Source organism: Staurois parvus, unplaced genomic scaffold, assembly GCF_062004578.1.
Source record: "Staurois parvus isolate SC_StPar_1 unplaced genomic scaffold, SC_StPar_1.0 ptg000096l, whole genome shotgun sequence".
Lineage (NCBI taxonomy): Eukaryota > Metazoa > Chordata > Amphibia > Anura > Ranidae > Staurois > Staurois parvus.
This window is the reverse complement of record NW_028317892.1, coordinates 15,331,153-15,458,908: the sequence shown is the minus strand read 5'-3', so window position 1 is coordinate 15,458,908 and position 127,756 is coordinate 15,331,153. Positions and strand designations below refer to the sequence as shown.

General features: G+C 44.7%; 1 protein-coding gene across 3 annotated transcripts; it reads right to left on the bottom strand.

Moving 5' to 3' along the window:
• Positions 1–7,420: 7,420 nt before the first annotated feature.
• Positions 7,421–66,270, bottom strand: LOC149468012 (solute carrier family 46 member 2-like). 3 transcript variants are annotated; one of them, XM_089670922.1, is made up of 6 exons: positions 66,137–66,270; positions 65,802–65,945; positions 44,629–45,730; positions 42,039–42,122; positions 36,215–36,371; positions 7,421–7,727 (listed from the first exon to the last, which is right to left on the bottom strand). In XM_089670922.1, the coding sequence occupies exons 3-6, from the start codon at positions 45,662–45,664 to the stop codon at positions 7,640–7,642; spliced, it is 1,365 nt and encodes a 454-aa protein (XP_089527048.1). In that variant the 5' UTR covers positions 45,665–45,730; positions 65,802–65,945; positions 66,137–66,270; the 3' UTR covers positions 7,421–7,639. The 3 variants fall into 3 exon arrangements, with proteins under 3 accessions (XP_089527048.1, XP_089527051.1, XP_089527050.1); XM_089670925.1 differs by having other exon boundaries at positions 44,629–45,031; XM_089670924.1 differs by lacking the exons at positions 65,802–65,945; positions 66,137–66,270 and adding an exon at positions 62,899–63,391.
• Between the last annotated feature and the right edge of the window lie 61,486 nt (positions 66,271–127,756).

The following is a 127,756-nucleotide window of genomic DNA, read 5'->3' as shown; positions in this document are numbered from 1 at the left end:
AACAATTTTCATGCTTTCCCTTTGAATAATTTTGAACAAAAGCTGTGTACTAATGATCAGATTATCATACGTTCGCTTCAAAAGCGGTATTTTACGTACAATTTTCTGTATGTGCTAGGCTTAAGAACTTCAACGCATGCCTTTTGACAGTATTTGCCTTTTTGGGGAATTCCTTGGTAAATGCAGCAATGAAGTGATCTGGGAAAAGTTACTCTTACCTCACAAGAAAAAGTACAAGTTCTGCTCCTTTGGATACACAAAGGGTTACAGTATTTACTAAAGCAGGAAAGTGCAAAGTCTTGTGCAGCTCTGCATAGAAACCAGCTTCCAGGTTTTATTGCCAAAGCTTTACTGAACAAGCTGAAGTTAGAAGCTGGCTACCATGCACAGCTGCACCAGATTCTGAATTCTCTGGTTTTAATAAATCTCCCCCTATGTCTGCTCATCAAAATCGATCTTTTCTTTCGCCTCACACATCAATCTCAAAATCAAGGCTTTGTACTTCTAAACCAAATTGGCCCAGAAGTCTTTCTCACAATGAAGATGTTCACCCACTCAAGAGTGGGGATACATCTGTTAGCATTTGCACCAGTATGGACCTCATAGAGTTCTGGGTCCAGACCATCCAATCTCTGAGCTGCAGACCAAAATTAAGTAATTTAAAGTTTAACTCCAGATTTTACCAAGCATTAAATAGTTTGGACCTACCTGGTGCAAACAAACTATTTTCTTCATTAACACATGCAGCGACTGTCAACACTGTACAAACTGTATGTAGAATCCACTACACATTATGTACAGCACTGTGTTCCAGCAGCAGGAAAGGGATTTCCTGTCCAAGTTTAGAAACAAAATCAATTGTTGCTCAGCACTTCACAGGAACATTGTATTTTATAAATGAATACAAAGCTTCATCGGATTGGCTGAGGGAGACATTATGACATCATCCACCTGGCTCTCCACCTTAGCCAATTAGTGGAAAATTTGTACTCCTTCATAAAATACAGTGTTTCCTGTGAATGGCTGAGTAGTGCTCAGCCTGACTAGATTTTGTTCTGGAAGCAGGACAGGAAGCCCCAGTCCTACTGCTGGAACACAGAGCTCTATAATGTATGTAGCTGAGGCTATATACAGTTCATACAGCTCTGATAGCTGCTGCATGTGTCACTGAAGGAAATAGTTTGTTTAAACCAGCTTGGTACAAAAAAACTATTTCAAGTTCACCAAAACAGAGTTAGGCTTTACTGACCATATTGCACCAACTTCTGGCACAAGAAGCTGTTGTACCAATTAATTCAGAAGAATGGTTTCAAAGTTTTTATTTAAACTTATCTACAAACTCAAAACCAAATGGGGACATCCACCCAATACTGGACATAAAATATCTAAAGAGATTTCTTTGTATACCAAATTTCCAGTTGGATTCTGTCATTGCTTCCCTCAGACAAGGGGAATTTCTGGCACCAGTAGATATAAAATATGCCTAACCATACATTACTATCTTCCCCTCTCATCAACTTTCTGCATTTTGCTGCAAGAACCATTTTGTAGCACCACCATTTGGGCTCTCATCTGTATCACGAGTGTTCACGAAAGTGCTTCCTTCACTTCTGGCTCTTCTGCAGACCCAGGGCCTTCATGTTACAGGTTACATAGATGACCTCTTCCTGAAGGATTCCTCAGCCACAACCTTGCTACCAGTGTCCAGAGGATGATTCAGTACCTCCAAACCTTTGACTGGATAATCAATTTTCCAAAGTCTGTTCTCCAGCCCTTACCGTCTGGAATACCTGGGTTTAATGTTGGATGCAGACAGAATCTTCCTTTCTCAAAAGAAGATTGATTTCCTGAGGTTCCACACACAGACTCTCAGGTCAATATTTCACTTTTCATTATGCTTCTGAATGAGGGTTCTGGGCATAAAGGCAGTTCTCTTTGCTCAGTTTCACTCCAGACCTCTTTTATCCAGCATACCCATGACATGGAACAAGCAAATCCAATCCCTGGTTGGTCCAAGGTTTACAGCCAAACAAAGCTCTTCATAGCACTGTGGATCTCCAATTCTTTCCTAGGATTGGGAAAATTGATCCTGCATATGCCCTGGTAGGTGGCAACAACAGATGCCAGCCTTATAGGCTGGGGTGGAGTTCACAACTCCTTAACTGTCCCCAGAGTTGTTTAAACTGACCATTCTGGAACTGAGGTTCATCAGATTATTTCTAAGACACTGGAGTTCCCTTCTGCAAGGTCAGACAGTGAGGGTACAGTCAGACAATGCCACTGGCCATTGGCCTAAATAAAGCATCGGGGAGGCAGCAGAAGTCAAACGGCCTTGAGAGAAACAAGTCTGCTATTCTTCTGGGTGGAAACTTATATTTTATATCCCTTCAGACATGCACATCCCTGTTGTGGACAATAGACAGGCTGACTTCTAAGCTGCCCACTCATAGACCTGGGTGAGTGGTCTCAGACTTACTGGTCCAAGGTCTCCTATTCCTTTCTGCTTTTTCAGTTGCTGGCTTTAACTTGGCTGTTGAAACCCGAGTCCTAAAGGACAGGGATGTTTCTGATTCTTTCTGAGGGGTGTTTATGTTGTTCCCACTTTCCTCACAACAAGAAAATCCAAATCCTGCAAAGACAGAAGGTTGAACCCCATGGAAAACTCTATCAAGCATATTTTTGCCTTTCTTCAGTCTCGTCTTGAGCATGGCCAGATCTAGGGGTGTTGAGGTGGGCTGCACCCCCCCCCCAGAATTCCGTTTGTGCCACCCCCCCAGGCCAGCATTCCCATGTATGTTGTGCGCGGCTGATGAGCCCCTCTCCTCATCCCCGCACTCAGAGCCGGAACAAGCAGAGAGCTGTGTGGTACAGTGAAGCGAAGATGACAAGAAACATGAAAGCGACAGAGAGCTGGGAGGAGGTGCAAGCCATTCTGCGCTCTCCCTTCCTGTCATAATAGCTCTCCTCTATACAGCAGATGAGAAGGTATTGCTCTTACATTGGGCTGTACACTGATTGTACCTGCCCCCTACCCACGTATTTTGCTGCTGGGTGATAGTTTGAGGGTAATGCAAGAGTGTGTAAACAATCCGATGTAAGAGTGATCCCTTCTCGAAGCTATTGGGTGGGGTGGACCTTAAAGCAGGGAAATTGCATACAGTGGGGGGGAGGGATTTGCTAGAAGGAGGGATTGGGGTGGAAATTTGGGCTAAGAGGGGGGATTTGATCTATGTGGGGTGACTGGGGGGGATTTGTACTAGAAGGAGGGATTGTGGAGGATTTATGCTAGGAGGGGGGAATGTGGGGGTGAGGATTTTGGCTGGGAAGGGGGATGAGGGGGAATTGGCATAAGAGGGGAATTGGGGGTGGGGTTGAGCTAGGAAGAGGTGGGGGAATTTGTAGGAGAGGATTTGTGCTGGGAGAGGAGTTTGGGGGTGAGGATTTGTGTTGGGAAGGGGGATTGGGGTAAGAGGGGTATTTGAGCTAGGAGGGGGGATTGGGGGGAAATTTGTGCTAGGAGGGGGTATTTGTGCTAGAAAAGGGGAAGAAGGGGGGTTGTGCTGGGGATGATTTGTGCTAGGAGGGGGGATTTTTGCTAGGAGGAGGGATTGGGGGAGATTTATGCTAGGAGGGGGTATTTGTGGGAGATTTGTGCTGGGAGGAGGATTTGGGGGGGTGCAGAATTTTGCTGGGAGGGGGATTTGGAGGGTGAGGATTTTTTCTCAGAGGGGGATTTGGGGGGAAGGGGTGAGGATTTTTGCTGGGAGGGGGATGAGGGGGAATTGGCATACTATTATGGGGGGTTGAGCTAGGTATGGGTGGGGGTATTTGGACTAAGAGAGGGGATTTGAGCTAGGAAGGGGGATTTATTCAAGAGGATTTGTTCCGGAGGAGGGATTTTGGGATGAGGATTTGTGTTAGAATGGGAAATTTGAGGTGAAATAAGATGTGTGTCGGGGGGGGGGGAGTGATTTGTGCTAGGAGGGTAGAATTGGGGGGAATTGAGCTAGGAGGTGGGATTAGGGGGCAAAGATATGCACTGAGGGGGGATGTGGGAGGAATTTCTGTATTTTTGTTTGTGGAGAATTTCGGCTTGCAGAGGGAATTTTTGCATAGTAGGTGAGTTTGCTGATCGGTGCTGTTTTTTTTTTTAAAGGAGGGATATATGCTGAGACATGATGCTCACACATGGGGGAAGTCACAGTTTGTCATCTTGTCCTGGCACTAGCCACACTGCACACAGGGCACTCAACAGATCCTCCCTCCCCACACACAGCACATAGCTGAGATCAGATTCCTTTACAGAAACAGCCTCCATCTGCACAGTGTATAGCTAGCTGCTATATTACAGTTCTGACCTGTGAAGTTCACAGAATGGAATGGCAGCACAGCTGTGGTTGTAAGCTACACACTGTGCAAATTGAGCCTGTGTCAGCAAGATAATTCGATCTGAGCTACAGTATGTACTGTGTGGTGTGTATGGAGAAGAGGAGATCTGCTGAGTGCCCAGGTTATGTGCAGCGCAGGGATGGAAGAAGGCTGCTCCTTGTCATTTGCTCTGCTGACCTCTGTCCTCTCCCCTACTGATCACCTGTACACTGTCCTACTGACCGTTGAACACTGCCCTACTGATATCTCATCCACTGCCCTGTTGACCCACTGCACACTGCCCTGCTGCCCCCAGTACACTGCTTTGATAACCACCTGTACACTACCCTACAAACTGATGACCCTATCTTCTGCCCTCCCGACATTTTTTGTGCACCCCCATAGAAGGCAGGTTAGATCCAGCCCTGGTCTTGAGTATTCTGAAGGGACAGGTTTCTGCTTCATCCGTTTTCTTCCAGAGACCTCCTGCCTCACAATCTCTAATCAAAACTTTTCTTCACAGAGTTGCTCATCCCTCCCACCTCCTGTGTAACCTTGAGCATTCAACCTTGTGCTCCCTATTGTTCAGAGACCCCCCCACCACCTTTGAACGGATTAAAGACATTTCCTTGGAAGAAGTCATCTTCATAGCTGTCTTATATCTGTTAAGCGCATAGAGTTGGCAACTGTTTCTTGTAAAGAGCCTTTTCTTGTTTTGCACGGGGATAAGGTAATCTAGAGACCAAAACCTACCTTTTTATGTAAGGTGGTTTCTCCTTTCCACCATAATTAGGCCATTGTTCTCCCTTCCCTGCATATAGTGTCAAAACATGACAAGGATATGACCCTACACTCCCTAATGTGATTAGGTTAGGGCCATCAAGGTATACCTATCAGACTAAGTCCCTGTTTGTTCTGGCTGTAGGTTCTCATAGAAGACATCCTGCTTCTTGATCCACAATTGCCAGGTGGATCAGACGACCTATTTTCAGCTTCTACACCCTTGAGGTAAGGGTTTCTTCTCTCCCTATCACAGTTCATTTCACCAGGCTGTTGGTGTCTCCTCGGCTTTTCAGCATCAAGCAACTGTGTCCCAGATTGCAAGGACATCACTTTGTTCACACATACTCCAGGTGGAAGGTGCTTCTGAGTGTTCTTTAAACCTTGTGCTTTTTTGTGGACATGTTGACAGTTCTGTTTTGCCATGTTGTTGCCCAGCCTTTTTAGTGACAGAAATTGATTGGCACACTGGAAAATCTCTGTTAGTAATAATAAAAATTCTGTGGTCATTATCATAATAATAATTATGTTGCATCAACTGCTTTTTTTTGTTTTTTACAGGCAAAATTAAACATTAGCACAATAATTGTAAATATATATGTGTCTCTTTAACATCAACAGAGGTTGGGTTAATATGTGCTTCTTTTATTGTCCTCAATACATGTGAGCGTATGATAAATGAACAAGACATTCTTTGGTTCTAATTAACAGAACAGATACAATTCAGTGCTACTGGGTGTCACCAATAATATTGCTAATAGGTGAGAGAGTCCATGGTGTGATACAAACTTTAGTGTCCACTGTAAGGCAGCTTGTTGTAAGAGCAGGAGAAGACTCTGTCAAGGATGCAAGAGGAAGAGAAAGACAAACGCCATCTCGGTGTAGCAGTAAAACAACCAATTTAATGTAATAAAAGCAATTCACTCACAAAAGGTAAGGTAGTCATAAGGCATGGATAATAAGGATGGTCATCAGTAAAGGTCCTGGACTGCGATGGTGGTAGCTGTGAACCGGAGGCTCCCAAAAGTGATGTCAACGACTGGAACTGATGACCAAAGATGGCAACGCATTGCAGAGCATGCTCTCCTTCTGCAGGCCAAGAAAATCTGAAGGCCTGAAGAAGGAGCACATGCTCCGCAATGCGTCACCATCTCTGGTCATCAGTTCCGGTTGTTGATGTCACTTCTGCCTTCGGCTGCGTTCCACGGCGACAGGGAAGCCCTAGGAGCCTCTAGAACAGCCTGGATGCCACAGACTGTTAAAAATGGTTTTCTATGTGCTGACAATTTTACTGCACTGGTCCCTTTAATTGATTATGGACTCCTGTCACGTGGTGTACCTTGTCATGCTGAAGATGGCCAGGAAACACGTGACTTCTAGAAGATTCTACACCATGTGATCAGGGCTATATAAGGTCAGTATCTCCGGCTCAGTTGGCTAGAAGCGAAACAGCGAGCTCCCCTCTTTCCCCTCCCTCCCACCCTGTTGCAGGCAACATATGTGGTTTGTCACTCTTGGATCAAGGGGGGACTTGGTTAAATTTTATTATATATTGCTCAAGTCCTATGCTGAGCAGGTGTTTTCTCTTATGAATGTTTTATGAATTGTTTTTAATAAAAATATTTATTAATTGTGTGTATTAATAAACCAATAAACCAATAAAGGTGCTATAGCCATTTGAACACCATACATTGCATGTTATTTATTTATTTGGTGGTTGAAGTGATATTACATTGTGCAGCCTATGATCCCATGACCTGGGCCTTCAGTTATTCCAAACCAGCCAAGGTAATTTTCCTTCTGTGCCACAGCAGCATAAATGTCTTATTCAGCGGTTTTAGCTACACATTATTGATATTGATATGTTGGGCCTGAACAGCAGTTGTGGCCAATAGGGTGCATTAACACAGATATTTATATGCATACAGCTGGCTGGATGAGGTGGAGATTGCAATGTCAATGCCCCGGCTCAACACCTTGTCCAATCAGAAAATGCTTCACATTCATTAAGAGAAATGCAAGGCATTCTTTGAATGGCACAATTGCCGAGTGGGCAATAAAATCCAGAAGACGGCGAGGATCACTGCAGTAATGTTGGCTACTACAGTGATTCTCCACTTCCATGGGGAATGGCCAGGTATGGCATATGTATACATACATTGGTCCAAGTTGGATCAATGTAACTGCAAAAAAATCAAAATAAAAAAAATATAGAAATCCACTTTAAAAATTGCTTAGTAACACCCATATCACTGAAGCTCATAAATCAATCTTTCTGAGGAATAATCATTTATTTTTTATATTTTTCACATTACATCCAGCCCTAATTACAACAAAGTCTAACAAAGTGCTTGGTAGATTTAATATGTCTAAGACACAGTGGAATTTTACCCAGGTTTTGGGTATGAGAAATTCCCTTTTCACTCATAGTGATGGCAGCATAGTGATATGTATTCAGACTATTGGGTCCTGATAAGAGGAAGACCAGAGCTCAGCTTTCTTCAGGAACTTCACTTGACTTCCCTATGATTCTGATATTCCCTTGATCAATGTTTGAACACCTATTGCAGGCTGCAATTCTGAAAAGAAGAACAATGCTATTAAATATATAACTAGCAAATACATTGACAATTCCCTTCAAAGTCAAAATGTAGTATATTTTGTTCAAGATCCAAAAAGTAGGGATTGGGCTCTTGTTCAACAGGATATTCAGATTTCTATACCCCTGGTTGGTAAAACAATTAATTTTTATTAAGCGGTGAATGTGACTTTCACCAAACATTCACTGGTTGTGAATCAATAACTGTAATTTAAAAACCTTATAAACCTTCCTACCTGCACCTTTTGCTTTCTACCTGCATAAATTGTGCATTGATCATGTAGTTTCATGGTGTCATGTTGCCTTGTATGCACAGCCTAAAGTAGAGTAAATCTTACTGTATTAGAAGTTTCAGCTTGTGTTCATACATGAGGCATGGCACTACACAAGTTATTGCATGATCTCTGTCTGTAGTCTAAGAACTGACACTTTCTGTGAAGAAATCTACATATTCCACAAAAATCCTGGGTCTCTCAGTTTAGTTTTCTTTAAGTGAGAGCTAATTAATTAGATCTGAAACAGACATGCAGACAGAGCAAACAACAGAGAGCTCACCATGGAGTCTTTTATAACACTAGTGCTTCCACATTTGTGATGCAACACAGAGGTAATTGTGAGACATGGATTGTGATGACTTAGAAAAACAAGTTGCCTGTCCCTTTAGCTAATAGGGACAAGCTAGGTGAATGATAACATGGACATAAAGGTTGATCAGCCATGACTCTACAAACTGCAACCACAACATGTGAGCCAATCATTACAAGGTAGTGCAAACAAACAATGCATAGATTATAACTAGAGATGAGCGAATCGAAGTAGCCGAAGTGGAATTCGAGTCGAATATCAGAAAAATTTCGATTCGCGCCGAATCCGAAAAATAGCCTAATTCGGACGCGCGAATCGAAATTTTTCCGAAAATGGCGGCTGACATGTGCGGCGACGGAGCGGGGATGTCTGGGAAGGCGCGCAGACAAGGCGCGCTGACCCATAATGCATTCCTCAACGACATGTGATCGCATCAGCCAATCAGCAGCCAGCCAGCTAGCACTGTGTAATGGTCGAGCTATAAATAGCGGCCATTTTGGAATTCTTCATTTGCCTGCAGTCATTGAACAGAGGCAGACCGCTCTGTATTAGGGACAGGGACAGAGTTAGGGCCACAGAAACGATACTTGGGGACAGAGAAACGATACTTAGGGACAGAGAACTATTACTCAGGGACACAGGATTGTTAATTAGGGCCACAGAATCGTTACTTAGGGACAAAGAAACGCTAGTTAGGGCCACAGAATTCATACTCAGGGACAGACAGAATTGTTACTGAGTGCCAGAGAATTGTTACTTAGGGCCACAGAAACGTTATTAGGGCCACAGAATTGTTACTCAGGGACAGACAGAATTGTTACTGAGTGCCAGAGAATTGTTACTTAGGGCCACAGAAACGTTATTAGGGCCACAGAATTGTTACTCAGGGACAGACAGAATTGTTACTGAGTGCCAGAGAATTGTTACTTAGGGCCACAGAAACTTTAATTAGGGCCACAGAATTTTTACTCAGGGACAGACAGAATTGTTACTGAGTGCCAGAGAATTGTTACTCAGGGACAGACAGAATTGTTACGGAGTGCCAGAAAATTGTTACTCAGGGCCACAGAAACTTTACTTAGGGCCACAGAATTTTTACTCAGGGACAGACAGAATTGTTACTGAGTGCCAGAGAATTGTTACTCAGGGACAGACAGAATTGTTACGGAGTGCCAGAGAATTGTTACTCACGGCCACAGAAACTTTACTTAGGGCCACAGAATTTTTACTCAGGGACAGACAGAATTGTTACTGAGTGCCAGATAATTGTTACTTAGGGCCACAGAAACGTTATTAGGGCCACAGAATTGTTACTCAGGGACAGACAGAATTGTTACTGAGTGCCAGAGAATTGTTACTTAGGGCCACAGAAACTTTAGTTAGGGCCACAGAATTGTTACTCAGGGACAGACACAGAATTGTTACTGAGGGCCACAGAACTGTTACTTAGGGCCACAGAATTGTTACTCGCACAGACACAGAATTGTTACTCGCATAGACACAGAATTGTTACTGAGGGCCACAGAACTGTTACTTAGGGCCACAGAATTGTTACTCGCACAGACACAGAATTGTTACTCGCATAGACACAGAATTGTTACTGAGGGCCACAGAACTGTTACTTAGGGCCACAGAATTGTTACTCGCACAGACACAGAATTGTTACACAGGGACAGAGAACTGTTACTGAGGGCCACAGAACCGTTACTTAGGGCCACAGAATTGTTACTCGCACAGACACAGAATTGTTACTCGCACAGACACAGAATTGTTACTGAGGGCCACAGAACTGTTACTTGGGGCCACAGAAACGTTAATCAGGGACACAGAATTGTTACTGAGGGCCACAGAACTGTTACTTAGGGCCACAGAATTGTTACTCGCACAGACACAGAATTGTTACACAGGGACACAGAACTGTTACTGAGGGCCACAGAACCGTTACTTAGGGCCACAGAATTGTTACTCGCACAGACACAGAATTGTTACTCGCACAGACACAGAATTGTTACTCAGGGACACAGAACTGTTACTGAGGGCCACAGAACTGTTACTTAGGGCCACAGAATTGTTGCTCGCACAGACACAGAATTGTTACTCGCACAGACACAGAATTGTTACTGAGGGCCACAGAACTGTTACTTGGGGCCACAGAAACGTTAATCAGGGACACAGAATTGTTACTGAGGGCCACAGAACTGTTACTTAGGGCCACAGAATTGTTACTCGCACAGACACAGAATTGTTACTCGCACAGACACAGAATTGTTGCTGAGGGCCACAGAACTGTTACTTAGGGCCACAGAATTGTTACTCGCACAGACACAGAATTGTTACACAGGGACACAGAACTGTTACTGAGGGCCACAGAACCGTTACTTAGGGCCACAGAATTGTTACTCGCACAGACACAGAATTGTTACTCGCACAGACACAGAATTGTTACTCAGGGACACAGAACTGTTACTGAGGGCCACAGAACTGTTACTTAGGGCCACAGAATTGTTGCTCGCACAGACACAGAATTCTTACTCGCACAGACACAGAATTGTTACTCGCACAGACACAGAATTGTTACTGAGGGCCACAGAACTGTTACTTGGGGCCACAGAAACGTTAATCAGGGACACAGAATTGTTACTGAGGGCCACAGAACTGTTACTTAGGGCCACAGAATTGTTACTCGCACAGACACAGAATTGTTACTGAGGGCCACAGAACTGTTACTTGGGGCCACAGAAACGTTAATCAGGGACACAGAATTGTTACTGAGGGCCACAGAACTGTTACTTAGGGCCACAGAATTGTTACTCACACAGACACAGAATTCTTACTCGCACAGACACAGAATTGTTACTGAGGGCCACAGAACTGTTACTTGGGGCCACAGAAACGTTAATCAGGGACACAGAATTGTTACTGAGGGCCACAGAACTGTTACTTAGGGCCACAGAATTGTTACTCGCACAGACACAGAATTGTTACTCGCACAGACACAGAATTGTTACTGAGGGCCACAGAACTGTTACTTGGGGCCACAGAAACGTTAATCAGGGACACAGAATTGTTACTGAGGGCCACAGAACTGTTAGGGCCACAGAATTGTTACTCGCACAGACACAGAATTGTTACTCAGGGACACAGAACTGTTACTGAGGGCCACAGAACTGTTACTTAGGGCCACAGAATTGTTACTCGCACAGACACAGAATTGTTACACAGGGACACAGAATTGTTACTGAGGGCCACAGAACCGTTACTTAGGGCCACAGAATTGTTACTCAGGGACACAGAATTGTTACTGAGGGCCACAGAACTGTTACTTAGGGCCACAGAATTGTTACTCGCACAGACACAGAATTGTTACTCAGGGACACAGAACTGTTACTGAGGACCACAGAACTGTTACTTAGGGCCACAGAATTGTTACTCGCACAGACACAGAATTGTTACTCAGGGACACAGAACTGTTACTGAGGGCCACAGAACTGTTACTTAGGGCCACAGAATTGTTACTCGCACAGACACAGAATTGTTACACAGGGACACAGAATTGTTACTGAGGGCCACAGAACCGTTACTTAGGGACACATAATTGTTACTGAGGGCCACAGAACTGTTACTTAGGGCCACAGAATTGTTACTCGCACAGACACAGAATTGTTACTCAGGGACACAGAACTGTTACTGAGGGCCACAGAACCGTTACTTAGGGCCACAGAATTGTTACTCAGGGACACAGAATCGTTTAATTAAAGAGTATGTCAGACAACATGCAGAGGAGTGGCAGAGGAGGCAATGTTTTAGGAGCGAGCAGACGTGGCAGCACAGGAAGGGGTCGAGGCAGCACTATTCGCAGCCAGAGGCTAGTGCTCCCGGTGTCATCCACTACAGTGAGGAAGAGCTAACAGAGGGCGGTCAGGAACGGGGGGAGACATCCGCCTCTTCAGCAGCCAGGCGAAGAAGTAGTGGCGAGGAGAGTGGCTCGGTAGCCGGTGTAGAGACAGGTCTGTCTCCTGACCCACACGCAGCCGAGGGGCCACAGAACCGTTACTTAGGGCCACAGAATTGTTACTCAGGGACACAGAATTGTTACTGAGGGCCACAGAACTGTTACTTAGGGCCACAGAATTGTTACTCGCACAGACACAGAATTGTTACTCAGGGACACAGAACTGTTACTGAGGACCACAGAACTGTTACTTAGGGCCACAGAATTGTTACTCGCACAGACACAGAATTGTTACTCAGGGACACAGAACTGTTACTGAGGGCCACAGAACTGTTACTTAGGGCCACAGAATTGTTACTCGCACAGACACAGAATTGTTACACAGGGACACAGAATTGTTACTGAGGGCCACAGAACCGTTACTTAGGGACACATAATTGTTACTGAGGGCCACAGAACTGTTACTTAGGGCCACAGAATTGTTACTCGCACAGACACAGAATTGTTACTCAGGGACACAGAACTGTTACTGAGGGCCACAGAACCGTTACTTAGGGCCACAGAATTGTTACTCAGGGACACAGAATCGTTTAATTAAAGAGTATGTCAGACAACATGCAGAGGAGTGGCAGAGGAGGCAATGTTTTAGGAGCGAGCAGACGTGGCAGCACAGGAAGGGGTCGAGGCAGCACTATTCGCAGCCAGAGGCTAGTGCTCCCGGTGTCATCCACTACAGTGAGGAAGAGCTAACAGAGGGCGGTCAGGAACGGGGGGAGACATCCGCCTCTTCAGCAGCCAGGCGAAGAAGTAGTGGCGAGGAGAGTGGCTCGGTAGCCGGTGTAGAGACAGGTCTGTCTCCTGACCCACACGCAGCCGAGGGGGCTAGTAGTGAGGCGGAGACCCTAATTGATGATGATGAGGCTGATCGCACTTGGCAGCCTCGTCGTCATCAGGCTATTGCTTCCGCATCATCAGGAGAAGAGGGTGGCAGCTTGGCAGCGAGCAAAACAGTCGGTGGGTTGTCTCCATCGCCACACTCTGCCATGTGCCACTTTCAGGTCTCCTCACACACTGCTGGTGTGTTGAATTTTTTGACATAGGGTGCTGGCAGATTACGGGCCTCCCATAGCTGCTGCCAGGCCCCTAATCTGCCATGGGCCCCTATACCGCCTCCTCATGCTGCTGCCAGGTCCACAGTCTCTCATGCCATGTGCCACTTTCAGGTCTCCTCACACTGCTGGTGTGTTGAATTTTTTGACATAGGGTGCTGGCAGATTACGGGCCTCCCATAGCTGCTGCCAGGCCCCTAATCTGCCATGGGCCCCTATATACCGCCTCCTCATGCTGCTGCCAGGTCCAGAGTCTGTCATGGGTCCCTGTACGGCCTCCCATTGCTGCTGTCTCCATCGCCACACTCTGCCATGTGCCACTTTCAGGTCTCCTCACACACTGCTGGTGTGTTGAATTTTTTGACATAGGGTGCTGGCAGATTACGGGCCTCCCATAGCTGCTGCCAGGCCCCTAATCTGCCATGGGCCCCTATACCGCCTCCTCATGCTGCTGCCAGGTCCACAGTCTCTCATGCCATGTGCCACTTTCAGGTCTCCTCACACTGCTGGTGTGTTGAATTTTTTGACATAGGGTGCTGGCAGATTACGGGCCTCCCATAGCTGCTGCCAGGCCCCTAATCTGCCATGGGCCCCTATATACCGCCTCCTCATGCTGCTGCCAGGTCCAGAGTCTGTCATGGGTCCCTGTACGGCCTCCCATTGCTGCTGTCTCCATCGCCACACTCTGCCATGTGCCACTTTCAGGTCTCCTCACACACTGCTGGTGTGTTGAATTTTTTGACATAGGGTGCTGGCAGATTACGGGCCTCCCATAGCTGCTGCCAGGCCCCTAATCTGCCATGGGCCCCTATACCGCCTCCTCATGCTGCTGCCAGGTCCACAGTCTCTCATGCCATGTGCCACTTTCAGGTCTCCTCACACTGCTGGTGTGTTGAATTTTTTGACATAGGGTGCTGGCAGATTACGGGCCTCCTATAGCTGCTGCCAGGCCCCTAATCTGCCATGGGCCCCTATACCGCCTCCTCATGCTGCTGCCAGGTCCAGGCGAACGTAGTCACACAGGGGAGGAACTTCTGAGTGTAATGAACAGAGAAATCGACAGATGGCTGTCTCCGCGCAAACTGAAAATCGGAACCATGTTGACCGACAACGGAAAGAACATGGTGTCTGCTCTGCGTCAAGGAAGGTTGTGCCATGTGCCATGCATGGCTCACGTGTTCAATCTGGTTGTCAAGCGGTTCCTAAAATCCACCATCCCACTGCAAGACATCCTTAAAATGTCACGTAAACTTTGCATGCATTTCAGCCATTCCTACACCGCAAAGCACACCCTCCTTGAGCTGCAGCGGCAGAACGGAATTCCACATCATCGCCTGATCTGCGACGTTGCAACAAGGTGGAATTCAACCCTACACATGTTAGACCGCCTTTACGAGCAGCGAAAGGCCATCACCGATTTCCTGATGTTACAAGCGGATAAAGGTACTCCCCTGTGTAACTTCGATGTCAGCCATTGGCAGCTCATGCGTGACACCTGCCGCTTGCTCAGGCCCTTTGAGGAGGCCACGCTATTCGTGAGTCGGCAGGACTATGGGATGAACGACGTCATTCCTCTGTTGCACGTCCTTGAACAAATGCTGTTAACAATGGCTGGTCAGGGTGCGGTAGACGTGGCGCACAGATCTCAACGCCACATGACCCCTGTGGGGGCAGGACAGGAAGAAGAGGAGGAGGTAGAGGAGGACATTTGTGCTCAGGAATTATTGAGTGAAATGGGTGGTTTTTCCACTCAGCGGACAGGAGTGGAGGAGCAGGAGCATCTGGTAGAGGAGGAGGAGGAGGAGACAGAGGACCCAGACGCACCGTGGCAGTATGCTGTGGAGATGGAGGCAGGGAGTCCCTCGCATTCCTTGGCACAAATGGCCCATAGCATGCTCGGTTGCTTGCGTAGCGACAGCCGAATAATAACCATCAGACAGAGGGATGACTTTTGGCTGTCCACCTTGTTGGACCCTCGCTACCGTTCAAAAATGGTGGCCTTTTTCACACCTGCTGAGAGGGAGGCCAAAATAACGTACTATAAAAACCACCTATGTAGTCAGTTGGTCTCTGCCTTTGTGCGCCAACGTCCATCCTCAGACACTGTGGGCCCTGTGCGCTCGCGTTCCGCTGCCATGGCAGCAGGGGAGGGGTGGGGTGGTAGGAGCAGTGGCAGCTCCACCAGCAGCGGCTGCCTCAGTCTGCAGTCGATGATGAGTAGCTTTCTTCACCAGCGCAGTGAGGAAACTACTAACCAGCCGCAGCAGCAGCAGCAGCAGCATCAGGTGGACCTGGAGCAGGACCTCAAACAACAGGCTTGGGCCTACTTGGACAGCACCCTGCCAACCGAGGTAGACAATCCCCTTGACTACTGGTCAACGAAACTTGACCTTTGGCCCCAACTAGCTGAATTTGCCCTTGAAAGGCTGTCATGCCCGGCCAGTAGCGTGGCATCGGAGCGCGTGTTTAGTGCGGCAGGAGGTATTGTAACTCCGGAGGACACGACTGTCCACCCAAAGTGTGGAGAGACTCACGTTTGTGAAAATGAATCAGGCGTGGATTAGTCTGGATTTCAAACCACCAGTTCCTGACACAACTGACTAAATCCGCCATGAATCATGCCTCAAACATGTGCCACTTTGAGGTCTCCTCACACACTGCTGGTGTGTAGAATTTTTTGACATAGGGTGCTGGCAGATTACGGGCCTCCCATAGCTGCTGCCAGGCCCCTAATCTGCCATAGGCCCCTATATACCGCCTCCTCATGCTGCTGCCAGGTCCAGAGTCTCTCATGGGTCCCTGTACGGCCTCCCATTGCTGCTGTCTCCATCGCCACACTCTGCCATGTGCCACTTTCAGGTCTCCTCACACACTGCTGGTGTGTAGAATTTTTTGACATAGGGTGCTGGCAGATTACGGGCCTCCCATAGCTGCTGCCAGGCCCCTAATCTGCCATGGGCCCCTATATACCGCCTCCTCATGCTGCTGCCAGGTCCACAGTGTCTCATGCCATGTGCCACTTTCAGGTCTCCTCACACTGCTGGTGTGTTGAATTTTTTGTATTTCAATGGTTTTTATTAATTTTAAACAGTATAAAACAGAGGCAACAGAGGCAACAAAACACGCCCACGCAGGGGCTATCAATTGCACCGATAGAAAATGCATAATAGAGCAGACAACGCTCTAATTCCAATAAGGCAAAACGTATGCCCGCGCAGGGGCTATCAATGGCACATAGGTTACAATAACATCAGTGAAACTCAGATTATCGCACCTAAAGACAGCTGTCCACTGTCACATCAAAACAAACAGAAAAGGAAAGAAGAAAAGCAGAGAAGAAAGAAAGAGAAAAAAGAAAAAAAAAGAAAAAAAAAAAACAAAACAAAAAAAAACACACACCAAAGAGCAAGGGTCCATGAGCGCCAATACAAAACTCCTTCACCTCCCTACACTGGCAGGGGGGAGCGTGGGAAAGGCATATTGCAACCACGGCTCCCATATTGTCAAAAATTTATGTTGAGAGTCGTTGCATATACTCGACATCTGTTCATTGAGCATCATAGTAGTCATACGATCCCGCACCCCCTGAAAAAGTACAAACGGACTCTTCCAGGCCTGGGCAATTGTCCTAGTGGCCGATAAAAACAAATAGGAAGCCAACCGCTGCTGACGAGCCAAGAGGCCCGGTATGGGGCAATGAAGCAAAGCATACCGAGCATCCCGGCGTATGGAGAGATGAAACAAAGTGAAAAGGAGGCCAAACACACGAGACCAAAAACGAACCAACCTCGGGCATGACCACCAGATATGCAGTACATCGCCACGATGGCCACAACCCCGAAAACATCGATCACTACAGGCAGGGTTAGCCTGGACCAAACGAGCCGGCACCCAATACCAACGAAACAATACCTTATAGGCTGCTTCCAGCGTGGTCGTATTAAACGAACATTTAGCTATGAGTGACCAGGCTTTATGCCAGTCCTCCGGATCCACAGCCACTCCCAGGTCGCGTTCCCACTGAACTACATATGAAAGAGAAGTGTGCGACGAGCATCTGTTCAAAGCTGCGTAAAGAAGGGAGATAAGGCCCGGGGCGCCCGGACGCTGTTGGCAAAGCCGTTCAAAGGAAGATTTCTGATATGGGAAAGCAGAAGTGGCCCTCAGCGAGAGCAGCCAGTGCCGCAATTGAAGGTACCGAAAAAATTCCGCTGGGGGAACATCCCGAGACTCCCGGAGGACATTCCAGGTGGGAAAGGACCGAAAAATCAAAAAGTGTTGCACCTGTGAGAAACCATGAGCCACCCACCAAGAAAATGCCCTCGGGTGATCTAGACCCGGCGGGAAAAGAGGATTATTAACGATTGGAAGCAAGGGCAAGAAAGGCGACATCAGACCACTGGAGTAACGTACCGAGTCCCAGACTCGTAGGCCATGGAGCAACATCGGACTCAGCACCGTAGGGCGCAGGGCAGGGGGAAGCCATAGAAGTGTCGATAGTGCGATAGGGGCACAATTAGGTAGTTCCAGCAGGACCCAGAGAGGAACGTCGGAGGAAGCGTGCAACATAGACAGCGGGGCAATTTGGCTCGCCTAATAATACTTAGTTACATTGGGTACCCCAAGACCACCTTGGAGTCTATGAGCAAAGAGCGTATTTCTAGAAACTCTGGGATGCTTATTGGCCCAGATAAAACGCATAAACTTCGCCTGAAGCAACCGAAGAAAATGAGGGGGAACCCGCACTGGGAGGGTGCGAAAATAATATAACAATTTCGGCAAGATGGTCATTTTCACTGAGTGAACCCGTCCTATCCAAGACAGGTGCGGAAATTGCCAGGAATGCATAAGAGAAGATAAGGAGCTAAGCAAAGGATAATAATTTGCAGCAAAAAGGGAGTCATAGGTGGGGGTCAAGCGAATGCCCAAGTATTCAAGAGAAGAGGAAGCCCACCGGTAAGGGAAATGGGATAGTAGGCGTGAAACCAAATCTGAAGCCAAAGTAATATTGAGAGCAACGGTTTTATCCAAATTAATACGTAGACCCGAGATCAAGGAAAAGCGCTCAAGAACCCGTTGCAAATTAGGAAGCGTCGTCAGAGGATTAGTAAGGGTCAAGAGGGCATCGTCCGCAAAGAGGCTCAGCTTAAACTCCTGTCCCGCGTATGGAACCCCCGATACATTGCAGTCGGTCCGGAGCGCTAAAGCCAGTGGCTCAAGCGCCAGGACAAAGAGTGCCGGGGACAGTGGGCAGCCCTGCCTCGTCCCTCGCCCAACAGGAAAGGGATCCGAGAAATATCCAGCGTATTTAACGGAAGCCGAAGGAAAGGAATACAAGGCTTGAATCCATGAGAGAATAGAATCCCCAAAACCCCAGCGAGACAGCACAAACCGCAGATATTCCCAGGATAGAGAATCAAAAGCTTTATATATGTCCAAGGACAGTAAGAATCCTGGGATTTTCCGTTGTTGCAGAAAATGTATAAGATGGACCACCTTACGGACGTTATCACCCGCCTGCCTCCCGGGGACGAACCCTACTTGGTCCCTGTGGACCAGGCTACACAAATATTTATTGATGCGAAAACTAAGGATCTTGCCCAATATTTTCAAGTCTTCATTAAGAAGAGAGATGGGCCGGAAGGCTTGCGGTTCCTGGACATCATCGGTCGTCTTAGGAATCATAGAGATATGTGCCCTAAGTGCGTCCGGAGAGGGCAAGGAGCCCTGTCGTAACTCATTAAAGTAGGCAGCTAAAAAGGGTGCCAAAAGGGCTGAGAATTTTTTATAATAGAGACCGGAGAAGCCGTCTGGACCTGGGGCCGCGGTGGACCGTAAAGATTTGATTGCTTGTAGCACTTCCGGTACGGTGACACCTGCGTTGAGGGCCGCCTGTGCTGCCTCGGTTAATCCAGGAAGATGGAGGTCCTGAAAGAATGCCTCTGCCTGGGCCACAGGGAAGGGATCTGGGGCAGCATAGAGGCGCGAAAGGAAGTCCGAGAATCGGGAAACAATCTGCTGGGGATTAGAAGTACAGCCACCCGTGGAAAGTCGAAGCCGAATCGGTTTATAGGGTTTCCCCACAGAATTTAGTTTCCTGGCTAGCATGGGACCGGGCTTATTAGCACACGAATAGAATTTATGTTTGGTCCAACGCAAGGCCCGTTCCGCCTCCGAAGAGGCAAGGAGGTCCAATTCTGTCGCCAGAGCGTCCCGAGCGCGTTTATGGGCCACGGATGGAGATGACTTCCAACGCGCATCCGCAGAGGCCAGGAGAGAATGAAGCTCCGAGAGTCGACGTTCCCGCTCCCGCTTCCGGACCGCAGCCAGCTGTATAACATGACCCCGCACCGTGGCCTTATGCGCTTCCCATAGGGGCACTGCTGAAGAGACCGATCCCGAGTTTTCCGTAAAGTATGTCCGTAAGAAGAATTCTATTTCTTGGCAGGTAGCCTGAGTGGTCAGTAAAGAGTCATTGATGCGCCAATGAAAAGGGCGTCGTTCTGACCCAGAAAGGGCAAGGAGGAGTACCAAAGGATCATGGTCTGACCAGGGTGAGGAGGGAATAGTTATCCGCCGGACCGAGGGGAGTTGCTGGACCTGCATGAATATATGATCAATTCTACAAAAACTGTCATGAGGGTTAGAATAGAACGTAAAGTCGCGTTCAGTTGGATGAAGTTCCCTCCAGACGTCCGCTAACCCCGCTGTCCGCAAAAGAGAGCGCATACGTGCCTCCAGCACCAAGTCATGAGAGGGGGTCGCTCCTTGTGCGTAGCGCCTATCCAGTGTGGAATCCAAGGTAACATTCGAATCCCCCATAACAAGAAGAAGACCCTTAGAGTGTCGAGAAATAATGGTGCAAAGATGTGAAAAGAATTTATGCTGAAAACGGTTAGGCGCGTAGTAAGAGACAAAGGTAACCTCCTGGTCCCAGAGGGTGCCTTGCAGAAGCAAATACCTGCCCGTGGGGTCCGCTATATTCCGAGCACAGACAAAGGGGAGATTGCGTTTAAAAGCTATCAGAACACCCCGACGCTTCTCAGGAGCCGAGGCCGTGTAAAAGATGGGATAGTGAGGTGAAAGATAACGCGGAGCGGAGGACTGAGAAAACCTGGTCTCCTGTAGACATACCACATCAATTTGTTGTGACTTGAGATGATGAAAAACTTTAGCCCGCTTCTGAGGCGAATTGAAGCCTTGAACATTATGTGAATATATTTTCAAAAGGGGTGAGGCCATGGCGGTATCAACGCAACACGCTCAGCAGAAAAAAGCCCAAAGCAGCCAGCAATTTCCACTCCCAATGGCGATCGGACCATGGCGTCCCGGAACCCTGCAGAAAACAAAAACAAAAAAAAACAGAGAAAAAGAGAAGAACAAAGAAAGAAAAAAGGAAAAAGACACAAAAAGTATACACAACAGTGCAATCGTGTCACACCAATGGTGACGTGCATCCTACACATGAAGGATACAGTTAGGGGTAACTCTACCACCGGACAAATGGCTGCAAATGGAAACATCAAAACAGAAGCCCTCAGGGGGCAAAAAGGCAATGTACATAATAGAATATAGTAAATCTTAATAAACTAAAAGTCCCAGGAGCAGGAACCTCCGCGACAACCTCCCCATAGAAACCCGGAGAACCACAGGGGCCAACCCCCCTCCACCCAACCAGGCCCACCGGGTCAACCTCCCACCCCGGAGCCCAAGGGAACCATCACCCAATGCCACAAACGTAGACCCAAGCACCATCACATGGACCCAAAACAGGCTGCGGCAGCAAAAAGTCCCGATTCCTAAGTCCAAGAAGAGACCCCCCCCAACCCGGGATGAAACCCAAAAGGGCAAGCCGGAGCAGTCTCAACCTAGAATGTTGACAAACCGGGGAGGCCCTAAGGGCCAAACTCACGATCTCGTCAGGGTAGTCCCTCGGTGAGACAATATGTGGGAGTTCCAAGGCGCATCTTCAGCCTGGAGAAGAACAGGAAGGACTTGATCGCAAAGGGGTCTGAGGGAGAGCCCCCCTCCTGGTGGACGACCGCTCCCAGATGCGGCCCAGAGCGGGCGGCCTTGCCGAGGATCCAGATGAATGAGCCGGGCTCCGATCAGCAGCTTCCGGCGAGAGAAGATGTAGAGATTCCAAGAGAGAATGGGCCTCCTCCGGCGTAGCCACAGAATGACTGCGGCCCTGGTAGGTGAAGGTGAGGCGGAACGGAAAGCCCCAAGCATATTTAATTCTGTGTTTCACCAGGACCGAAGTGAAGGGCTTCAACTGGCGTCGCTTCTGGAGAGTGGTCTGAGAGAGGTCTGCGAAAAGCTGGTAGCGGTGCCCCTGGAAGCTAAGATCAGGGTTATTTCTGGCCGCCAAGAGGATAGTTTCCTTAGTGCGGTAATAAGTAAACTTGATGATAATGTCCCTCGGGGGCCCATCCGGTCGTCTGGGGCCCAAAGAACGATGTATGCGGTCAAATTCGAGCCGGTCAATGGGAATAGCGGGTGTCAGCTCCTGAAACAGAGCAGTAGCAGTGGAGGTAAGATCCGTGACCGTTTCCGGAATACCCCTTAACCGCAAATTGCCACGGCGGGAACGGTTTTCGAAATCCTCAAGCCATAGTAGTGCGTCCGCCAATTCCTTCTTAAGGTCGCACAGGTCCTGTTCGTGATTTTCAATGACCGTGGCAGCAGCGTCCATTCTATCTTCGAGATCATTCGTCCGATTGCCCAAATCCCGAATTTCCCGCGAAAGACGGTCGGCCAGCTTGGAGGTAGCGGAGGACAATTCTGATTGCAACATAGTTTTAAAGCGGCGCAGGAGCTCGGCATCCCGCAGGGATGGAATGTGCGACTGCCGGGATGGCTCGGGATCCAGGTCCTCCCCACTGCCAGGATCCATCTCACCTGCAGGTAGTGATGGCAGGGGACCCAAACTTGCAGCCAGGGCTTCAGCTGTTGTCCCGGGCGAAAACCGCGAATCCGCGGCCGGGGTCCTGGAAGCCTCCGGCGGCCGGCCCAAAATCGAGGCCGCGGCTTCACCCGCGATCTCCGGCGGGTAGGCCGCAACCTCCCGAACGGTCCGTCGGACACTGGAGGTGCGGGCAGCCGGGGTTTTTTTCCCCATCAGGGTGCTAGAAGGACAGGGGGACAGGTAGGAAGCGGAGGGACCCCCCCTGAGGGTCAGAAATCGGCCGATTTGTCCGGTGGCCGAGACAGTGAATTAATAGGCAGCCATCCTGGCTGCTGCTCACGAGCGCCCCCCGGTGTGTTGAATTTTTTGACATAGGGTGCTGGCAGATTATGGGCCTCCTATAGCTGCTGCCAGGCCCCTAATCTGCCATAGGCCCCTATATACCACCTCCTCATGCTGCTGCCAGGTCCAGAGTCTCTCATGGGTCCCTGGACGGCCTCCCATTGCTGCTGTCTCCATCGCCACACTCTGCCATGTGCCACTTTCAGGTCTCCTCACACACTGCTGGTGTGTAGAATTTTTTGACATAGGGTGCTGGCAGATTACGGGCCTCCCATTGCTGCTGCCAGGCCCCTAATCTGCCATAGGCCCCTATACCGCCTCCTCATGCTGCTGCCAAGTCCAGGGTCTCTCATGGGTCCCTGTACGGCCTCCCATTGCTGCTGTCTCCATCGCCACACTCTGCCATGTGCCACTTTCAGGTCTCCTCACACACTGCTGGTGTGTAGAATTTTTTGACATAGGGTGCTGGCAGATTACGGGCCTCCCATTGCTGCTGCCAGGCCCCTAATCTGCCATAGGCCCCTATATACCGCCTCCTCATGCTGCTGCCAGGTCCAGAGTCTCTCATGGGTCCCTGTACGGCCTCCCATTGCTGCTGTCTCCATCGCCACACTCTGCCATGTGCCACTTTCAGGTCTCCTCACACTGCTGGTGTGTAGAATTTTTTGACATAGGGTGCTGGCAGATTACGGGCCTCCCATTGCTGCTGCCAGGCACGTAATCTGCCATGGGCCCCCGTACCGACTCCTCATGCTGTGACGTTGCAACAAGGTGGAATTCAACCCTACATATGTTAGACCGCCTTTACGAACAGCGAAAGGCCATCACAGATTTCCTGATGTTAAAAGCGGATAAAGGTACTCCCTGTGTAACTTAGATGTCAGCCATTGGCAGCTCATGCGTGACACCTGCGCTTGCTCAGGCCCTTTGAGGAGGCCACGCTATTCGTGAGTCGGCAGGACTATGGGATGAACGACGTCATTCCTCTGTTGCACGTCCTGGAACAAATGCTGTTAACAATGGCTGGTCAGGGTGCGGTAGACGTGGCGCACAGATCTCAACGCCACATGACCCCTGTGGGGGCAGGACAGGAAGAAGAGGAGGAGGTAGAGGAGGACATTGGTGCTCAGGAATTATTGAGTGAAATGGGTGGTTTTTCCACTCAGCGGACAGGAGTGGAGGAGCAGGAGCATCTGGTAGAGGAGGAGGAGGAGGAGACAGAGGACCCAGACGCACCGTGGCAGTATGCTGTGGAGATGGAGGCAGGGAGTCCCTCGCATTCCTTGGCACAAATGGCCCATAGCATGCTCGGTTGCTTGCGTAGCGACAGCCGAATAATAACCATCAGACAGAGGGATGACTTTTGGCTGTCCACCTTGTTGGACCCTCGCTACCGTTCAAAAATGGTGGCCTTTTTCACACCTGCTGAGAGGGAGGCCAAAATAACGTACTATAAAAACCACCTATGTAGTCAGCTGGTCTCTGCCTGTCTGCGCCAACGTCCATCCTCAGACACTGTGGGCCCTGTGCGCTCGCGTTCCGCTGCCATGGCAGCAGGGGAGGGGTGGGGTGGTAGGAGCAGTGGCAGCTCCACCAGCAGCGGCTGCCTCAGTCTGCAGTCGATGATGAGTAGCTTTCTTCACCAGCGCAGTGAGGAAACTACTAACCAGCCGCAGCAGCAGCAGCAGCAGCAGCATCAGGTGGACCTGGAGCAGGACCTCAAACAACAGGCTTAGGCCTACTTGGACAGCACCCTGCCAACCGAGGTAGACAATCCCCTTGACTACTGGTCAACGAAACTTGACCTTTGGCCCCAACTAGCTGAATTTGCCCTTGAAAGGCTGTCATGCCCGGCCAGTAGCGTGGCATCGGAGCGCGTGTTTAGTGCGGCAGGAGGTATTGCAACTCCGCGGAGGACACGACTGTCCACCCAAAGTGTGGAGAGACTGACGTTTGTGAAAATGAATCAGGCGTGGATTAGTCTGGATTTCAAACCACCAGTTCCTGACACAACTGACTAAATCCGCAATGAATCATGCCCCAAACATGTGCCACTTTCAGGTCTCCTCACACTGCTGGTGTGTTACATTTTTTGTCATAGGGTGCTGGCAGATTACGGGCCTCCCATAGCTGCTGCCAGGCCCCTAATCTGCCATGGGCCCCTATACCGCCTCCTCATGCTGCTGCCAAGTCCAGAGTCTCTCATGGGTCCCTGTACGGCCTCCCATTGCTGCTGTCTCCATCGCCACACTCTGCCATGTGCCACTTTCAGGTCTCCTCACACTGCTGGTGTATTCCATTTTTTGTCATAGGGTGCTGGCAGATTACGGGCCTCCCATAGCTGCTGCCAGGCCCCTAATCTGCCATGGGCCCCCGTACCGACTCCTCATGCTGCTGCCAGGCCCGTAATCTGTCATGGGCCCCTGTTGTCGCTTGTTGGCATATTCCGCTCGTTCAGATGCTCCTTCTCCTGCTACTCCTCTTCACGGATTCCATCAGCAGTCTTTCTTGGAATCCGTTTCCAAGAGACAACAGTTTGCGAGCACGCACCAGACGGTGCAGAAGCTGAACGTCCTCCTGTCCAAGTTGCTGCTGCCAGGCTCGTAATCTGTCATGCGCCCCTGTACCGCCTCCTCATGCTGCTGCCAGGTCCAGAGTGTGTCATGGGCCCCCGTACCGACTCCTCATGCTGCTGCCAGGCCCGTAATCTGTCATGGGCCCCTGTACCGCCTCCCCATGCTGCTGCCAGGTCCAGAGTGTGTCATGGGTCCCTGTACCGCCTCCCATTGCTGCTGCCAGGCCCGTAATCTGCCATGGGCCCCCGTACCGACTCCTCATGCTGCTGCCAGGCCCGTAATCTGCCATGGGCCCCTGTACCGCCTCCTCATGCTGCTGCCAGGTCCAGAGTGTGTCATGGGTCCCTGTACGGCCTCCCATTGCTGCGTCTCTATCGCCACACTCTGCCATGTGCCACTTTCAGGTCTCCTCACACTGCTGGTGGTTTCCATTTTTGTCATAGGGTGCTGTATGGCCTCCCATTGCTGCTGCCTCCACCGCCACACTGTGGCTCCACACTCTGGTTTTGGCCCCGTGACTGCCCAAATGAGTGAAGTGTGCGGTGATTCTAAGATCGACGGCACTCATCTGCATGTCATACTGACTGACAGTATTATTTCTCTTCCCCAGCAGACTCCAAGGGCATTTAAATTAAAGGTACAGTGTTCAGCACTAATATTAAGTCTCTCTGAAGCCTAGAAACACCCTTTTTTAAGTTAAATTCACAGCGAATATATTCGACTCGAATCGAAATTTTTCCACGAATTCGCCGAATCAGTCGAATCGAATTTTTGAATACTTCGCTCATCTCTAATTATAACTACTAAAAATCTACTTAAAACAACAAACATTTGTTAGTGTTTGATATCTTTAAAACCTATAAACCTAGAAGATTCCATGCAGTGAATGCTTGGTGAAAGTCAAAATCACTGCTTTATAACTATGCCACCGGATATTTCCACTTTGCATTTTTACACTGCTGTACTGATACTGAGGAAATAACCCCTCCCCCCACAAAAAAAATGTAATACATTGCAGTGTACCAGTTGTTAGGAGTGGTATACACATTAGGGTTTTTTTGCTAGATTTGTTTTCTCCCTGGTGATCTAACCAGTAAGTCTGTTATTTTCAACTTCCTTTAACAGACCTGGCTGTTCAGCAAGAATGATAGTAAGAGGATTGAGACAAACCATTGACAGGGCTTCTTACAATGGCCAGCTTTTTTTTTATAATAGTTGTAATGTACTGTATGAGGCTATGTTCACATCTGTGCAGGTGGTTCCCGCTATAGGTCCACACCTATTCCCACAGTCAAAACAACTCACACATTCAAAAGCATTCCCTAAAACTCTTGTAAAATACCTCAATAATAAGCAATTGACTCTTGGAGAGCCCTACAACACTGGTACTAAAGAAATTTCCTTCTTTTCACACCTTCATCAAACTCAAGCTTGACTATATATTTTGTACCCCAGTTACTCTGGCTAATTCTCTTTCAGCTGATATAAATCCATGTGCTTGGTCAGACTATCTTATTGGCCATTACATATATTGGACTGCCTGATACTCCATACTCATGGTTTCTGAATGATTCCTTACTTTCTGACCTTCCTATAAAAACTGAAATCATTTGGGCTCTTGAGGAGTATTTTACTTTAAACTCTACACCCGAATCATCTATCCCTATTGTATGGGCTGCTCATAAAGTAGTCTTACGAGACCACTTAATTAATATCACCAAGGAACTCAAAATACTATATAACACACAAGCACAAACTCCTTCTAATGATATTTCTCCAGCCATATCAGCTGAGACTAGCATTGGATACCCTCTTAACTGCAAAAACAGAAAAAAATGTAAAATGGTCAAAAGCCAAACTTCTACTTTACAGCAATTCATCATCAACTATGTTTGCTCATAAACTGAAACAAACAATAAGCCCACCGCACATATACAAACTTAAATCTACATCTGGCAATATCACTTTGTTACCTAAAGAAGTCTCACAAATTTTTGAAAAGTTTTATAAGGGTCTGCTTGCCCCCCCATCGATGTAATACCAGATTCAACACTGGATTGTTTTAAAAATATTCTCCTCCATTCATTCACAAATTCCCAAAAAGATATGTTAAATTCATTCTGTACAGAAGCAGAAAGACTCAGTTATTAAATCTTTAAAACGTTCTACAGCCCCAGGTCCAGATGGGTACACTTCAGTCTATTATAAGCATTTTGCCACAATTTAGCCCCTAAATTGTCAGCACTTTTCAATTTTATTCTCCAAGGCCATAATTTCCCAGATGAAATGTTATTGGCGAACATTTCATTGTTACCTAAACCTAAAAAGGATCATCTTTACCCTCAAAACTACAGGCCGATTTCGGTGATTAATAATGAACTAAAAATATTTAGTAGAATTCTAGCTGACCGATAAGCCTCTATTATTCCATCCATAATTTCTCCAGATCAATCAGGATTTATTCCAAACAGGTTAATTACCGACAATATAAGGCTCGCTACCAATGTTATACAATATGCAAATCTACAATCTAAAGAGTTGGTTTTATTAAGTTTAGACATACACAAAGCTTTTGATAGCGTGACGTGGCCTTATCTCAACATTTTACTCCAACGCTTTGGAATAGATGGAAAATTTAATCAAGGCATCCAAGCATTATAACACTCGCCCAAAACAAAAATTAAAATCCCAAGCTATAACTAGGAATTATTTTCTGTGGGTAGAGGCACTCGTCAGGACTGTCCCCTTTCACCACTAATTTTTGCAGTGGCGATGGAACCCTCAATAAGCACCCTGGCATTGCAAGATACTCTAATGGTTTCCAAGAATTTAAAGTTTCTTTGTATGCAGATCATGCCCTACCAGGGACAGACTAACAACTCATGGGGCCCCTAGGTAATAGGGGATCATGGGGCCCCTGTGTCCATGCTCACACTCAAAGCACACCCAAAAAGCCTATAAAAAGGTAACGGGCATTTCATAGGGCCCCCTACTGACCCCTGGCCCTCGGGCAGTGCCCGAGTGCTCAAATGGTCAGTCCTCCTCTGTGCCCTACCATTTATCACTAAACCATTACTCTCTTTACCAAACCTTCTGTCTACTCTTAATAAATTGTCATCCCTTTCAGGTTTAAAAGTCAATCTTTCTAAATCTAATGTGTTACTAATTAATATACCTTCTCCCTTAAGAGAAAGACTTAAAACTTCTTTCCCATTTCAATGGTCTAACGTTTCAATTCCTTATTTAGGAATTGATTTGACCCACTCTTTCCATGACCTGTTCCTATACAATTATAGTACTATTCATACAAAAATTACAAATCTTAAACTTTGGAAAACATTCCCTATATCATTTTTGGGCAGAGTGACAGCAATTAAAATGAGTATACTCCCCAAACTACTATACTTATTTAGGGCCCTCCCAATAAAAATCTCTAAAACATTTCTAGATGGCATCCAAAGGGAGATTGATAACTTTATATGACTAGGAAAAAGTCCAAGATTTTCTAAGCCAGTATTTTATAACTCACAACCCTCGGGTGGTTTACATGTTCCACACTCATGGTCATATTGCATTGCCGCCATATTTGCTCAATTGGCACAGTGGAATATCCTACATTCTAAGATCCCTTGGATTAAATTTGAGTCAGGTTCAATTTACCCATACTATCTCCCCGGTTTACTTTAGTCATCTAGTATTACTTATACAAATGATTGCCCCATATAACTCCCTGGTTGCACAATCCATACAATTATGGAACTCATATAAAAACAAATTTAAATCTGATCTGTAAGATTTCCCCAAAAGTACAAGGAGTGCAGCGCTACATCAAATTAAATGGCCAAAAAAAAAATACAGTAAAATAATATCAATATAGTCAAATAATACTAATATTAAAATAAGTCCACTGTAATATAAATATATGGATTCCTCAGTCCACAGTGAAATATCAGACGTTGTAGGTGCAATCTGGTCTCCCGTTGTGATAATATGAATAGATTGCCTACTCACCAGAAACCCAGTAATAAACGCATATCTGTATCACATGCATCCTAGGATCTTGAATAAAGACAGCCCGGAAATGAAATCCTCTGATGGACCCGCAGTGGTGAAAGAAAGGATACCGATCTGATCTCCAAGTATTTACTTCATCAAGTCTGCAGCAATACCTAAATCACTGGGGCTGAGACATGGAGGCTCAGTGCCAGATATGGAGAATAAAGGTGCTCATAGTGTAGTATTTAAAACTATAAATTTATTACATTAAAATCTGAGCAGAAATACATACATGAATGACTGTATATAGTATGAAACTGCTATGAGCAGTAAAAGCACCCAAAAACACTGACCAGTATACATCTAATGTGGGCCGCCGGACCTCCTGATCCGGCGGCGTAGCGTCAAAGCGTGCAGGGGCTCCTCCTAGACGCGTTTCGTGTAAACACACATCTGCATCACCCCTACTGCAGATGTGTGTTTACACGAAACGCGTCTAGGAGGAGCCCCTGCACGCTTTGACGCTACGCCGCCGGATCAGGAGGTCCGGCGGCCCACATTAGATGTATACTGGTCAGTGTTTTTGGGTGCTTTTACTGCTCATAGCAGTTTCATACTATATACAGTCATTCATGTATGTATTTCTGCTCAGATTTTAATGTAATAAATTTATAGTTTTAAATACTACACTATGAGCACCTTTATTCTCCATATCTGGCACTGAGCCTCCATTTCTCAGCCCCAGTGATTTAGGTATTGCTGCAGACTTGATGAAGTAAATACTTGGAGATCAGATCGGTATCCTTTCTTTCACCACTGCGGGTCCATCAGAGGATTTCATTTCCGGGCTGTCTTTATTCAAGATCCTAGGATGCATGTAATACAGATATGCGTTTATTACTGGCTTTCTGGTGAGTAGGCAATCTATTCATATTATCACAACGGGAGACCAGATTGCACCTACAACGTCTGATATTTCACTGTGGACTGAGGAATCCATATATTTATATTACAGTGGACTTATTTTAATATTAGTATTATTTGACTATATTGATATTATTTTACTGTATTTTTTTTTTGGCCATTTAATTTGATGTAGCGCTGCACTCCTTGTACTTTTGAGTTTATTAGAAAGGTTTTGTGGTTCCTTTTGGTGCATTGGTCGCTTGTCGGATTGCGCTCACTAACTTATATATTTTTTGTAAGATTTCCCCGCTGACTTCCTTTTTGGTAGATCCTAAATTGGGTACTGCATTCTCATCACCAAAAAAAATGATATGGTGGGAAATTAATAAATTGACTACATTATAGTCATTACAGGCTAGCTCAGATTTAGTTTAATTTTCAAATCTTCATTCTCTTAAAAATATCCCTTATAGAGAACTACATAGATATTATCAAATCAGACAATTTTTTTTGCCACAAATTATTCCCCAGTCTCAAAGGATTTAACTATTTTTGAAAAGATCTGTAAATCTTGTCCTAGAAGTAAAGGAATTATATTGACTATCTATAAGGTTATACAAACATCACCTAATCCAGATAAACTACCATACACGCTAAAGTGGCAACAGGAATGTGGTGCTCAATACTCTTTAGAAGAATGGTCTAGCATTATACTGAATCTCTGTAAATGTACTCATTCCATATCTATAAGGGAAACAGCTATGAAAGTAATAACTCATTGGGATTATACTCCCTCTAGAATTCATAACACGTATGTGGATTCTTCAGAGATTTGATTTAGAGGTTGCTCAGCGCAAGGATCTTTCCTACATATGTTTTGGGATTGTGAAATATTGAAACCATTATGGTTTAGGGTATCTTCCTTTGCTTCTCAAATAGCAACTAGCCATATCATCCTTTCTCCATCAATATGGTTACTATTTGCACCAATTCCTGGCCTGTCTCCCCTTGCAATATAACTAATTTATACTATATGTGTAGCCACACAATGGTCTATTGCCTTTAACTGGAATTGCACCAATTCCTGGCCTGTCTCCCCTTGCAATACAACTAATTCATACTATATCTGTGGCCACACAGTGGTCTATTGCCTGTCTATTGCCTTCAACTGGAAAAATCCTTTTGTTCCCCTTTCACATATCATGGATAGAGTGGACTGTATGTTGACTGAAATAATTTTCCATATGTTCTCTGTAACCAGATGTGTGCGGGTGCCATGAATCCCAATTCCCGCACTGGGAATGGCACTGAACTTGCAGGCTGCAATTTCAGAAATGGTGCAGGGACCTTTTTCCTGCTTTTTAGGAGGCACGGCAGCCCATTCAAATGAATCACTACCTAAAAGCGGAGTTCCACCCAAAAGTGGAAGATCAGCTTTTTTACCTCCTCCCCCCCTCCACTGCCATATTTGGCACCTTTTGGGGGGGAGGGGAGCAGATACCTGGTTTTGACACTTCTGGCTCAGTTCACAAAGGCGAAGTGAGACGGAAGTTCGTCCCCCCTCCTTCCTTCCACAGTCTCCTGGGGACCTGTCCCAGAAGACTGTGGGACAAATCAGGATAAGCAGTGTGACTCGCATATGCGCAGTGAGCACCCAGCTGTGAAACCACAAGCCTAGTTCTCACAGTTGAGATGCCAGCACTGGGGATAGAAGAAGGAGAGAAGGAACGGCACAGGTGAGCACGACGCTGGACCCTGCGACAAGTGAGTGTGTTTATTAAAAGTCAGCAGCTACAGTTTTTGTAGCTGCTGACTTTTAAACACAAAAATGGTTGGAACTCCACTTTAATTGCATAAATAGTTTTTCACATTATCCACTAAACAATATTAGGATGTTTGAAAGCAAAGCTTACTTCTTCATGCAAGTATTACCTGAGTTTATATCAGGATATAGATAGCAGAGGCCCCTGCATAAAGAAAGAGAATGGATTCCCTTTTTTAATTTTTTAATTCCCTTTTTTAATTCTGGTCATTATTGCTCATTGTATGTGCAGGTGTCTAGTTACATAGTTACATATTTGGTAAGGTTAAATAAGGACACTGGTCCATACGGTTCGACGTGTGTGCGTGTGTGTGTCTGTATGTGCTTATGTCACTGCCATTTTTAACATCCCTGTACATTGTTTTGGCCAAGAAACATCCAAAAAATTTTTTTTGTTTTGTTTTTTTTTTATTTAAACTCCATTCTGACATCAGCAACTGTGGAAGGGAGTTCCACATCTTTAAGGCTTTAACAGAAAAGAACCCCTTACGCAGTTTAAGATTTTATCCACTTCTCATCCAGCTCCATTGTGTGGCTTCGTGGCTTCTTTAGTGACCTTAGATAAAAAGGTTTTCTCCCAGTGATACAGTCACCATTTAAAAAATTGTATGTTGTAAACAAGGCTATGATTGCAATATTCCATAGCCTTTATATTGTTGTCATTGGAGTTCAGTTTCTGTATAACGCTGTACTAAATGGAATCTGTGTTATCTTTCTTTTTGCAATTTAATGTATTTTGCTATGTGTCTATAGTGCATTGATTGACTGCTGATGAAGAGTCCCCAGGGGTGCCGCAGGAAAATTGCCAAAAATTCCCTGTATTTTCTTTACAGCGGTGCCGGCAAGTTGAGTGAATAGCGCATACAGATGTCACCAGCACTCAGGAAGCTCTGTAGGCAACCCGCCCGGATCCTTCCAACTGATGATGTCATCACGTCCCATGTGGCTTCCTGGGAGTGCGTGTGGCTAGACCTCTGCTCTATCTGCAGTGGTGGACAGCGCTCTTCTGTCGGCAGCTGAGGCAGTACATGCTGACGTTTGAGAGGGCAGAAAAAGAAATAGGGGGAAGGCTTTTCATCGGTGCGCTGCATATGAGCTGTGGTAGGTACAAGCTATTTGTGATAGTAGCAGACATGACGATTGCAAATTTGGTGATTGGTTTTCATGTAATCAAGTCAAAATATCATTTTTTATGTTTGCTGTGTGGTTTTCATTACTTTCTAAATGTTGTGCTGCACTTTTTAGTTTGTATGCTTCTTACGCATTATCCTGCTGCAGTTTGGCCACAGTGTGGGTGCAGCACAGGCTGTGTTTTTTGTGTGCGTTACCTGCGATTTCCTATGAAACTTGTGTACAAATGTGAGTGTGTCTGTATGTGTGTGGTGTGTACATGTGTCTGTATGTGTTTGTGTGTGTGTATACATGCCTCCTTGTGTGTGTGTACACATGAGTGTGTCTGTATGTTTGTGTGGTTTGTACATGCGTCTGTGTGTGTACAAGTGTCCTTGTGTGAGAGTGTGTCCATGTGTCCGTGTGTGAGAGAGTGTGTATGTGTGTACATGTGTCTGTATATGTGTGTGCACGTGTCTGTATGCGTATGTACATGTGTCTGTATGTGTGTTGACATGTGTGTCTGTGTACCTGTGTGTTAATATGTATATGTATATGCATATTACGTTTAATCCTGACCCCCTATTCCTGTACTATCAGAACTGCTTTTTCAGGGCTTGCTCATAATAGCAACATGACTGCTGCTCCTCTGAAAAGCAGTCCGTACTCAGATTGCTTTTCAGAGGCTTTTCACCTTGTGGTATACTTCCAGCCATGGCAGCATCGTGTGTACACTCCAAGCTGCTGCCTCTGCAGCTAAGGGGGAACAATTTGGGGTGGTAAAAACAGCTTGACTGCATGTTTTTACCACCCCCAACCACACCTGTGAACAAGCCCTTGGTTCACATCTGTGTGGCTGCATGCTGTGTGTAGCGCAGCCCATTCATGGGCTGCCCTATCTGCAGAAATGCAGGAAAGAAGTCCCCGACCATTTCTTTTAAATTGTGCCACACCAAAACATCCCACGTTTGTCAGTGTGTGGAGTACCATTAACAATTAATGGCACCCCCAAAGAGCAGAGCATTTGTCTACATGTCATGAACGAGCAACATTTTGCATGTGTTCCACGACACGCAGTAACCAAGCCTTGGACAGGGGTGCCTTGAGACTGAAAATACTTTTCAAGGGCGCCCCAACTGGAAAAAGGTTGAGAAACTCTTCCCTAGACTATTTGTTGGAGTGAATAGACTGTTGCCCATGCAATTAGTAGTCTCTGCTCTATTTGGGGAAGAACCAGTTAAAAAAACAGTGGTGCTAAAAGAAGTTAAACAGCATTTGTTCCAGAACAGAGCCCTGCAGTACCCCACTCACAATTCTAGACCATTCAAAAAAGATCTGCCATTAATCACTACTCTCTGAATGCGCTCCTGCAACCAGTTTTCTATCCAATACATACAATATTACCAATGCCAAAATTTTACAATAGTTTGTAAATTAAGCATTTATGGGGTAATGTGTCAAATGCCTTAGCAAAAATCTAGATATGCTACATCCACGGGTCTTCCTCCATTCAAATTACAGCTTACCTCCACATAGAATGTTAAAAGGTTGGTCTGGCAAGAACATTCTTTCATAAACCCATGTTGATGACTACTAATGATTCTACTTTCAACAGCAATTTCTTGGATATGGTCCCTTATCATTCCTTCCAATGGTTTACATACTATTGATGTTAGGCCAATTAGTTTGTAGATTCCAGGTATATATTTTGGCCCTTTTTTGAATATTGGTAGCTCATTTGCTTTTCATAAATTTGTTGATACCATTCCAGTTAATAAGCTGTGCTTACAAATTAGGAAAAACGGCCTGACTATTACATGGCTAAGTTCTTTGAGAACGCTTAGGTGTAAGCCATCTAGTCCTGGTGATTAGGTTTTCTAGCCTGTCACTAACATGGGTTTCCGTCAACCACAAGGGTACATTATAATGTTAACAACATTACTGTCTATTATACCCCCGCCTTGTTGTTGTGGATGGTCCTGCCAATATATGTGGTCAGGAAGCCACCGCTGTAGAATGTTGTATCTACAATTATAGTTGCCTATTTTACCTCTATCCTTTGCTACCTCTTACTATTTGCTGCTTCATACTTTTCAGCAGCACTCCTGGCAACCACAGAAACCTTTTTGCTGTGATCTTATCTGTGCCACGAGATCAAGTTGTGTCAAAGTCTTAAAGCTGTTAAATATATTTATGTAGTTGATTTTCTCTGTAGAGAGCCCCATTTGAATACCAGTGTAAAAGAGTGCCCATGTTTTTACTAACAATTTGATATTTTCATTTTAGTTAACTTAATGGACTTTCAGTCCACTTTTGGCCCCTATCGAGTAGCACAGAAAACGTCTAGGTCTGGGCATACCACATTAGTTCACATCTAGTGCTTCCACCAAATGACATGACTTACCATGGACTTACCAGGACTATATGTACTGTGTATATGTGTGTGTGTTATTTTTATATATATATATATATATATATATATATATATATATATATATATAAAAATAACACACACACACACACACATATACACAGTACATATATACACACGCGCATACATACACACATCTACAGTACATATACACACACACATATGTTAAAGTGTAAGGAACTACATTTTTCAAATGGTATTTACAGTATATTTCTACCATGTATAGATGACTGCATTGTTTTTAATTTTTTAGGACATTTTTCAGAACATTTTCTGCAAGTACATCAAATAAATGTTGATGTCCTAGTCACTTCTTGTGTGATAAACTGGAAGCACAAATCCCAGCACCCCATGCAAGGACGAGAGGAAGACATGCTTAAAGTCCAGCCTGGGTGAGGACCAAGGTTCCCTCCACAGATATTGTGGAGAAATAGGCATAGCCACTTGTAGACAGGAAGGGTGTTATTTGCAAGATTACCAGTTGAAAAAAAAAAGAAAAAGAAAAAAGCCTAAGTAATGCAGTCACCACATAGAAGGATTGGTAAGCTGCAATATACTACATTTTTGTTTTGGGGTTTAGACATGCTTTAGTTGGGGCTTACTCACACCTTGCACACATACTGTATACCAATATGTTTTGTGTTTGTAAATTACATTTTATTAAATAGGACTAAATAAATTGTTTTCAACGGTTTTGAAAGCCATTTTTAAAAATGTCTAAGTAACTTACCCAATAGGAATAATGCTGAGAAATCCCAGGGTGCCAAATACAATAAAACAGAATCCACTGTACCAATCCAGTGTAACTTGATAAAGTTTGTTAAATCCAGCTGAAGTGCTCACTGCTACAATTTCTATTGCGAGCTGAAGTGCCACAAACACTTTGCCTAAAATAAATGTCAAAAGTTACAGGTATTTTTTTTTTTTAGTGTCATCATGAAGTCAGTTCATTCTCTACAGAGAAAATGCTGAAAAGAGCACAAAGTAAATTAGTACAAATCATCATGATTGTTAATCAAGAATTTGGTAAATCTTACACTTATTTAGCAGGCATCCCTCTGAAATAGGTCAATAGGTTTAAAGTGACAGTAAATAATATACTTCTCCAAAAATAACCCAAAAATAACTGTAAATCCACTACTTAATGGCCCTACAATCTGTAGATTATTACGGTGTTTGATGCTTTCTTGTAAAGTCCTCTGTGAGCCTCCAAACTTCTCCTATTCCCCCCTCACTTCCATTTGTTTGGAATTAGTAGAGCATGTTCGTTGAAGGTATGTGCATGACTTTATGTACACTACAAATTCCATATGTGACATTATGAAAGGAGAGGTGATTGATGGATGCTATCAGAGATTTACTATTAAACACAGTCTAAAAGAAAAACGTCTGCGGTAGACGGCTAAATTGTGTTCTGCACATGCACATTTCTATTAGTGCATAGACATTGGAAAAGCGTCTATTTTTTTCGCTATCATGAATTCCCTAAAAAAACTATTTTTTACCCACTGAAAATTTTTTTTTTAAAAGGAATATATTCTTTAACCACTTCAAGTCCGGGCACTTTCACCCCCTTCTTGCCCAGGCCAATTTTCAGCTTTCAGTGCTGTCACACTTTGAATGACAATTGCGTGGTCATGCAACACTGTACCTATATGAATTTTTTAGCATTTTTTTGAGACAGATAAAACTTTATTTTGGTGGTATTTATTCACCACTAGGATTTTAATATTTTGCTATATAAATGAAAAAGTCCAAACATTTTGAAAAAAAGTGTTTTTCTTATAAAATTTTGTAAATAAATAATCTTTCTTCATAAATTTTGGCCAAAATGTATTCATCTATCTTTTTAGTAAAAAAAAAAAAAATAACCCAATTTAGTTTATAACCAAAAATAATTTAAATTTTTTTTTTATTTTAATTTTTTTTTATATTATTTATGTTTTTTTTTTTTAACATACTGTCACCCTAGCAGTACAGTGTCACCATATTGACACTGTACTACTTGTGGGGGCGTGATAAAGATTTTTTTTTTTTACACTGATTTTACACCCATAAAGGCTGTAAAATCACTACTTTCTCCGTCTCTCTGGCTGCATTAGTAAGCAATGATGTCAGTAAGTGACATCTCCAAATTTCAATGTGAACATGTTTTTACAGTGATATTTCATTCTGTTAGACGTGCGTCTGCTTTTTTAGACGGATTCCTTTATTGTGTCCATTAGTAAATTTGCTTCCGCGTCTATTTGTTAGACGCTTTCTTTAGTAAATGTCTTTTCCATCTAAAAGTAGACGGATTCCAATGAAAAGTAGACTTTAGCCTACGGAAATGCGCCTAGACGCCATTTATGCACTTTAGTAAATCAGGGTCCATGTGTCACCTCGCATGCGTTCATATCTAGAAGACTAAGGTGGAGTCCAGTCCAGGTTTTCCAGGCCACTTTGACAGGGTTGGTTCTGGACTAGATTTTGCATTCTACTGATGACCACCAGCAGGTGGTATAAATAAAGCAGAACTGGATCAAGAGGTTGCTTTTGGCCTGGGACTCAGGAAGCCATACCTGAGAGAGCTGTGGGTGTGAAAGTTTGCTTTGTATAAGAGAAAAAGGTTTGCACAACGTTTTATTTTGTTGGTGACTGGGAGAAGCCCTTCACCTGTGAGATAGGGATCTCTGCTGTTTAGTTAGAGCCTGGATGGCAAGGATTTATTTTCTGATTTGTTTATTTTCCATGCAACCTTTTAAATAAAACTGGCTACAAGTCAGACTTTTAAGAAAGACCTGCCATCTGGACTTCCTTTTTCCCAGGGAGGGTGATCCCCATCTGAGCTGAATTTATACAATAAGAAACACTAGGGGGAATTATAAAACAATGGTGCAAGTATAATGCTTGCGCCACTCTTGTAAACATAAAATATGGAGCAGATGCTGCCCTGAATAACAGAAGAGAAGCAAACCCCTTTGATAATTAGGAACGGTCAGTTCTCTATCATGCTGTGTTTATGGCAGACACAGCACAGAGAACAGAAGAGCTGAAGCTGCATGCTCCAATACTGCTGCACTTCTGGAGAAGAAGGGTTGTTAACCCTGAAAGCTCTGCTCCTGTAGTGTGATCACTGCAACACACACAGCTAAACCTTTGATGGTCCCAGATGTTAACCCCTTCCTGCCCAGTATCATTAGCACAGTGTCAGTGCTTTTTATTTGCACTGATCACTGTATTAGTGTCACTGGGGATGTCAGTGGCCGTTAGTCAATTCCCACCCAGTATCAGAATGCCCGCTGTAGTCCTGCTATAAGTCGCTGATCGCCGCCATTATTAGTATAAAAAAATTAAAATTCCAGTATATACACCACCATTTGTAACATGTAAACCAAATCATTTACACATATTGGGATTTTTTTTTTTAGCAAAGACGTAGCAGAATACATTTTGCCCAAAATTTATGAAAAAATTAGATTTTTAAATTTTTTTACTGGACATGTTTAAAAGCAAAAAGTCAAAAATACTGGGTTTTTTTCAAAATTTTCAGTCTTTTTTTGTTTATAGCACAAAAAAATTAAAAAATACAGAGGTGATCAAATACCACCGAAAGAAAGTTCTATTTGTGTGGAAAAAATGACTTAAATGTCATTTATGTACAGCATTGCATGAGTGTGCAATTGTCAGTTACAGTAAAGCAGCACTGTATCACAAAAAATGTCCTGGTCAGGAAGGGGGGTAAATCCTCTGGAGGGAAAGTGGTTAATATCAATCTCCTTCTCCGCTTCCACGCAGTCACTTCACATCAAATATTATTCCTATTAAAGAGCAGGACATTCATGTAAAAGAGAATTAAAACTAGCCATAGTGCAGCAAAATATCATGAAAACCATTTAAATGGTTTTTACTATATTTTGCTGCACTATGGTATTTTGAAACACATTTTGTATATGTGAGCACATTTCTTTATTTGCTCAAAAAAACAAAAGCATTAGGCACAGACATTTTTATAATGAAAAGTCCACTCACATTTTAGGTGTTGTCATTATAATAAAAAACAAAATGTAATATAGAAACCCCTGTGAAGAGATTACCTGGATAAAAAGTGGTTACTTTTAATGACAAAAAATCATGGTTGGGTTATCAAAATCTTACAAAATTACATTAAGCTAACCCCAGGCATTATAGATAATCACATGAATAAAAGATGTAGAGAAGGTGCATATCAGACAAATAAACAAAAACAACATATAGGAAAATAATATTGTCCGAACACCAAGTAGTCCTACACACAAAGATGTGCCACAGCATATTGCCATACATCCAAATGATTGAAAAATCAAGGTGCAAAAATAAGGTACCATCTTATGTGTGTGAAGCCCACGGGTGCTCGAACTATAGAACTAATGCAGGCCATACATGGTTCGAATTCTGAATGATTTTTCGTCCGAAAATCAAAAACGTTGTTAGCTTGGTAATCCAATGGTGCCATCAATGATTTAGAAAATCGGCCGACCAAGGCATAAAATTCAACCCATATAACAGGGGAGCTACTGTTCCTTCCAGGTCACGCACATATTCTTTTCAGAAAAATGATCGTATGATTTGACCATCATTGAGTCGAAAATCGGTCATTTTTCACAAATTTTCCAACATGCCTGATTACCGAAAAGGGGAGGAACCACGAAAATCGGCCGGAGCCATTGACCCACTAACAGAGCGAAAAATCGGCCGATTATTCTTAGATACGATTTTTGGACAAAAAAATCTGTTGAATTTCAACCCATGTATGGCCGTCCTTAGTCCACCCCAAGTCTGCAATTACTATAGCAACAAATGTTGCATTTGCAAGAAGACACCACCCATCTATTTGGGAAACACAAGTTTTATAAGACCCTTATATGGTATCGGTATATACCAAGTGCAGTGCTCACAAACTGAAAACCAAATTATGAAAATAAATAGTAATGAAAAATAATCCTATGAATCAGCAAGGTCTTACCCCCAAAGTCTCCCATCCAAGTATTAACCAAGCCTAAACCTACTCAGCTTCCAAGATCAGAGTAGATTGGACACATTCAGGGTGGTATGGCTATAGACCTTTTCACCAATGTCTATCGTTAACAGCAATATGTGTAATCAAAATGCTTTAGCTATATCGTGGTAATAAAACAAAAACATAAATCAACAAAGCACTTGAATCCAGGAATAAATATAGAGGCATACAGCAGAAAATAAGAGTCCCACAAGCCATGATGAGAAAAATAGGATGAGCTCCTCAGGCTGTCACCATCAAACACTTGTAAAGTCTCCCAGGTGTCATTGATCACAAACAAGGCTTACCAAATAATGCGACCCTCCATACAAGAGTGGTCACATATGCATGAGGAAATTCCCCCAGGGAAGGGGCGCTCTCTCCAGCCTCCATTCATCCACAGAGACACCAGGAATTTGCTATCAGTTGTCACCATATACATCCACAAATTGCAGGGAACTGCAGTACCACTGGGAAGTAGCTTAGCAGGACCAATGCACATATAATAAAACAGATACTCCACATAGCATAAAACCACCTATAAAAAGGAATGTATTTAAATCTAAGTCAAACATCCAGAAGTAACAAAGCATATCACATGGTACAGCTACATGGAATTCCAGAATCAAAGTTGGCTTCCTTCGCACTTGCTTAGTAGTGTGTATCTGGGTTATTTTTATCATTTTGGTTTTGAGTTTGTGAGTGCTGTACTTGTTACACACCTATATCTGTTGTGCCGAGTATCTAGGCATAGTGTCGGCAGCTAATATATGCATAGATTCACCTGAGCGCAGATATTTCACTTCTCCTTATACTGCATATACTGGGATGCACAGTCTGGTGAGAGTCTGAAATTTCTATAAGCCCCAGTATGTCCGCAAGATTGTGTCAACCATTAAGCGCTGGTTTTATCTGTATATGCATTTTTGTTTCCAGCAGCTGAGGGATTTTTCCAGTGGAACTAATTGTTTGGACATCTGAGCAATGAGGATTAAAGAGTATGTAAACCCAACATTTCATATCCCTGATATGTACCTGCTTTACCATGTACTTGTATGAAAAGGTAACCTGTTCTCTTTGTATTACTTCCTTTGTGTGAAATCCCTGGTGTACCTGCCAGTCTCTCTGCTTTCCTATTAAAAACTGACCACTATAGGCATGAGAGGACAGCGAGGTCAGTTCTTTAGCTATGCTGGGAACTCCGCCTGCTCTCCTCCTGTGATCAAACTTGTCATGACACACCCCCTCCCACACAGCCTTTCACTGGGAAGTTCAGAGTGCTGCGGTTTCTCCCCTAGCTCTTATGCAGCTGAGAACAGGGGTATGTGAAAAAAAGAGGAGGGGGGGTATTTATAATGTTTTTTTTATCTATACACAAATTTGCTTTTCATTTCCTTTTTTAAACTGAATGGGCTATTTGAGGGTTTACATATACTTTAACTATTGTGATGTCTCCCAATTCGAACCTACAGAACTCTGCATTCTATTTACTGCTTAACCTATTCTGTTGAATTACAAATGACACATTACATCTCACCATATGATGATCCTTGAATTTGTTTAGATATCACTGATCGGATGGTTGGCGTAGGTATTTGTGAGAACATCATTACACTTCGAGCTTAAAAAAACAAAACGTATAATTATTCACAGATGCAGGTTTGGAGAGGAAAGTATCTATCAAAATATATATTAGTGTATCAGTGTATCTGTAGGGACACCTTGCAGGCAGCAGGTAAGTGTGTAGTGACAGATTTTTGGTAACAGCAACTTTCAAATGTAATGAAGGCCACACTGTGGCATAGACAGCTCAGAAGCAGGCTGCAATATTCAATATAATGTAGAAATTTTACTTAGCTGTAAGCATACCTGGGAAATCTGTTAAACAGGTGGGACCTGAGAAGTGGGGTGAAGGTGGGTGCAGAGCCAATAGCGGCATATGCAGTGTGCCTAGCCAAGATATGTATAATGGTTGTGGCTTTCTCCAAAATCGTTCTAATGGTTGGAACACCACAGTGAAATGAAGAGTTTAATAATGGTGCACATATTGTCCTGCAATAAATAATGAGGTTAACAGTGGAGAAGAAAGAAATACTCCTGCCTTGGTGGTGTGACTGGAAGGAAAAAATGCAGCTGCATTGGTGTTAGTGGTAAAAACTGTCACTGCCCTGATGTAAGTGGGAGGAAAAAAGGGAAGGGAAGAAAAAAGGAAAGGGAAGGGAATGAAAGGAAGGAAAGAAAAAAGGGAAGAGAAGGAAAGGAAGGCAAGAAAAAGGGAAGGGAAGGAAAGGGAAAAAAGGAAAGAGCAAGAAAGGTAAGGAAGGAAAGAAAAGAAGAAAAACAGAAGAAGGGAAAGAGGGCAGAAAGGGGGATGAGAGGAACAAATAAAGAAAGAATGGTGCACAAGGGAAAACAGTTTTATATATGCAGTGCATCCAGAAATTCACATCGCTTAACTTTGGCCACATTTTGTTATGTTACAGCCTTATTCCAAAATGGATTAAATTCATTTTTTCCCTCAACATTCTACAAACAATACCCCATAATGACAATGTGAAAGAAGATTGTTTTGAAATCTTTGCAATTTATTAAAAATAAAAAATAAAAAAAAACACATGTACATAAGTATTCACAGCTTTTGCACAATACTTTGTTGAAGCACCTTTAGCACCAATTACAGCCTCAAGTCGTTTTGAGTATGATGCTACAAGCTTGGCACACCTATTTTTTGGCAATTTCTCCCATTCTTGTTTGCAGTACCTCTCAAGCTCCATCAGGTTGGATGGGGAGCATCGGTGCATAGCCAATTTCAGATCTCTCCAGAGATGTTCAATCAGGTTCAAGTCTGGGCTCTGGCTGGGCCACTCCAGGACATTCACAGAGTTGGCCCATAGCCACTCCTTTGTTATGTGGGCTGTGTGCTTAGGGTCATTGTCCTGTTGAAAGATGAACCGTCACCCCAGTCTAGAGTCCAGAATGCTCTGGAACAGGTTTTCATCAAGGAAGTCTCTGTACATTGCTTCATTCATCTTTCCTTCGATCCTGACTAGTCTCCCAGTTCCTGCTGCTGAAAAACATTCCCACAGCATGATGCTGCCACCCCCATGCTTCACTGTAGGGATGATATTGGCCAGGTGGTGAGCGGTGCCTGGTTTCCTCCAGACAGGATGCTTGGTGTTCAGGGCAAAGAGTTCAATCTTTGTTTCATCATACCAGAGAGTTTTGTTTCTCATGGTCTGAGAGTCCCTCAGGTGCCTTTCGGCAAACTCCAGGTGGGCTGCCATATGCCTTTTACTGAAGAGTGGCTTCCGTCTGGCCACAATACCATGCAGGCCTGATTGGTAGAGTCCTGCAGAGATGGTTTTTCTTCTGGAAGGTTCTCCTTTCTCCACAGAGAAATGCTGGAGCTCTTTCAGAGTGACCATTGGGTGCTTGGTTACCTCCCTGGCTAAGGCCCTTCTCCCTCGATCGCTCATTTTGGCCAGGTGGCCCCCTCCAGGAAGATTCCTGGTGGTTCCAAACTTCTTCCATTTATGGATTATGGAGGCCACTGTGCTCATTGGGACCTTCAATGCGGCAGAAATTTTTCCAGATCTGAGCCTTGATACAAGTCTGTCTTGGAGGTCTACGGACAATTCCTTGAACTTCATGGCTTGGTTTGTGCTCTGACATGCACTGTTAACTGTGGGACCTTAGACAGGTTTATGCCTTTCCTAATCATGTCCAATCAACTGAATTTCCCACAGGTGGACTACATTCAAGTTGTAGAAACATCTCAAGGATGGGAACAGGATGCACCAGTTTTGAATGTCATGGCAAAGGCTGTGAATACTTATGTACATGCGGTTTTGTTTGTTTTTATTTTTAATAAATTGCAAAGATTTCAAAACGAACTTCTTTCATGTTGTCATTATGGGGTATTGTTTCTAGAATGTTGAGAAAAAAATGCATTTAATCCATTTTGGAATAACAAAATGTGGTAAAACTTAAGCACTGTGAATACTTTCTACATGCACTGTAGTTATATTTATCCTTTAAGTAAAATGTTTTAAAGTACTTAATTAAGCAAATATTTTAATAAATAGCGCTGAACATTACTGACTGTATCAAGAATACGTTTTACTTACCAATATAATACATATAGGTCCAGTGCACAAAGGCCATTGTTAGAAGTCCAGAGCTGAATGAGACTATTCCAGTGACAATCAATGCCAGGTCTCCCATACATTGGCTCAAACTAAAAACTCCTAGAAAGCTGGTGAGGTATGTCATGTAAGCTGCAGCATTACCATATCCAACATCAACAGGACCCCAACTTAGTGGTGCTTTCAGTACAAAAACATTGATCACATCCTCAGCAGCAGTGAAAGAAATATTAAAGAGGATTGCACTAATAAACATAGTTATAATTATAAGTTTAGATGGAGACACATTTGCAGATTCCTCCACTGTGCGTGCCTGTATTGCATTATTATCATCCATGTCTTTAAACAATTGTCTGGTTTCAGGACAATGATCTTCTTCAGGTACCTGCAGAACAAACATACTATATAGAAAGCAGAAGGCATAGCAGCCAGTGCTACAACACACAAGGATAGTCCCTTCACGGTTTGCAATATTTAAATGAACAAATATGTGTCCAGAAACCAAACTTGCCACAAATCCTGCCAAGCCATACACCATTTCAATGATGATGAGTCGAAGAGAACGTCTTCTCTCTGAAGAACATAAGGAGGCCCAGGCCATAACCCCAGCCCAGTAGGCTGTAAACCAGCCAGTTAATCCATTTAGAGCTGCAGAGCCAAACATGACTTCTATAGGCCATTCCCAAAGAATGATGAACAGCAAAAACATCCTTGATAGAAGATACCCTAGCAATGGTACACATATAGTCACTTTCCTGCTGGTTTTGTCTCCAATTTGTGCCAATATATAAGCAGACAGTAAAGAAGTTAGTCCCATAATAACATTGTAAATGATATAAAAGTTTGAGATGGCTTTCTGCAATACATCATCAGTACTAGAGTTGGTAGAAACTGGTTGATGGTCTATGGTCTTATTATAGTGATTTCTTACAACCATAAGAAGAGCAGTATCATAAAAAGAGCTGCCAATCTGTTGCCCAGCAACCACTGGCTCAATCCAGGTCCTTGCGGTGTCCATTTTTACATATATCGAATAATCGCTAAAAAGTATTCCTGCTGGTCAGTATGAAGGTTGACAGTGAGCCTATTGAGTTGTAAAGAATATTTGTGTTATTTTTGACACTTTCAAATTATCATTATAATGAACAGATATTTTACAAAAAGACAGACAGGGGAATTCAATAAAGCTATCATGACTATTTTTGGTGGTAGTTACCTCAAGAACATTCTGTGCCTTATTTAATCAAGCATTTGCGCCAGTTTCACTAACAATATGAACACATATGGCAATATTAGGTAGTTTGAAATACTAGATTTTAAAAGAATTACTACCAGTTCTCAAGTTAGGAAACTGGTGGTAATTAGGACCAACTCTGAGTTGGCATACAAAGTTACGGTAGTATTCAGAGTGGGGCATATCTGTGCTGCAAAGCTGTCATGTATGAGACAGCTACTTACACAGTGCTGTATCCCCGGCCTCATTCCGTTGTCATCTGGCAGAATCCTCGGCCGAAAGCTCAGTGTAAACAAAGGGTCCAGGGATACAGGTGATGTCGCTGCTCAAATATGGCAAAACCCATATTTGAGAAATGGCTTGTGATAGGGTGGATGAAACCTCATATGGAATTGAGAGACTAGTTCCCCATCATGTCCACTTTTAATTCAACTGACAGTGCATGCAGTAGGCTGATTAAAATGCTGCTCTTGCACTAAATAGTGGCAATGCTGTGCGTTGTCAATCAAAAGTAAAGTGGATCTGATGAAGAACTAGTCCCTGAGTTCCCCATCAGGCACCTCCTACCCCAGTACAAAACTCCTCAGCCATGCACCTTTCAGTGTCATGGGCGCAGAGGACTAGGATGGAGGAAGGAGTGTATAGTATGGACACTTTGACCACATTGTTAGAAGATCCATGTACTTGTCTCTGACAGGTAAATGGGTTGAGCACAAGCTACACCCCAACAGAATTCTAAACGGTGTCTACGACAATCTTCATGAATTCTTCTGACCTTAGTGTGGGCACCAACAGATGCATGTACCTGTCTCTAACAGGTCCTAGGGTGCCTCCTGTCCTAGAGTGAAAACGCTGCCCCTCCATAGATACAGTGTAAGCTTTGTAACCCTAGGACAGGAAGTGTGTTAATGATAGGATCCCCAAAGAGTTAAACTTATGCAGCCACCACATCTCAGAACTAGTAAGCTGCAATATTAAGTTTTTTGTTCTTGGGTATAGATATATATTAATATGCATGCTTTACAATGTAGCTAAAAGAATGCAGAGTCGGAGCATGAATAACCTGTACAGATGATGTTAGAAAATATTTTTCTAAACATAGATTATTTCAGTAAAAATGTTTATTTTGGCTTTGAATAGAATGGAGAAGGGTTAAAGGCTCTCGGGTTTTTTTTGCCTTCTGGAAAAATCTCTCAAAACAATGGGTGTTCTTTAAAGGAAAGGCTGCATTTCACCTTCTTTGCCTGCATTTCAACTGCACCTCAGTAGGACATGCTGCATCCAAAGAATTGCAAAGCAGGTTAAACACAATCTCTGAATTGCCAAGTATACAGTGGATATAAAAAGTCTACACACCCCTGTTAAAATGTCAGGTTTCTGTGATATAAAGAAATGAGACAAAGATAAATCATTTCAGAACTTTTTCCACAATTAATGTGACCTATAAACTGTACAACTCAATTGAAATACAAACTGAAATCTTTTAGGGGAAGGAAAGTAAACATAAAAAACTAAAATAATGTGGTTGCATAAGTGTGCACACCCTCTTATAACTGGGGCTGTAGCTGTGTTCAGAATTAAGCAATCACATTTAAAATCATGTTAAATAGGAGTCAGTACACACCTGCCATCATTTAAAGTGCCTCTGATTAACCCCAAATAAAGTTCAGCTGTTCTAGTAGGTCTTTCGTGACATTTTCTTAGTCGCATCCTACAGCAAAGCCATGGTCCACACAGAGTTTCCAAAGCATCAGAGGGATCTTTTTGTTAAAAGGTATCAGTCAGGGGAAAGGTACAAAAAAATTTCCAATGCATTAGTTATTCCATGGAACACAGTTTAGATGGTCATCATGGAGTGGAGAAAATAAGGCACAACAGTGACACTAGCCAGAACTGGACGTCCCTCCAAAATTGGACCTGTCTGGGAGGCTGCCAAGAGGCCTACAGCAACATTAAAGGAGATGCAGGAATATCTGGCAAGTACTGGCAGTGTGGTACATGTGACAACAATCTCTCGTATTCCATATATGTCTGGACTATAGGGTAGAGTGGCATGATGGAAGCCTTTTCTTACGAAGGAAAACATCCAAGGCTGGCTAAATTGTGCAAAAACACATCTGAAGTCTTCCAAAAGCCATGTGAGAAAATGTGTTATGGTCTGATGAAACCAAGGTTGAATTTTTGGCCATAATTCCAAAAGATATGTTTGGTGCATAAATAACACTGCACACCACCAAAAGAACACCATACCCACTATGAAGCATGGTGGTGGCAGCATCATGCTTTGGGGCTGTTTTTCTTCAACTGGAATTGAGGCCTTAGTCAAGGTAGAGGGAATTATGAAAAGTTCCAAATACCAGTCTATATTGGCACAAAACCTTCAGGCTTCTGCTAGAAAGCTAACATGAAGAGGAACTTTCAGCATGACAACGACCCAAAGCATACATCAACAAAGGAATAGCTTCACCAGAAGAAGGTTAAAGTTTCGGAATGGCCCAGCCAGAGCCCAGACCTGAATCTGATCGAAAATATGTGGGGTGATCTGAAGAGGGCTGTGCACAGGAGATGCCCTCACAATCTGACAGATTTGGAGTGTTTTTGCAAGAAAGAGTGGGCAAATATTGCCAAGTCAAGTGGTGCCATGCTGATAGACTCATACCCAAAAAGACTGAGCGCTGTAATAAAATCAAAAGGTGCTTCAACAAAGTATTAGTTTAAGGGTGTGCACACTTATGCAACCATATTATTTTAGATTTTTGGTTTTACTTCCCTCCACCCAAAAGATTTCACTTTGTTGTTCAACTGAGTTGTACAGTTTATAGGTTACAATTAGAGATGAGCGAATTATTCAAAAATTCGATTCGGCTGATTCGCCGAATTTGAGGAAGAAATTCGATTCGATGCGAATTTATTCGCTACGAATTTAACTTATAAAAAGGGTTTCTAGGCTTCAGAGAGCCTTTAAATTAGTGCAGAACACTGTACCTTTAATTTAAATGTCCTTGGAGATGAGGAAGGAGAAGGATGAGAAGAAGGAGAAGGAGAAGGATGAGAAGAAGGAGAAGGATGAGAAGAAGGAGAAGGAGAAGGATGAGAAGAAGGAGAAGGATGAGAAGAAGGATGAGAAGGATGAGAAGAAGGATGAGAAGGATGAGAAGAAGGAGAAGGATGAGAAGGATGAGAAGAAGGAGAAGGATGAGAAGGATGAGAAGAAGGAGAAGGATGAGAAGAAGAAGAAGGATGAGAAGAAGAAGAAGGATGAGAAGAAGAAGAAGGATGAGAAGAAGGAGAAGGATGAGAAGAAGGAGAAGGATGAGAAGAAGAAGAAGGATGAGAAGAAGGAGAAGGATGAGAAGAAGGAGAAGGATGAGAAGAAGGAGAAGGATGAGAAGAAGGAGAAGGATGAGAAGAAGAAGAAGGATGAGAAGAAGAAGAAGGATGAGAAGAAGAAGGATGAGAAGAAGAAGAAGGATGAGAAGAAGGAGAATTCCAAGCCGGCAAAAAGTGTATCTGTAGAGCTCCGCTATTTCTTAGCGGAGCTCTGCAGATACACTTAGCGGAGCTCTGCAGATACACTTTTTGCCGGCTTGGAATTCTTCTTATTTTCATCCTACTTCTTCTTCTTCATCCTCATCCTCAGAAGAAGAAGAGGATGAGGATGAAGAGGAAGAAGAAGAAGAAGAAGAAGAAGAAGTAGTATGAAAATAAGAAGAATTCCAAGCCGGCAAAAAGTGTATCTGCAGAGCTCCTCTATTCTGCAGATACACTTAGAGGAGCTCTGCAGATACACTTTTTGCCGGCTTGGAATTCTTCTTATTTTCATCCTACTTCTTCTTCTTCATCCTCATCCTCATCCTCAGAAGAAGAAGAAGAGGATGAGGATGAGGATGAGGATGAGGATGAAGAAGAAGAAGAAGAAGAAGTAGGATGAAAATAAGAAGAATTCCAAGCCGGCAAAAAGTGTATCTGCAGAGCTCCGCTAAGTGTATCTGCAGAGCTCTGCTATTTCTGACAGTTCTCTGACATTCACTCCATACAGCGGTTGAAACATTGTATCTATTTGTTTCCATTTATGGAAACAAATAGATACAATGTTTCAACCGCTGTATGGAGTGAATGTCAGAGAACTGTCAGAAATAGGCTATTTCTGACAGTTCTCTGACATTCACTCCTCAACCGCTGTATGGAGTGAATGTCAGAGAACTGTCAGAAATAGCCTATTTCTGACAGTTCTCTGACATTCACTCCATACAGCGGTTGAAACATTGTATCTATTTGTCTCTATGGATGGGGGGCACAGTCTCTGATGGGGTGCTGCTTCAGATTGAGTGCGGCTTTGAACGAGTGCATAGAAGAAGCAGTTAAATGCAGCAGTTGAACTAAAGCAGAAGAACTCAAGCAGCAGGAAGACACAACAACAGCAAGAAGCTCTACTGCATGCTGGAAGACTGCAAGCAAACACCTTGGGAAACTTCTTACATGCCTGAGTCCCACTCTGTGTACCTTTATATAATACACCCCTCTTCTCCTTATCACATTACTACCCTCTGTTCCCAAATCTCATTTCTTTACCCCTCTGCTCCACCTCACAACCTGTACATCTCCCCCTCACTGCTATCATCTCCCTACTACTGCTCTCTTCACCTCCCCAAAATGTCTCTTCCACTCCTCCTTCTCATTTTCCTCTCCTCCGTTCCCAAAATCCATTCACTATATCCCTCTGCCCCTCCCAAACATTTATATATCGTGTCCTCACTGCTTCCCTCACCCCTCTATGGCACCCACCACCTCCTCCTATTACTCTGCTCTCCCACTGACCCCAACACCTCCACTAGGAGTTTCTCACGCTCCTGCACATCCCGCTCCCATGCCACCTTTCTCACCCTTCTCCTCCTCCTAGCCGCGGGGGACATCTCCCCGAATCCTGGCCCTCCACCTCCCTCACCCGCTCAACACCCTCCCACCTCCATGTCCTACTGCAACCCCCACAACTTAGTATCTGTCCCCCTGCTCCCTAAAATCTCCCCCCCGTTTTCATGTGCACTCCTGAACGCCCGTTCGGTGTGCAACAAGCTTACCGCCATCCACGACCTCTTTGTTTCCCGCTCCCTCAACCTCCTAGCGATCACGGAAACCTGGATCCAGCCCACTGATTCTACCTCCCCTGCTGCACTCTCCTACGGAGGTCTCACCTGGACCCACTCACCCAGGCCTAACGGTCGTAAAGGTGGTGGGGTTGGTCTGCTCCTGTCACCGCAGAGCACCTTCCGAGTCCTCCCTATCCTTCTCCTCCTTCGAGGCCCACTGCCTCCGACTATTCTCCCCAACCCCCCTGAAGATTGCTGTGATATACCGGCCTCCTGGATCCATACCCCGCTTCCTGGATGACTTCTCCTCCTGGCTACCCTTCTTCCTCTCCTCTGAGCTACCCACCATAATTCTTGGGGATTTCAACATCCCTGTCAACCTCGACAACCCGGACACAGCCCGTCTCCTCCACCTAACCTCCTCCTTTGCACTTGCACAGTGCATACAATCCACCACCCACTCCGACGGAAATATCCTGGACCTTGTCTTCTCTAACCGCTGCGCTCCCCACAACCTCACTAACACCCCCTTCCCTCTCTCCGACCACAACCTGATCACCTTCTCTATCTCCTCGTCCTCCAACGCCTACCCCTCCAAATGTCACACTACTACCAGCTGTAACCTCCGCAACCTTAACCCTGCCTCCCTCCACTCTGCAGCTGATCAACTCCATGACCGCATCCTCCCCCTGTCCTGCCCCGACTTGGCTTTGACCACCTACAACAATGCGCTCTCAACAGCCCTCGACTCACTAGCGCCTTTAACCACACGCAACATCAGACCCCGACCGCTCCAGCCCTGGCAGACTGATCACACCAAAACCCTCAAACGACAAAGTCGTGCCCTGGAGCGACTATGGCGCAAAACCAAATCCCAACAAGCCTTCATCCGCTACAAATCTGCCTTCCACACCTACACCTCCTCCCTCCATGCTGCCAAACAGGCCTACTTCTTGACCCTCATCAAGGCCCTCTCCTCCAATCCTCGCCGACTCTTCTCTGCCTTCAACTCTCTACTCTCTCCACCCCCACCTCCACCCAGCACCTCACTCACTGCCCTTGAGATTGCCAATCACTTCAAAAACAAAATTGACACAATTCGCAAGGACATTGCCGCAACTCACACACCCTCTCAACCCGTCCCCTCTCACACAGCTACCCCCTTATCCCCCCTCCCCCTCGACATAACCCGCAGGGACTTCGTCGCTGCTCAAACTCTCTCCAACCCCCTTCACCCTCACTCAGCTACCCCCTCATCACCCCTCTCCCACGGCCCCACCACTGCTCTGACCTCCTCTTCCACCCCACCCTACATTCCTCATACTGAAGCTCCCCCAACACTCCACACCTTTGACCTTACTACCATCGAGGAAGTCTCCAAGATCCTCTCTGATGCCCGCCTCACCACCTGCCCCCTCGACCCTATCCCCTCACAACTCCTACGACCTTCCTCCTCCTCCATCCTACGCTCCCTCACCCACATCTTCAATCTCTCCCTCTCCTCAGGCACTTTCCCCTCCCCTCTGAAACATGCACACATCACCCCCATACTTAAAAAGCCCTCCCTGGACCCCAATGACCCGAACAACCTCAGACCCATCTCCCTGCTCCCATTTACATCTAAACTCCTCGAGCGCCTCGTCTACACCCGCCTATGCTCTCACCTCAACGACAACAACCTCCTCGATCCCCTACAGTCCGGCTTCCGTCCCCTACACTCCACCGAAACTGCCTTACTCAAACTCTCCAACGACCTGCTAACCGCCAAAGCTGATGGCCACTATTCAGTGCTCCTACTCCTTGACCTCTCTGCGGCCTTCGACACAGTCGACCACCCCCTCCTCCTCAAAAAACTACACTCCCTCGGCCTCAGAGATTCTGCTCTCTCCTGGCTCTCATCCTACCTATCACAACGCTCCTTCAGCGTTACCTATATTGCTACCACCTCCCCCTCACTCCCCCTCTCTGTTGGGGTCCCTCAAGGCTCTGTCCTCGGGCCCCTTCTCTTCTCCATCTATACCTCCTCCCTTGGCCAACTCATACACTCTCAGGGCTTCAACTACCACCTCTATGCCGACGACACACAAATCTATCTCTCAACCCCCCACCTCACCCCCTTGGTCTCAGCCCGAATCACACACCTACTGAGTGACATATCAGACTGGATGTCGCTCCACTTCCTTAAATTGAACCTCTCCAAAACCGAGTTTCTTGTCTTCCCCCCAGCCCGGACACCACCCCCCATTGATTTCTCCGTCACATCCAACAACGCTACCATCAAACCCGCCCTGCAGGCCAGAGTACTGGGTGTCATTCTGGACTCCAACCTATCCTTCCAGCCCCAAGTCCAATCTTTAACAAACTCGTGCAGACTCCACCTCCGCAACATCGCCAAAATCCGCACGTTCCTAACCCCAGAAACCACTAAACAGCTCATCCACTCCCTCATCATATCACGACTCAACTACTGCAACTCCCTCCTCACTGGCCTGCCTCGCCGCTGGCTATCCCCTCTTCAGTCCATCCTGAACACGGCTGCCAGACTCATTCACCTTTCCAACCGCTCTGTCTCCGCCACCCCCCTCTGCCAATCCCTCCACTGGCTTCCAATTGCGCAATGGATCAAATTCAAAATCCTAACGCTGACGTACAAAGCTGTCCACCATACTGCCCCATACTACATCTCTGACCTAATATCCAAGTACCGCCCAGCACGCACACTCCGCTCCTCACAAGACCTCCTTCTCTCTAGTTCCCTGGTCTCCTCCTCCCATGCCCGCCTCCAGGACTTCTCCAGGGTGTCACCCATCCTCTGGAACTCCCTGCCCCAACCCATCAGATTATCACCTACTCTCCTCTCCTTTAGGCGCACCCTGAAAACCCATCTCTTCAGGGAAGCCTACCCCACCCCCTGCTAACTTGCCGACCTCCTCCACTCTTCCTACCACTCCATCCCCCACAGCTATCTCCTCCTGTGCCACCACCCCCTCCCTCCTAGATTGTAAGCTCGAAAGAGCAGGGCCCTTGACCCCCTCATGTTTTGCATTGTATTGGTATTGTTCTGTCACATGTTCTGTCTCCCTTTGTAATGTACAGCGCTGAGCGAACTATTGGCGCTTTATAAATACTGTATAATAATAATAATAATAATAATAATAAATGGAAACAAATAGATACAATGTTTCAACCGCTGTATGGAGTGAATGTCAGAGAACTGTCAGAAATAGCGGAGCTCTGCAGATACACTTAGCGGAGCTCTGCAGATACACTTTTTGCCGGCTTGGAATTCTTCTTATTTTCATCCTACTTCTTCTTCTTCATCCTCATCCTCTTCTTCTTCTTCCGAGGATGAGGATGAGGATGAAGAAGAAGAAGAAGAAGTAGGATGAAAATAAGAAGAATTCCAAACCGGCAAAAAGTGTATCTGCAGAGCTCCGCTAAGTGTATCTGCAGAGCTCCTCTATTTCTGACAGTTCTCTGACATTCACATTTACAGCGGTTGAAACATTGTATCTATTTGTTTCCATAAATGGAAACAAATAGATACAATGTTTCAACCGCTGAGCTCTGCAGATACACTTAGCGGAGCTCTGCAGATACACTTAGCGGAGCTCTGCAGATACACTTAGCGGAGCTCTGCAGATACACTTAGCGGAGCTCTGCAGATACACTTTTTGCCGGCTTGGAATTCTTCTTATTTTCATCCTACTTCTTCTTCTTCATCATCCTCATCCTCAGAAGAAGAAGAAGAATGAAAAGAAGAAGAAGAATAAGAATGAAAAGAAGAATGAAAAGAAGAAGAAGAAGAATGAAAAGAAGAATGAGAAGAATGAAAAGATTCTTCTTCTTTTCATTCTTCTTTTCATTCTTCTTCTCATTCTTCTTTTCATTCATTCTTCTTCTTTTCATTCTTCTTTTCATTCTTCTTTTCATTCTTCTTTTCATTCTTCTTCTTCTTTTCATTCTTCTTTTCATGAAGAAGAAAAGAAGAATGAGAAGAATGAAAAGAAGAAGAAGAAGAAGAATGAAAAGAAGAATGAAAAGAAGAATGAAAAGAATGAAAAGAAGAATGAAAAGAAGAAGAAGAATGAAAAGAAGAACAAGAAGAAGAATGAAAAGAAGAAGAAGAAGAAGAAGAAGAAGAATGAAAAGAAGAAGAAGAAGAAGAAGAATGAAAAGAAGAAGAAGAAGAAGAAGAATGAAAAGAAGAAGAAGAAGAAGAATGAAAAGAAGAATGAAAAGAAGAAGAAGAAGAAGAATGAAAAGAAGAATGAAAAGAAGAAGAAGAAGAAGAAGAATGAAAAGAAGAAGAAGAAGAAGAATGAAAAGAAGAATGAAAAGAAGAAGAAGAAGAAGAATGAAAGGAAGAATGAAAAGAAGAAGAAGAGTGAAAAGAAGAAGAAGAAGAATGAAAAGAAGAATGAAAAGAATGAAAAGATTCTTCTTCTTCTTTTCATTCTTTTTTTCATTCTTCTTCTTCTTTTCATTCTTCTTCTTCTTCTTTTCATTCTTCTCATCATTCTTCTTTTCATTCTTCTCCTCATTCTTCTTTTCATTCTTCTCATTCTTCTTTTCATTCTTCTTCTCATTCTTCTTTTCATTCTTCTTTTCATGAAGAAGAAAAGAAGAATGAAAAGAAGAATGAAAAGAAGAAGAATGAAAAGAAGAATGAAAAGAAGAATGAAAAGAAGAATGAGAAGAATGAAAAGAAGAATGAAAAGAAGAATGAAAAGAAGAATGAGAAGAATGAAAAGAAGAAGAAGAAGAATGAAAAGAAGAATAATGAAAAGAAGAATGAGAAGAATGAAAAGAAGAAGAAGAAGAATGACAAGAAGAATGAAAAGAAGAAGAAGAATGAAAAGAAGAAGAAGAAGAATGAAAAGAAGAAAAAGAATGAAAAGAAGAAGAAGAAGAATGAAAAGAAGAATGAAAAGAAGAATGAGAAGAATGAAAAGATTCTTCTTCTTTTCATTCTTCTTCTTCTTTTCATTCTTCTTCTCATTCTTCTTTTCATGAAGAAGAAAAGAAGAATGAAAAGAATGAAAAGAAGAATGAAAAGAAGAAGAATGAAAAGAAGAATGAAAAGAAGAATGAAAAGAAGAATGAAAAGAAGAATGAGAAGAATGAAAAGAAGAAGAAGAAGAATGAAAAGAAGAATGAGAAGAATGAAAAGAAGAATGAGAAGAATGAAAAGAAGAAGAAGAAGAATGAAAAGAAGAAGAAGAATGAAAAGAAGAATGAGAAGAATGAAAAGAAGAAGGAGAAGAATGACAAGAAGAATGAAAAGAAGAAGAAGAATGAAAAGAAGAAGAAGAAGAATGAAAAGAAGAAGAAGAATGAAAAGAAGAATGAAAAGAATTATGAGAAGAATGAAAAGATTCTTCTTCTTCTTTTCATTCTTTTTTTCATTCTTCTTCTTCTTTTCATTCTTCTTCTTCTTTTTTTCATTCTTCTTCTTCTTTTCATTCTTCTCATCATTCTTCTTTTCATTCTTCTCCTCATTCTTCTTTTCATTCTTCTTTTCATTCTTCTTTTCATTCTTCTTCTTCTTCTTTTCATTCTTCTTCTTCTTTTCATTCTTCTTCTTCTTCTTTTCATTCTTCTTTTCATTCTTCTTCTTCTTCTTTTCATTCTTCTTCTTCTTCTTTTCATTCTTCTTCTCATTCTTCTTCTCATTCTTCTTCTCATTCTTCTTTTCATGAAGAAGAAAAGAAGAATGAAAAGAATGAAAAGAAGAAGAATGAAAAGAATTATGAGAAGAATGAAAAGATTCTTCTTCTCATTCTTCTTTTCATTCTTCTTTTCATTCTTCTTTTCATGAAGAAGAAAAGAAGAATGAAAAGAAGAATGAAAAGAAGAAGAATGAAAAGAAGAAGAATGAAAAGAAGAATGAAAAGAAGAATGAAAAGAAGAATGAAAAGAAGAAGAAGAAGAATGAAAAGAAGAAGAAGAAGAATGAAAAGAAGAATGAAAAGAAGAAGAATGAAAAGAAGAAGAAGAAGAATGAAAAGAAGAATGAGAAGAATGAAAAGAAGAATGAGAAGAATGAAAAGAAGAAGAAGAAGAATGAAAAGAAGAAGAATGAAAAGAAGAAGAAGAAGAATGAAAAGAAGAATGAGAAGAATGAAAAGATTCTTCTTCTTCTTCTTTTCATTCTTCTTTTCATTCTTCTTCTTCTTTTCATTCTTCTCATTCTTCTTTTCATTCTTCTCATTCTTCTTCTCATTCTTCTTTTCATTCTTCTCATTTTTCTTTTCATTCTTCTTTTCATTCTTCTTCTCATTCTTCTTTTCCTTTTCATTCTTCTTCTCATTCTTCTTTTCATGAAGAATGAGAAGAATGAGAAGAATGAAAAGAAGAAGAATGAAAAGAAGAATGAAAAGAAGAATGAAAAGAAGAATGAAAAGAAGAATGAAAAGAAGAAGAATGAAAAGAAGAAGAATGAAAAGAAGAAGAATGAAAAGAAGAATGAGAATGAAAAGAAGAAGAATGAAAAGAAGAATGAGAATGAAAAGAAGAATGAGAATGAAAAGAAGAAGAAAAATGAAAAGAAGAAGAAGAATGAAAAGAAGAATGAAAAGAAGAAGAATGAAAAGAAGAAGAAGAAGAATGAAAAGAAGAATGAGAAGAATGAAAAGAAGAAGAAGAATGAAAAGAAGAATGAAAAGAAGAAGAATGAAAAGAAGAAGAAGAAGAATGAAAAGAAGAATGAAAAGAAGAAGAAGAATGAAAAGAAGAAGAAGAATGAAAAGAAGAATGAGAAGAATGAAAAGATTCTTCTTCTTTTCATTCTTCTTTTCATTCTTCTTCTTTTCATTCTTCTTCTTTTCATTCTTCTTTTCATTCTTCTCATTCTTCTTTTCATTCTTCTTTTCATGAAGAAGAAAAGAAGAATGAAAAGAAGAAGAAGAATGAAAAGAAGAATGAGAAGAAGAATAAAAAGAAGAATGAAAAGAAGAATGAGAAGAATGAAAAGAAGAATGAAAAGAAGAAGTATTCCAGTACAGCAAAAAGTGTATCTGCAGAGAGCTCCGCTATTTCTGACAGTTCTCTGACAGTTCCTTCACATTTACAGCGGTTGAAACATTGTATCTGTTTCCGAATAAAAACATCTGTATCCTAAATGGAAACAAATAGATACAATGTTTCAACCGCTGTACATGTGAAGGAACTGTCAGAGAACTGTCAGAAATAGCGGAGCTCTCTGCAGGGACACTTTTGCCGGCTGATCGGGAAAAATCCGATTCGCGCACCTGAATTATGCTAATATTCGGATTCGACGCGAATCGAATTTTTCCTGAAATTCAAAACGAATTCCACTTCGCCTGGTTCGATTCGCTCATCTCTAGTTACAATAAAGCTGGAAAAAATTCTGAAATGATTTATCTTTGTCTCATTTTTTTACATCACAGAAACCTGACATTTTAACAGGGGTATCTAGACATTTTTTTTAGCCACTGTACTTCTGCTGACATTTGATGAGTGTTACAAATGCACATCAAACACAGAAAAATGTTGCCTGTCAAAATGAGCCCCAACTAGGGGTATTTTCTGAAATCAGTGGGCCTGTGTGAAAGATCAGAAGTTGGTCCCTGTTGCTTGAAAGAAAAATTTGCTGTGCTTAGTGTACCACAGTGAAGAGTGGGCATGGTTTTCATTGTGCTATGGGATGTTGCTAGGATTGTTAAAGACATGGGGCACTGTTGGGCATGCCAAGGAGAAGAGTAATATGGCACGTGTAAAAAACAAACAACAGTTGGCGTGGCCATATTGCAGAAAGGGTGGGAGAGGCTTAAGGAGCATGGTGAAATCAAACAGGTCAGTCTGTCCCCCAGTACCATCCCCCCAGGTTAGTTTGTCCTTTGGTATAATCCTTCCTCTCCCAGGTCAATCTGTCCCCCAGTATAATGCCCGCAAGTCAGTCTGTCCCTCAATTTAATCCTTCACCCCCTCCAAATCAATATGTCACCCAGTATAATCCCCTCCCTAGGTCAGTCTGTCCCCCAGTATAATCCCCCCAGGTCAGTCTGTCCCACAAAATAATCCTTCCCCTAGGTCAGTCTGTCCCCCAGTATAAACCCCCTGTAGGTCAGTATGTCCCCTAGTGTAATCCCCCTCAGGTCAGTCTGTCCTCCAGTATAATACCCCCCCCCCTTCACATCAGCCAGACTCACCTAGGGGGATTGTATTGGGAGACAGACTGACCCCCAGTACAATCCCTGGTATAGTTGCGCATATCACTGTTTTCACTAAAAATACTGTAAACTCATTATTAGCTAACATAAATACAACATAGCTTACCAAACAAATTCCTGTTAAATTTCTACTAAGGCCTCATTCACATGGAGCATACTAAAGTGTACACCCGTGTGAAGGCCGAGTTTACAGGCAGTTCCATTCATGCCAACTGGGACGCAAAGGCTGCTTGAACACAGTTGCTGCTCCCAATCTGACATCCATGTGGGTGCATAATCCTGAATGCAGACAGTGACAGGTGTCAGATTGTAAGCAGCGGCTGCGTTCGTGCAACTGTTTCCCAACTTGCATCAATGGGACTGACTACATGGGGATGCATGGAACAACTGGCATCCTCATGTAGGTAAACTCACCCGTGCACGAATGTACACTGTAGTAGGCCTTGTGTAAATAAGGCCTTACTATTTTTTTTATAAATGATATTTTTAGCTTTTTTAATTTCATTTTTCTTACAATGTTATTTTTAATATTTTTTATTTTTTTTAATGGGAGTTGGAGGCGACGGCAAAACTTTAGAGGTCTAAATAGACCCCTGGTGTCTCCATTTGAGAAAGAGAAAGAGGCTGAGGACAGAGTCCCTATATATTTTCCCTGCAGCGTCAGCTGCACTGCATATGAATGTAAAGAAGTCTCTGCACAGAGGCCCCTATTCATTCACAAACTGAAGTATAGTAAACACAGTTTACTATGCTTCAGTGATGAATGAACACGGGAGTGTTCGCTCACTCTGACATGTTTACCCACCTTTCCCCTCCCCCCGCTCTCCAACCTGAACACAGCACCCATACCAATCTCCCGCCTCAGCAGCAGATACAGCCAGAAGGAGGGGGAAGCAGAGAAGTCCAGCCAGCAGCTGCAGAGAGGTCGGTGCTGTGGTGGGGGCAGTGGTGTATTTTGGTTTTGTGCTGCCCTAGGCAAGACTAAAATCGGGCACCCCCCTATCTAAATTTGTCCCACCCCTTCCTGTTTAAGATTCACCCCTTCATCTGTAAACTCCACCTCTTCCTATTAGAGCTCCACCTCTTGTTTTATTCCATTATCGGTGTCATTTGGAGGAATACTGCCTCAATCATTGGTGTCAGTAGAATAATAGTGCCCCATCATTGGTATCAATGGAAGGAATAGTGCTCCATCATCGGTGTTAGTGGGAGGAATAGTGGCCCATCATTGGTAATAGTGGGAGGAATAGTGCCCCATCACTGGTGTCAGTGGGAGGAATAGTGCCCCATCACTAGTGTCAGTGGGAGGAATAGTGCCCCATCACTGCTGTCAGTGGGAGGAATAGTGCCCCTATCACTGCTGTCAGTGGGAGGAATAGTGCCCCTATCACTGCTGTCAGTGGGAGGAATAGTGCCCCTATCACTGCTGTCAGTGGGAGGAATAGTGCCCCTATCACTGCTGTCAGTGGGAGGAATAGTGCCCCTATCACTGCTGTCAGTGGGAGGAATAGTGCCCCTATCACTGCTGTCAGTGGGAGGAATAGTGCCCCTATCACTGCTGTCAGTGGGAGGAATAGTGCCCCTATCACTGCTGTCAGTGGGAGGAATAGTGCCCCTATCACTGGTGTCAGTGGGAGGAATATTGCCCCATCATTGGTGTCAGTGGGAGGAACAGTGTCCCATCATTGGTGTCAGTGGGAGGAATAGTGCCCTATCATTGGTGTCAGTGGGAGGAATATTGCCCCATCATTGGTGTCAGTGGGAGGAATAGTGCCCCATCATTGGTGTCAGTGGGAGGAATACTGTCCCATCATTGGTGTCAGTGGGAGGAATAGTGCCCTATCATTGGTATCAGTGGAAGGAGGAATAGTGCCCCATTATTGATGTTAGTGGGAGGAATAGTGTCCCATCATTGGTGTCAGTGACACCAATGATGGGGCACTATTCCTCCCACTGACACCAATGATGCTTACATTGCTGACCCCTGCTCCAGCCCAGGCTCCCTCCCTCTCCCAGCCACAGCCAGCATACCTGGTTGCAGCAGTACTATTTGCTCTGCCCAGATCCCAGCCGCACAGACACTTACCTTACCAATCAGCTGTCTTTATTTGGCCGCTCTCCTTCTCTTCACCGGCTCCGGTAGGTCCCTCACTCCGATCAGCTTCTTTGATACTTGCTCTGCCGCTTGGCTCCTCTCCAAGCTCCGCCTCCTCATCGGTGATTGGCAGCCTGTGTGCTTTCCCTGAGCTACAGATCCGGCGGCCACTCACCGGCGAGGAGGCAGAACTTGGAGAGGCAGGGACAGGCTGCCATAGGCTGCCCAGTGATCCTGGGGGTGTGGCCAGATGAGAGGGGTGGCATGTCATCCTGCCCACATTGCGATCCAAGATCCAGGTGACACCAGACAATCTCTCTACCCCTCCTCCAGCAGCGCATCATGGACCGGATCGAAGTGGGACACGGAGTCGTTTAGACAGGTAAGACACAGCAGCCCCTGTCCCTTTCCCATGGAAGTGCCCTTCTGTGGGAAAGGGGGGGATGGCGCTGCCACGACGCTGCCCCCCTGAAAAGTGCCGCCCTAGGCAAACTCCTTGTTTGCCTTGCAGTAAATACGCCCCTGGGTGGGTGGCCCAGTATAGGAGGTGTGGGAGTGCCATGCAGGGAAGGGACTATATTGACTGATGTGAATTCCCTGGTCAGAGGTTATTCTGCAGTAGCTGAATCCAGCCTCAGATAAAATCGGAAGTGATGAAAAGCGTCAGACGTGACGTCGGACGTAAACCGGAAGTTACAGAGTGGCCATTTTGGAGAAGGTTTTTCATACTGTTTGCCATTTCTACACATGTTGAGACATCTTGTCTTTCTTGTAAGCACAATTTGATTGTTAAAGAAGCTATATCCCTACCATTGCCTACTACACTATGTTGGTTGTACTTTGCTACATGTTATGATGCCATTGAGAGCTGGATGATCTGTAGAGTGAGAAGAGCCCCCTTTTGTAAGCGAGTGGACTTTATCATCTGGGAAGGTGCATAAGGTAGAAGGTGGCGGTCAGTGTGTTCACTAGTACTGGGAGTTTATCTTATGAGGGGAGGACGAGCAGAGTGAAAGCATTTTTTGAAGATATAACACTATGTGCGATTCCTTCGGAGGTATATTTTCTATGTGACAGCGGACAGATTTAGTAGCCCAACCACGAAGGAAGGTGGATTTTGTGGACGCTCTTTCAAATTTATGAGAGGGTAAGAGTAAGGATGACGGATGGTTAGAGGTTCATACACGGTGGAGTGATTTTTGCACGCATTAGCACAATTTTTGTAAGTGTGTTTTGCTATGTTGGATATCATGCATTGTAGATAATGCACTTGTAGCCCTGTTTTTTTTTGGGGGGGGGGGGGTTATGTGAAATGGCCCACACCAAAAAAGCTATGGCGCTAACCTGTATATGAGTAGGCAATCCTGAGCCTTCGCTATATGGAAGAGGGGGTTGTGATAATACAAATGGCAGTGCCTCCACCTACAATAGGGATCCTGCAATTGAGGAGACTCACCCCTTTCTAGGAATGTAACAGGTAGACAACTTAAAGTAACTATACATAGCAGTATTAATGCACCCAGCTTATATTTCTAACATGAAAACATGTCACCACACCTGTATGAGATTAATGCAAAGTTTATATAAAGCAGCCACTTAAAACAGGATGCATAAGAATAACATTCAGGAATTACAATTTACCATAAATTGGGAGTTTGCAATTATACCCGGGTATATGTGCATGTAGTATACAGAATACCTCCAACCATGGGTTATAGCGCAGTCCGGTTGCAGGGGCCCCTGGAGAGGTGAGAGTCAATAAGATGCACGCTTCCACTTTAGATGCTGTGATGGCATCCAAGTAACATGCGGATGATTGCACTGCTTGTCTGAAGATCAGCGATGCATCACCTAAAAGGATAAAATGCCCTATCTATCCTTACTCTTAGTCTCTATCCCTAAACTGGGCTGTCACTGCAACCGGGCCTCTATCTGTCTAAGTGGCCGTCGGATGCCTAACCTACCTCTAGCCTAATCTATCCAACGCTCCCTATGCTAATTCTAGCTAAAAGGAGATCCAGACCAATAAGGATGCTATAGCTTTAAGCAAAGAGGCTGCAAAGATACACTTCAATTAACAGAAAGTTCACCTGACAGTCTTATGCAGGTGAAAACGCTGATCTATATATATATATATATATAGACAACTATAAGGATTCTGCAGTGTGTAAATAGAATAATGATAATGAACCACAACTCTCTCTTACAGAGATATTAGGGTTCCTATACAGAAGTTGAAATATAACAGAGGCAGACCTAATCTGCTTCAGTAACAACTAGATAGATAACAGCCTTGTTAATCTGGATCATTACTCACAGAATGCCCATACAGTTCTCCCCAGATACATAGCACATGGCAGGCTGGTACTCTCTGCCTGATACTTCCTGGAAAAACAAACTATATAACATCCTGGGGTTTCTTGACCTCCTTGTAGGGGCAGGAAGCACACCTAGGGACTTGTCTGTAATGGGACCTCTATGGTAGTGGCTGTATATGAACATAAACAAACCACAACTAGTGTATAAAATAACAGTTCCCTACACACTATATGCGATTTATATTTTTTCAAGGGTATTAAGTGAAGGAAGAGGATTTCTATCACTTGTGGAAGAAGAATACTCATTAAGAAGATGTTGTCACTACTGGGTGTTTTATATACAGAGACGTTGAATAAAAGTTGGACTGTGAGGGAAGTTGGCCAGCAGCATTGCAGAGAGGTGGCACGGAGGGGTTCAGAGCAGTAGGGGGAATATATTTTTAGAATTAAATCCCTTGTGACTCCCTTGCACCACTCCAAGCTGTTGGTAGAGGAGAGGAGGAGAAGCTGGCAGCTGCAGAGAAGTCACAGGGGATCCGTGCTGGGGATGGGGTGCATAAGAAAGGAAGGGGACATTTTGAAGCACAGGTGGAGCAGAGACAGATCCTCTATGTGTGCCTTGTGTGTTAGAACAGTGCCCCCCCCCCCCCCAACCTAAGGGCCCATTTGCACACATGGATGATACGCCACTGGCACTGACAGAGGCAAAGACAAATAACAAAACACATTTTTAGCAGAACAGGAAAAGTCCAAAAAGTCTTACAATGTTTTTATTGCTCTCTGTATCTTGTTGTACCTGTTACAACTGCTACCCCGCTTTTTATAAAAGTCTACAGGACAAGTAGTGAGGGTAAATAAATGTCTCCAATAGGGTCACAGACTTAAGAAAAACTGTCAGAAATTTTGGAACAAAAAATAAATTGCTTAACTTGTCTTATTATAGTAGTAGGTTTGTATCATGTCTGAGGAAGGAACCTAAAAAGGTTCTGAAAGCTTGAATCTTGAATAACTTTACATTTTTAAATTAGCCAATAGGAAGTATCAAGAGAATTACAATAATAAAAAATGTGGCCTTTACTATTTGGAAGGATATCACAGAGGGGAATCTGTCCGTGGAGGACCTATTTGTGATCCCACAAGCGTATTGGCCCATTGGGTCACGGTAAGGAGGCAATTCAGCTATTTTGGATCTTACTACCAGCGGCTGTAACGCACATCCACTGTATCACCTGCATGTTTTTGAAGAATTAGTGGAACACCTGGCATATGTGCACTTTTTGGACTTTTATAATTATTTAATATTTATTGATTTTTTGCTTATTTTTATGTACACTATATTTCACTATACAATTATTTTTAGTCAATTTGGAATATTTTTGTGTTATTAATTGGGGGAGATTGTTTATTTTTTCATATATTTGTTTTATATATTTGGAGTTCTTTGTGAAGTTCCCACTGAGCATGAGTCACTTTATATAGGAGATATTGTATATCCCTCTTTGTAGAGATTTACTTTCATGTGTCACTTGGTTTGTTTTGGTTTCTATTTAGGCTGATTACTAGCCACTGATCCCTATTAGGGATTTGGGCTGTTTGTTCATTAATTTTTTTTGTGTGTTCACTAAATTGGGTCCAATCAGGACCACATGTTTTTCACATTTTTCTTGTCACTTATAAAATCCCAGAGAGGATCAGATCACTTTATATGTGTCACAGTTTGATTTTTTTCACATTTTTTATTATTGTAATATTATATGTGGTTATTTGAATATTTATATAATAGCGCTGCACCAATATATTTATATTTTTAGCACTATTTTCACCTATAGGTATAGGGTTGGGTGTTAGCAACTTTGCAGTTATTATTTATATATATTTTGTCACTATATAGCGCAGGAAAATAAAATCATTATTATCAAGAGAATTTTTGATCTGGCTGAGGATTTTCAACTTGGTTGATCAAAAGCTGGTTTAAAGTAAATGTTCCCTTTCACATGGTATAGGTACAATTATTGTTGTCTGAGAATTACCAGTACTAAACCATTATTAGCCAGTAACATTTGAATACCGTGCATTAGCAGACATAATGGCCTAAGGATATGTCTTGCACCCAGTCTTACATATAACTACACAGCCTGTGATTTGTAGCTCCAAACATATCATTGCTTTACTGCAAGGAACGATTAGGAATCATAAGGAACATTTAAGTCTAGATGATCTACTGACCTTTTTTAAGTTGTTCATACCACATACAATACAAATTATCTTCCAAGCATAGTTAAAGTCCTGAGCGTCATGTAATGATTATCTAAAGTAAATTTTAGTTAAACGCCTGATCTGTTGCTCAGTGATTGGACAGTCATATATCACCTAAGAATGAAAAAAATAATACAGTCATGCCAAAACATTTCCCATAAACTGTGTCCAAATAAAAACAGTCATACAAATATTGAAAATCTGATTTAAAAATATGTATGCAGTATTGACCTTAAGGAATAATCAAAGTTTAAATGCTACGTCTGACATAGTCAGCTACAGGGAATACTGAAGTTTATACTCACATTCATGTGCTCAGAAAACAGACAGACATTGCTTTGCACTAGGTCTGAAATGCCATTCTTTGTGATTGGAAAGTGCCGATTGCAACAGACTCTGCACTGTTTTACTTCCCGACTTGTGGTTGGAAAAAAAAAAATCAAGCCAGATTCAAGGGAAATCCCTCCTCCTGGTGTCATCTACGCAGAAGAATTTATTAATGTATGGAAGGCGGGGAAAAGTTACATTTCTTCATACTGCACTTCCCATCCATAAACCCTGAAATACGTCTTGCTGTACTTCATTCCCTAGGGTTATTCTGCAGCAGTTTTTAGAGCTGAATATTGTCACTTACTTATTTTTTTGCTGCAAACTTTTAGGTGGTTATCAGTAATATTTAAATATAAAAATTATGTAAAACTTTACTGGTGTTAATGTTGGAACAAATTCTGCTTACCTGGGACATGTTGGCAAAGTTTCAGGTCATGGGGTGGCCAGTTTTCCTAAGCTATCTAGCTTTCCTTCTGATTTCACACAGGTGAGTCCATGCACAGAAGCTCATTTTATTTCAATATTCTTATTAAAGAAGTTTTTTGGAATACAACTGGCTCATGGACATTAGAGCAATGATGGTTTCAGACAGGCCATACAGGCGAAGATTACCGCAATGGAACCTAATCTCAAAGTCCTCCAGATGCAGGAGAGCCGCGTCAAGCTCTTTTCTCAGATCTGAAAGTTCCTGCTCATGGGTTTCTATCACCGTAACCCAGGAGCGGACTGACCATTTGGAAACTCAGGCACTGCCCGAGGGCCCGGGGTCAGTAGGGGGCCCCATGAGATGCCCCTGGTACCTTTTTGATAGGCTTTTTTGAGTTTGGGCAAGGACACAGGGGCCCCATGATCCCCTATTGCCCGGGGGCCCCATGAGTTTTCAGTCTGCCCCTGCCGCGGTGTCCATCCTATCTTTAAGAACGTCAGTGCGACTTCCCAATTTGCAAATTTCCTTAGTGAGATGAGTGGCTAGTCTGGAAGTGGCTGTAGTAAGCTCCTGCTGCAGCATGGTCTTGAACCTGGCTAGGAGGTCTGTGTCCCGCAAGGAAGGCTGTGGGAGGTCTGGAGGGATGTCAGACAGGCTCTCCAGGTCAGAGGGCGCATCCGGGTCGTAGCAGTGGGGAGCCACCAAATCAAGGCCAGGGCTTCTGGAGGAAGCGCCGGTGGGTAGGCCGCAAATCCGAACTGGTCCAGCAACCTAGCGCTGGAGGCGCGGGAGGCCACAGACTTCTTCCCTATATGTGGGAGCGGAGGACTAAGGCAGCGGTGGATGGTAGAGTGGGATCTCTCGGAGGAAGGGTGATTGCTGATGTGCCCGGTGGTGGAGGAGCGTGATCACCGAGTGGCCATCTGCTAGCTCTGCACACAAGCGCCCTGCACAGCTCTTTAACTCTTTCCCTCCAGTCCTAGTATTTATTACTGTTTTTGGCAGTGAGCTGTTTTTCTGCCTTTATTCTTTCTTTTTTCCCATTGGTGCTGTGTGTACCCTAGCATTGCTGCCATCCTCTGGGTCACACGCACCTGCTAGGCTAAACCTTTCTGGCCAGCGCAGGGGTGAAGGCACACTGCTTGCCATGCACACATAGTAGAGTGAGGCAGGAGATGCAAGCACCATGTTGGATGGGGAAAATGTGCCCTTAAACTGTGGTTGCTGTTTGGTGCTAGGAAATATTTATATCTCCCTGCTGAACAGTTGTTGCTGGTCCTGTCTGTCTAGCTTGTCCAGGTAACTCTGCACATTGCTACTGTCTATGTCAGTGTTTCTCAAACCTTTTTTCAGTCAAGGCACCCTATAAAATTATGGATAATCTAAAGGCACCCACTAAAATTTGATGGTCCCTCGAAAATCGTCTGTTACTGTGGCCCACTAATGGTGCGAAATTCTAATGAAAATTCTTAGAAAAGATTTTCGAAAGAAAATTCCTTCGGAATTCAACCAATGTATGGCTGGCTTTAGTAAATATCTCCCAGTGGATAGTAGGATTGACCTAGACCTCAGAAAGGTCTACCAGTTAGCAGGAGCAGCTTGTAAGATAGCAGTAGCTCTTACCACAGTCGCGTATGCGATCAAGGTGTAGACACAAAACATTTTGGTGTCCGTTTATGACACAGAGAATAGCTGCGATTCAACAGATCTCAGCTATTCTCTGGTCATTCACAGTTTATGACACTCAGGAGATCATGTCAGCCCTTCTCTGGAGATCTGTGTTCTCCCTCCAGATTCTCCAGCCCAGAGCTGGAGAATCAGAGGGACCGAAAACTAAGCAGAGATAATTTACCTCTGCTTAGTAAACTGATCTTTTACTGTAATCTCGCGAGATTATAGTAAAATGAGCCGTTTTTCAGAGTTTGTAGACCGTTCTCCCTTCGTTCGGAGAACGGCTTCATAAACTGCATTCACAGGAGAACTGTGTTCTCCGAGAATGCCGGAGAACTGAGCAGCGATCTATTACTGCTGGTTCATAAACGGACACCTGAAGCTGCTATCAATGAGGGGGTGGCATGAGAAGATATTATACAGGTTTTAGAGGAATTAAAGATGTCCACAGACTTCATCGGTGGATTGGCTGTAGACACCATCAGCCCTCTGGCTAAAACTTGGGGCTGCAGATGTGTCTCTAAAGCAGAGTTGCTGTAAAATCCTTTTGATAAAAAATCTATTTTCAGAAATAAATTAGAGACGGCACTTTCAAGTGACAGGTGGCAAATAGGTGGAAGTTAAGACGTGCAAAAGGACCTTTCCTTTTTATAGTAATTTTCAGCCAACAAGGTCTAGAGATCCCAAAGAGTTCTGCTAGCCCAGAGTAGCTAGAGAGCACTTGAGAGGCACCCTGCAATCTTTCTAAAATCACAGAAGCAGTAGACCTTAACTGTCCGCAAGATCACTCAAAACGTTTTGACGGTCAAATCGTCCAGGCAGACAATAGATAGTGCAGCCAGGAAATTAAATGATTTTATTAGGCCTGAAGGACTCCTACCTGCAGAATACTATCCTGCCATTCTTTAAAGAATAGGTTTTCAGTAAGCCAGATTCACCTACAATTTTGCAGTCTTCTGATTGGCCTCTGCACTCCCCCGAGGACCTTCGCCAAGGTCTCGATAGTGGCTCTAGCACCTCCCAGAGAGAGAGGTCTCAATGTCCATCACTACCTAGACGATATTCTCCTATAAGCCCTCAGCAGAAAACCCCTCCATTAATAATAATAATAACTCAGCAATTAATATACTTTAGAGTGCTTTTCATGAGGGGCAAGGCTTCTATTGCTCAGTCCCCTCAGAAGCGAGCATACATTGGGAGGAAGGCTCACAGAGCGGCAATCGCCCCTCTTCCTTCAGCTGCACTATGTCTGGGCTTGTTGGGTGCAATATCAGTGGTACCTCGATGGTGTCACTGCCACTAACAACAATTCCAGACAGGCTTTCTTGTCCAGTGAAAGAGACATCACTTGGGGCAATTGATCATTGTATCGTACTAAATGAGTTTACTGCAGCAGATCAAGCAGTGATTGTGATTGCTTGCCAGGGGTTACAGCACATCATTACAGCTCATTGACTAGTTGCTAGAGTTTACAGCACACATTATGGCTCACTGATTGTTGCTAGAGGTTTCAGTATTCATAATTTCTGTTTGTTGATTGGTTGCTAGAGGTTACTGCACATCGTTACTGCATGCCCATTGGTTGCTAGGGCTGCAGGGGTAGGTGTAATCAGTGGCAGTTCTGGGGGGAGAAATGGGATGTGTGACAGTGCAGGGGGGGTGGGATCAATAACACTCACTTTCTGTCACCTGTCAATCAGTGTCCACTAAGTTTATCCTGCCTGCATGCGAGAGGGGGAGAGAGAGAGTGGGGCTGAGAGAGAGAGGTGGTGAGAGAGAAGGGGATGATAGAGAGGGAGGGTGAGTTAGAGAGAGGGGGGGTAAAAGAGAGGGAGTGGCAATGAGAGAAGGAGAAGGAAGGGGATGGGAGAGAGAAGTGGGGTCAGAGAGCGGGGGAGTGAGAAAGAGAGAGGGGTGTGAGAGAGAGAAAAGAAGGAGGGGGAAGGAAGTAGAGAGAGAGAGGGGGTGGTAGAGAGGGGGAGTGAAAAAAAGAGAGAGGGGGGATTAGGGGGTGGTAGAGAGAGAGAGGGGCATGGGAGAGAGAAGGGGAGTGAGAAACAGAAAGGGAGGAGTGAGAAAGGGAGAGGAGTGAGAGAGAGGGGGATTTGAGAGAGACAATGGAAGGAGGGAGAGAGAGGGGTGTGGGGGTCACAGAAAGGGGGAGTGAGAAAGAGAGGGGGTATGAGAGAGAGGGGGGTGAGAGAGGGGGGATAAGAAAGAGGGGGGTGAGAGAGAGGGGGTGAAACAGAGGGAGTGGGGTGAGAGAGGGGGAGAGAGAGATGAGGTGAGAGAGAGGAATGGAAGAGAGAGGTGGGTGAGAGAGAGGGGGTGAGAAACAGAGAGGGGATTGAGAAAGAGAGGGGGATGAGAAAGAGGAGAGTGATTAGTGGGGTGAGATAGAGGGAGTAAGGTGAGAGAAGAAGGAGAGAGAGGGATGGGAGAGAGAGGTGTGGTGAGAGAGAGGGGAGAAGGAAAGAAAGAGGGGTTTGAGAGAGAGAGAGAAGGGGTGAGAAGGGGGGATGAGAGAGGGGGAGTGGGGGAGAGAGAGGGGGGTGGGAGAGAGGTGGGGTGAGAGAGGGGGAGTGAGAAACGGGGGTGAGAAAAAGAGAGGGGTGAGAAAGAGAGCATGGGTGAGAGAGGGGGTGGGAGAGGGAAAAAGGAGGAAGGGAGAGAGAGAGGTGTGGGGGTGACAGAAAGAGGGGAATTAGAAAGAGAGGGGGTGATAGAGGGGAGATGAGAGGGGGGTGTGAGAGAGAGGGAGTGGGGTGAGAGAGGGGGATGGGAGAGAGAGGTGGGGTGAGAAACAGAGAGGTGAGAGAGAGAAGGGGTGAGAGAGAGGGGGTGATAGAAAGAAAGGAGGTAGGGAGAGAGAGGGGAGTGGGGGTGTCAGAAAGGGGGAGTGAGAAAAAAGAGGGGTGAGAGAGGGGGATGAGAGAGAGGGGAGTGATAGTGGGGTTGAGATAGAGGGAGTGGAGTGAGAGAAGAAGAGGGAGTGGGGTGAGAGAAGGAGAAAGAGGGAGAAGGGAGAGAGAGAGAAGGGGTGAGAAGAGGGGGTGTGGGAGAAAGGAGGGAAGGAGGGAGGGAGAGAGAGGGGTGTGGGGGTGATAGAAAGGGGGACTGAGAAAAAGTCCTTTCTGTGCTCCCCTGTCCCAGTCCCAGTTTGTGAGTAGGTGTATAGGTGTGTGAGATGCCTAGTACCTACCTCCCACCTGTCCTCATCCTCTGCACAGGTCCCCTGGTCAGACTGTCCTCCAGTTGATGTCAGACCTGGGAGCGGAGAGGAGGTTGAATAAGCAGTCCAGTCTTTGGGAGGTGCTGGAGATGCTGTGCCCGCTGCTGCTCGCCTTGGTTCAGAAGGTGGTGGAGGTCTTCTCCCTCCTGTACTCTCGGTCCTAGCCACCCTTGTGCTGTTTGCCTTCCCAGGGGCCCGCCCGATCGCCTTGTGGAGCAAGGCACTATCATCCTGCCTGCACCCCAAGGCCGCCGCTGTCGGCATCAGATTAAGCTGCCCTGATTCCCACTGCCGCCACCAGACTCTCCATGACAAGGGGCTCAAGGAGCAGCTACTTTGGGCCCAACAATAATGACTGGGCCCAGGGCAGCTGCCCCTTTCGCCCCACATTAAAGACAGCCCTGCCTACCCTATACACATCTCCACTCAGACGGAAAGATTGATAAACGGCAGCTAACCACATACTTGCTGTCTGGTTGTTTTCTCCCTATAATAAGGGCAGTTGTACTGTATATATATCATTTTGTATTTTTGCACTTATTCTGCATTGCCCTATAAGGTTACACACCTGGCATTGTTATGACTTCCGTTCATTTTCTACATTATAGATTTTTATACAGGTATGCATAAAAGTGAAGTTTTAGATCATTGTGGGTTTGGTGTCTGGGTATAGCGCACACTTGCTGATGTTTTTCTATTAATATTTCCCATGTTAAGACCAATCTTATAGCATAAGTATACATCCGGTAGTCCTTTTGTTGTTTTGAATTTTCAAATATACATGTAGGATTTGCTGGGTTTTGGGTCCCCCTATAGTCCTGCACAGCCAGGCAACATGCTTTTCCTTCCAGCCTTGTACTCCAGAGACCGTAAACAGTCCTTGAACCTGTTTTTTTTTATTTACTAGGGGATTTGGACTTGGATGGGGATGAGGGATAAGTAGGTTGCCTAAGGAACTGTTAAACTGAGCATAACTTCCTGGAACTATGTACAAATGCTCAAAAGGGGCTCTTTTCTTTGGAGAGCTATTCAGCCTCTCCTGACATACCACCTTAGACCCTAGAAGAAATCTACTCTTCACCCAGCTGCCTGAGGGAATCCATGGGCAAGGGGACCCAAAATCTGCCACTTTAAGATCAGCAGTCCTAGATGGGGGCTAGTAAGGTTTCCCATCAGAATGGCCTCTCTCCTTATCTGGCCAAGGGGGTGTGGGATTACTCACTCAGTCCTCTCCTGCAAGCTTGTGAGTTGGTAGCTGCCTTCAGGCCTTATGCTGGGCTGCCTCTGTCCCTGCTTCCCAGGCTGTCCACTCTCTGAGGATGATTGAGGCTGAGAGATCCCCCCTTCCAGCTCCTCTATCTGTAGGCAGGCCCCTTGACTTGAACCCCTCCAAGGCACCACACTCTATCCTGCTCACTCCATCTTCCACTCAAACTCTCCTGCTGCTGAGCAGGCTCATTCATACTTAAGGGCTGTCCTGATCCCATGCCAAACCTCCTGCCTGGGAATTGGTAAGGATCCCCTAAATATGCTGTTTAAAGTTTAAATCAACTCATTTTTCGTCCCTCTGGTCACTCCTTGGTAAAAGAAAGTTCCAACGAGTATAAAGGTGCAATAAAATTGGGGGATCCGTGTAACATACATGTAAGATTTGAGTGGATAGATGTAAGATTTGAATGGCTAGGATAAAGATTTGATCAGTAGAAATATGGAATCATAGCCATAACAGGTTGAATGGATAGGATATGATCAGTAGGCTGAAAGCCGGGCTTCTGGGATGTGACACATTTTGTGTTGATGTGACATAAAGGTACAGACTGGAGTAGATTGAATGTACACAGGCCCTTTCATTACAAATGTGTGTTCAGGAACAGTCTGGTCATTAAGGATGTATATTGAGCCCCTGGGCAGTAGGGACATGAATGGTCATCAATTGATCTGGGATACAGATGTGTATGTATACACAATTACTCAATAGGCCTTACAGACTCAATCATTTAGCATCAATTAGTGTTAATTAGCCTAAGCCCCGCCTCCTGGATGTCACACCTTTGTTATTGAGATTATCACCTGCTGGGAAAACCTGTTTAGGAACTTGTTATAGGAGACAGGGTGGCTAGCTATATGTATTCATAAAAGGGGTATGTTTAATCTCTTATAAAAGCTGAAATATTAGTTGGAGAGAGATGGAAATGCTTCTCTTGCGCAGGGCCTGCTGTGCGCTACATTTGCATATAAGAATCATATTTGTGGCTTGGAGAGAAAGCCAGAAAAATGCATGGAATGATTAGATGACGCGGGGGTGCGACAGTCTGATGGTGTTTGGTACTGTTGCGATCGGGCTAACGCGCTGGTGTCGGAAATCCAATCCCCGACTTGGTGTTCAGGCCAGTCTTGGCCCAATTGAACTTGGGCAGGTCCAGACACAGTACCTCTTGTGGGCAGGTCAGGACCACCTCCCCCAGGGTCAATTGGCGGAAGACTAATGTCCCGCCCATGTCCTAATCCCAATAAATTGGGTACACGGACATTTACGATCCGTACGGAGCTGGTTCGATTGACCAATGGATTGCTAAGTTTCTGGCTTGCTCCAGCCGCAGGGTAAAGTGTTATTCTGTCTTTTTATTCCCTTTTTATTTTATAGTAATTAGTCATTTGTGTGACTTCTTATATCTTTTGTATTTCTGTAACTTTTTATCTTTTGTACATATTTTATGCACTGCCCACTTTGGGAAATTAAATCTTAAAATTAATTAGTGAACTTCTGTGTATTTAAGCACGTGCTCATATCTTCGGAGAGACTAGATCGGAGAGATTAGATTGTATTGCATTTTAGTGCCTTTAAAACGCTCGGTTAAGCTCATTGCCAATCTGTATGCAATTGCTCTGTGTGTGGGCAGATTGCGTGCAGACTGTAAAAGGTAACATATCGGCCAGACGGAGATCTGTGTGTGTGGGGTGTCTCAACAGACCATTCTGCGGATAAACTGCTGGGTGGTGGCAGGCTACCTTTTGTGGTGTGTCTGGTGTGGGGGTGTGTGGACAGTGGAAGGGTTATCAACACCGGGGTTCAAGCTAGGATAGCTGCAAATATTTTATTGAAATAAAATCTTGCAACCAAAAATACAAAAAATAAATAAATACGTACATACATACAGTATTCAATTATCTGGAAAAACAAACAAAAACAGGAACAGGATACATCTCCCTAAATCAGATATATACTATCAGAAAAAATGAAAAGCCTTTATGGCTTCCCTATCTGGGCAGGTAAGAAGCAGAAAAAAAGTAACAAAACATCACCAAGACCTTTATGGCCCACTTAGTAGGCATTAAATGTATCCTCCCCTTGCAGGGGAAGCAACTTCCACTAAATAACAGCAGCCTTTATGGCTTTAAAAAACACGACTTGTCTACTCAACCAAAGCTAAGGAACCTAGACCTTCAGGTGCACATAGCCTTTCTTCAAAAAGACTTCTTACCAAAATCTAGGGGAGTGAATGAAGAGGAAAAACAGGAAAGCAACCTCACCAAGAGATCAACAGATCGCAGCTACACGCCTGATGTTCCTCCACGCCTCTATCCAGGCCCTTCACTGCAACCTGTCTTTCTCTAGACCCCGAATTTTCCCAACCTCACCAAAGGATGTCACACACCACCACCTGAACAGGAAGGACCTTCTGCGAATGGAAACCTGACGTGCATTCTATGTGTAGTAACGGGTCACTAGACAAACTAGAAAAAGAGTGTTCAAATCAAAACCAGTATGACTTTCCAATGCCCCATATACCCACTCTGCATAAGACATGCAGTGCAGGAAGGGGATGTCTAGAGCCCTCCCCACCTCTTTATACACCTCTATGTTGAAGGGACACTGAAGCAAGAAGTGGTCCATAGATTCCACCTCGCCCCCACACTCCGTCCTCGGACAACCACGATTATCAAGAGAACGGTACTTCAGGTTTCCCCTCACATAGACCCTGCCATGGAACGCAAGCCAGGCCTGGTCCCTAAACTTCAAGGGAATCCTTTCCATATTTAACAAATGTAGCCCCTCCTGCAAAATATGGCCTGGGCAATCTTTCAAGGCCAATGGTGCATGAAACGCAATGGCCACGACCCTCTCCCTCAGGAGTCTCCCAGGGAGCGATCTGACCTCTTCCGCAGTCACACACCACCGCCTCAGTATCTTCAAGCACGAAGCGACATAAGCCGGAAGCTTACCATGCCTGACTCTCAAGCTTCTCACTGGCCCGCCTCTCTCCCAGCAGTTCAGAAAAGGCTTAAATCAGATTTGGAAAAGGCCTACCAATGCAGGCGGTCTCTCTTTTAACATGCTACCAAGATTATGTTTAATAAACATCAGAGAAAAAAAACAACTGGGTTGACCATATCTAGGCCACCCTCCCGCCTGGATCAATAAGTCACATCCCGCTTCACAAGGTTCAGTCTGTTCCCCCATAATAGCTGGAAGAAGCAGCTGTAAACCCTTGTGTAGAGAGGCTCTGGCAAGAGACAAACAAAACTGGCGTATAAGAAAACAGGGATCAAGTAAGTCTTGATTAGGTCAACCCTTTCCCTTAGGGACAGCCGCCACCCCTTCCAGCATCTCACTTTAACATCAGCATCTGCCAACCTGGACTCCCAATTTGTTTTGCTGTAGTCGTCAGGGCCAAATTCGATGCCTAGCACTTTTACCTTCTGCCGGGGCTCAGGGAAGGCATCCGGAAGCTTGAAGCCTTCACCTTCCCTGCCCATCCAGAAAACTTCACACTTGTCATGATTAATCTTGGAGCCTGATGCCTCCGCATACTGCTCCATCACCGAGACCACCTCCTGCGCCTCACCGGTCCCAGAGATGAATACAGATACATCATCGGCATGAGCCACGACCCTCAAACGTGGCTCACCAGTAGTGCCCACCGGCACCCCCCCAACACCCCACCATCTAGCCTTCTAATGAAGGGGTCGACGGCAAAGGCATAGAGCAGAGGGCTCAGCGGACACCCCTGGCGCACCCCCGAGCCGACCTCAAAGGGCCGCCCAATCCAACCATTGATCAACATGAAGCTCTCAGCCCCTCTGTACAAAGCCTGAAGCCATCCAATGAACCTCCACTCCAGGCCATACCTGTCAAGGAGATGCCAGAGGTACTTGTGGTAGACCCGACCAAAAGCCTTAGCTTGATCCAACGCCAGCAAGTACTTCCCACAGCCATCAGCCCTGCACCGCTCCAGAGCCTCCCGGACAGCTAACACCGCTGAAAAGGTGCTCCTGCCCTGGACCGAGCAGTGCTGCTGCTGTGAAAGTAGACCGTCTGCCACTGACGACAAGCGCTAGAAAAGGATCTTGGCCAGGATCTATCGACATTGAGCAGGCTAATGGGGCGCCAATTCTCAATCATCGTAGGGTCCTTACCTTTTGACAGCAAGATCACAGCTGACTTCCTCATGGAGGGAGGGAGCGAACCCTCATCCAGACAGCAGTTAAACACCTCCGCTAGGTGAGGTGCCAAGCTAGATTTGAAAGTCTTAAAAAACTCCGCTGTCAACCCATCTGGCCCTGGTGTCTTTTTAATGGCCAGACTGTCTATCGCTTTGGCAACCTCTTCAGCTGTGATCTCACTTGTCAAACTTGTGGGTGGGGTGTTATTCTCCAAACCTGGTGTAGAGTCCAGGAAGCTTGACATCCCTGCCCGGTCAAGGTGCTTCTCTTTCAAAAGATCCTCCAAAATAGCCCTTGAGACCTCCAAGATCCCTGACCTGGATTTCGTCAGGGATCCTGTACTATCCCTCAGGCCGCTGATCATCTTAATTGCTATACTCCGTCTACAATTCTGGTAGGGGTCGGGTGAATGGTACTTCCCATAGTCCCTCTCCAGAACCAAAGAGGCATGCCGATCATACTGATACTTCAAGAGAAGCTTAACCTCTGAGATTGCCCCAGAATCTCCACCCTCTGAGACAAGGCGGTCAAGCTTTCTCCGTAACTGCTGATAGGCAATGTATTTCTCAAGTTGTTTCCTCTTACCTAGGGCCTTGAAAAACCTGCCAATCCACACTTTGGTAAGCTCCCACCATTCTGACTAGAGATGAGCGAATCGAAGTATCCGAAGTGGAATTCGAGTCGAATATCGGAAAAATTTCGATTCGTGCCGAATCCGAAAAATAGCCTAATTCGGACGCGCGAATCGAAATTTTTCAGAAAATGGCGGCTGACATGTGCGGCGACGGAGCGGGGATGTCTGGGAAGGCGCGCAGACAAGGCGCGCTGACCCATAATGCATTCCTCAACTACATGTGATCGCATCAGCCAATCAGCACTGTGTAATGGTCGAGCTATAAATAGCGGCCATTTTGGAATTCTTCATTTGCCTGCAGTTATTGAACAGAGGCAGACCGCTCTGTACTAGGGACAGGGACAGAGTTAGGGCCACAGAAACGATAATTGGGGACAGAGAAAAGTTACTTAGGGACAGAGAACCATTACTCAGGGACACAGACTTGTTAATGAGGGCCACAGAATCGTTATTTAGGGACAAAGAAACGCTAGTTAGGGCCACAGAATTCATAATCAGGGACAGACAGAATTGTTACTCAGTGCCAGAGAATTGTTACTTAGGGCCACAGAAACGTTATTAGGGCCACAGAATTTTTACTCAGGGACAGACAGAATTGTTACTGAGTGCCAGAGAATTGTTACTCAGGGACAGACAGAATTGTTACTGAGTGCCAGAGAATTGTTACTTAGGGCCACAGAAACTTTAATTAGGGCCACAGAATTTTTACTCAGGGACAGACAGAATTGTTACTGAGTGCCAGAGAATTGTTACTCAGGGACAGACAGAATTGTTACTGAGTGCCAGAGAATTGTTACTTAGGGCCACAGAAACTTTACTTAGGGCCACAGAATTTTTACTCAGGGACAGACAGAATTGTTACTGAGTGCCAGATAATTGTTACTCAGGGACAGACAGAATTGTTACTGAGTGCCAGAGAATTGTTACTCAGGGCCCCAGAAACTTTACTTAGGGCCACAGAATTTTTACTCAGGGACAGACAGAATTGTTACTGAGTGCCAGAGAATTGTTACTCAGGGACAGACAGAATTGTTACTGAGTGCCAGAGAATTGTTACTTAGGGCCACAGAAACTTTACTTAGGGCCACAGAATTGTTACTCGCACAGACACAGAATTGTTACTCGCACAGACACAGAATTGTTACTGAAGGCCACAGAACTGTTACTTAGGGCCACAGAATTGTTACTCGCACAGACACAGAATTGTTACTCGCACAGACACAGAACTGTTACTGAGGGCCACAGAACTGTTACTTAGGGCCACAGAATTGTTACTCGCACAGACACAGAATTGTTACTCAGGGCCACAGAACTGTTACTTAGGGACAAAGAAACGCTAGTTAGGGCCACAGAATTCATACTCAGGGACAGACAGAATTGTTACGGAGTGCCAGAGAATTGTTACTCTGGGCCACAGAAACTTTACTTAGGGCCACAGAATTTTTACTCAGGGACAGACAGAATTGTTACTGAGTGCCAGAGAATTGTTACTCAGGGACAGACAGAATTGTTACGGAGTGCCAGAGAATTGTTACTCAGGGACAGACAGAATTGTTACTGAGTGCCAGAGAATTGTTACTTAGGGCCACAGAAACATTAATTAGGGCCACAGAATTTTTACTCAGGGACAGACAGAATTGTTACTGAGTGCCAGAGAATTGTTACTCAGGGACAGACAGAATTGTTACGGAGTGCCAGAGAATTGTTACTCAGGGCCACAGAAACTTTACTTAGGGCCAGAGAATTTTTACTCAGGGACAGACAGAATTGTTACTGAGTGCCAGAGAATTGTTACTCAGGGACAGACAGAATTGTTACTGAGTGCCAGATAATTGTTACTCAGGGCCCCAGAAACTTTACTTAGGGCCACAGAATTTTTACTCAGGGACAGACAGAATTGTTACTGAGTGCCAGAGAATTGTTACTCAGGGACAGACAGAATTGTTACTGAGTGCCAGAGAATTGTTACTTAGGGCCACAGAAACTTTACTTAGGGCCACAGAATTGTTACTCGCACAGACACAGAATTGTTACTCGCACAGACACAGAATTGTTACTGAAGGCCACAGAACTGTTACTTAGGGCCACAGAATTGTTACTCGCACAGACACAGAATTGTTACTCGCACAGACACAGAACTGTTACTGAGGGCCACAGAACTGTTACTTAGGGCCACAGAATTGTTACTCGCACAGACACAGAATTGTTACTCAGGGCCACAGAACTGTTACTTAGGGACAAAGAAACGCTAGTTAGGGCCACAGAATTCATACTCAGGGACAGACAGAATTGTTACGGAGTGCCAGAGAATTGTTACTCAGGGCCACAGAAACTTTACTTAGGGCCACAGAATTTTTACTCAGGGACAGACAGAATTGTTACTGAGTGCCAGAGAATTGTTACTCAGGGACAGACAGAATTGTTACGGAGTGCCAGAGAATTGTTACTCAGGGACAGACAGAATTGTTACTGAGTGCCAGAGAATTGTTACTTAGGGCCACAGAAACTTTAATTAGGGCCACAGAATTTTTACTCAGGGACAGACAGAATTGTTACTGAGTGCCAGAGAATTGTTACTCAGGGACAGACAGAATTGTTACGGAGTGCCAGAGAATTGTTACTCAGGGCCACAGAAACTTTACTTAGGGCCAGAGAATTTTTACTCAGGGACAGACAGAATTGTTACTGAGTGCCAGAGAATTGTTACTCAGGGACAGACAGAATTGTTACGGAGTGCCAGAGAATTGTTACTCAGGGCCACAGAAACTTTACTTAGGGCCACAGAATTTTTACTCAGGGACAGACAGAATTGTTACTGAGTGCCAGAGAATTGTTACTCAGGGACAGACAGAATTGTTACTGAGTGCCAGATAATTGTTACTTAGGGCCACAGAAACGTTATTAGGGCCACAGAATTGTTACTCAGGGACAGACAGAATTGTTACTGAGTGCCAGAGAATTGTTACTTAGGGCCACAGAAACTTTAGTTAGGGCCACAGAATTGTTACTCAGGGACAGACACAGAATTGTTACTGAGGGCCACAGAACTGTTACTTAGGGCCACAGAATTGTTACTCGCACAGACACAGAATTGTTACTGAGGACCACAGAACTGTTACTTAGGGCCACAGAATTGTTACTCGCACAGACACAGAATTGTTACACAGGGACACAGAACTGTTACTGAGGGCCACAGAACCGTTACTTAGGGCCACAGAATTGTTACTCGCACAGACACAGAATTGTTACTCGCACAGACACAGAATTGTTACTGAGGGCCACAGAACTGTTACTTGGGGCCACAGAAACGTTAATCAGGGACACAGAATTGTTACTGAGGGCCACAGAACTGTTACTTAGGGCCACAGAATTGTTACTCGCACAGACACAGAATTGTTACACAGGGACACAGAACTGTTACTGAGGGCCACAGAACCGTTACTTAGGGCCACAGAATTGTTACTCGCACAGACAGAATTGTTACTCGCACAGACACAGAATTGTTACTCGCACAGACACAGAATTGTTACTCAGGGCCACAGAACTGTTACTGAGGGCCACAGAACTGTTACTTAGGGCCACAGAATTGTTACTCGCACAGACACAGAATTCTTACTCGCACAGACACAGAATTGTTACTCAGGGAAACAGAACTGTTACTGAGGGCCACAGAACTGTTACTTGGGGCCACAGAAACGTTAATCAGGGACACAGAATTGTTACTGAGGGCCACAGAACTGTTACTTAGGGCCACAGAATTGTTACTCGCACAGACACAGAATTGTTACTCAGGGACACAGAATTGTTACTCAGGGACACATAATCGTTTAATTAAAGAGTATGTCAGACAACATGCAGAGGAGTGGCAGAGGAGGCAATGTTTTAGGAGCGAGCAGACGTGGCAGCAGAGGAAGGGGTCGAGGCAGCACTATTCGCAGCCAGAGGCCAGTGCTCCCGGTGTCATCCAGCGGTCGTGTCTCCACCGACAACCCTGCCGTCGTCGATTGGTTGGCTCGGTCGTCTTCCTCTTCCCAGGTCACCTCTGACACCTACAGCCAACGGTCGGTGGGTACGTCAGACACAACCGTTAGTTGGCATGGCCCGGGACCAAGCCCACTGAAATCACGTGTCCTCTACCTGCCCCTGTCCTTTGGTGTTCCCTCACCAAGCGAAGTATCGCATGCTGTGGGCTCAGCCCCACTGTACAGTGAGGAAGAGCTAACAGAGGGCGGTCAGGAACGGGGGGAGACTTCCGCCTTTTCAGCAGCCAGGCGAAGAAGTAGTGGCGAGGAGAGTGGCTCGGTAGCCGGTCTAGAGACAGGTCTGTCTCCTGACCCAGACGCAGCCGAGGGGGCTAGTAGTGAGGCGGAGACCCTACTTGATGATGAGGAGGTTGATCGCACTTGGCAGCCTCGTCGTCATCAGGCAATTTCTTCCGCATCATCAGGAGAAGAGGGTGGCAGCTTGGCAGCGAGCAAAACAGTTGGTGGGTTGCCCAGGAGACAGCAGCAGGGTCGCAGCAGTGTCAGTGGAGCCAAACGGCCACGGAGTAGAGCACCAGCTCCACTGCAGCCTACCACCACGGCCAGTAGTGGTGCCGGTGTGCACGGAGGAAGCAGCAGTCAGCCAGTGAGGAGTATCGGGGGCAAAGTTTCCTACTCGGCGGTGTGGCAATTTTTCGTCAAGCCGCCCGAGGAAGTAAACGTAGCCGTATGTCGACTATGTGGCCAGAAAGTCAAGCGTGGCCAGGGGGCCCATGTTGGGACTACAGCGTTGCGGCAGCATATGCAGCGTCGCCATTTGGTGGCCTGGGAAAACCGTGATAAAGATACGGCGGTTCTGCCCGCCCCAGCCCCCGCTCCATCACCCGCTCCGTTACTTGCTCCGTCACCCGACGTCAATCGCCCTCCATCAGCCAGTCAAGGCTCCAACACCTCTGCTGAGGGGAGTTGTCGCTCGTTGGCATCTTCCGCTCGTTCAGATGCTCCTTCTCCTGCTACTCCTCTTCACGGATTCCGTCAGCAGTCTTTCTTGGAATCCGTTTCCAAGAGACAACAGTTTGCGAGCACGCACCCGACGGTGCAAAAGCTGAACGTCCTCCTGTCCAAGTTGCTGGTGCTGCAGTCCCTCCCTTTCCAAGTGGTGGACTCAGCACCTTTCAGAGAAATGATGGCTTGTGCCGCGCCGCGGTGGAGAGTGCCAAGCCGTCATTTCTTCGCCAAAAAGGCAGTGCCAGCCCTGCATTCACATGTAGAAGACATGGTGGGCCAGTCTTTGAGCATGTCGGTCTCTGCCAAAGTGCACGGCAGCGCCGACGTGTGGAGCTGTAACTATGGTCAGGGACAGTACATGTCATTTACGGCCCACTGGGTGAACGTGGTGCCGTCACAGCCGCACCAGCAACTTGGACAGGTCACGCCGCTTTTGCCTCCACGTTTGCACGTCCTTGGTCCGGCAAAGATGTCCGCCTCTACCACCTCTTCTTCCGCCGTGTCCTCAGCCGCCACCCCCGTGCCAAGTCCCATTACCCGACCGGCATATCACATGTGCAGGGCGCAACGGTGTCACGCTGTTCTGCACCTGGTATGCCTTGGCGAACGTAGTCACACAGGGGAGGAACTTCTGAGTGTAATGAACAGAGAATTCGACAGATGGCTGTCTCCGCGCAAACTGAAAATCGGAACCATGTTGACCGACAATGGAAAGAACATGGTGTCTGCTCTGCGTCAAGGAAGGTTGTGCCATGCGCCATGCATGGCTCACGTGTTCAATCTGGTTGTCAAGCGGTTCTTAAAATCCACCATCCCACTGCAAGACATCCTTAAAATGTCACGTAAACTTTGCATGCATTTCAGCCATTCCTACACCGCAAAGCACACCCTCCTTGAGCTGCAGCGGCAGAACGGAATTCCACATCATCGCCTGATCTGCGACGTTGCAACAAGGTGGAATTCAACCCTACACATGTTAGACCGCCTTTACGAGCAGCGAAAGGCCATCACCGATTTCCTGATGTTACAAGCGGATAAAGGTACTCCCCTGTGTAACTTCGATGTCAGCCATTGGCAGCTCATGCGTGACACCTGCCGCTTGCTCAGGCCCTTTGAGGAGGCCACGCTATTCGTGAGTCGGCAGGACTATGGGATGAACGACGTCATTCCTCTGTTGCACGTCCTTGAACAAATGCTGTTAACAATGGCTGGTCAGGGTGCGGTAGACGTGGCGCACAGATCTCAACGCCACATGACCCCTGTGGGGGCAGGACAGGAAGAAGAGGAGGAGGTAGAGGAGGACATTTGTGCTCAGGAATTATTGAGTGAAATGGGTGGTTTTTCCACTCAGCGGACAGGAGTGGAGGAGCAGGAGCATCTGGTAGAGGAGGAGGAGGAGGAGACAGAGGACCCAGACGCACCGTGGCAGTATGCTGTGGAGATGGAGGCAGGGAGTCCCTCGCATTCCTTGGCACAAATGGCCCATAGCATGCTCGGTTGCTTGCGTAGCGACAGCCGAATAATAACCATCAGACAGAGGGATGACTTTTGGCTGTCCACCTTGTTGGACCCTCGCTACCGTTCCAAAATGGTGGCCTTTTTCACACCTGCTGAGAGGGAGGCCAAAATAACGTACTATAAAAACCACCTATGTAGTCAGTTGGTCTCTGCCTTTGTGCGCCAACGTCCATCCTCAGACACTGTGGGCCCTGTGCGCTCGCGTTCCGCTGCCATGGCAGCAGGGGAGGGGTGGGGTGGTAGGAGCAGTGGCAGCTCCACCAGCAGCGGCTGCCTCAGTCTGCAGTCGATGATGAGTAGCTTTCTTCACCAGCGCAGTGAGGAAACTACTAACCAGCCGCAGCAGCAGCAGCAGCATCAGGTGGACCTGGAGCAGGACCTCAAACAACAGGCTTGGGCTTACTTGGACAGCACCCTGCCAACCGAGGTAGACAATCCCCTTGACTACTGGGCAACGAAACTTGACCTTTGGCCCCAACTAGCTGAATTTGCCCTTGAAAGGCTGTCATGCCCGGCCAGTAGCGTGGCATCGGAGCGCGTGTTTAGTGCAGCAGGAGGTATTGTAACTCCGCGGAGGACACGACTGTCCACCCAAAGTGTGGAGAGACTCACGTTTGTGAAAATGAATCAGGCGTGGATTAGTCTGGATTTCAAACCACCAGTTCCTGACACAACTGACTAAATCCGCCATGAATCATGCCTCAAACATGTGCCACTTTGAGGTCTCCTCACACACTGCTGGTGTGTAGAATTTTTTGACATAGGGTGCTGGCAGATTACGGGCCTCCCATAGCTGCTGCCAGGCCCCTAATCTGCCATAGGCCCCTATATACCGCCTCCTCATGCTGCTGCCAGGTCCAGAGTCTCTCATGGGTCCCTGTACGGCCTCCCATTGCTGCTGTCTCCATCGCCACACTCTGCCATGTGCCACTTTCAGGTCTCCTCACACACTGCTGGTGTGTAGAATTTTTTGACATAGGGTGTTGGCAGATTACGGGCCTCCCATTGCTGCTGCCAGGCCCCTAATCTGCCATGGGCCCCTATATACCGCCTCCTCATGCTGCTGCCAGGTCCACAGTGTCTCATGCCATGTGCCACTTTCAGGTCTCCTCACACTGCTGGTGTGTTGAATTTTTTGACATAGGGTGCTGGCAGATTATGGGCCTCCTATAGCTGCTGCCAGGCCCCTAATCTGCCATAGGCCCCTATATACCGCCTCCTCATGCTGCTGCCAGGTCCAGAGTCTCTCATGGGTCCCTGTACGGCCTCCCATTGCTGCTGTCTCCATCGCCACACTCTGCCATGTGCCACTTTCAGGTCTCCTCACACTGCTGGTGTGTAGAATTTTTTGACATAGGGTGCTGGCAGATTACGGGCCTCCCATAGCTGCTGCCAGGCCCCTAATCTGCCATAGGCCCCGATATACCACCTCCTCATGCTGCTGCCAGGTCCAGAGTCTCTCATGGGTCCCTGTACGGCCTCCCATTGCTGCTGTCTCCATCGCCACACTCTGCCATGTGCCACTTTCAGGTCTCCTCACACTGCTGGTGTGTAGAATTTTTTGACATAGGGTGCTGGCAGATTACGGGCCTCCCATAGCTGCTGCCAGGCCCCTAATCTGCCATAGGCCCCTATATACCGCCTCCTCATGCTGCTGCCAGGTCCAGAGTCTGTCATGGGTCCCTGTACGGCCTCCCATTGCTGCTGTCTCCATCGCCACACTCTGCCATGTGCCACTTTCAGGTCTCCTCACACACTGCTGGTGTGTAGAATTTTTTGACATAGGGTGCTGGCAGATTACGGGCCTCCCATAGCTGCTGCCAGGCCCCTAATCTGCCATAGGCCCCTATATACCGCCTCCTCATGCTGCTGCCAGGTCCAGAGTCTCTCATGGGTCCCTGTACGGCCTCCCATTGCTGCTGTCTCCATCGCCACACTCTGCCATGTGCCACTTTCAGGTCTCCTCACACACTGCTGGTGTGTTGAATTTTTTGACATAGGGTGCTGGCAGATTACGGGCCTCCCATAGCTGCTGCCAGGCCCCTAATCTGCCATGGGCCCCTATATACCGCCTCCTCATGCTGCTGCCAGGTCCACAGTGTCTCATGCCATGTGCCACTTTCAGGTCTCCTCACACTGCTGGTGTGTTGAATTTTTTGACATAGGGTGCTGGCAGATTATGGGCCTCCTATAGCTGCTGCCAGGCCCCTAATCTGCCATAGGCCCCTATATACCGCCTCCTCATGCTGCTGCCAGGTCCAGAGTCTCTCATGGGTCCCTGTACGGCCTCCCATTGCTGCTGTCTCCATCGCCACACTCTGCCATGTGCCACTTTCAGGTCTCCTCACACTGCTGGTGTGTAGAATTTTTTGACATAGGGTGCTGGCAGATTACGGGCCTCCCATAGCTGCTGCCAGGCCCCTAATCTGCCATAGGCCCCTATATACCGCCTCCTCATGCTGCTGCCAGGTCCAGAGTCTGTCATGGGTCCCTGTACGGCCTCCCATTGCTGCTGTCTCCATCGCCACACTCTGCCATGTGCCACTTTCAGGTCTCCTCACACACTGCTGGTGTGTAGAATTTTTTGACATAGGGTGCTGGCAGATTACGGGCCTTCCATAGCTGCTGCCAGGCCCCTAATCTGCCATAGGCCCCTATATACCGCCTCCTCATGCTGCTGCCAGGTCCAGAGTCTCTCATGGGTCCCTGTACGGCCTCCCATTGCTGCTGTCTCCATCGCCACACTCTGAAATGTGCCACTTTCAGGTCTCCTCACACTGCTGGTGTGTAGAATTTTTTGACATAGGGTGCTGGCAGATTACGGGCCTCCCATAGCTGCTGCCAGGCCCCTAATCTGCCATAGGCCCCTATATACCGCCTCCTCATGCTGCTGCCAGGTCCAGAGTCTCTCATGGGTCCCTGTACGGCCTCCCATTGCTGCTGTCTCCATCGCCACACTCTGCCATGTGCCACTTTCAGGTCTCCTCACACTGCTGGTGTGTAGAATTTTTTGACATAGGGTGCTGGCAGATTACGGGCCTCCTATAGCTGCTGCCAGGCCCCTAATCTGCCATAGGCCCCTATATACCGCCTCCTCATGCTGCTGCCAGGTCCAGAGTCTCTCATGGGTCCCTGTACGGCCTCCCATTGCTGCTGTCTCCATCACCACACTCTGCCATGTGCCACTTTCAGGTCTCCTCACACTGCTGGTGTGTAGAATTTTTTGACATAGGGTGCTGGCAGATTACGGGCCTCCTATAGCTGCTGCCAGGCCCCTAATCTGCCATAGGCCCCTATATACCGCCTCCTCATGCTGCTGCCAGGTCCAGAGTCTCTCATGGGTCCCTGTACGGCCTCCCATTGCTGCTGTCTCCATCGCCACACTCTGCCATGTGCCACTTTCAGGTCTCCTCACACTGCTGGTGTGTAGAATTTTTTGACATAGGGTGCTGGCAGATTACGGGCCTCCTATAGCTGCTGCCAGGCCCCTAATCTGCCATAGGCCCCTATATACCGCCTCCTCATGCTGCTGCCAGGTCCAGAGTCTCTCATGGGTCCCTGTACGGCCTCCCATTGCTGCTGTCTCCATCGCCACACTCTGCCATGTGCCACTTTCAGGTCTCCTCACACTGCTGGTGTGTAGAATTTTTTGACATAGGGTGCTGGCAGATTACGGGCCTCCCATAGCTGCTGCCAGGCCCCTAATCTGCCATAGGCCCCTATATACCGCCTCCTCATGCTGCTGCCAGGTCCAGAGTCTGTCATGGGTCCCTGTACGGCCTCCCATTGCTGCTGTCTCCATCGCCACACTCTGCCATGTGCCACTTTCAGGTCTCCTCACACACTGCTGGTGTGTAGAATTTTTTGACATAGGGTGCTGGCAGATTACGGGCCTCCCATAGCTGCTGCCAGGCCCCTAATCTGCCATAGGCCCCTATATACCGCCTCCTCATGCTGCTGCCAGGTCCAGAGTCTCTCATGGGTCCCTGTACGGCCTCCCATTGCTGCTGTCTCCATCGCCACACTCTGAAATGTGCCACTTTCAGGTCTCCTCACACTGCTGGTGTGTAGAATTTTTTGACATAGGGTGCTGGCAGATTACGGGCCTCCCATAGCTGCTGCCAGGCCCCTAATCTGCCATAGGCCCCTATATACCGCCTCCTCATGCTGCTGCCAGGTCCAGAGTCTGTCATGGGTCCCTGTACGGCCTCCCATTGCTGCTGTCTCCATCGCCACACTCTGCCATGTGCCGCTTTCAGGTCTCCTCACACACTGCTGGTGTGTTGAATTTTTTGACATAGGGTGCTGGCAGATTACGGGCCTCCCATAGCTGCTGCCAGGCCCCTAATCTGCCATGGGCCCCTATATACCGCCTCCTCATGCTGCTGCCAGGTCCACAGTGTCTCATGCCATGTGCCACTTTCAGGTCTCCTCACACTGCTGGTGTGTTGAATTTTTTGACATAGGGTGCTGGCAGATTATGGGCCTCCCATAGCTGCTGCCAGGCCCCTAATCTGCCATAGGCCCCTATATACCGCCTCCTCATGCTGCTGCCAGGTCCAGAGTCTCTCATGGGTCCCTGTACGGCCTCCCATTGCTGCTGTCTCCATCGCCACACTCTGCCATGTGCCACTTTCAGGTCTCCTCACACTGCTGGTGTGTAGAATTTTTTGACATAGGGTGCTGGCAGATTACGGGCCTCCCATAGCTGCTGCCAGGCCCCTAATCTGCCATAGGCCCCTATATACCGCCTCCTCATGCTGCTGCCAGGTCCAGAGTCTCTCATGGGTCCCTGTACGGCCTCCCATTGCTGCTGTCTCCATCGCCACACTCTGCCATGTGCCACTTTCAGGTCTCCTCACACTGCTGGTGTGTAGAATTTTTTGACATAGGGTGCTGGCAGATTACGGGCCTCCTATAGCTGCTGCCAGGCCCCTAATCTGCCATAGGCCCCTATATACCGCCTCCTCATGCTGCTGCCAGGTCCAGAGTCTCTCATGGGTCCCTGTACGGCCTCCCATTGCTGCTGTCTCCATCGCCACACTCTGCCATGTGCCACTTTCAGGTCTCCTCACACTGCTGGTGTGTAGAATTTTTTGACATAGGGTGCTGGCAGATTACGGGCCTCCCATAGCTGCTGCCAGGCCCCTAATCTGCCATAGGCCCCTATATACCGCCTCCTCATGCTGCTGCCAGGTCCAGAGTCTGTCATGGGTCCCTGTACGGCCTCCCATTGCTGCTGTCTCCATCGCCACACTCTGCCATGTGCCACTTTCAGGTCTCCTCACACACTGCTGGTGTGTAGAATTTTTTGACATAGGGTGCTGGCAGATTACGGGCCTCCGATAGCTGCTGCCAGGCCCCTAATCTGCCATAGGCCCCTATATACCGCCTCCTCATGCTGCTGCCAGGTCCAGAGTCTCTCATGGGTCCCTGTACGGCCTCCCATTGCTGCTGTCTCCATCGCCACACTCTGCCATGTGCCACTTTCAGGTCTCCTCACACTGCTGTTGTGTAGAATTTTTTGACATAGGGTGCTGGCAGATTACGGGCCTCCCATTGCTGCTGCCAGGCCCCTAATCTGCCATGGGCCCCTATACCGCCTCCTCATGCTGCTGCCAAGTCCAGAGTGTGTCATGGGTCCCTGTACGGCCTCCCATTGCTGCTGTCTCCATAGCCACACTCTGCCATGTGCCACTTTCAGGTCTCCTCACACTGCTGGTGTGTTGAATTTTTTGACATAGGGTGCTGGCAGATTACGGGCCTCCCATTGCTGCTGCCAGGCACGTAATCTGCCATTGGCCCCCGTACCGACTCCTCATGCTGTGACGTTGCAACAAGGTGGAATTCAACCCTACATATGTTAGACCGCCTTTACGAACAGCGAAAGGCCATCACCGATTTCCTGATGTTAAAAGCGGATAAAGGTACTCCCTGTGTAACTTAGATGTCAGCCATTGGCAGCTCATGCGTGACACCTGCGCTTGCTCAGGCCCTTTGAGGAGGCCACGCTATTCGTGAGTCGCCAGGACTATGGGATGAACGACGTCATTCCTCTGTTGCACGTCCTGGAACAAATGCTGTTAACAATGGCTGGTCAGGGTGCGGTAGACGTGGCGCACAGATCTCAACGCCACATGACCCCTGTGGGGGCAGGACAGGAAGAAGAGGAGGAGGTAGAGGAGGACATTGGTGCTCAGGAATTATTGAGTGAAATGGGTGGTTTTTCCACTCAGCGGACAGGAGTGGAGGAGCAGGAGCATCTGGTAGAGGAGGAGGAGGAGGAGACAGAGGACCCAGACGCACCGTGGCAGTATGCTGTGGAGATGGAGGCAGGGAGTCCCTCACATTCCTTGGCACAAATGGCCCATAGCATGCTCGCTTGCTTGCGTAGCGACAGCCGAATAATAACCATCAGACAGAGGGATGACTTTTGGCTGTCCACCTTGTTGGACCCTCGCTACCGTTCAAAAATGGTGGCCTTTTTCACACCTGCTGAGAGGGAGGCCAAAATAACGTACTATAAAAACCACCTATGTAGTCAGCTGGTCTCTGCCTGTCTGCGCCAACGTCCATCCTCAGACACTGTGGGCCCTGTGCGCTCGCGTTCCGCTGCCATGGCAGCAGGGGAGGGGTGGGGTGGTAGGAGCAGTGGCAGCTCCACCAGCAGCGGCTGCCTCAGTCTGCAGTCGATGATGAGTAGCTTTCTTCACCAGCGCAGTGAGGAAACTACTAACCAGCCGCAGCAGCAGCAGCAGCAGCAGCAGCAGCATCAGGTGGACCTGGAGCAGGACCTCAAACAACAGGCTTAGGCCTACTTGGACAGCACCCTGCCAACCGAGGTAGACAATCCCCTTGACTACTGGGCAACGAAACTTGACCTTTGGCCCCAACTAGCTGAATTTGCCCTTGAAAGGCTGTCATGCCCGGCCAGTAGCGTGGCATCGGAGCGCGTGTTTAGTGCGGCAGGAGGTATTGCAACTCCGCGGAGGACACGACTGTCCACCCAAAGTGTGGAGAGACTGACGTTTGTGAAAATGAATCAGGCGTGGATTAGTCTGGATTTCAAACCACCAGTTCCTGACACAACTGACTAAATCCGCCATGAATCATGCCCCAAACATGTGCCACTTTCAGGTCTCCTCACACTGCTGGTGTGTTCCATTTTTTGTCATAGGGTGCTGGCAGATTACGGGCCTCCCATAGCTGCTGCCAGGCCCCTAATCTGCCATGGGCCCCTATACCGCCTCCTCATGCTGCTGCCAAGTCCAGAGTCTCTCATGGGTCCCTGTACGGCCTCCCATTGCTGCTGTCTCCATCGCCACACTCTGCCATGTGCCACTTTCAGGTCTCCTCACACTGCTGGTGTATTCCATTTTTTGTCATAGGGTGCTGGCAGATTACGGGCCTCCCATAGCTGCTGCCAGGCCCCTAATCTGCCATGGGCCCCTATACCGCCTCCTCATGCTGCTGCCAGGTCCAGAGTCTGTCATGGGTCCCTGTACGGCCTCCCATTGCTGCTGTCTCCATCGCCACACTCTGCCATGTGCCACTTTCAGGTCTCCTCACACTGCTGGTGGGTTCCATTTTTTGTCATAGGGTGCTGGCAGATTACGGGCCTCCCATTGCTGCTGCCAGGCCCCTAATCTGCCATGGGCCCCCGTACCGACTCCTCATGCTGCTGCCAGGCCCGTAATCTGTCATGGGCCCCTGTTGTCGCTTGTTGGCATATTCCGCTCGTTCAGATGCTCCTTCTCCTGCTACTCCTCTTCACGGATTCCGTCAGCAGTCTTTCTTGGAATCCGTTTCCAAGAGACAACAGTTTGCGAGCACGCACCAGACGGTGCAGAAACTGAACGTCCTCCTGTCCAAGTTGCTGCTGCCAGGCTCGTAATCTGTCATGCGCCCCTGTACCGCCTCCTCATGCTGCTGCCAGGTCCAGAGTGTGTCATGGGCCCCCGTACCGACTCCAAATGCTGCTGCCAGGCCCGTAATCTGTCATGGGCCCCTGTACCGCCTCCCCATGCTGCTGCCAGGTCCAGATTGTGTCATGGGTCCCTGTACGGCCTCCCATTGCTGCTGCCAGGCCTGTAATCTGCCATGGGCCCCCGTACCGACTCCTCATGCTGCTGCCAGGCCCGTAATTTGCCATGGGCCCCTGTACCGCCTCCTCATGCTGCTGCCAGGTCCAGAGTGTGTCATGGGTCCCTGTACGGCCTCCCTTTGCTGCTGTCTCTATCGCCACACTCTGCCATGTGCCACTTTCAGGTCTCCTCACACTGCTGGTGGTTTCCATTTTTGTCATAGGGTGCTGTATGGCCTCCCATTGCTGCTGCCTCCACCGCCACACTGTGGCTCCACACTCTGGTTTTGGCCCCGTGACTGGCCAAATGAGTGAAGTGTGCGGTGATTCTAAGATCGACGGCACTCATCTGCATGTCATACTGCCTGACAGTATTATTTCTCTTCCCCAGCAGACTCCAAGGGCATTTAAATTAAAGGTACAGTGTTCAGCACTAATATTAAGTCTCTCTGAAGCCTAGAAACACCCTTTTTTAAGTTAAATTCACAGCGAATATATTCGACTCGAATCGAAATTTTTCCACGAATTCGCCGAATCAGTCGAATCGAATTTTTGAATACTTCGCTCATCTCTAATTATAATAAATGTAATTAATCCAATCCACATTTTTGTTAGGCTGTACCCATATAGCAATAGAGGCAAACCCTGCAGCAATCTGGTCCTGAGCTTTAAACTCATCAGGGACTCCTCTTGGTACACCTATAGCATCTATGTAAACTCTATTATCAAAGGAACCACGGGGTGCATTTCTTTTATACCTTCTAGATCTGGATTTTTCCAAGATGGGCAAGCTTCTTATCCCATCTTCTACCTTGATCATAAAGAAATGCATGAGAAGATGGGTCAGAGCACAGCTTCCCTTCCATCTGTTGGGGAGTCTGGCTCTGAGTCTCATATCTCCACACAGCCACCACACATCTGACAGTTGCTGCCGGTGGTCCTGAAACCATTCCTTCCGGTAGCCTTCTGCGGAGGTGCGGATGGTCTTAACACAGTAATTAGGTGGGAATGTACCTAAATCTTTACCCTTAGCATCATCATGTTCAAAGCAGGTGAAATTTCCTGGTACCGGTTTAGAGGCCAAAGGTAAATTTCGTAATCCGGTAACAGGGAACTTCTTAACAAAATCAGAACATTCCTTCTCAGTGATGTTATCTTTATACATTCTAATTAGGCAGGACATATTAGTTTCTTCTTCTAACAAAGGAACTGTGGCAAGTAGGGGGCGGGGATTGGCACATGAAACACAGTCTCCCTGTCCCTTACTTTTAGTGGTCCATCTCACCCATTCAATCCATTCATTTTTGTCAGAGTAACCAGTTTCAATGCTTAACCTCTTGCCGACCGCGCATAGCCGAATGACGGCTTCACCGCGGCCGGCCAGTTCTGAGTGGACGTCATATGACGTCCTCCCAGAACGCGCTCTCCTGCGCGCCCCAGGGGGCGCGCACCCGGCGATCTCCGTGATCGCTGTGTCCTACGGACACAGCTGATCACGTGATGTGGTGAAAGGCCGATCCCACCGGCCTTTTACCACGTGATCAGCGGTGTCCAATGACACGCTGATCACAGGGAAATGCAAGTGCCGGTTCTCGGCTGCACTTTCCTCACGCTGTCAGATCGTGAGGAAAGTACTGCCGAGAACCGGCAGTTGTCAGAGCGGGGATCGGCACCGATCATCAGGGCACTGATGATCAGTGCCCTGATGATCAGTGCCCAGCAGTGACACCCGCAAGTTCCGCCCAGCAGTGCGCCCACTAGCCCCGCCCACCCGTTCCCAGCAGTGCCCCCACCTGTGCCCAGCAGTGCCCCCACCTGTGCCCAGCAGTGCACCCACCTGTGCCACTCTGCAGTGCCACCTACCTGTGCCCAGAAGTGCCACTTACATGTGCCCAGCAGTGCCACCCACCTGTGCCCACCCACCTGTGCCCACCAGTGCCACCCACCTGTGCCCACCAGTGCCACCCACCTGTGCCCACCCACCAGTGCTGCCCACCAGTGCCACCCACCAGTGCAGCCCAGCAGTGCTGCCAGTCAGTGCCACCAGTCAGTGCCCAGCGGTTGTGCCAGTCAGTGCCGCCAGTCAGTGCCCAGAAGTGATGCCAGTCAGTGCCGTCTATCAGTACCCATCATCAGTGTCACCTATCAGTGCTGCATATCAGTGCCGCCTATCCGTGACCCCTAATTAGTGCTGTCTATCAGTGCCGCCTATCCGTGCCACCTCATTAGTACTGCCTATCAGTGCCCTTTAGTGCTGCCTATCAGTGCCCATCAGTGCCGCCTATCAGTGCCCATCAGTGCCGCCTCATCAACGCAAATCAGTGAAGGAGAAAAAATACCTGTTTGAAAAATTTTATAAAAGAAACAAATAAACTTTTTTTTTTTTTCAAATTTTTTGCACTTTTTTTAATTTATAGCGCAAAAAGTAAAGCGCCCAGTGGCGATTAAATACCACCAAACGAAAGCTCTATTTGTGAGAAAAAAATGATCAAAATTTCATATGGGTACAATGTTGCATGACCGCGCAATTGTCAATCAAAGTGCGGCAGCGCTGAAAGCTGAAAATTGGCCTGGTAAGGAAGGGGGTATAAGTGCCTGGTAGGCAAGTGGTTAATCTGTCTTCTGATTGCATCACTACTCCTGTCACCTCATTATCCAGTCGATTCCTAACTTTGGGGAATGAATTGTCTATGGTATTGACATGGACTCTTGGGGAGGGTTTTACCTGTAATATGAGGTTGGCCCAGGGGTCTGTTCCTGACACAGTTATTCCCAACCTATATTCCCCACTATCTCTGACCTGTGGGTTCCTTATTGTGAAAATGATATTCCCTTGGCCTTTTGCTATAGAGATTCTTTGATAGGTGCCTACGTCATCTGGGGAAATTCTAGCTGATTTGGTCTCCCATTTATGGGGGTCTGTTGTCCACCATACATTCTCCCAGTCACCACATGACTTATCCTTCCCACACATATACAGTCATGGCCGAAATTGTTGGCACCCTTGATATTTTTCCTGAAAATCAAGTATTTCACACAAAAAAGGTATTGCATTAACACATGTTTTGCTATACACATGTTTATTCCCTTTGTATGTATTGGAACAAATATAAAACAGAGGCAGAAAAGCAAATATGACATAATGTCACACAAAACCCCAAAAATGGGCTGGACAAAAGTATTGGCACCCTTAACTTAATATTTGGTTGCACACCCTTTGGAAAACATAACTGAAATCAGTCGCTTCCTATAACCATCAATAAGCTTCTGACACCTCTCACCCGGAATTTTGGACCACTCTTCCTTTGCAAACAGCTCCAGGTCTCTCTTATTGGAAGGACACCTTTTCCCAACAGCAATTTTAAGATCTCTCCACAGGTGTTCAATGGGATTTAGATCTGGGCTCATTGCTGGCCACTTCAGAACTCTCCAGCGCTTCTTTGCCATCCATTTCTGAGTGCTTTTTGACGTATGTTTGGGGTCATTGTCCTGCTGGAAGACCCAGGATCTTGGACGCAAACCCAGCTTTCTGACACTGGGCCCTACAGTGCGACCCAAAATCCTTTGGTAATCCTCAGATTTCATGATGCCTTGCACACAGTGAAGGCACCCAGTGCCAGAGGCAGCAAAACAACCCCAAAACATCATTGAACCTCCACCATATTTTACCGTAGGTACTGTGTTTTGTTCTTTGTAGGCCTCATTCCGTTTTCGGTAAACAGTAGAATGATGTGCTTTACCGAAAAGCTCTATCTTGGTCTCATCTGTCCACAAGACGTTTTCCCAGAAGGCTTTTGGCTTACTCAAGTACATTTTGGCAAACTGTAGTCTTGCTTTTTTATGTCTCTGTGTCAGCAGTGGGGTCCTCCTGGGTCTCCTGCCATAGCGTTTCATTTCATTTAAATGTCGACGGATAGTTCGCGCTGACACTGATGCTCCCTGAGCCTGCAGGACAGCTTGAATGTCTTTGGAACATGTTTGGGGCTGCTTATCCACCATCCGGACTATTCTGCGTTGCAATCTTTCATCAATTTTCCTCATCCGTCCACGACCAGGGAGATTAGCTACAGTGCCATGGGTTGCAAACTTCTTGATAATGTTGCGCACTGTGGACAAAGGCAAATCTAGTTCTCTGGAGATGGACTTGTAACCTTGAGATTGTTGATATTTTGCCACAATTTTGGTTCTCAGGTCCTCAGACAGTTCTCGTCTCCTCTTTCTGTTGTCCATGCTTAGTGTGGCACAGACAGACACACAATGCAAAGGTTAAGTGAACGTCTCTCCTTTTTATCTGCTTTCAGGTGTGATTTCTATATTGCCCACACCTGTTACTTGCCCCAGGTGAGTTTACAGGAGCATCACATGCTTGTAACATTCTTATTTATCCGCAGTTGTGAAAGGGTGCCAATACTTTTGTCCAGCCCATTTTTGGAGGTTTGTGTGACATTATGTCGAATTTGCTTTCTTTCCTCCCTTTTTTTGTTTTGTCCCAATACACACAAAGGGAATAAACATGTGTATAGCAAAACATGTGTTAATGCAATACGTTTCGTGAGAAATACATGATTTCCTGGAGAAATATCAAGGGTGCCAACAATTTCGGCCATGACTGTATACATTATGAGGTCCAAGATCATAAGTAACTTTAGTCGGGTCAAACACCTGGTTCTTAGTCAGAGTAAACACTATGGTCTGGTTTGAATCCTCAGTAGTCAAGACTGGTGTTTCCTGTACCCCCCATCCCTTATCTGGTACAAAGGACACTCTTCTCAACCTTCTCTTAGTGCGCGTTAGACCTCGTTTCTTTCTGACACTAGAATGTGGTGTACTATGGTTTTGTGTGTGCACTGGTTCTGCATTATCTGGGTCACTAGCTTGGAAGGAGGTATTACATATACTCTTAATCACTCCATAATCATCTGGGTGATAAATACAGTTAGTTATTGTCCATACTGGGAGGAACACAGTCAGGGCTGCTAGTATGAGGAGGCAAAATGTCTGCCCAGAGTTCTGTGAGAGCATCAGAAAGGTCATCTTCTTCAAAGACTTTTACACCGGCTTCACTTCCTTTTTCTTCTTCTGTATCTGTGTCTTTGCCTTTGTCTTGCTTCTTAGGGGCTTGGTTCACCCTTTTTACACGGCTGGCATGGATCCAGGCCTTGGAATCCTCAGTCAGGACAGCGGTCCTGGTGACAGCGATCACAGAAGTGGGGGGCCCAAAGGGATACTCTTGCTTCCGATTCCTATGGAGGGCTTGTATCACCACACGGTCCCCGACTTGGAAAGAGTGAGTTGGTTCCTGTGAAGAAAGAGGAAAGGTGCGAGCAACATTTCTTTCAACCTTGTCCAAAGTTTCAATAAGTTTTCTCACATATTCCTCCTGAATCAATTCCAAATCCCCTCTTTCTACCATGAGTGGCTGTCTGGCCCAGGGAGTGGGAAAGGGCCTACCCATTAGAACCTCAAAGGGGGAGTAACCTGTCTTTTTAGAAGGAGTCATCCTTACCTCTGCCAAAACTGCAGGCAGTACTTTCTTCCAGTTTGCAAAGGTACCTCCAGTAGCTTTCCTAATTTTATCCTTGAGGGTCCTATTCATCCTTTCCACTATACCTGAGCTCTGAGGGTGGTAAGGAATGTGAAACTTCCACTCAATTTTGAGTGTTTTCACCAAATCCTGACACACCTTGGCCACAAATGCTGGACCGTTGTCAGAATTAATCTGGAGTGGACATCCCCACCTGGGAATAATTTCCCGTGTAAGGATCCTCACTACAGTTTGGGCATCTTCTTTTGTAGTTACAAAGCTTTCTACCCAGCGGCTAAACATGTCCACAATTACCAAAAGATATTCTTGTCTTTTTCCTTCCTTTGGCATGTGTGTAAAATCTACCTGTAGGTGAGTAAAAGGTGTTGATGGGTATGTCAGGTGTTCATGTCTTGCCTTGTGAGGATTGTTTGGGTTATTCCTTATGCATGTAATGCATCTAGACACATATGATTTTACCAAAGAGGGAAGGCCAGGAATGAAAAAATCATTATCCAGCAGTTCACATGTAACCTGCCATCCCCTGTGACCTACTCCATGATACTGTGAGATGAACAGAGGTGCACTGGCCTTTGGAATGCATGGTCTCCCCTCTGTGACACAAAGTCCAGTTTGTGGATTTTTTGTCACACCAGCTGCATTCTACTGCTTAATATCTTCTGAGGTAGCATATGTCTGTAAATCCTGCAATGTTTGATCCAACAGTGGCATTTCAGGGGTGAGCATTGGCATCTGGATCATGGCAGGCTGGGTAAGGGCCGCCTCTTTTGCTACTTTATCAGCTAGAGCATTTCCCTGTGCAATATCAGTTTGTTCATTTGTGTGTGCCCTACAGTGTAGGATAGCAAGGGATCTTGGCAGTTGTATGGCTTTGAGTAAAGCCTTCACCAGAGATGAATGTGAGATGGATTTTCCATCTGCTGCAATAAATCCTCTCTTTTCCCAAATTATTCCAAAATCGTGGCACACGCCAAACGCATATCTGGAATCTGTGTAAATATTTACATCCTGACCCTCAAAAAGCTGACATGCTCTTGTAAGGGCTATCAGCTCAGCGGCCTGAGCTGACTGGTATGGGATGGGTTTTGCTTCAAGTACTTTATCTGGCAACTGCACCACCGCATATCCTGCATGGTAAACAGTGTCAGTGGGTCTCGAGCAAGAGCCATCTACAAAAACATTCTGTGCCTCTGGAAGAGCCACAGAAGACATATCCTGTCTTGGGGAGGTGTCCTGATGAATCAATTCCAGGCAATCATGCTGTGGAACAACTTCATCCTGCTCTCCCTTTAAGCCTAATAAGGCATTCAAAATTGGAGCTGGACCTGAAGTGGGAGAGGTATATTTTATTCTCAACTTAGGGTTTGACAATAGTATAACCTCATATCCACTAAGTCTCTGGGCTGACATGTGTTGGGTATGTATATTCTTGAGTAGAATAGACACATTGTGGGTGGTATGTAAGGTGGTCTCATGTCCCAGAGTGAGTGACGTAGCCATTTGGACCACCATAGCGCATGATGCTAGTGCCCTGAGACACGCAGGCATGCCTTGGACCTGTACTGGAACCATTTTTGAGAAAAAAGCAACAGGGCGGAGTTTTCCTCCATGCTCCTGGGCCAGGACCCCTGCCATAGTTTTACAATTTTCCCTAGCATACAGATGAAACATTTGATTATATGCGGGCAGACCAAGACCAGGGGCTATTACCATAGCATTTTTCAGATACACAAAAGCATTGCACATATCATCTGACCATTTCACAAGATCTGACATTTCTGAACCTGTGGCTTGTCTCAAAATGTTGTCATAGTAGGAACAGTCAGGTATCCATTGGCGGCAGTAACCAATCATACCAAGAAAGGTGAGCATGTCTTTCTTGGTCAATGGGCGGGGCAGACCCATAAGAGCCGCAGCTCTTTTGTGGCTGACTTTCCTTTCACCTTTTGTGAGAACAAAACCAAGGTATTCAACAGTTTTCTGACACCATTGTAGCTTTTTCTTAGACACTTTATGACCACATTCACATAACCAGTTCATGAGATCTACACTATCCCCTTGGCTGGCTGCCCGATTAACACTACAGAGAAGCAAATCATCTGCGTATTGAACCAAAACTGAACCATGGCGAGGAGTCCAAGGCTTTAAGGTAGCCTGGAGGACAACAGAGTAGACCACAGGCGAATCTACATACCCTTGCGGTAATTTACACCAAGTAAGGGTCTTTCTCCTGTAATGAAACGCAAAAATTGGGCGTGTCTCCTTGGCAACAGGGATTGAAAAAAATGCATTTGTCAGATCAATCACTGTGAAAAACTCAGCATCAGCTGGGATGGAGGAAATGAGTGTTGGTACATCAGGCACTATTGGGGCAATGGGAATCACAAGATCATTAATGGCCCTCAGGTCCTGCACAAATCTGTAAGAGCCGTCCGGCTTCTTAACTGGATTTATTGGGCTGTTGTATGGTGAAATCACCTCTTCAAGGACTCCTTCCTTGAGAAAGTGTTCCACCATGGGCGCTATTCCTTCCTCCTTTTCTTTTGACAAAGGGTATTGTTTGTGAAACACAGGTTGAGCCCATGGCTTCAGTGTGGCCTTATATGGAGTGCAGGAAATGGATCCCACATCCAGGGCACTTTTTGCCCAAACTTTGTCATTAATTGTTCCAGCAGGAAATGAGGGGTCTTCTTTAGTAATCATTGTCATGGCAGGGATGATTGGCATTTTGGCAGAGTGAGCCACAATACCACCTCTCTTTGTGGATTTCAAGTTGATGTTCAACTCTCCCAGGAGGTCTCTCCCTAACAAATTAACTGGACAATTGGGTATGATTCTGAATGAGTGATCTAGCAGAGTGATTCCCTGTATGGGGTCAAAAATTGGAAGAGGCGGGGTTTTATAAGTCTTGGTCAGTATCCCATTTATTCCCATAGAAGGTTCAGCATTCATTACCTCTCCCTTATAATAATCCTCACTCAGACTCGAACGAGTTGCCCCGGAGTCCAACAAGAATGGGGTTAATTTGCCCTGTATATGCAAGGATACAAGGGGTTGTTCCTTATAAGAGTGAGAGACAAGCGGGAATGCTGGGATACCACCTTCTGGACACCTTCATTTATTTTGTGATTGTGTCTGCCAAGAGATAGGAAACCTCACATTCTGCTGTGGGAGGTCCCTTTGTGGTTGGCCTGGGGAGGGGCTATGCTGGGCGTGGTCATGAGTTTCATATGGACATTGATTTCTCCAATGATCCTCAGCCCCACAGTTAAAACAACCCGTGTCCCGTCCCCTATTATTCCTCCCTCTTCCCCTAAACCGGCCTCTGCCTCGGTTATTGAAACCCCCCCTTCTCTTGTACGGTGGGTTTGTGTGAGGAAAGGGATCTTCCTGAAAATGAGTGGCCACCGCCTTGGGTATCTCTAGACATCCGGCAGCATCTTTCTCAGTCAATTTCAATTGAAATTGTTCTCTGGTACAAGTGGGCCATTCAGAAATCATCTGTTTTACAGTTAACATGACACTGGGTTTTAGATTGGACAGGAAAGTCTGAATCAGTAGACTATGCATGGTGTCTTGCAATGTCAGTCCTGCCTCTTGTGTCCATGTCTCATTAAATCTTTTCCAAAAATCTAACACAGTTTCTCCTGACTTTTGCTTGCAGGCTACTGCGGTAGGGAGGGAGGATCTAGATTGGAAAGCTCGTTCCATTTCTTCTGAGACCTCTCTCCACATATTGTCCCTACCATCTTCTGTGTTTAATTTATAATTTGTGGCAGTAATGTCACCTGCTTCTAGGATGGATATGGTCCCAACATTACCCCAATTCCAAGGGGAAGTTTGTCCCAATATTCCATCGAGGATAAGGCGCATATCCTCTTGTGTGTAATTTCTACCTTTACATGCTTTCTTCAAATAGCTCACAGTAGCCGTTGAAGAAACAGTGGGTCTTGGACAATGTTTGACAATCCTATTTATGTCTTCTATCTCAATGGGTTTCTTTAATAGATTGTCTCCTATTGTCATGAAGGGCATCTGTTGTGTATTGGAATCAATACCATATTGGGTATTGTGGCGTGTGTGTGATGGAATGGACTTAGCATGTCCACTATACCTAGACTATAGGCTGCTCTGAACAGCAGAGAGCCTGAACTAGCGGATTCATCAACAAGTGAGTCATCTGCTTCAGTAGTTGAAGAAACAGCTATTCCCCCTGTCGCTCCCTGTGTGGTAGGACTTTGAACCACACCCTGGGAGGGCGCGGGAGTTTGAACTGTACTAGGCTGTGTGGTAGAAATGTGAACAGCACTAGGTATTTGAGGGGTCTGTGGAAGTGTTGGTGCTGGTGGTGCTGGAGGTGCAGTGGGGTGTTGGACTGCATAATGTCCGGCTAAAAAATCAATATCTTCTTCAGTAAGAGATGGATAAAGTTTTGTGGGCTGTGGGACAGGTGGGACATATGGGGGAGGGAATGGCATGAGAGGGTGTGTGGGTCTGTCTATTTCTGACTCTAATGCATGTATTTTAGTGGCATCTACATTTCTAGCTTTGGCTTTATTTTGTTTCCCAGTTTGTCTATGAAACCAGAGAGGGGCAAATTCTAACCAATTTTGTCCACCTTTGGTCATGTATTTCTGATCCCACGCAGGGTCTCCCTCATACCATGGGAAAGCCTGTTTATCCCCCAGACAGAGACCCCTAATCATATCCATATGAAAAGTATTATTACTCCCATCACGGGGGAACGGGTCAACACTTCCCATGAATTCACTCCAGTCTGCTAATTTATCCACCCAGGGGTTAACTAGATAGTAATCTGTCCCACAGATACGGGCTACATAATCTTTACATGTCTCACCAACATTTGGGGGAGGGAGTTTATCCTTACTTTGACCACTTCCCATTTTTACACTTACAAAGGTCTGTGTTACAAATCTGTCCTATAGGCTGTCCCAAAAAACAGGGGTCAACTTCCAAATGACAATTTACTTTATAAAAATGTCTGGACTTAAGATATTTATTGGGTCTTTCTCTAGTGGTTGACCAAAAGTGGAGATTATAACCTGGATATACAATACTTCTGATAATATCCTGACTCTGACTAACTCCCACTTTTCTAACAATAAGCCTACAACACAATTTGAACAAGACATTCACATAGGCACCCAACTCTGTGTCACCATGCTATCACCTTCTCTAGGTCATCAGCCAATAAGGCCTAGCTAAAGGGGTGGTGCGTCTTACAACGGAAGTTGACAATACCTTCAGTAACCGCTGGCCCATACACTTACCAACTGGGCACTTGTGTCACACAAACAAATTATCTTATACTTCTATGCGATAGGAAGAAAAGCAAAGAGTTGCAGGACAGAATTGATCAACCCCGGACTTTTCCTGGTTTCTTCTCAGAGAAACTCTTTCCCAGTCTCTTCTCATAAGAGACTGTGCAGTTCCCAAAACTGCCTCTAGTCTTTTCCAAAAGACCTTGTGCTTCCCACAGCACTTTGCGCCTGGCCACTGGCGTCTTAAGACGCGAAGCCCAGTGCTACCTAAGGGCATGAGATTTTAATCAGAGCCTTTCCGGCAAGACAGACTAATTGACAGAATGACAAAAAATCTTACTTACCGAAAAGGATGATTATCTCATCCCGGACACGAGCCCCCAATTGAAAGGAATTGGCTCCTCTCGTTCCTTCCTGTAGCTACCGACTCCCGTCAGTCCCCTGGCCCTGACCAATGTCTGTCCACAGGCCCGGAATTCCCTTTGAGATACAGGAAATTGCACACAGACACAAGGTGATATCTCAGAAGGAACTGAATTTATTCTTCCGTGTTTAAACTTATATATGAAACTTAAAACAATACATCGAAATATAAGAACCAATCAATTGACAGGTATGCATTGACCAATCAGAATATTATATACGTCAGTAATGCCCAATCATTTAGCATTTATGTTAATTATTATTATATGCGTCAAGCATGAACTTTTGATCAATATAGAAAGTAGACAACTTCCCTTTTAGCGCTGGCTATAGTTTATTAATACTCTTGCAACAGGAAAAAGCCCACCGCAGACTTTCAGTCTTATGCTAGGTAGAGGAAAAAAGGAAGTTACATCTGAAGGGAAAAGAGGAACCTCAGACTCTTATCGAAAGTAAGAAACAGTCTTAAAACACAAATTCATCTTTAAATACTGACATAAGTCTTAAAATGGATTCTTATCTTAAAATGGCAGATCTTAGACTAAGAGACAAAATGGCGGTATGGTAACGCTGAAAGGCTAGTTCCTTCACACACCCCTCAAAATGGACCCCCCATTTTTATTGCATTTTTATACTCGTTGGAACTTCTTTTTACCAAGGGGTTACCAGAGGGGTGAAAATAGGTTGATTTGAGCCTTAAACAGCCAATAAATTAGCTGGGAAACTGGCATTTTCCAAAACCGGAAGTGGCATTTAATGTCCTTTCTCTTTGACTTTTTAGGGTTTAAAGACCTGCTGCATCCATTTTTCACATTTTTAAGCCTGTTTAGACACCTTTTGGGCCACTCGGAGAATTTGGCAAAAATTTGAAAATTTCGAGGAGCACACCCCTCAAAACGGACCCCCCATTTTTATTGCATTTTTATACTCGTTGGAACTTCTTTTTACCAAGGGGTTACCAGAGGGGTGAAAAATGAGTTGATTTGAGCTTTAAACAGCCAATAAATTGGCTGGGAAACTGGCATTTTCCAAAACCGGAAGTGTCATTTAATGTCCTTTCTCTTTGACTTTTTAGGGTTTAAAGACCTGCTGCATCCATTTTTCACATTTTTAAGCCTGTTTAGACACCTTTTGGGCCACTCGGAGAATTTGGCAAAAATTTGAAAATTTCGAGGAGCACACCCCTCAAAACGGACCCCCCATTTTTATTGTATTTTTATACTCGTTGGAACTTCTTTTTACCAAGGGGTTACCAGAGGGGTGAAAATGAGTTGATTTGAGCTTTAAACAGCCAATAAATTGGCTGGGAAACTGGCATTTTCCAAAACCGGAAGTGGCATTTAATGTCCTTTCTCTTTGACTTTTTAGGGTTTAAAGACCTGCTGCATCCATTTTTCACATTTTTAAGCCTGTTTAGACACCTTTTGGGCCACTCGGAGAATTTGGCAAAAATTTGAAAATTTCGAGGAGCACACCCCTCAAAACGGACCCCCCATTTTTATTGCATTTTTATACTCGTTGGAACTTCTTTTTTCCAAAGGGTTACCAGAGGGGTGAAAAATGAGTTGATTTGAGCCTTAAACAGCAAATAAATTGGCTGGGAAACTGGCATTTTCCAAAACCGGAAGTGGCATTTAATGTCCTTTCTCTTTGACTTTTTAGGGTTTAAAGACCTGCTGCATCCATTTTTCACATTTTTAAGCCTGTTTAGACACCTTTTGGGCCACTCGGAGAATTTGGCAAAAATTTGAAAATTTCGAGGAGCACACCCCTCAAAACGGACCCCCCATTTTTATTGCATTTTTATACTCGTTGGAACTTCTTTTTACCAAGGGGTTACCAGAGGGGTGAAAATGAGTTGATTTGAGCTTTAAACAGCCAATAAATTGGCTGGGAAACTGGCATTTTCCAAAACCGGGAGTGGAATTTAATGTCCTTTCTCTTTGACTTTTTAGGGTTTAAAGACCTGCTGCATCCATTTTTCACATTTTTAAGCCTGTTTAGACACCTTTTGGGCCACTCTGAGAATTTGGCAAAAATTTGAAAATTTCGAGGAGCACACCCCTCAAAACGGACCCCCCATTTTTATTGCATTTTTATACTCGTTGGAACTTCTTTTTTCCAAAGGGTTACCAGAGGGGTGAAAAATGAGTTGATTTGAGCTTTAAACAACCAATAAATTGGCTGGGAAACTGGCATTTTCCAAAACCGGAAGTGGCATTTAATGTCCTTTCTCTTTGACTTTTTAGGGTTTAAAGACCTGCTGCATCCATTTTTCACATTTTTAAGCCTTTTTAGACACCTTTTGGGCCACTCGGAGAATTTGGCAAAAATTTGAAAATTTCGAGGAGCACACCCCTCAAAACGGACCCCCCATTTTTATTGCATTTTTATACTCATTGGAACTTCTTTTTTCCAAAGGGTTACCAGAGGAGGGAAAAATGAGTTGATTTGAGCCTTAAACAGCCAATAAATTGGCTGGGAAACTGGCATTTTCCAAAACCGGAAGTGGCATTTAATGTCCTTTCTCTTTGACTTTTTAGGGTTTAAAGATCTGCTGCATCCATTTTTCACATTTTTAAGCCTTTTTAGACACCTTTTGGGCCACTCTGTGGCAAAAATTTGAAAATTTCGAGGAGCACACCCCTCAAAACGGACCCCCCATTTTTATTGCATTTTTATACTCGTTGGAACTTCTTTTTTCCAAAGGGTTACCAGAGGGGTGAAAAATGAGTTGATTTGAGCCTTAAACAGCCAATAAATTGGCTGGGAAACTGGCATTTTCCAAAACCGGAAGTGGCATTTAATGTCCTTTCTCTTTGACTTTTCAGGGTTTAAAGACCTGCTGCATCCATTTTTCACATTTTTAAGCCTTTTTAGACACCTTTTGGGCCACTCGGAGAATTTGGCAAAAATTTGAAAATTTCGAGGAGCACAACCCTCAAAATGGACCCCCCATTTTTATTGCATTTTTATACTCGTTGGAACTTCTTTTTACCAAGGGGTTACCAGAGGGGTGAAAATGAGTTGATTTGAGCCTTAAACAGCCAATAAATTGGCTGGGAAACTGGCATTTTCCAAAACCGGAAGTGGCATTTAATGTCCTTTCTCTTTGACTTTTTAGGGTTTAAAGACCTGCTGCATCCATTTTTCACATTTTTAAGCCTTTTTAGACACCTTTTGGGCCAGTCGGAGAATTTAGCAAAAATTTGAAAATTTCGAGGAGCACACCCCTCAAAATGGACCCCCCATTTTTATTGCATTTTTATACTCGTTGGAACTTCTTTTTACCAAGGGGTTACCAGAGGGGTGAAAATGAGTTGATTTGAGCCTTAAACAGCCAATAAATTGGCTGGGAAACTGGCATTTTCCAAAACCGGAAGTGACATTTAATGTCCTTTCTCTTTCACTTTTTAGAGTTTAAAGACCTGCTGCATCCATTTTTCACATTTTTAAGCCTTTTTAGACACCTTTTGGGCCACTCGGAGAATTTGGCAAAAATTTGAAAATTTCGAGGAGCACACCCCTCAAAATGGACCCCCCATTTTTATTGCATTTTTATACTCGTTGGAACTTCTTTTTACCAAGGGGTTACCAGAGGGGTGAAAATGAGTTGATTTGAGCCTTAAACAGCCAATAAATTGGCTGGGAAACTGGCATTTTCCAAAACCGGAAGTGGCATTTAATGTCCTTTCTCTTTGACTTTTTAGGGTTTAAAGACCTGCTGCATCCATTTTTCAAATTTTTAAGCCTTTTCAGACACCTTTTGGGCCACTCGGGGAATTTGGCAAAAATTTGAAAATTTCGAGGCGCACACCCCTCAAAACGGACCCCCCATTTTTATTGCATTTTTATACTCGTTGGAACTTCTTTTTTCCAAAGGGTTACCAGAGGGGTGAAAAATGAGTTGATTTGAGCCTTAAACAGCCAATAAATTGGCTGGGAAACTGGCATTTTCCAAAACTGGAAGTGGCATTTAATGTCCTTTCTCTTTGACTTTTTAGGGTTTAAAGATCTGCTGCATCCATTTTTCACATTTTTAAGCCTTTTTAGACACCTTTTGGGCCACTCTGAGAATTTGGCAAAAATTTGAAAATTTCGAGGAGCACACCCCTCAAAACGGACCCCCCATTTTTATTGCATTTTTATACTCGTTGGAACTTCTTTTTACCAAGGGGTTACCAGAGGGGTGAAAAATAAGTTGATTTGAGCTTTAAACAGCCAATAAATTGGCTGGGAAACTGGCATTTTCCAAAACTGGAAGTGGCATTTAATGTCCTTTCTCTTTGACTTTTTAGGGTTTAAAGATCTGCTGCATCCATTTTTCACATTTTTAAGCCTTTTTAGACACCTTTTGGGCCACTCGGAGAATTTGGCAAAAATTTGAAAATTTCGAGGAGCACACCCCTCAAAACGGACCCCCCATTTTTATTGCATTTTTATACTCGTTGGAACTTCTTTTTACCAAGGGGTTACCAGAGGGGTGAAAAATGAGTTGATTTGAGCTTTAAACAGCCAATAAATTGGCTGGGAAACTGGCATTTTCCAAAACCGGAAGTGGCATTTAATGTCCTTTCTCCTTGACTTTTTAGGGTTTAAAGACCTGCTGCATCCATTTTTCACATTTTTAAGCCTGTTTAGACACCTTTTGGGCCACTCGGAGAATTTGGCAAAAATTTGAAAATTTCGAGGAGCACACCCCTCAAAACTGACCCCCCATTTTTATTGCATTTTTATACTCGTTGGAACTTCTTTTTTCCAAGGGGTTACCAGAGGGGTGAAAATGAGTTGATTTGAGCTTTAAACAGCCAATAAATTGGCTGGGAAACTGGCATTTTCCAAAACCGGAAGTGGCATTTAATGTCCTTTCTCTTTGACTTTTTAGGGTTTATAGACCTGCTGCATCCATTTTTCACATTTTTAAGCCTGTTTAGACACCTTTTGGGCCACTCGGAGAATTTGGCAAAAATTTGAAAATTTCGAGGAGCACACCCCTCAAAACGGACCCCCCATTTTTATTGCATTTTTATACTCGTTGGAACTTCTTTTTTCCAAAGGGTTACCAGAGGGGTGAAAATGAGTTGATTTGAGCTTTAAACAGCCAATAAATTGGCTGGGAAACTGGCATTTTCCAAAACCGGAAGTGGCATTTAATGTCCTTTCTCTTTGACTTTTTAGGGTTTAAAGACCTGCTTCATCCATTTTTCACATTTTTAAGCCTGTTTAGACACCTTTTGGGCCACTCGGAGAATTTGGCAAAAATTTGAAAATTTCGAGGAGCACACCCCCTCAAAACGGACCCCCCATTTTTATTGCATTTTTATACTCGTTGGAACTTCTTTTTACCAAGGGGTTACCAGAGGGGTGAAAATGAGTTGATTTGAGCTTTAAACAGCCAATAAATTGGCTGGGAAACTGGCATTTTCCAAAACCGGAAGTGGCATTTAATGTCCTTTCTCTTTGACTTTTTAGGGTTTAAAGACCTGCTGCATCCATTTTTCACATTTTTAAGCCTGTTTAGACACCTTTTGGGCCACTCGGAGAATTTGGCAAAAATTTGAAAATTTCGAGGAGCACACCCCTCAAAACGGACCCCCCATTTTTATTGCATTTTTATACTCGTTGGAACTTCTTTTTCCAAAGGGTTACCAGAGGGGTGAAAAATGAGTTGATTTGAGCTTTAAACAGCCAATAAATTGGCTGGGAAACTGGCATTTTCCAAAACCGGAAGTGGCATTTAATGTCCTTTCTCTTTGACTTTTTAGGGTTTAAAGACCTGCTTCATCCATTTTTCACATTTTTAAGCCTGTTTAGACACCTTTTGGGCCACTCGGAGAATTTGGCAAAAATTTGAAAATTTCGAGGAGCACACCCCCTCAAAACGGACCCCCCATTTTTATTGCATTTTTATACTCGTTGGAACTTCTTTTTACCAAGGGGTTACCAGAGGGGTGAAAATGAGTTGATTTGAGCTTTAAACAGCCAATAAATTGGCTGGGAAACTGGCATTTTCCAAAACCGGAAGTGGCATTTAATGTCCTTTCTCTTTGACTTTTTAGGGTTTAAAGACCTGCTGCATCCACTTTTCACATTTTTAAGCCTGTTTAGACACCTTTTGGGCCACTCGGAGAATTTGGCAAAAATTTGAAAATTTCGAGGAGCACACCCCTCAAAACGGACCCCCCATTTTTATTGCATTTTTATACTCGTTGGAACTTCTTTTTTCCAAGGGGTTACCAGAGGGGTGAAAATGAGTTGATTTGAGCTTTAAACAGCCAATAAATTGGCTGGGAAACTGGCATTTTCCAAAACCGGAATTGGCATTTAATGTCCTTTCTCTTTGACTTTTTAGGGTTTAAAGACCTGCTTCATCCATTTTTCACATTTTTAAGCCTGTTTAGACACCTTTTGGGCCACTCGGAGAATTTGGCAAAAATTTGAAAATTTCGAGGAGCACACCCCTCAAAACGGACCCCCCATTTTTATTGCATTTTTATACTCATTGGAACTTCTTTTTACCAAGGGGTTACCAGAGGGGTGAAAAATGAGTTGATTTGAGCTTTAAACAGCCAAAAAAATTGGCTGGGAAACTGGCATTTTCCAAAACCGGAAGTGGCATTTAATGTCCTTTCTCCTTGACTTTTTAGGGTTTAAAGACCTGCTGCATCCATCTTTCACATTTTTAAGCCTGTTTAGACACCTTTTGGGCCACTCGGAGAATTTGGCAAAAATTTGAAAATTTCGAGGAGCACACCCCTCAAAACGGACCCCCCATTTTTATTGCATTTTTATACTCGTTGGAACTTCTTTTTTCCAAGGGGTTACCAGAGGGGTGAAAATGAGTTGATTTGAGCTTTAAACAGCCAATAAATTGGCTGGGAAACTGGCATTTTCCAAAACCGGAAGTGGCATTTAATGTCCTTTCTCTTTGACTTTTTAGGGTTTAAAGACCTGCTGCATCCATTTTTCACATTTTTAAGCCTGTTTAGACACCTTTTGGGCCACTCGGAGAATTTGGCAAAAATTTGAAAATTTCGAGGAGCACACCCCTCAAAACGGACCCCCCATTTTTATTGCATTTTTATACTCGTTGGAACTTCTTTTTTCCAAAGGGTTACCAGAGGGGTGAAAATGAGTTGATTTGAGCTTTAAACAGCCAATAAATTGGCTGGGAAACTGGCATTTTCCAAAACCGGAAGTGGCATTTAATGTCCTTTCTCTTTGACTTTTTAGGGTTTAAAGACCTGCTTCATCCATTTTTCACTTTTTTAAGCCTGTTTAGACACCTTTTGGGCCACTCGGAGAATTTGGCAAAAATTTGAAAATTTCGAGGAGCACACCCCTCAAAACGGACCCCCCATTTTTATTGCATTTTTATACTCGTTGGAACTTCTTTTTACCAAGGGGTTACCAGAGGGGTGAAAAATGAGTTGATTTGAGCTTTAAACAGCCAATAAATTGGCTGGGAAACTGGCATTTTCCAAAACCGGAAGTGGCATTTAATGTCCTTTCTCTTTGACTTTTTAGGGTTTAAAGACCTGCTGCATCCATTTTTCACATTTTTAAGCCTGTTTAGACACCTTTTGGGCCACTCGGAGAATTTGGCAAAAATTTGAAAATTTCGAGGAGCACACCCCTCAAAACGGACCCCCCATTTTTATTGCATTTTTATACTCGTTGGAACTTCTTTTTACCAAGGGGTTACCAGAGGGGTGAAAATGAGTTGATTTGAGCTTTAAACAGCCAATAAATTGGCTGGGAAACTGGCATTTTCCAAAACCGGAAGTGGCATTTAATGTCCTTTCTCTTTGACTTTTTAGGGTTTAAAGACCTGCTGCATCCATTTTTCACATTTTTAAGCCTGTTTAGACACCTTTTGGGCCACTCGGAGAATTTGGCAAAAATTTGAAAATTTCGAGGAGCACACCCCTCAAAACGGACCCCCCATTTTTATTGCATTTTTATACTCGTTGGAACTTCTTTTTTCCAAGGGGTTACCAGAGGGGTGAAAATGAGTTGATTTGAGCTTTAAACAGCCAATAAATTGGCTGGGAAACTGGCATTTTCCAAAACCGGAAGTGGCATTTAATGTCCTTTCTCTTTGACTTTTTAGGGTTTAAAGACCTGCTGCATCCATTTTTCACATTTTTAAGCCTGTTTAGACACCTTTTGGGCCACTCGGAGAATTTGGCAAAAATTTGAAAATTTCGAGGAGCACACCCCTCAAAACGGACCCCCCATTTTTATTGCATTATTATACTCGTTGGAACTTCTTTTTTCCAAAGGGTTACCAGAGGGGTGAAAATGAGTTGATTTGAGCTTTAAACAGCCAATAAATTGGCTGGGAAACTGGCATTTTCCAAAACCGGAAGTGGCATTTAATGTCCTTTCTCTTTGACTTTTTAGGGTTTAAAGACCTGCTTCATCCATTTTTCACTTTTTTAAGCCTGTTTAGACACCTTTTGGGCCACTCGGAGAATTTGGCAAAAATTTGAAAATTTCGAGGAGCACACCCCCTGAAAACGGACCCCCCATTTTTATTGCATTTTTATACTCGTTGGAACTTCTTTTTACCAAGGGGTTACCAGAGGGGTGAAAATGAGTTGATTTGAGCTTTAAACAGCCAATAAATTGGCTGGGAAACTGGCATTTTCCAAAACCGGAATTGGCATTTAATGTCCTTTCTCTTTGACTTTTTAGGGTTTAAAGACCTGCTTCATCCATTTTTCACATTTTTAAGCCTGTTTAGACACCTTTTGGGCCACTCGGAGAATTTGGCAAAAATTTGAAAATTTCGAGGAGCACACCCCTCAAAACGGACCCCCCATTTTTATTGCATTTTTATACTCGTTGGAACTTCTTTTTACCAAGGGGTTACCAGAGGGGTGAAAAATGAGTTGATTTGAGCTTTAAACAGCCAAAAAAATTGGCTGGGAAACTGGCATTTTCCAAAACCGGAAGTGGCATTTAATGTCCTTTCTCTTTGACTTTTTAGGGTTTAAAGACCTGCTGCATCCATTTTTCACATTTTTAAGCCTGTTTAGACACCTTTTGGGCCACTCGGAGAATTTGGCAAAAATTTGAAAATTTCGAGGAGCACACCCCTCAAAACGGACCCCCCATTTTTATTGCATTTTTATACTCGTTGGAACTTCTTTTTTCCAAGGGGTTACCAGAGGGGTGAAAATGAGTTGATTTGAGCTTTAAACAGCCAATAAATTGGCTGGGAATCTGGCATTTTCCAAAACCGGAAGTGGCATTTAATGTCCTTTCTCTTTGACTTTTTAGGGTTTAAAGACCTGCTGCATCCATTTTTCACATTTTTAAGCTTGTTTAGACACCTTTTGGGCCACTCGGAGAATTTGGCAAAAATTTGAAAATTTCGAGGAGCACACCCCTCAAAACGGACCCCCCATTTTTATTGCATTTTTATACTCGTTGGAACTTCTTTTTTCCAAGGGGTTACCAGAGGGGTGAAAAATGAGTTGATTTGAGCTTTAAAAAGCCAATCAATTGGCTGGGAAACTGGCATTTTCCAAAACCGGAAGTGGCATTTAGTGTCCTTTCTCCTTGACTTTTTAGGGTTTAAAGACCTGCTGCATCCATTTTTCACATTTTTAAGCCTGTTTAGACACCTTTTGGGCCACTCGGAGAATTTGGCAAAAATTTGAAAATTTCGAGGAGCACACCCCTCAAAACGGACCCCCTATTTTTATTGCATTTTTATACTCGTTGGAACTTCTTTTTTCCAAAGGGTTACCAGAGGGGTGAAAATGAGTTGATTTGAGCTTTAAACAGCCAATAAATTGGCTGGGAAACTGGCATTTTCCAAAACCGGAAGTGGCATTTAATGTCCTTTCTCTTTGACTTTTTAGGGTTTAAAGACCTGCTGCATCCACTTTTCACATTTTTAAGCCTGTTTAGACACCTTTTGGGCCACTCGGAGAATTTGGCAAAAATTTGAAAATTTCGAGGAGCACACCCCTCAAAACGGACCCCCCATTTTTATTGCATTTTTATACTCGTTGGAACTTCTTTTTTCCAAGGGGTTACCAGAGGGGTGAAAATGAGTTGATTTGAGCTTTAAACAGCCAATAAATTGGCTGGGAAACTGGCATTTTCCAAGACCGGAATTGGCATTTAATGTCCTTTCTCTTTGACTTTTTAGGGTTTAAAGACCTGCTTCATCCATTTTTCACATTTTTAAGCCTGTTTAGACACCTTTTGGGCCACTCGGAGAATTTGGCAAAAATTTGAAAATTTCGAGGAGCACACCCCTCAAAACGGACCCCCCATTTTTATTGCATTTTTATACTCATTGGAACTTCTTTTTACCAAGGGGTTACCAGAGGGGTGAAAAATGAGTTGATTTGAGCTTTAAACAGCCAAAAAAATTGGCTGGGAAACTGGCATTTTCCAAAACCGGAAGTGGCATTTAATGTCCTTTCTCCTTGACTTTTTAGGGTTTAAAGACCTGCTGCATCCATCTTTCACATTTTTAAGCCTGTTTAGACACCTTTTGGGCCACTCGGAGAATTTGGCAAAAATTTGAAAATTTCGAGGAGCACACCCCTCAAAACGGACCCCCCATTTTTATTGCATTTTTATACTCGTTGGAACTTCTTTTTCCAAGGGGTTACCAGAGGGGTGAAAATGAGTTGATTTGAGCTTTAAACAGCCAATAAATTGGCTGGGAAACTGGCATTTTCCAAAACCGGAAGTGGCATTTAATGTCCTTTCTCTTTGACTTTTTAGGGTTTAAAGACCTGCTGCATCCATTTTTCACATTTTTAAGCCTGTTTAGACACCTTTTGGGCCACTCGGAGAATTTGGCAAAAATTTGAAAATTTCGAGGAGCACACCCCTCAAAACGGACCCCCCATTTTTATTGCATTTTTATACTCGTTGGAACTTCTTTTTTCCAAAGGGTTACCAGAGGGGTGAAAATGAGTTGATTTGAGCTTTAAACAGCCAATAAATTGGCTGGGAAACTGGCATTTTCCAAAACCGGAAGTGGCATTTAATGTCCTTTCTCTTTGACTTTTTAGGGTTTAAAGACCTGCTTCATCCATTTTTCACTTTTTTAAGCCTGTTTAGACACCTTTTGGGCCACTCGGAGAATTTGGCAAAAATTTGAAAATTTCGAGGAGCACACCCCTCAAAACGGACCCCCCATTTTTATTGCATTTTTATACTCGTTGGAACTTCTTTTTACCAAGGGGTTACCAGAGGGGTGAAAAATGAGTTGATTTGAGCTTTAAACAGCCAATAAATTGGCTGGGAAACTGGCATTTTCCAAAACCGGAAGTGGCATTTAATGTCCTTTCTCTTTGACTTTTTAGGGTTTAAAGACCTGCTGCATCCATTTTTCACATTTTTAAGCCTGTTTAGACACCTTTTGGGCCACTCGGAGAATTTGGCAAAAATTTGAAAATTTCGAGGAGCACACCCCTCAAAACGGACCCCCCATTTTTATTGCATTTTTATACTCGTTGGAACTTCTTTTTTCCAAAGGGTTACCAGAGGGGTGAAAATGAGTTGATTTGAGCTTTAAACAGCCAATAAATTGGCTGGGAAACTGGCATTTTCCAAAACCGGAAGTGGCATTTAATGTCCTTTCTCTTTGACTTTTTAGGGTTTAAAGACCTGCTTCATCCATTTTTCACATTTTTAAGCCTGTTTAGACACCTTTTGGGCCACTCGGAGAATTTGGCAAAAATTTGAAAATTTCGAGGAGCACACCCCCTCAAAACGGACCCCCCATTTTTATTGCATTTTTATACTCGTTGGAACTTCTTTTTACCAAGGGGTTACCAGAGGGGTGAAAATGAGTTGATTTGAGCTTTAAACAGCCAATAAATTGGCTGGGAAACTGGCATTTTCCAAAACCGGAAGTGGCATTTAATGTCCTTTCTCTTTGACTTTTTAGGGTTTAAAGACCTGCTGCATCCATTTTTCACATTTTTAAGCCTGTTTAGACACCTTTTGGGCCACTCGGAGAATTTGGCAAAAATTTGAAAATTTCGAGGAGCACACCCCTCAAAACGGACCCCCCATTTTTATTGCATTTTTATACTCGTTGGAACTTCTTTTTTCCAAGGGGTTACCAGAGGGGTGAAAATGAGTTGATTTGAGCTTTAAACAGCCAATAAATTGGCTGGGAAACTGGCATTTTCCAAAACCGGAAGTGGCATTTAATGTCCTTTCTCTTTGACTTTTTAGGGTTTAAAGACCTGCTGCATCCATTTTTCACATTTTTAAGCCTGTTTAGACACCTTTTGGGCCACTCGGAGAATTTGGCAAAAATTTGAAAATTTCGAGGAGCACACCCCCTCAAAACGGACCCCCCATTTTTATTGCATTTTTATACTCGTTGGAACTTCTTTTTACCAAGGGGTTACCAGAGGGGTGAAAATGAGTTGATTTGAGCTTTAAACAGCCAATAAATTGGCTGGGAAACTGGCATTTTCCAAAACCGGAAGTGGCATTTAATGTCCTTTCTCTTTGACTTTTTAGGGTTTAAAGACCTGCTGCATCCATTTTTCACATTTTTAAGCCTGTTTAGACACCTTTTGGGCCACTCGGAGAATTTGGCAAAAATTTGAAAATTTCGAGGAGCACACCCCTCAAAACGGACCCCCCATTTTTATTGCATTTTTATACTCGTTGGAACTTCTTTTTCCAAAGGGTTACCAGAGGGGTGAAAAATGAGTTGATTTGAGCTTTAAACAGCCAATAAATTGGCTGGGAAACTGGCATTTTCCAAAACCGGAAGTGGCATTTAATGTCCTTTCTCTTTGACTTTTTAGGGTTTAAAGACCTGCTTCATCCATTTTTCACATTTTTAAGCCTGTTTAGACACCTTTTGGGCCACTCGGAGAATTTGGCAAAAATTTGAAAATTTCGAGGAGCACACCCCCTCAAAACGGACCCCCCATTTTTATTGCATTTTTATACTCGTTGGAACTTCTTTTTACCAAGGGGTTACCAGAGGGGTGAAAATGAGTTGATTTGAGCTTTAAACAGCCAATAAATTGGCTGGGAAACTGGCATTTTCCAAAACCGGAAGTGGCATTTAATGTCCTTTCTCTTTGACTTTTTAGGGTTTAAAGACCTGCTGCATCCACTTTTCACATTTTTAAGCCTGTTTAGACACCTTTTGGGCCACTCGGAGAATTTGGCAAAAATTTGAAAATTTCGAGGAGCACACCCCTCAAAACGGACCCCCCATTTTTATTGCATTTTTATACTCGTTGGAACTTCTTTTTTCCAAGGGGTTACCAGAGGGGTGAAAATGAGTTGATTTGAGCTTTAAACAGCCAATAAATTGGCTGGGAAACTGGCATTTTCCAAAACCGGAATTGGCATTTAATGTCCTTTCTCTTTGACTTTTTAGGGTTTAAAGACCTGCTTCATCCATTTTTCACATTTTTAAGCCTGTTTAGACACCTTTTGGGCCACTCGGAGAATTTGGCAAAAATTTGAAAATTTCGAGGAGCACACCCCTCAAAACGGACCCCCCATTTTTATTGCATTTTTATACTCATTGGAACTTCTTTTTACCAAGGGGTTACCAGAGGGGTGAAAAATGAGTTGATTTGAGCTTTAAACAGCCAAAAAAATTGGCTGGGAAACTGGCATTTTCCAAAACCGGAAGTGGCATTTAATGTCCTTTCTCCTTGACTTTTTAGGGTTTAAAGACCTGCTGCATCCATCTTTCACATTTTTAAGCCTGTTTAGACACCTTTTGGGCCACTCGGAGAATTTGGCAAAAATTTGAAAATTTCGAGGAGCACACCCCTCAAAACGGACCCCCCATTTTTATTGCATTTTTATACTCGTTGGAACTTCTTTTTTCCAAGGGGTTACCAGAGGGGTGAAAATGAGTTGATTTGAGCTTTAAACAGCCAATAAATTGGCTGGGAAACTGGCATTTTCCAAAACCGGAAGTGGCATTTAATGTCCTTTCTCTTTGACTTTTTAGGGTTTAAAGACCTGCTGCATCCATTTTTCACATTTTTAAGCCTGTTTAGACACCTTTTGGGCCACTCGGAGAATTTGGCAAAAATTTGAAAATTTCGAGGAGCACACCCCTCAAAACGGACCCCCCATTTTTATTGCATTTTTATACTCGTTGGAACTTCTTTTTTCCAAAGGGTTACCAGAGGGGTGAAAATGAGTTGATTTGAGCTTTAAACAGCCAATAAATTGGCTGGGAAACTGGCATTTTCCAAAACCGGAAGTGGCATTTAATGTCCTTTCTCTTTGACTTTTTAGGGTTTAAAGACCTGCTTCATCCATTTTTCACTTTTTTAAGCCTGTTTAGACACCTTTTGGGCCACTCGGAGAATTTGGCAAAAATTTGAAAATTTCGAGGAGCACACCCCTCAAAACGGACCCCCCATTTTTATTGCATTTTTATACTCGTTGGAACTTCTTTTTACCAAGGGGTTACCAGAGGGGTGAAAAATGAGTTGATTTGAGCTTTAAACAGCCAATAAATTGGCTGGGAAACTGGCATTTTCCAAAACCGGAAGTGGCATTTAATGTCCTTTCTCTTTGACTTTTTAGGGTTTAAAGACCTGCTGCATCCATTTTTCACATTTTTAAGCCTGTTTAGACACCTTTTGGGCCACTCGGAGAATTTGGCAAAAATTTGAAAATTTCGAGGAGCACACCCCTCAAAACGGACCCCCCATTTTTATTGCATTTTTATACTCGTTGGAACTTCTTTTTTCCAAAGGGTTACCAGAGGGGTGAAAATGAGTTGATTTGAGCTTTAAACAGCCAATAAATTGGCTGGGAAACTGGCATTTTCCAAAACCGGAAGTGGCATTTAATGTCCTTTCTCTTTGACTTTTTAGGGTTTAAAGACCTGCTTCATCCATTTTTCACATTTTTAAGCCTGTTTAGACACCTTTTGGGCCACTCGGAGAATTTGGCAAAAATTTGAAAATTTCGAGGAGCACACCCCCTCAAAACGGACCCCCCATTTTTATTGCATTTTTATACTCGTTGGAACTTCTTTTTACCAAGGGGTTACCAGAGGGGTGAAAATGAGTTGATTTGAGCTTTAAACAGCCAATAAATTGGCTGGGAAACTGGCATTTTCCAAAACCGGAAGTGGCATTTAATGTCCTTTCTCTTTGACTTTTTAGGGTTTAAAGACCTGCTGCATCCATTTTTCACATTTTTAAGCCTGTTTAGACACCTTTTGGGCCACTCGGAGAATTTGGCAAAAATTTGAAAATTTCGAGGAGCACACCCCTCAAAACGGACCCCCCATTTTTATTGCATTTTTATACTCGTTGGAACTTCTTTTTTCCAAGGGGTTACCAGAGGGGTGAAAATGAGTTGATTTGAGCTTTAAACAGCCAATAAATTGGCTGGGAAACTGGCATTTTCCAAAACCGGAAGTGGCATTTAATGTCCTTTCTCTTTGACTTTTTAGGGTTTAAAGACCTGCTGCATCCATTTTTCACATTTTTAAGCCTGTTTAGACACCTTTTGGGCCACTCGGAGAATTTGGCAAAAATTTGAAAATTTCGAGGAGCACACCCCTCAAAACGGACCCCCCATTTTTATTGCATTATTATACTCGTTGGAACTTCTTTTTTCCAAAGGGTTACCAGAGGGGTGAAAATGAGTTGATTTGAGCTTTAAACAGCCAATAAATTGGCTGGGAAACTGGCATTTTCCAAAACCGGAAGTGGCATTTAATGTCCTTTCTCTTTGACTTTTTAGGGTTTAAAGACCTGCTTCATCCATTTTTCACTTTTTTAAGCCTGTTTAGACACCTTTTGGGCCACTCGGAGAATTTGGCAAAAATTTGAAAATTTCGAGGAGCACACCCCCTGAAAACGGACCCCCCATTTTTATTGCATTTTTATACTCGTTGGAACTTCTTTTTACCAAGGGGTTACCAGAGGGGTGAAAATGAGTTGATTTGAGCTTTAAACAGCCAATAAATTGGCTGGGAAACTGGCATTTTCCAAAACCGGAATTGGCATTTAATGTCCTTTCTCTTTGACTTTTTAGGGTTTAAAGACCTGCTTCATCCATTTTTCACATTTTTAAGCCTGTTTAGACACCTTTTGGGCCACTCGGAGAATTTGGCAAAAATTTGAAAATTTCGAGGAGCACACCCCTCAAAACGGACCCCCCATTTTTATTGCATTTTTATACTCGTTGGAACTTCTTTTTACCAAGGGGTTACCAGAGGGGTGAAAAATGAGTTGATTTGAGCTTTAAACAGCCAAAAAAATTGGCTGGGAAACTGGCATTTTCCAAAACCGGAAGTGGCATTTAATGTCCTTTCTCTTTGACTTTTTAGGGTTTAAAGACCTGCTGCATCCATTTTTCACATTTTTAAGCCTGTTTAGACACCTTTTGGGCCACTCGGAGAATTTGGCAAAAATTTGAAAATTTCGAGGAGCACACCCCTCAAAACGGACCCCCCATTTTTATTGCATTTTTATACTCGTTGGAACTTCTTTTTTCCAAGGGGTTACCAGAGGGGTGAAAATGAGTTGATTTGAGCTTTAAACAGCCAATAAATTGGCTGGGAATCTGGCATTTTCCAAAACCGGAAGTGGCATTTAATGTCCTTTCTCTTTGACTTTTTAGGGTTTAAAGACCTGCTGCATCCATTTTTCACATTTTTAAGCTTGTTTAGACACCTTTTGGGCCACTCGGAGAATTTGGCAAAAATTTGAAAATTTCGAGGAGCACACCCCTCAAAACGGACCCCCCATTTTTATTGCATTTTTATACTCGTTGGAACTTCTTTTTTCCAAGGGGTTACCAGAGGGGTGAAAAATGAGTTGATTTGAGCTTTAAAAAGCCAATCAATTGGCTGGGAAACTGGCATTTTCCAAAACCGGAAGTGGCATTTAGTGTCCTTTCTCCTTGACTTTTTAGGGTTTAAAGACCTGCTGCATCCATTTTTCACATTTTTAAGCCTGTTTAGACACCTTTTGGGCCACTCGGAGAATTTGGCAAAAATTTGAAAATTTCGAGGAGCACACCCCTCAAAACGGACCGCCTATTTTTATTGCATTTTTATACTCGTTGGAACTTCTTTTTTCCAAAGGGTTACCAGAGGGGTGAAAATGAGTTGATTTGAGCTTTAAACAGCCAATAAATTGGCTGGGAAACTGGCATTTTCCAAAACCGGAAGTGGCATTTAATGTCCTTTCTCTTTGACTTTTTAGGGTTTAAAGACCTGCTGCATCCACTTTTCACATTTTTAAGCCTGTTTAGACACCTTTTGGGCCACTCGGAGAATTTGGCAAAAATTTGAAAATTTCGAGGAGCACACCCCTCAAAACGGACCCCCCATTTTTATTGCATTTTTATACTCGTTGGAACTTCTTTTTTCCAAGGGGTTACCAGAGGGGTGAAAATGAGTTGATTTGAGCTTTAAACAGCCAATAAATTGGCTGGGAAACTGGCATTTTCCAAAACCGGAATTGGCATTTAATGTCCTTTCTCTTTGACTTTTTAGGGTTTAAAGACCTGCTTCATCCATTTTTCACATTTTTAAGCCTGTTTAGACACCTTTTGGGCCACTCGGAGAATTTGGCAAAAATTTGAAAATTTCGAGGAGCACACCCCTCAAAACGGACCCCCCATTTTTATTGCATTTTTATACTCATTGGAACTTCTTTTTACCAAGGGGTTACCAGAGGGGTGAAAAATGAGTTGATTTGAGCTTTAAACAGCCAAAAAAATTGGCTGGGAAACTGGCATTTTCCAAAACCGGAAGTGGCATTTAATGTCCTTTCTCCTTGACTTTTTAGGGTTTAAAGACCTGCTGCATCCATCTTTCACATTTTTAAGCCTGTTTAGACACCTTTTGGGCCACTCGGAGAATTTGGCAAAAATTTGAAAATTTCGAGGAGCACACCCCTCAAAACGGACCCCCCATTTTTATTGCATTTTTATACTCGTTGGAACTTCTTTTTCCAAGGGGTTACCAGAGGGGTGAAAATGAGTTGATTTGAGCTTTAAACAGCCAATAAATTGGCTGGGAAACTGGCATTTTCCAAAACCGGAAGTGGCATTTAATGTCCTTTCTCTTTGACTTTTTAGGGTTTAAAGACCTGCTGCATCCACTTTTCACATTTTTAAGCCTGTTTAGACACCTTTTGGGCCACTCGGAGAATTTGGCAAAAATTTGAAAATTTCGAGGAGCACACCCCTCAAAACGGACCCCCCATTTTTATTGCATTTTTATACTCGTTGGAACTTCTTTTTTCCAAGGGGTTACCAGAGGGGTGAAAATGAGTTGATTTGAGCTTTAAACAGCCAATAAATTGGCTGGGAAACTGGCATTTTCCAAAACCGGAAGTGGCATTTAATGTCCTTTCTCTTTGACTTTTTAGGGTTTAAAGACCTGCTTCATCCATTTTTCACATTTTTAAGCCTGTTTAGACACCTTTTGGGCCACTCGGAGAATTTGGCAAAAATTTCGAGGAGCACACCCCTCAAAACGGACCCCCCATTTTTATTGCATTTTTATACTCGTTGGAACTTCTTTTTTCCAAGGGGTTACCAGAGGGGTGAAAATGAGTTGATTTGAGCTTTAAACAGCCAATAAATTGGCTGGGAAACTGGCATTTTCCAAAACCGGAATTGGCATTTAATGTCCTTTCTCTTTGACTTTTTAGGGTTTAAAGACCTGCTTCATCCATTTTTCACATTTTTAAGCCTGTTTAGACACCTTTTGGGCCACTCGGAGAATTTGGCAAAAATTTGAAAATTTAGAGGAGCACACCTTTCAAAACGGACCCCCCATTTTTATTGCATTTTTATACTCGTTGGAACTTCTTTTTACCAAGGGGTTACCAGAGGGGTGAAAAATGAGTTGATTTGAGCTTTAAACAGCCAAAAAAATTGGCTGGGAAACTGGCATTTTCCAAAACCGGAAGTGGCATTTAATGTCCTTTCTCCTTGACTTTTTAGGGTTTAAAGACCTGCTGCATCCATTTTTCACATTTTTAAGCCTGTTTAGACACCTTTTGGGCCACTCGGAGAATTTGGCAAAAATTTGAAAATTTCGAGGAGCACACCCCTCAAAACGGACCCCCCATTTTTATTGCATTTTTATACTCGTTGGAACTTCTTTTTTCCAAGGGGTTACCAGAGGGGTGAAAATGAGTTGATTTGAGCTTTAAACAGCCAATAAATTGGCTGGGAAACTGGCATTTTCCAAAACCGGAAGTGGCATTTAATGTCCTTTCTCTTTGACTTTTTAGGGTTTAAAGACCTGCTGCATCCATTTTTCACATTTTTAAGCCTGTTTAGACACCTTTTGGGCCACTCGGAGAATTTGGCAAAAATTTGAAAATTTCGAGGAGCACACCCCTCAAAACGGACCCCCCATTTTTATTGCATTTTTATACTCGTTGGAACTTCTTTTTTCCAAAGGGTTACCAGAGGGGTGAAAATGAGTTGATTTGAGCTTTAAACAGCCAATAAATTGGCTGGGAAACTGGCATTTTCCAAAACCGGAAGTGGCATTTAATGTCCTTTCTCTTTGACTTTTTAGGGTTTAAAGACCTGCTTCATCCATTTTTCACATTTTTAAGCCTGTTTAGACACCTTTTGGGCCACTCGGAGAATTTGGCAAAAATTTGAAAATTTCGAGGAGCACACCCCTCAAAACGGACCCCCCATTTTTATTGCATTTTTATACTCGTTGGAACTTCTTTTTACCAAGGGGTTACCAGAGGGGTGAAAAATGAGTTGATTTGAGCTTTAAACAGCCAATAAATTGGCTGGGAAACTGGCATTTTCCAAAACCGGAAGTGGCATTTAATGTCCTTTCTCCTTGACTTTTTAGGGTTTAAAGACCTGCTGCATCCATTTTTCACATTTTTAAGCCTGTTTAGACACCTTTTGGGCCACTCGGAGAATTTTGCAAAAATTTGAAAATTTCGAGGAGCACACCCCCTCAAAACGGACCCCCCATTTTTATTGCATTTTTATACTCGTTGGAACTTCTTTTTACCAAGGGGTTACCAGAGGGGTGAAAATGAGTTGATTTGAGCTTTAAACAGCCAATAAATTGGCTGGGAAACTGGCATTTTCCAAAACCGGAAGTGGCATTTAATGTCCTTTCTCTTTGACTTTTTAGGGTTTAAAGACCTGCTGCATCCACTTTTCACATTTTTAAGCCTGTTTAGACACCTTTTGGGCCACTCGGAGAATTTGGCAAAAATTTGAAAATTTCGAGGAGCACACCCCTCAAAACGGACCCCCCATTTTTATTGCATTTTTATACTCGTTGGAACTTCTTTTTTCCAAGGGGTTACCAGAGGGGTGAAAATGAGTTGATTTGAGCTTTAAACAGCCAATAAATTGGCTGGGAAACTGGCATTTTCCAAAACCGGAAGTGGCATTTAATGTCCTTTCTCTTTGACTTTTTAGGGTTTAAAGACCTGCTTCATCCATTTTTCACATTTTTAAGCCTGTTTAGACACCTTTTGGGCCACTCGGAGAATTTGGCAAAAATTTGAAAATTTCGAGGAGCACACCCCCTCAAAACGGACCCCCCATTTTTATTGCATTTTTATACTCGTTGGAACTTCTTTTTACCAAGGGGTTACCAGAGGGGTGAAAAATGAGTTGATTTGAGCTTTAAACAGCCAATAAATTGGCTGGGAAACTGGCATTTTCCAAAACCGGAAGTGGCATTTAATGTCCTTTCTCCTTGACTTTTTAGGGTTTAAAGACCTGCTGCATCCATTTTTCACATTTTTAAGCCTGTTTAGACACCTTTTGGGCCACTCGGAGAATTTTGCAAAAATTTGAAAATTTCGAGGAGCACACCCCCTCAAAACGGACCCCCCATTTTTATTGCATTTTTATACTCGTTGGAACTTCTTTTTACCAAGGGGTTACCAGAGGGGTGAAAATGAGTTGATTTGAGCTTTAAACAGCCAATAAATTGGCTGGGAAACTGGCATTTTCCAAAACCGGAAGTGGCATTTAATGTCCTTTCTCTTTGACTTTTTAGGGTTTAAAGACCTGCTTCATCCATTTTTCACTTTTTTAAGCCTGTTTAGACACCTTTTGGGCCACTCGGAGAATTTGGCAAAAATTTGAAAATTTCGAGGAGCACACCCCTCAAAACGGACCCCCCATTTTTATTGCATTTTTATACTCGTTGGAACTTCTTTTTACCAAGGGGTTACCAGAGGGGTGAAAAATGAGTTGATTTGAGCTTTAAACAGCCAATAAATTGGCTGGGAAACTGGCATTTTCCAAAACCGGAAGTGGCATTTAATGTCCTTTCTCTTTGACTTTTTAGGGTTTAAAGACCTGCTGCATCCATTTTTCACATTTTTAAGCCTGTTTAGACACCTTTTGGGCCACTCGGAGAATTTGGCAAAAATTTGAAAATTTCGAGGAGCACACCCCTCAAAACGGACCCCCCATTTTTATTGCATTTTTATACTCGTTGGAACTTCTTTTTTCCAAAGGGTTACCAGAGGGGTGAAAATGAGTTGATTTGAGCTTTAAACAGCCAATAAATTGGCTGGGAAACTGGCATTTTCCAAAACCGGAAGTGGCATTTAATGTCCTTTCTCTTTGACTTTTTAGGGTTTAAAGACCTGCTTCATCCATTTTTCACATTTTTAAGCCTGTTTAGACACCTTTTGGGCCACTCGGAGAATTTGGCAAAAATTTGAAAATTTCGAGGAGCACACCCCCTCAAAACGGACCCCCCATTTTTATTGCATTTTTATACTCGTTGGAACTTCTTTTTACCAAGGGGTTACCAGAGGGGTGAAAATGAGTTGATTTGAGCTTTAAACAGCCAATAAATTGGCTGGGAAACTGGCATTTTCCAAAACCGGAAGTGGCATTTAATGTCCTTTCTCTTTGACTTTTTAGGGTTTAAAGACCTGCTGCATCCATTTTTCACATTTTTAAGCCTGTTTAGACACCTTTTGGGCCACTCGGAGAATTTGGCAAAAATTTGAAAATTTCGAGGAGCACACCCCTCAAAACGGACCCCCCATTTTTATTGCATTTTTATACTCGTTGGAACTTCTTTTTTCCAAGGGGTTACCAGAGGGGTGAAAATGAGTTGATTTGAGCTTTAAACAGCCAATAAATTGGCTGGGAAACTGGCATTTTCCAAAACCGGAAGTGGCATTTAATGTCCTTTCTCTTTGACTTTTTAGGGTTTAAAGACCTGCTGCATCCATTTTTCACATTTTTAAGCCTGTTTAGACACCTTTTGGGCCACTCGGAGAATTTGGCAAAAATTTGAAAATTTCGAGGAGCACACCCCCTCAAAACGGACCCCCCATTTTTATTGCATTTTTATACTCGTTGGAACTTCTTTTTACCAAGGGGTTACCAGAGGGGTGAAAATGAGTTGATTTGAGCTTTAAACAGCCAATAAATTGGCTGGGAAACTGGCATTTTCCAAAACCGGAAGTGGCATTTAATGTCCTTTCTCTTTGACTTTTTAGGGTTTAAAGACCTGCTGCATCCATTTTTCACATTTTTAAGCCTGTTTAGACACCTTTTGGGCCACTCGGAGAATTTGGCAAAAATTTGAAAATTTCGAGGAGCACACCCCTCAAAACGGACCCCCCATTTTTATTGCATTTTTATACTCGTTGGAACTTCTTTTTCCAAAGGGTTACCAGAGGGGTGAAAAATGAGTTGATTTGAGCTTTAAACAGCCAATAAATTGGCTGGGAAACTGGCATTTTCCAAAACCGGAAGTGGCATTTAATGTCCTTTCTCTTTGACTTTTTAGGGTTTAAAGACCTGCTTCATCCATTTTTCACATTTTTAAGCCTGTTTAGACACCTTTTGGGCCACTCGGAGAATTTGGCAAAAATTTGAAAATTTCGAGGAGCACACCCCCTCAAAACGGACCCCCCATTTTTATTGCATTTTTATACTCGTTGGAACTTCTTTTTACCAAGGGGTTACCAGAGGGGTGAAAATGAGTTGATTTGAGCTTTAAACAGCCAATAAATTGGCTGGGAAACTGGCATTTTCCAAAACCGGAAGTGGCATTTAATGTCCTTTCTCTTTGACTTTTTAGGGTTTAAAGACCTGCTGCATCCACTTTTCACATTTTTAAGCCTGTTTAGACACCTTTTGGGCCACTCGGAGAATTTGGCAAAAATTTGAAAATTTCGAGGAGCACACCCCTCAAAACGGACCCCCCATTTTTATTGCATTTTTATACTCGTTGGAACTTCTTTTTTCCAAGGGGTTACCAGAGGGGTGAAAATGAGTTGATTTGAGCTTTAAACAGCCAATAAATTGGCTGGGAAACTGGCATTTTCCAAAACCGGAATTGGCATTTAATGTCCTTTCTCTTTGACTTTTTAGGGTTTAAAGACCTGCTTCATCCATTTTTCACATTTTTAAGCCTGTTTAGACACCTTTTGGGCCACTCGGAGAATTTGGCAAAAATTTGAAAATTTCGAGGAGCACACCCCTCAAAACGGACCCCCCATTTTTATTGCATTTTTATACTCATTGGAACTTCTTTTTACCAAGGGGTTACCAGAGGGGTGAAAAATGAGTTGATTTGAGCTTTAAACAGCCAAAAAAATTGGCTGGGAAACTGGCATTTTCCAAAACCGGAAGTGGCATTTAATGTCCTTTCTCCTTGACTTTTTAGGGTTTAAAGACCTGCTGCATCCATCTTTCACATTTTTAAGCCTGTTTAGACACCTTTTGGGCCACTCGGAGAATTTGGCAAAAATTTGAAAATTTCGAGGAGCACACCCCTCAAAACGGACCCCCCATTTTTATTGCATTTTTATACTCGTTGGAACTTCTTTTTTCCAAGGGGTTACCAGAGGGGTGAAAATGAGTTGATTTGAGCTTTAAACAGCCAATAAATTGGCTGGGAAACTGGCATTTTCCAAAACCGGAAGTGGCATTTAATGTCCTTTCTCTTTGACTTTTTAGGGTTTAAAGACCTGCTGCATCCATTTTTCACATTTTTAAGCCTGTTTAGACACCTTTTGGGCCACTCGGAGAATTTGGCAAAAATTTGAAAATTTCGAGGAGCACACCCCTCAAAACGGACCCCCCATTTTTATTGCATTTTTATACTCGTTGGAACTTCTTTTTTCCAAAGGGTTACCAGAGGGGTGAAAATGAGTTGATTTGAGCTTTAAACAGCCAATAAATTGGCTGGGAAACTGGCATTTTCCAAAACCGGAAGTGGCATTTAATGTCCTTTCTCTTTGACTTTTTAGGGTTTAAAGACCTGCTTCATCCATTTTTCACTTTTTTAAGCCTGTTTAGACACCTTTTGGGCCACTCGGAGAATTTGGCAAAAATTTGAAAAT

Excerpts from the sequence above, each read along its gene's own strand:
- LOC149468012 (XM_089670922.1), bottom strand. The coding sequence starts at position 45,664 with ATGGACACCGCAAGGACCTGGATTGAGCCAGTGGTTGCTGGGCAACAG. Across the intron at positions 42,123-44,628 it reads GACCTATATGTATTATATTG|CTCGAAGTGTAATGATGTTC; the intron begins GTAAGTAAAACG and ends TGTTTTTTTAAG. Across the intron at positions 36,372-42,038 it reads AATTCAAGGATCATCATATG|GCAAAGTGTTTGTGGCACTT; the intron begins GTGAGATGTAAT and ends CATTTATTTTAG.